Source organism: Puma concolor, chromosome B1, assembly GCF_028749965.1.
Source record: "Puma concolor isolate L17-30 chromosome B1, mPumCon1.1.hap2, whole genome shotgun sequence".
In the NCBI taxonomy this organism is placed as follows: domain Eukaryota; kingdom Metazoa; phylum Chordata; class Mammalia; order Carnivora; family Felidae; genus Puma; species Puma concolor.
This window is the reverse complement of record NC_141670.1, coordinates 92,912,317-93,056,495: the sequence shown is the minus strand read 5'-3', so window position 1 is coordinate 93,056,495 and position 144,179 is coordinate 92,912,317. Positions and strand designations below refer to the sequence as shown.

At 34.9% G+C, this 144,179-nt stretch overlaps 1 pseudogene; it reads right to left on the bottom strand.

Annotated features, from left to right (window-relative positions):
• Positions 1 to 76,238: 76,238 nt before the first annotated feature.
• On the bottom strand, positions 76,239 to 77,099 carry LOC112858821 (3-hydroxyisobutyrate dehydrogenase, mitochondrial pseudogene; annotated as a pseudogene).
• Positions 77,100 to 144,179: the final 67,080 nt, after the last annotated feature.

The window sequence follows — 144,179 nt, the reverse complement described above, 5'->3', positions numbered from 1 at the left end:
TGCCCCTCCCCTGTTCATGCTCTGTCTCTCTCTATCTCAAAAATAAATAAACGTTAAAAAGAAATTAAAAAAAAAAAAAAAGAATATGTGGCCACATATATATGACTCCACCCATACACCTTGTGTACATAAAATCTTGCATGTATATTACATGTAAGAGATTAGAAGTTCAAAAAATAGATTTTGCATTAAGAAATGAAAAAGTCTGCCAGACTTGGCTTATCTTTTAAAAGTAAAATGAAATCTATTTGTACCACAATTTTGATATCATACTGCTTTTTCTTCCTGTTTACATTTGGTACGAACTAGAAGCCTCAGCTGGAAAATTGGCCCATAATCACAACCTATTAAGCTTTTACTGATATTGCAATAGAAGTAATGGGTTTTTAATGAGCTTATCCATTTTAACATTTATATAATTTATTAACTTTTTTCTTTTCCATATTTTGTATATTAACTAAAAACTTGTATATTAGCTATAATATCTTTTTTACTGAACTTTGGAATCTTCTGAATACAGTAATAGCACTACTCACGTTATCATTGATCATTTTATTAAATATAAGCAATAGCTTGGGTTTTATTGTATGGCTAGATGTACTGTGAATGCCAGCTCATGTTGAAAATCCATACCCACGGAGTGCCTGAGTGGCTCAGTTGGTCAAGTGTCCGACTTCAGCTCAGGTCATAATCTCGCGGTCTGTGAGTTCGAGCCCCGCGTCGGGCTCTGTGCTGACAGCTCAGAGCCTGGAGCCTGCTTCGGATTCTGTGTCTCCCCTTCTCTCTGTCCCTCCCATGCTCATGTTCTGTCTCTCTCTGTTTCTCAATAATAAATAAATGTTAAAAAAATTATTTTTTAATAAAAAAAGAAAACACACACCCACATGTGGCAGGATATCTGTTTTATATAGATTTTGTATAAGAGGGATATCAACTTCCATAACAACAAGGTAGGATTACTGCCTTCAGAAAAGTAAACTTCAAATAATACAGGTTACATGATTTTGCGGTTGAATACACTGTTACCATAGTTAGCGGACAAACTGTCAAGCTAAGAATGTCCACTGGGAAGTCACAGCATGGCAGTAAAGACTGAAGAGATGTTTTGGTGGTATTGTTGATAAAGGAACTAGCAACTCCAACTAGGTGTTGGAGACGGGGCTCCACTCAGTGGAACACCCGAGGTGGATGTCTAGAAGAGAAAGGAGAAGAGGGTGGGTATGAGAGACCATGCCAAAGACAGGCAGACATAATCTTTTTCTCCCGTGTATTTTACTCCGGTGGATGCAACTTACCAAACTTAAAGAAACAGTTTAGGGAGTTTTTGGTATCAGTTTACCCATGTTATTTGGAAAATAATAAATTATTGATCTTCCAGAAATTATTTTAAAGGAGTCATAACTAAATAATAATGGGCATACTTGTAACTTATACTTCTTGATTACCCATATAATTTTCTGTTTTTCTTAAAAGAAATGCCAGTCATGAGACTAGTTTTGTGTATACATACAATTTTTATTTCTACCTCTTTTTATTTATATGACAATCATACCTGTTGCCTTGGCAACCAAAGATGTCAAGTGTTACAAACAGTAAGTGGAAAATATGTTAAACTTTTGCTGAAACTAATAAATTAAACCATTTCCATAGAAGTGCTCCCTTGAAAGGAATTTTTACTTTAAATTGTCACCACGAACACTGAAATAGCTCTTTTGCTTTTCACAAAGACCTCGGAAAAACATCAATAACTTTAGCATGTCTCAATGTAATAGGCTGCATAATATTATACCATTATATCATCTGCATCTGTTAAGACATACACCTTCAAATCAGATCTACGGTACCCAGTACCAAGAGTACTTCAGGAAGATGTCTACGTTCATTTCCGATATTTGATGTCCTTTTGTGGCCCTCAGGGCACACCTAAGGACACAAACATATATTCAACAACAGTTCTCTTAGAATAAGTTAAACCTACAGATAATATTTGAGGGCGCGTCCAAATTTTCAAAGTGCCACTCAAGAAAATTTTCAATTCTTTCCTAAACAGAAAAATGAAACCTGTTTTAATGAACTGAATAAAATTTTCTAATAACCTGTTCGCGTTACGGAATAAAAGAACTTGTGCTGGGTCCCAAAGTACAAGAGCAAACCAATTTAGTCAGACTTCTGATTTTACACGCCACCCTACGACCCAGGTGCTAAAATGCTCTGGAGCAGAGCTCAGGCAGTCTAGCTTTTCTATTCATTAGGCCTCTTACACCGTTCCTTGGCGGCTGCCCTGCAACTGTATGAGTCATTAGCACGAGTCCAAAATTGTGTGAAGAGAGATCTATGCTTTTGTCCTGTGGAAAGTCTTTTCAGTACAATCAAATTTGCTTCGCGGTGTAATTTCCCAGCATGTGCAGTAGTCACTGACAGCTCACAGCACTGTTATTCAAGGCTAAGCAGATGAGAGAGACATAAATGACTAATAACATGCAGGAAGTTATGTCTTCGAAGTAGCAGCCTAATTGTGCATCTTCATTTAGTGAATGGTTCAAAACAAATTAAAATTTCCTGACCACTGGAGGCAAAAGCAATGCCAAACGAATAGGTTATATCAAATCCTTGTAGGGTGGAAATGCTCCTAATAACATGTCACAGAAGAAAAGAAAACAGCGGGAATAATACAAATAGACTAGAATATTAAATCAAATATCAAGTAAGTATAAATTTATTTATAGTTTGACTTTGCCTGAAATAGGGCAAAAATGACAGACTAAGATTTAGTGTTGGTGAAAGTACAGGAAACAGACAATCTCAGATACTTTAGGGTAAGTGTAGGTTCCCAACAAATATGTTTTTATTAAAAAATTATAATGTCTTTGGCTCACTGATTCCGCTTCAATTATCCAAGGGCAAATAGGCAATATTAAGAGATGCAAATATATATGTACATACATATATATACACATTTGTATACATACACATGTATATACATTTATATATATATACATTTAATTTAATAATTTAATGTGATGTCATACTGTTTTATTTTATTTTATTTTATTTTATTTTCACTATATGAAGTTTATTGTCAAATTGGTTTCCATACAACACCCAGCACTCGTCCCAAAAGGTGCCCTCGTCAATACCCATCACCCACCCTCCCCTCCCTCCCATCCCCCCATCAACCCTCAGTTTGTTCTCAGTTTTTAAGGTGCAAATTGGTGCAGCCACTCTGGAAAACAGTGTGGAGGTTCCTCAAAAAATTAAAAATAGACCTACCCTATGTCATACTGTTTTAAAGCACTAGTAAATATGTTGTGACTTAAATACTTTTTTTTTTAATATTCAAAGAACAAAATTGACTTTTTCCCTTAACGAATGAAGATCTGAAAATGTTAACACAGGCATGACACCTGTAACCACCACCCTAACCAGGATACAGAATAATTCCAGCATTCCCAAAACTCTCTCATGCTATCCTTTTATATCCACTCCTTCCCTCCACCCATTACCTCTGGCAACTACTAACGTGTTCTCCAACACTATAATTTTATTTCTTCCACAATGTCAAGTAACTGAAGTATTGAGTAAGTAACTTTTTAGGGCATCCTTCTTTCCCTCAGCATAAGGCCTAGGAATTTATCCAAATTATTACCTATATCAAAAGTTTGCCCCTTTTTGGGGCGCCTGGGTGGCGCAGTCGGTTAAGCGTCCGACTTCAGCTCAGGTCACGATCTCGCGGTCCGTGAGTTCGAGCCCCGCGTCGGGCTCTGGGCTGATGGCTCAGAGCCTGGAGCCTGTTTCCGATTCTGTGTCTCCCTCTCTCTCTGCCCCTCCCCCGTTCATGCTCTGTCTCTCTCTGTCCCAAAAATAAATAAAAACCGTTGAAAAAAAAAATTAAAAAAAAAAAGTTTGCCCCTTTTTACTGGTGAGTATTATAATATTTTTGGATATATACCACCATTTGGTAATCTATTCACCTAGTCAAGGACATTTGGGCTATTTCCAGTTTTTAGCAATTATGAACAAAGCTGCTCTAAACACTTTACATGCAGGTTCTTGTGTGAAAGTAAGAACATCTACCTGTAGAGTATTCTGGACCGAAATTCCTGGGTTTAAAGTCAGTGTATGTTTAATTTTCAAGAAATGGTGAAACAATTGTTGAGCATGGCTATATCATTATTTTTTTTATTCCAGCCAGCAATATGTAAGTGATCCAGTTCCCCACATCATTAGCACTTGGTGTTGTCAGAATGTTTCTTTATTTAGACATTCTAATAGTATGTAGTGGGAGCTCATCATGTTTTTAATTTTTATTTGCCCAGTGGCTAATGATGTTGAACATGTTTTTATGGCATTATTTGACGCCTTAATCTCCTTATGGTAATGTGTCTCTCATATCTTTTACTTAATGCTTTGTTGGGTAGTTTTCTTATTGCTATTTTTAAGAGTGCTTGTGTATTCTAGATATTCAGGTATGTGATTTGCATTTTCTCTCAATCTTTAGCATGAACATATTTTATCATATTAGTGGTATCTTTCCAAGAACAAAGCGTTTTAGTTTTGATGTTCAGTTTATCATTTTTAATCGATCATGTTTCTGGTGTCACTTATAGATTTTTGATTATTTCTTTTTTTTTTTAATTTTTTTTTTCAACGTTTATTTATTTTTGGGACAGAGAGAGACAGAGCATGAACTGGGGAGGGGCAGAGACAGAGGGAGACACAGAATCGGAAACAGGCTCCAGGCTCTGAGCCATCAGCCCAGAGCCCGACGCGGGGCTCGAACTCACGGACCGCGAGATCGTGACCTGGCTGAAGTCGGACGCTTAACCGACTGCGCCACCCAGGCGCCCCTGATTTTTGATTATTTCTTAAACAGAAGTTTTAATGCATAATTTTGTGAAGGATTGATACAAACTCAAATGTCTAACAGAAGAGATTAACTAAAGTATAGTATCTGCATGTGATAATATCATATGCAGGCATTCTAAACTACAACTGAGAAGAATATTTAGAAAACAGAAAATGTTCATTAATATATTAAGTGAAAAACCAAGCTTTGCAATGTTTTTATATGATGTCATCCTTTAAAATCACATACAGCTGCATATATATGTGCGGATGTGTGTGTGTGAAAGGGGTATATATTTGTTGAAAAGAATACACTATTATGATTCTCTAAGTATTGAGAATAACCTCAATTAGATTTCTCTGAATTCTCTTCTTTTGAACAAAGAAAATCCTTTGTTAAAATTAGCAAACAGTATTACTTTTACAAAAATAAATATTTCATAAATCCATATTTGTACTTTAAGAAATCCATACTGTAAAATGTATTTGAATACAGAATCATTCCAGTCATTAAAATTATTTCTAACGTCATGATTTATTTGACTCATTTTAAGTGTTTGCTGTAGGTTAAATGCATGCATGTTAGAGTCACTTGCAGGTAGAACAAACATGGTTTACCCATTTTTCATATGATTAATATTTCCAATATTCTTAGGATTGATGTAGCACATGATTCTTAATTTTACAATGAAAAATGTCCTAGTCTTGTATATATAAATATTACTTCAAATGTGTTTTTCACATTTCAAACTCACATTTGAAAATGTGTTTTTCAAATATGTAGGACAAAATTTAGGAAGAAAAGGAAATAGCTGATAATTCTAAAGTTTAAATTTATAATTAGTAAGCAAAGGATCACATCACATTATTACCTAATAATGCATATTAGCCTTATATTACTTTTTACCTGCCTCGCTTGAGGTTAGTTTAGAAAAGCAATTTTTCAAATGCTGTAGGTAAAGGGGTGCCTGGGTGGCTCAGTCAATTAAGCAGCCAACTCTTAATTTTGGCCCAGCTCATGATCCCACAGTTTGTGAGATCTCGACGCCCGAGCCCCGCGTCGGCCTCTGCGTTGTCTGTGCCCAGTCTGCTTGGGATTTTGTCTCCCCCTGTCTCTGCCTGTCTGTCTCAAAATAAGTAAATAAACTTTTAAAAAGTTGTAAATTAATAAAATAAAATAAAATGCTGTAAGTAAAATGATAGAACTTGGGTAGTAAAGCTATAACTAACAAATACGTTCTGATCCTTAAGCCTCTCATTTCTTCTGTGAATTGTGTACCACAATTAATGTAATATAGTTCTTACCTTCTCCAACACCGTACACTGATTTTTAGCAATTGTTTTAGCCCAAAGGCATTCATGCTCTGCTTCTAAAACAATACAGGTACGGATCAGTGTGGGCCCTAAGGAAACCAGCACGTAACTGTAACCTTTAGGCTGTTGTGCTAGTCAGACCAATCATGTAATTGTCATGGCAGCCACTAGGGGGAAGAGCGACAAAATACTGCAGCTGAGACACTGAGATGCCTTATTCTAAAGAGGCCCTAGGTTGCAATGTTTCTGTCTCAGCGTCCCGTTGCCTTCAATCTATAAATCAGCAACATCCTTAGAGTGAGCCTCTCCTACTTAATTGTTTTAAACTACTTAAGTGAGTCTTTTCCATTACATCTAAATAATATATCAGGGCTTCTCTACTGCAGTTTGGAAACTATGTATATAAAAGATATCCTTAAACATCCTCCCAAATGTTTCTGTTCTGAAAATTACCATCTACCTATGGGTTTCAGACTCCTTTGCCTATTTCTAAATCTAAAACATGTTTTTTTTTAATTTCCTGAAAAGAGAAATTTGTGAAAAGGAAAAGGCTACAGTCCGAGGCTTAAATTGAGAAACAAATTGAATCAATGAATTGATAAAAATATGCATTGACTATCAGTTCCATGCCTGATGATTTGTATATAGAACTTCATTTAAAACCTTATAAAGGAGATATAGTTTAACCGATTTTGATGAGAAAAAGTCAGAGCAAAACTTACCTGAGCTTACACCAGTACTATAAATGTCAAGGTATCTTTTATTAATGATGTGCCAGTTGACTGGAATAAGGATGAGCAGAGTTCTATAGTTATACAATAGATTTTCACAGAAACTCTACTAAGTAGACATATTTAATCAAATGTAAAAGTACATTAATAACCTCTTATGAAAACATTTTGAATATTGTTGAACTTTCTATGGTGATTGAGGTCCATTGTTGAAAGCCTATGTACTGAGTTATGGGGCACCTGGGTGGCTGAGTCGGTTGAGCATCCGACTTTGGCTCGGGTCATGATCTCCTGATTTGTGAGATCGAGCCCGGCATCAGGCTCTGTGCTGACAGCTCAGAGTCTGGAGCCTGGACCCTGCTTCGGATTCTGTGTCTCCCTCTCTCTCTGCCCCTCCCCCACTTACACTCTCTCTCTCCTTCAAAAATAAATAAACATTAAAAAAAAAAAGAAGACTATCTACTGGGTTATTTTAATGCTCTTTACTGAAATAATGAGGTATAAAACATAAGCAGTTTATACAAAATATTTAGAAGATGATTGTTAGGTAGTATTTTCTATCAAAACATTTGATAATAAAGGGCCAGAGTAAGGATATGGCCAAAAAACTTAACAAAATTCAGAGACATCTTGTTTATCACTTATGTAACGGATGCTTTCACACATGTTCTTATGGAAAGCAGTAGAAAAACGCAATAATAAGGAGAATTTAGATGATGATTTAGGAGAAGCAATTATTAAGGAAATAAAATTCTGGGTAGAGGAGATACGAAATCTGGATGAATGAGAAGGATAAGGTACCTGAAAAACTTGTAAGGTGGAGAGGAGTTGAAGCTTTGTGATTTTATCATGAGAATAATAAACAGCATCTCTTCCCACAGGGTATGATTTTGAAGTGGGATGTTGTAGTGGGTGCAAATTTCATTAATAAATGTTTTCAAATGTTGGGGCGCCTGGGGTGGCTCAGTCTATTTTGTGTATGACTATTGATTCCCGGTCGGGCCATGATCCCAGGGTCGTGGGATTCTGCTTGGGATTTTCTCTTCTCTCTACCCCTGTCCAGCTTGCACGTGTGCTCTCGCTCTCTCTCAAAATAGATAAATAAACATTAAAAAAATAAATGTTTTCAAATGGAGAAGGCCATGGATAAAGTGGCATTATTTGGGAATACACTGGTATTGGTATTGTTATTTATTGAACAAATATTGTTGACACAAACCCTGAGTAAACACTGGCGAACTAAATACATGTGCTCTTGAAAGGTCCATAAGCTAATGCAAAAATAAAACTTCAGGAAGTACTCAAGACTTAATTTGTATTCACATTTACTTTAAATTCAGATGTCAGCTTAAGTCATACCGTTCTCTGAGATATAGATTGACTCAGGGACCCTCACCATGTGAATAATCCAGTGCTTTTCATGAAAGTGTTGTAACTTCCTGATGGGTTTCATTCTCTGCAGTTGGAAGTTTAAGCTTTTGATGAACTCCCTTCCTAAAATATATCTCACTCATCTGGCTGTTATATTTTCTTAGTAGCTCATTGAACCAGGCAAGGAACCCAACCCAATCCTTGATTTTATTCTCTGAAACACTTACACAAGCCATCGGTGCATGTGGCAGATTAACTGAAGATTTAAGAAACTGGAGAACATTTACCAAGAAGCAATGCAAACAATGTAAAAGTGAAAATTAAACACACTTTTCCTGAAAAGGCTATTTACTATCCTCACCAAATTTCCCTAAGTATTCTGCTTCCTGCTTTGTTGCTATATGATATTACTCTCTTCCTCCTCTCTGCCCTCATTCTATGCATTCCTTTGCCTTCCTTTTCTTACTTACTCCCAAGTTTTATTCATCTTTATAAATATCTTTGTTCCTAAGACTCCTAACAAAGCCTGCCCTAGAATAGAGTGAGGGATGGTGGTGATGAGGAGATATGTGAAGATATATACATATATAGATGTATAGATAGATATAGATATATAGATACATAGATATTGATATAGGTAAATATAGATATGGATGATATAGATATAGGTATAGATAGATCTATTTGGTCTCCTTTTAAACCCTATAAATATAGCCAATGGAGATCATCCTTATTTTCATTAAACTCATGATGTATTTTCTGCAGTTCTACACTTGATACTTAATATTTGCATATCAAAAAAAAATAGACCATCTTCAAACATCTAGCACTAGTTTGTGCTAGTTAAGATGCCAGTAAGAAACAAATGACATCTTTTCAAGTTGTTGCTTGATCTGAAACACTTCAATACATTCTTATTTTACATTACATGACATTAAAACTCTTAACAATGGCCCACAAAACCTTGGACAATCTTTAACAATTCAAGCTCCTTAAACTTCGGGATGTTAGTTTCTAGAAAATACCAAGTTATTTTGTTTTCATCCAACCCTTCTACATATTGACTAATGCTGTTCTGTTTTAAACATGATCATCATGACGCTTTTTCTTAAAGCTATGGTAAAATACACACATAAAATTTAGCACCTGAACCATTTTTAAAGGTATAATTCACACAATTTTAGGAAACAGATCTTCAGAACTTTTTCATGTTGTAAGACTGAAATTCTATTCCCATTCAAGAACAAGTTCTCATTTCCCCATGCCTCCAGTCCTGGCGACCACACTTCTTTCTGTTTCCATGAATTTGACTACTCTAAATGCTTCATACAAATGGAATCATAGAGTATTTATCTTATCTTGTGACTGAATTATTATAATTCGCATAATGTCTTCCAGGGTCATCCATGTTGTAGCATGTACCAGAATTTCCCTCTTTCTTAAAGGCTGAATGATATTTCATTGTATGTATATACCATATTTTGTTTATCCATTCATCATCCATGATCAATTGGATTGATTCCATTTTTTGACTTTTCTTAATAATGCTTCCATGAACATGGGTATGCAAACATCTCCTGCAGTTCCTACTTTTAATACTTTTGGATATTCTTTTGGATACCTAGAAGTGGAATTTCTGGACCACATGGTAATTCTATTTTAGCTTTTTGAGGAATCACTATACTATTTTCTATAGTGTCTACACTATTTTACTTTCCCTCCAATAGTGCATGAGGGTTCCAATTTCTCTATATTCTGGCCAAAATATTGTCTTTTTTTTTTTTTTTTTTTTGCATGGGTGGCTTTCTGTCTTTATAACTACTTCAATGTTAATAACTTAGAAAAGTCTTGATGATCTGATCAAAGGCTATTATTGCCCACTCTAATTTATGTCCATCAGGAGTCTTGCTTGTTACGTCCACAGTATTTAACATTTGTTCAAAGTATATAATTATTGGTTTATTTACATATTTGTTGTCTGTTTTTCCTAACATACTATTATCTACATAAACACATGAAATTGGAACTATATTTTTTTTTCCTTTTTTCCACTCTCTGACATGATGATTCTTAAAAGATGTATTAGTGAAAGCTATGTATATACTATTCATCATGTATACCCTTAGATAACTTCAAGAGAAATAATAAGATTTATAATTATTGTTAAATACATCATAGTGAGCTAAATATTTTATTATAATTCACAATCTCTACAATAATTAAAGTTATATATTTTATTCCACTTTTTGTTGAAGAAACTCAGTTTCTTTTTTTTTTTTTTAATTTTTTTTTTTCAACGTTTATTTATTTTTGGGATAGAGAGAGACAGAGCATGAACGGGGGAGGGGCAGAGAGAGAGGGAGACACAGAATCGGAAACAGGCTCCAGGCTCCGAGCCATCAGCCCAGAGCCTGACGCGGGGCTCGAACTCACAGACCGCGAGATCGTGACCTGGCTGAAGTCGGACGCTTAACCGACTGCGCCACCCAGGCGCCCCAAAGAAGAAGAAACTCAGTTTCTAAACATCAAGGCGCATGGGTAGTCAGTGGCAAAACTGACATTGGGAACAATGTCTACTTGATCAAGGTCAAATTGTTAGTGCATGGTCCTTGAAGAATAAAAATCTAACTTCATCTGAACACTATGTGCTTTTTGGTTACCAATTAGGAAAAGAATTTTCCAGGAAAATAAGTTTCTCCATCCTCTACGTAGTCATACTTTTTACAATAGCTTCACCATATAAGTTCACTTTTTCCCCGACAGATATTCATGCCAGCATTGCTGTAAGTAGACATGATAATATTAAATGATTTTGTGGACATAAAGATATCACACAAATGTAAAATTGTATTTAGCTTCCCTGTGAAACTGTGTATCTAGCTATTACACTATTAGTTGAACTGCTTTAGGAAAATTAACATTAGACATAATATTGTTTGGGAAAAAATGGAATTATCTGATTTGAATTGGGTGGATTAACATTAGAGCAAAACCAAAGCAATTAACCAATTTGTTACTCTAATTTGTATAACTTTGTTCGAATTTATATCTTTACCAAAAGGCACCTACAAAAATAAAAGCACCTATAGCTTCTATTCTACTGAAGAGTTGATATATATAACACCTGTGGTGTAGAATTAATGATATAATACATATATTATGAAAAAGAACATTTCTATTTCTCTCATCATTCTTGTGAGCTGACTACATGATAGTCACTTGACAGAATGATGTACAAAGTACAATAGAACATTAGTATCTTAGATTTTAATGAGTTTTAAGTAATAAAACCTTAATATTTCAAGACATATTATGATTTCCTTCTTTTAGACATTAATTATTATAGGGGTATGTAGGTTGTGGGTGTGTGTATCGTATTTCTGAATTTAATATGCCCATTACAGCATTAAATATTATGTATATAATATGCTATATTATATATTCTGTTTTATGGTCTATTATTTGTTAATAACATATAAATCTACATAACTATATATATTCTATATAAACCTACATTAACAAGATATTTTCCTTCAACACAGTTACATAAATATAAGAATCTGTATGGTTAAAAACTCACATAAAAATCCACACAATTTTTTCCTGAGAAAAGTCTTTTTAGGACATGTACGTAAATAACTCAGAACCAGGGCTAACTATATTCATATTTCTACCACATGTTATACGTATATCCATTCTATTTCCACATGAGCATTTTTCACAGGATGTTCTACCATGAAAATGAAGAGCATGTACTTAAGAAAAGTGAATGGCCCTCCGGGATTGCCACATAGAATGTAGCCCTGCAAGAAAGCACTTAAATATATAATTCTCCAGAGATTTTACTATCTGAAGGCTGAGGTAATGGCATGCAAATTTCACTGCCACTGACATTTTTCACTTGAGAATTAACATATACAAAACTCAATTTATTTTGTTCTATGAAAGAAATAATCTTCTCTACCTCTTACTGCTATACCTGCTTTCCATCAGGGCTTTACAATTTCTATTAATGTTGAGTTTATACTGCATTTTAGTAAGAAAAGAACAGTTTTTGAGCACAAGTTTTATAGAAGTATGATAAGAATACAGAAAAGTCCACACATCTTAAAGACCTTGAATCACTCAGAGTTTTGATATGTGAATCTGCATATATATGCGTATAGTATATACAATTATAGTAACAATTGATAGTAACAATTATAAAGCAAACTTATTACTCAGGAAAAACGTTCCATGTAACAAAGCTATCACATATTCTTATTTCAATTATTGTAAATAAGTAAACAATATTTTTGTAGATAAGAAGGCAGATTCTACCTCATGGTTAACAGAGTTGTAATCTGTCAGTTGTGAGAATACATTAAATGTCTAAAAAATGTACAATTTTGCAAGGACTTTCTGAAGCTTTATTTAACAACGATGTTGGTGGAAATAAAAACCTGAGCTAGCATTTATTCGTGCTTATTGTGTGCCAGGTATAGTTCAATGGCCTCTGCATATATTAACTCACTCAAACAATACAGCAACCCTATGATGTAGTTATTGACATCAGCCGGATTGTGCTAGCTAATAAATAAACAACTAATTCCAGAGATATTTTCTTTTACCTACAAAATTATATTGCTCCCAAGGCATGGAGAAGTTCAGTTCTGACAACTATAACTTTTGATACTTTAATTAAAATCTTAGAAGAGACTTTGCTATTTCAGATTATACTCCTAATGCTTTAGTCATAAGTATATCCAGGTCTATCTGTAATATATAATCTTAGACTCTTAGAGTCAATCATGATTACTTCAGACATTTTTTAACCAGGCATCTCATTCCATAAATTCTATGACAACTCAAGCTGAGTTACTGGGCAAGGTCAGTGGAACTATAATTCTGATATCAGATCTAGCACCTTTTTGTGTTCTGCTGGCTACTAAGTCATTGTGACTCCTATTACATTTATTTATATGTTACATATAATATGAAGCAACAATTTATGTCCACAGGGAAAAGTTCCCTATAGAACATAGACAGCTGCTCAGATATCATGTCATTATTTTGGCAAAATACATAGTTCTAGATAAATTTAGCCAAATTTGTGCATCACGCAGTAAACCATTGTGCTATGTAACAATAATGAAGTTAGAACTTCCTTAAAATCCCTGAGTTATTTTCTGAAAATCTTGAATAATATCTATGGCAAATATAAATCTTGAATTTGTCAAATGTTCTTTTTTATAATTGAGGTCCAGGATTAAAAAAAATATAGTTATTGCAGAATGCCATTGGTCACACTGTGTAGGAGGCTAAAGTAATTAAAAAAAAATCCCCCTGGGTTAAACTTTCTTTTACATTATGTATATGAGACATAACTGGGATTCATCCAATGAGGTAAAATATATAATAAATGTCCTCTGAGTTAACTAGAACACTAAAACCAATGCCAATTGTCACATACTGAAAAGTAAACATGTCTGAATTATATTACCTCAAGTGATAATTAATATTAGACAGGTTGAGTAGTTCTTAGCATTGAGCTACAAACAAAGCTTTATAATTAGTGAGACCTCACAGAATTACAAATCAACTATTTTTTTTTTAACTGGGATAAATGGGAAAAAATAATTTAAGGTACATTAATGCAACCCAAATATGATACATATGTTTTATCAATACAGTATTAACTGTGAGCTTACTGAGAATAAGGCCTTTACCTATTTCATTCGCTACTCTATTGCAAATTCCTGGAATGATATAGGCATATTGGAGCTACTTAAGTGATGTTTGTTGATAAATGAATAAATCAACTTAACTTCTATGATATCAGTATTTTTTAAAGATGAATTTTGCTGAATATTTAACAATTTATGTAAAAAAAAAAATTTCCCTGGAACTTTCAAATATAAAATGTTATGTCAAATGTTTAACCTATATATTACTAACAAAATAACATATGATTAAAATATTAGGAGATTAGATGAACATATTAACAAAATATGGCATTGAAAGTGACTTTCTTAAAAAGGAAAAATACAATTTGCTCATAAATAAATGAAAATATGTAAAATCATAAGAATTATGGAATAAATTGAGTATCAATAAAAGATAATGTTATCTATGGCACACAGTCAATATCAAAAAGGGCAATAAAGTTGTACACAAGTAAAATTATAGGAAAGAAAGACTATCAAGTGATTTTGCTTTATTGTTGCAGGTTTTCTTGAGACACAATTTTTACTGTATCAAAATATAAGCCAACATTTCTTGTCTACTATAGACTAGGGTGCTAAAATATGGTTCTAATTTAGTCACAAATTAATTCACATTATTATAATATAAGGCTTGTAGAGACAAGAGATTTTTATTTGAATATTTTATTTTATTATTTTTTTAATTTGTTGGTTTTTCTATTTCATTATGAACCAATGTAAAAGCAACAGAAATTATGATAGAATAACTGTCCCTTCATTCCCAAAACTATCCTCAGTTACTAATTGAAATGTACAAAGAAATATTAAAAAACAGGGGTACCTGGGTGACTCAGTCGGGTTAAGCCTCCAAATTAGGCCCAGGTCATGATCTCACAGTTCATGGGTTCGAGCCCAGAGACCAGCTCTGTGCTGACATTTCAGAGACTGGAGCCTGCTTCAGATTCTGTCTCAGTCCTTCTCTGCCCTTACCCCACCCCCACTCACACTCTCTCCCTCTCTCTCTCAAAAATAAACATTAAAAAATTATATATATATATATATATATATATACACATATATGTGTGTGTGTGTGTGTGTGTGTGTGTGTATATATATATATATATATATATATATATATATATATATATATATATAATGTAAAATGTACTGGATCAGGAAACTAGCAAAAAATGAGTTTCAAATGCTCACAATTAAAGGAATTATACTGGATAAATTGCCAACAAGCCCAAATAAGAATGACATTGAGAGACAATTTATAAATTTCCTTCTTAAAAAAAAAACAGAGTAGAAAATAGCTAGAAATCTAGAAAAACTCTACTTACTCATTGAAAGGAAAAGGAGTGAGAGCAGGAGTCAAGAGAAGGCAGAAAGGCAAAATTAGCATTGGCCATTCAACTGGAGACTGTTTCCCTAGCTACAGATCAGTAACAGTTGGAACAGACAGGGCCAGATGTTACAAAAGTACTGCAGAGAAAGTCTGAATAGTATTATCATCATATTGGGAATGTATTAGACAGTATCATTTCACTAGTATTAAGGAACATGGCCACCTCTATTAAATTCTTGATTCCATATTTTTATACATTAAAACGAATTGGATTAATACTTTGAAGTGAAAGAACATTATTTAACACAGAGCAGAATCATATTTTTAAAACACAAGATAGAGTGGTGTTTATCCAATTTTAAATTTAAGTTTAATTTCATCATATATATACGAAGATTAAAAGCTCAAACAAACCGCACCACAGGATTGTAAGAGAGAAACACATTTCTTATCCTGCCTTTTATTCCCTAGAGTTGACTACTTCTAATTATTTGGGCTGTTTCTTATAATGCCTTTTTATGTTTTTAAATATCTCCATTATTTTTTATTTTAGGTATTATCCATTGATTTTTGACTAGAAAGATAAAGATTTAAAATATTTACATTCTTCAGTCTTAACTTTCTTTTTGCATTCCTACTTACACAATCATCACAGTTTTGTTTAAATCAATAACTATATTTCATTTCCTCCCTTGGGTTGTTAATATATTTGTTGGCCTTCCTGGAGATTGCAGCTGCCCTATTTTCCCTTTTGTTTAGTTTCCTATATGTCCATAATTAATTAATTTTCAAATAGTCTGATGGAATATAAAACACTTTATTTAACTATCCAGGACACAAGATAAATTATTTGCTCTGCATTATTTTTTCTGTGAATACAAGCAGTGTACTGAAGCTGTTGTGAACCAGTTCTTGAGAATTGATTGTGTGAATCTCTTCCCAAATCAGTGGTCAGTCATGTCACGTTTTCAACCCTGGTAGGAGTATTTACAACAGAAAAATTAGCAAATGCTACAAGATGGGACTTTTCTTTATTTTTCTTGAATGTTGGTTGACCAACATTCACCAGCTCACCATTATATATAACTCTCCTGGAACCCACCCTTTCTCTACTCAAGTGTGGACTACCACACTTGCCATGGAAATGGCGTTGCACCATTTTCTCTCACTGTCATACCAAGAAATATGTCTGCCTCTCCTCTGCCATTGACCTGTTTCTTAAACTCCCTATTCTCCTTTTTCTTAGTTCCTTCTCTTAGTTTGATCAAAAATACCTTCCTGTGTTTCCCAAGAAAGCATGCAGAACAGGTAAATATTTTGAAAGTAATCACTTCAAAGATTAATTTTTCCGTTTCTCAAATGACATTTTGGTTGGAATTAGAATACTATTTTAGGATTCATTTTTCCTCAGAAGAATGAGGGAATTAACGCACTGTCTCAGTTGTCTTAGTTATATGAAAGTTAATGGGATTTTGATGCTTGATACATTTGTGTAGGATCTCTCTCTCTCTCTTGCTTTCTCTCTGTTTATGCTCTGCAGTCTACTCAAGGGTGTTGAAAATTTCATGAAGCGATGGCTTATTTTTTATTAGCCATTCAGGAAGCTGCATACAAATTTGTAATTTGTTGTGTAAAGGCTTCTCTTTTAATTTTGGAAATTTTCTTTTATTACTCCTAATGTAATTTTCTCCTCTCCGATTTTGAGGGTTTTCTCTTCCTTCCCCCTCCACATCCCTTTCTCCTTCCTTCTACTTTTTCTACTTCTTGTGCCTATTACTCCGATGATCATTCTCAAACATTCTTACATAGTTTTTTTCTAATTTTTAGATGTTTGTCTTTTTGTTTTACCTTGGGTGTCACGTGAAATTTACCTTTCAATCTTTCCATTTTTACATTAATTTTATTATGTTTGTTTAAGTTCCAAGTGCATTTCTCTTATTTGTTGCATGTTTCGTATTGTACCATTTATATCTCATCTTTTTATCTCTCTGAAGATAGCAATTATTATTTAATTTTTATATTATGTTTTCATTTTTGTCCCCTACATTGCTCTCTTTCTGTAACATTATTTTGATAGGTTCCTTTAGTGTCTTTCATTTCAGAGGATCTTTCACATGGCTGGTGAATCCTGATTTGCATTTAAAGAGGATGCCTAGGGGCGCCTGGGTGGCTCAGTCGGTTAAGTGTCCGACTTCTGCTCGGGTCATGATCTCGCGGTCCGTGAGTTCAACTCCGCGTCGAGCTCTGTGCTGACAGCTCAGAGCCTGGAGCCTGTTTCAGATTCTGTGTCTCCCTCTCTCTGACCCTCCCCCGTTCATGCTTTGTCTCTCTCTGTCTCAAAAATAAATAAACGTTAAAAAAAAATAAATAAAATAAATAAATAAATAAATAAAGAGGATGCCTTAAAAAACACACACACACACACAGAGATGTATTTTTTTGTTACTTTGTTTTTGTTTTTTGTTTTCTTTTCCCATGTGCCATGGATTCTCAAACAGGGTAGCCTACCTTTAGAGAATGGATATATTAGGCAGCTCAGGCTGCCATAAAAAGCTCCAATAAACTGGATGGCTCAAATGACAGAAATGGATTTTCTCAGAGTTCTGGAAGGTGTAAGTTCAAGATCACGATTTTACTGATTTGATTTCTGGTGTAAACTTTCTTCTACACTTGCAGATGGCTTCCTTTTTGCTATGTCCTCACATGGCCTCTCCCCACTGCACACCTGTGGAGAGAGAGAAAGAGCGTTCTCTGGTGTCTTTTTCTTTATAATGATACTAATTCTATTGGATAAAGACCTACCTTTATTTTATTCAACCTTAATTACTTCCTCATCTCTGAATATAGCCATCCAGGAGGTTGGGGTTTTTACATATAAATTTTGGGGGCGACATAAATATTTGGTCCATAAAAGAGGACCCAACATGGAGTGAGATTTTATTTGGAGATTTCTAAAGATCAGTTTTAAAATGTTTTTTTTTTTTTTTTTTTTTTCCTTTGACAATTTCTTCAGAGAAAAAAATCATCTAATCATATTGGGATAAATATCTGCTTGGCTACCAGTTTTCTTTCTTTTTTTTTTTTTTTCTTATTTACATTTATTTAATTTTGAGAGACAGAGAGAGCAGAAGTGGGGAGGGGCAGAGAGAAGGAGACAGAATCCGAAGCAGGCTCCAGGCTCTGAGCTGTCAGCACAGAGACCGACGCGGGGCTTGAACTTACAAACCGTGAGCTCATGACCTGAGCCGAAGTTGGAAGTTCATCCAACTGATCCACCCAGGCACCCCATTGGCTAAAAGTTTTCTAACAGCATAATAGGGACTTGGGACTTGGAGTGGGAGCAGGAGTAAGCCTTATATTTCAGAGTCAAAAATCTTAATAGAGATTTTTGTATTAATTTTTGTATTAATTTTTGTATTAATAATACAATAGAGTATTCATTTCAGAGAAAAAATTAGTTTTGTAAGTAATAATGAAATGTTTCATTTTTATTGTTGTTTAGAAAATCAACACTCCAACTTCTGATTAGGTATTAAGTTGTAAGTCATAGATGGAATATTATATTGATAATTGTTTTTATCGAGTACCTTTCTAATGAGGATATATAGAATATAGTATGATTAAATGAGTTTAAAATTGCTTAAAAGTCTCAGCCAATTCCTGCTATTTTATCTGTATATATTTAAATTAAAAAAATTTACCTTTTCAAGTAATGGAAAATATTTGGATATCAAAAACATATGGTAGAATACTTTTTATATTTTTTCATAAAAATACTGAATATGACTTTATTAAAGGAAGCTAAGAGAAGATTTGTGAAAAAAGATCACTATGTCTCTTGAAATTTAGCATCAAGTGTTTTACTTAGTGGACATTAAGTGTAGCTGCAGGTTAATGCACAATAGCAAAGTTTGTGAAATGTTTACATTACATAAAATGCATATAGAAAAAAACAGGTATTCATTATGCTACAAACCAACTAAATTCGCTGAACATATGATGAAAAGAAGGACAAAGTGCAATATTTTAATGAATTATCAACACAACATTTTTGGACAACCAATAACAGGTACAATGGATTTTGGATGGATTTTATTATAGAGTTTGGATTTATTTGGATGATCTCCTTCAAAAATATTAGGCTCTATAGGAAAGAATGATGTATAATATATTATTAAGCAATTTGCACAGAAATAGTTTGGAAAAGGAATCTGAATCTTGGGAATAACTCTTCAAACAACTAAGACAAATTTCTTTGTCACAAATATATCTACTGTAGGTAGAATTCTTCTGTCTGAAATCATTTTGAAAATCTGAGATAGGGGGAGCCTGGGTGGCTCAGTCAGTTGAGTCTCCAACTCTTGATTTCAGCTGGGGACACGATCTCAGGGTTTGTGGGATTGACACCCACATCTGGCTCCACACTCATAGCACAGAGCTTGCTTGGGATTTTCTCTCTCTCTCTCTCTCTGTCTCTCCTCCACTCATTCACACTTATACTCTCTCTCTCTCTCTCAAAAATAAATAAGTAAACATTAAAAAAAAGAAAATATGAAAAGATATATTTTGGGATATATACCTCATTCATAAGCATATATTATCAGTGGATCACAAAAGACAAATATATTGGAATTTTCCAAATGAATAAAGAGAAGATTAAAATAATTACAGAAGTATATAGTTATACCGTATGATCATACGGTATATGTATGATCATACACATGTTCCTGGTTTTTGCTTCTTTAGTTTCCTAAGTAGAACATCAATTTCCTGACAATTGTGATTCTGCTCTGAGCTTTTAGAAATCTGCCTTAATCACTGTTGTGAAGTATATTCTATATATTAGAAATTGGTTTCTGTTGTGATATATATATATTTTTTTCATTTTGAGATTAACTTAAATGACCAATAAACTTAATTGAATTGCAAGCTGGGGTGCCTGGGTGGCTCAGTAGGTTAAGTGTCCAACTCTTGATTTTAGCTCAGGTCATGATCTCACATTTTGTGAGTTTGAGCCCTGCATCAGGGTCTGCAGGAATGTTTGGAATTCTCTCCCTCCCTTTCTCTCTGCCTCTCCCCCACTCATTCTCTCTGTATCTGTCTCAAAATAATTAAATAAACGTTAAGAAAAATTGAACTGCAAGCAGTAATACCAAAGCAATAGCACATTAGACACTACAACTCCAATGAAGCATATGTTAGGGATCAGTTAATTTAGGTTAACTTAAGTGTTAGATATTTTAGGCAATGGGACATACAAATAAATAGATTTAGAGCACATCAAAACATGACAGGCCAAATTAGGAAACACAGTTTCAAAGTCTTAGATGTAATTAAATAAAACTTTAAAATGTCATGAAATAGGAAAACGACTTTATACGAGGCAGGGATATTTTACTGGATTCATCTTTCTTTAATCTCTTCTTTGGAATACCCATTTTGAATGCTGTTTTAGACTCTATATTTTATTGAACTATTTTAAAATATACACAACAATCACAAAGAAAACCCTTGGTCTCTTATTTACTTTATTCTTCTGTAACATATCTTATTTTCAACTGAAATATAAAGTTTGTCTCCCTTTCTTCAAAACTTAATTGATTTGATTCACTTACAAAGGAAAAGAAAACTTTTATTGGACACTTTTGCCCTCACCCATAAGCCAAAATTATTTAAACCTGTTGCCTTTAATTAATTTACTTATCATGAATAATCTGACTTTTTTTTTAATCTCTACAGAAAGTCTACCTCCACTTTATACTTGAATTATCGCTGCAGTCTAATGAAGGAATTTTAGTAAAGCCCTCTTTATTAATCCCTAATATCACTGTATTAAGATTACATATACCTAAACTGCTTTTTATCTGATACACTTTCTTTTCATACAGAAACCATGATTATTCAAGTGCCTTTACAATTCTTACATCATTCACGAAGACTTTCTTGACTATTTAAATTTTTTTAATGTTTTTATTTTATTTTTGAGAGGGAGAGACAGAGCATGAGTGGGGAAGGGGCAGAGAGAGAGGTAGATACAGAATTTGAAGCAGTCTTCAGGCTCTGAGCTCTTGGCACAGAGCCTGGCATGGGGCTTGAACTCACAGACGGTGAGATCATGCCCTGAGCCAAAGTCTGACGCTTAACTGACTGACCCACCCAGGCACCCCGTAGACTTTCCTGGCTATTTAATTCTCCGTTGATCTCTCCATTCTCAGAAATTGATAGCAATTTAAATATTTTTGTCCTGTGTCCTTTGCTATGTAACTACCCATATGACTTTTATCTTATTTTAAGTTTTAAATTTATTTTATTTTTAAATCTTTATTTTATGCTATTTATATTTATGCATTATCTTTCACCATATTATAAACTAACCAAAGCAGGACTGTGTTATCTATTTCACTCATATAACTATCCAACAGCATACTAAATTATATATTCAGTATGTATTTGGTGAAATGAGTCATGGAAGGAAGGAGGAGGGAGCAAAGAAAGAGAGAGAATAGACAGAAAGGAAGGAAAGTGATAAGATCTGCCTGAGACTTCTAAAAAATAATCAGCCAATACTCTGCCACTTATTAAAACTCAAACATTAACTTTATGCAATGCAATAAATTTGATGCAATAAAAACTCAGTCATAATTCTCAAAAAAGGAAAAAAAAAACCAAAATACTATTGAAAGGCACTGGTGGTCCCTGAGTGTAATATATCACTGCCACTTTTTCTTGATAAATTATTTTATGTTTTTGTAGGACACAGCACATAAAAATGTTAAACAGGAAACAACTCGTCTCAAGGCCTTGCAACACTATTATATCCATTTACATTTTGAGAATATCAGAATGCATTCCCAATACTGTATGGTACTCATAGGTCTTGTCAAATGAATTGATTGTTTTGTTCTGTTCAAATGATCCCACCATGGTTAATCAGAAACAATTTGAAAACAATATCCCCAGTCAGAAAGAAATTATTGCTTATGTCATTGTTTTTCAAATGATAAATTTCATTTTATCATTTTAGAAACGGCCTAGATGAAAATAACTTTATATTAATGACTCTTGTTGACATAGACTGATGTTATGTTGCTTTTTATATTGAATCCTTCCATTAATTTGAATTTCTCTATGTTCCTTTTAATTTTGATATTTAAAAAATGTGTTCTTCACTCTATCAGTTTCTCTTATATGTTATATCCGTTATCAAATAATTCTTCCAGAATAAGCACATCTTCACATTACTTTTGGCTGATTCACTACACAGAGATCTAATAAAATATATTGTTTAAAGGGAGTATTCAATAAAATGAACACATATCTAGTAATAAGTATTTGTGATATTTTCTATCACACCATGTACCCAAAATAAGTAGATATATTTGTAACCAATTTATGTGCAATTTTAAAACTGACTGTTGATACATACCCAAGTAATTTAATGTTTTTTTATTGAACCAGGCCATTCTTTTACTCATTCAGTCCATGTGCATTCTATTAAGTGCACTATTTTCGATTAAAATGGGCTGTACAGTTTGTCTTCAAGAAATCCTCAGGGTAATGATGAACGTAGACATAGAACTTTTTCCTAAGATACTGCATCTAAGTAATATAGGAGTATAGAGGAGGTAAGCACACATTTCTATGCCATGATCAGGAAAATCTATATAAGAGTGGTAAGTCTTAAATTATAATTAAGAAGAATGAACCCATACAAAGAACATTTCAAACAGAATAAAAAGAAGAAGTAAGATTAGGAAAACATTTGGTGATGTGGTTGACGGGCAGTGTGATATGACCGAGATATAGAGCATGGTATGAAAAAGGAAGAATAAGAACGAATAGTATGGCTCAAATTCCCTTTTTTACTTTATTTAATGTTTTTTTTTTTTTTTCAGTTATGTATTTTTGAGAGAGACAGAGGCAGTGTGAATGAGGCAGTGTCAGAGAGAGAGGGAAGGAGAGAGAGAGAATCCCAAGCAGGCTCCATGCCTCCAGCAGAGTCTGATGCAGGGCTCAGACTCATGAAATTGTGGGATCATGACCTGAGTCAAAACCAAGAGTCGGAGGCCTACCTGACTGAGCCACCGAGGCACCCCTCTTCTTTTTTTCTTAATGTTTATTCATTTTCTGAGAGACACAGAGACAGGGACAGAGTGCGGGCAGGGGAGAGGCAAAGAGAGAGAGACACACACACACAGAACCTGAAGGCGGCTCTAGGCTCTGAGCTGTCAGCACAGAGCCTGACAGTGGGCCTCAAACACAAGAACCCCAGTATTGTGACCTGAGCTAAAGTAGGACGCTTAACTGATTGAGCCACCTAGGTGCTCGATTATGGCTCAAATTCTTAAGCACCTGTGTATCAAGGTAAATTTTTTGTATTTTTCTTCTTTCAGAGTGGGAGATGTGAAATAATACTTGAGTTGTAGAAAAATAACTATAATAGAAGTAGAAGTATTATACTACATAATATCAAAATTTAAATTATGCACAAGAGTTAGGAGTTTCCCAACAATTTGAGTGGGAAATAATGAGGAAATGCCCTGGGCACAAGCCTTTTTCCTCTTCTCTTTTTCTCTTTCTGTCTACTTTCACTTTCAAAGTGATCTTGTCTGATCTTAAATCCCATCTATCCAGACATTTGTCCTGAACTTCAGACTTCTATATCCACCTGCCTACCTATCTAATACTCAACATGTCAAAATCTGAGCTCTGGTATGGTCTCTCCACAGTCTGGTTAAAATCTTCTGCAGGTGTAGTTTTCCATCGGAGTTGATACTGAATCCATCTTGTTGCTCAAAAAAAAAAAAAAATTATTATTTTTTTTTTAATTTTTGCATTTGAATAGATCTTTCTTTTATTATATGAAATTTATTGTCAGATTAGTTTCCATACAACACCCAAAAGATGCTCATCCCAAAAGATGCCCTCCCAAAAGGTGCCCTCCTCAATACCCATTACCCACCCTCCCCTCCCTCCCACCCCCATCAACCCTCAGTTTGTTCTCAGTTTTTAAGAGTCTCTTATGCTTTGGCTCTCTCTCCCATTCTAACCTCTTTTTTCTCTTTCTTTCTTTCTTTCTTTCTTTCTTTCTTTCTTTCTTTCTTTTTTTTAATAATAATAATTTAGATCTTCTTTTTTCTCACAATTACATATCCTTTGAACCTATGTTCAAGATACATCCAGAATCTGATGGCATTTTACATTCTACTGCTGATGCCCTCTGAGCAACAGAAACTCATTGTGATTATTTGAAGATTCTCCCTTATTGGTCTACCTGCCTCCATCTCTGACCTTCCATATTGTATTCTCACAGCACAGTAAAATTCAAGGTTTGGCAATGGCCTTCTAGGTCCTACATAATTAATCCCAAACCCTGACCACTTCTGTGCATTCCATTCTAAGAACATTGACCTCTATTTTTTTCTTCAGCGTATGAGAGACTCTTCAGTCTTGTAGCTGGGAATGCTCTTTCTAATGCTTGGAATGCACTTCCATCAGGTATCTCCATATTAACTTCCTCATATCTTTCAAGTCTTTTCTCAAGTGTCAATCACCCCTTTGTGGCCTATCCTGACTGCTAAACTTACAACTGTAACTCCTTGCCATTAATTCCTGATTCACAGGCAAGCCATCTCTTCTATGCAGTATATTTTACCCATTATTATTCTATGTATTGTTCATCGTCTTTTCTCCTGCTAAAATATAAATTCTAGAGGTGTGAGGATTTTTGTCTACATGGGTCAGTGATAGGCCTTAAACACTTAAGAAGTATCCAGTACGTAGCTGGTGCTCACTATCTGCATTTTGAGTGAATGAATGACCTGTATTAGTGTGATGGCAACCGTGACAGAGAAGGAGATAGATATAGTAACTGTTTACTATGGCAACTTAACGTAATGGGAAGACTTGGAGTTTGGAATGTATGGTATTAAATTTGTATGACCATTTTCTGTGTTATTGACTATGGTGAGGGAAGGAAACAATGAACCAGCTCAAAATAATCATTAAAAGGATGGGAGAGGGCACCTGGGTGGCTCAGTCAGTTAAGCATCTGACTTCAGTTCAGGTCATGATCTCATGGTTCATGGGTTCGAGCCCCGCATCGGGCTCTGTGCTGACAGCTTAGAGCCTGGAGCTTGCTTCGGATTCTGTGTCTCCCTGTCTCTCTGCCCCTTCCCTGCTCATGTTCTGTCTATCTCTCTCTCTCAAAAATAAATAAACATTAAAAAAATTATAAAAAAGGATGAGAGAAGGGCTAGGTGAGAATGGTATCCCAGAAGTCAGGAAATACTTTCAAAAAATTAGAATAACCAATATTAAGATGCACTATAAAAAGTCAAATAAAAGTTTTATTTGAAAATTAGGGCATCATTGATAGTAAAAAAAATAATCAGTTTTATTGGAGTAGTAAGGATAAGAACTCATTTTGTAATAGTATTGCATGACAGATTACTTAGATAATTTTAAATTGGGTAAGATTTTTTTAATGTTAATGTTTAACAGCTTTTTAATAATTTTCATTAGCCTTAAAATTCATTCTTGTTACTTAAGATTTAGACCCAGTCCCACATTTTTTCGTGTTGAGATTATTGCAAAGTTATGCAAAAGTTATTTGCAATTTAATTGGTGCATATGGAATGCAGTAAAATAATATATGTAACATAGGGACAATTTTAAATTTATACATGAAGATTGTTCTCTGCTTAGTTTGGGGATTGCCAACTGACCCTTAGATTCATGAAAAAGTTTTCAATGCACAATACTTGTCTGAAAAAAATTGTTCCTGCTTTTGTTATAATATGATTTTCACAAATTGCAGACAATGCAATTGATAAAACTCAGAGTTTTGAAAGTCTAGTCTGCCCTAAATAAATACAGTCTCCTTTTTTAAAATAAGATTATCTCAGCTGTTTGTTTCATATGTTTTTTTTCCCCCTCGTGTAATTCAATAGTGTGAGTTGCCCATAAATGTGGAGTAACTTAATAATGCCCTAGCAGACAACCTGAAGAACATATAAAAATAATTTAGGTAGTAAACAATTATATAATAGTCTAAGTATATATTAAATTAATATACTTAAAAATAAATTCGGTTAAACATTTAGAAGGTAGATTTTATAAAAACAAAAAAACAAACCAGCAAAAATTTAATCAAATCACATAGACCTTATACTTTTTAAAATTAGCATTGACTAAGATATTTGTCATTCATTAATTTCTGAACTTTCATTTTAAACTGTAGTATCTACAGTTCCCAGCTTATAAATAATAAATATGATTGTGTTCAGGTTTTACTGTTATTATTTTTATTCTCAGAGAGTAATAGGAAATATATAATACTAGTCAATGAATTGTGTCCATAACAGAGATACAGATACAATAATATATAGCACTGATTCCAGATCTGAACAAGGCAGAACACCCATAGAAGTTTTAACTTTTAGAAAGATAATTTTTCTTCATCTGCCTTCTCTCCAAATTAATAACCATCTTCCAACTTTTTACTCCATTTACCAGAAAAGGAACATCCATAAAAAAATGGGACATTTAATTGGGACAATACAACCATGTAATTTACATAACACTTAATCAAATTAAAAATTTAAATGTTTTAAAATCTATAAAATTTTATCATAAACCTATAGGTTCCTATTTATATAATTTGGAGTATAGACAAGTTATGTCTAAGAATAAGATCCAAAACTGAAAAGATAAATAATATCTAAATTTTAGGTTACTTGATAAAAAAAAAATGAGGGGCACCTAGGAGGCTTACTTGGTTAGGCAACTGCCTTTGGCTCAGGTTGTGATCTCACTGATGGTGGGTTCGAGTCCCGAGCTGGGCTCTTGTCTGACAGCAAAGACCCTGGAGCCTGCATTGGATTCTGTTGTCTCCCTCTCTCTCTGCCCCTCCCCTGCTCACACTCTGTCTCTGTCTCTCTCAAAAATAAATAAAAATTAAAAACAATTATAAAAAAGAAAAGAAAATAATTTTCTTACCATAAAAATGCCTTCTAAATCAGTAAAATAATGAACAACTCGAAGGATAATGGTGCAAAGGAAAAGACAATATTTTACAAGAAGATATACAATTGCTGTAATATAATAAATATTGAACCTGAAAGCAAGCAAATAAATTAAAGATAAGATTCCATTTGGGTTTATCAGACTGGCAAATATTTTTATTTTTTTCAGTAGATTCACATGGTACTTTTAAGACACATGAAAAGCATTGTCCCTTTGGCAGGCCAATTTAAGAAAATATTCAAAATATTTAAAAATGTGTAAAGGCATAGCTTTTAACAAAATATTCCACTTATCTATTTTAAGAAACAGAAAATCTTAAAAGGCTGTGCCTTAATAATTCTTCTGAAAGCCTATTAAAAATTAAATATTTTCCTCAAGAAAGTGGAAAAAGTTTGGCAAAATTTACATGGAGAAATTAGAAGAAAGAAAATAAAATAGAAAATTGCATAGTTAATAAAATACTGTACAGCAGAGAGAACTAGAAAGATGTTTTTTTCCCCAAAAACAAGTAAAATTGATAAATCATGATTATACTGAATAGAAGAAAAAAAAGAAAGTGATTTCTATCTCACAGATGAAAATATGAACAGTTAAAAATTCTACAGACCATAAAAAGTTAAGATGAGGGCTTTATGAACAACTTTAAGACAAAATTTTAATATTTGACATATTTTTTGTGGTTGGTGTACTTCTAGCTTTGGCTATATTGTTTTTTATTTGTTTACTTTTTTAATGTTTACTTATTTATTTTGAGAGAAGGAGAGAAAGCAAGTAGGGGAGGGGCAAGGAGAGAATCCAAAACAGGCTCAGTGCTGGGGCTCAAATTTACGAACCAGGAGATCGTGAACTGAGCCGAAACCAAGATTTGGATGCTCAACTGACTGAGTCACCCAGGCACCCCTAGCTTTGGCTATTTTAAACTATGCTTTGATAATAGGGGCCCTGACCACACCACCATGTTTCCTAGATACCCATGTTGTCTATAGACTGCTATCATCTCAACCTTCAACTTGTCATTTTCATCATTCCAGTGTAGAATATTTCAATTTCTGACCATTACCTCCAACGGTTTAAGCTTGTTTGCCCTAGTATTCTAACACAAATATTACTTCAGTCTCACTAGCACCTCCTCAAAGAACATTCCATCCATTAATCCTGCCGTTTTCCATTGTCTATCACTTCCTACATATTCTTCCTTATCTCCTTTCCAATCTCATGTTCCAAGCAAACCCTTAATTCTGTATTATGTTCTCACCTGTTGCCTTTCTATCTCTTTTATTTTCTTGAACATAACATAGGTCTTGTTAAAGACCATTTTTCAACCTACTCTTTACCCTTGTATCTGGTAAGAGGATGTGGCTAGATAAAACCCAAATAACACTAAAAATGTAACTTTGAACTAAATATTACTTGAATAAAATCTCTTTACTCTTTTAGCTTTAACTCTTTAGTTAAAGCTCCTCAGCAGTCATAATTTACTCTCCTAGCTGATGATCCTGCTCCATCTTCAAGGAGAAAGCCAAAAAAAAGTGTAAGAGAGAAAACTCAATGCAGTCTTCCTCTTGTGTTTCTCTTTTATTTTTACACCGAACCCTTATTTTTTTACCACATGTCTGGGTTTTTTCCCCATAAACCAAGAAATTCTGCAATAACAACTGGGTGTCCTATAACTTAACTTCATTCTAACACTGCCTATGTAAAGACAGTGTCAGAGTCCAAGTTTGTCCACTTCAGATGCCAGTTGTAAGTAGTAGGTCCTCAGGTTACCCACAGCTTCTGTCCAACATGGCTACAAGTCAGAGATTCTTATGACCTCCTCCCTATTGCATTTGATAATTATTAGAGCAGCTCACAGAATGCAGGGAAACACTTACTTACATTTCCCAGTTTATTAAATAATATGGTAAATGATACAGATGAACAGCCAAATGAAAAGATACACAGGGTAAGGTCTCAGAGATTCCCAAGAGCAGAATTTGAAGTGCATCACCCTTTCAGTATGTAGTCATATTCTATCTCTGGGACCTCTCCTAACCCCGTACTGTTGGGATTTTTATGGAAACTTTTTTATGTGGACGTGGTCAATTACTAATTCCATTTCCAGCTCCTCTCCCCTCTTTGAGAAGTGGAGACAGTAGAGTGGGAGTGAAAATTATGAAGTTTTATTTATGGCTCTTTCTGGTGATCAGCCCCTACCTAGGAGCCATCCAGAGTTTACTCATTAGAACAGAAGATGCTCCTAGTGCTCTTATCACTTAGAAATTTACAACAGTTTTAGGAGTTCCATACCAGGAACCAGGAACAGAGATCAATATATATTTTCTATTTGATAAAGAGGTATGCAAACTTTTATCCCACATTGACCACCTGTACTGGTATAATATGTCTTTAATATTTGTATTATGGTTGAATCATCTCTACTCCTATCTAAGGCCAAGTCATTTATGTATATACTAGATCTTAACGTTTTTCACCTACACAGTGACATGATCCCATATGGCATTGCCTGTTTTTCCTCCATCATCCATGTAGGTTCTCTAGATCTTTCCCAATAGCAATTGCTTTTCACATCTGAAAACAAAGCAAAAAACAAAACAAAACAAAACAAAACAAAACAAAACACCTCTTCCTTCTTTTTTCAACTCCCAAAATATCTCTAACTACCACATTTTCTCCTTATATAAATTTCCTAAAGTAGTCATCTGTATTAACACTGTCTCTGATGTTACTGCTATCAACTACCCTTGAAGCCATTATAGTCAGTCTCTTACCTGACCATGAAAGCATTTCTATTTTGACTTTAATGATCTTAGCAAAGCTACATCTAGTGAATTGGGATATTTCCATGCTAAGGGATATATGAAACAATGTTTAGTGACTCTTTCACCATGAAAGAATTTTCTCCCCCTGACTTCTAACATACCACACTCCCCTGGTTTTCCTTCTGTCACTGAAGCCATTCTTTCTTAGTCTTCTTTGCTATTTTTTCTTCATCTCTTTGACTTCTAATAAGAATGTCAAGAACTCAGCTCTTGGATGTTTTTTATTTTCTCTCTACACACACTCAGTAGGTAAAGTTACCTAGCATCATGGTTTTAAATATACTTCCATACACCAATGACTTTCAAATTTTGACTCTTCCTCTAATCTAGATTTGCATACCCAGTTTCCTACTAGACATCTCCGCTTCTATGGCTGATAATCGTATCAAACTTTATTTTTCCAATTGATTACCTGATTCACCACAAAATCAGCTAATTTCCTATTTCTATCTCAATGAATTCCAACTTCATTTTTCTAGCTGTAGATGTAAAATAATTCAGAGTTATCAGTGATACATCTTTTTCCCTCACTATCCACTTCTGTTCCTTTGGCAAATCACATTGATACCAACCTTTTAAAAAGTCCAGAATTTACCATTTTTCCTCACTTCTTATGTTGTTGCTCCCATCCTAACCATTAATATCTTCACCTGGTTTCTCTGTTTCTATTCTCTACCTCTTTAGTCTATCATTAACACAGCAGCCAGAGTGAACTTGTTAAAAACCAAAAGCAGGCCACATAGGTCCTCTGCTCCATGCCCTCCAGAGGATTCCTGACACATTTAAAACAAACAACAATAAAACAAAGCTATTCATTCATTCATTCATCCATTCATCCATTCATCCATTCATTTATTCATTATTTAGTTTCAAGTTTTTGCTTACATTTTAGTTAGTTAACATATGGTGTAATATTGGTTTCATGAGTAGAAATCATTGCTTATACGTAACACCCACTGCTCAACAAAACAAGTGCCCTCCATCACTCATTTAGCCCATCCCCTGACCACCTCTCCTCCAGCAGTCCTCAGTTTGTTCTCTATAGTTTGCCTCCCTCTGTTTTTCCTGCCTTCCCCTATGTTCATCTGCAAAACAAAGTTTTTAAGAGGTTTTGCAAAGCCCTATTCAAATACTGCTTGCTTCTTTGCCCAACATTACCCTAGGGCCGCATCTTTTACCACTCTGACCCTCACTTCTGCCACCATGTTCTTTCTTGAACATGTAAGGAAAGCTCTGCCTAAGAATGCTATCTGTCTAGAGTCATTGGCCTCTTATTATCCACATGATTTGTACCTCACCTCTTCAGGTCTTATTCAAATGTTTCCTTCTTACAGAGGCCTTCCCTGGCCATTCATGACTCATCAACAGTTGCAAAACAGCTGGTTCCACCTACATTTCCTATCTTAATATTCTGCTTTATTTATTTTTTAGTAGAAGATATACTCATGTATTAATGATGAGTAAGATACTTGCTTGTTTTGTTTATTGTCTTCTCTCCCATCTGAATGTAAGCTCCATGAGGCTGGTTATTTGCTGTATCCCTGTACCAAGCACACAGTTAAGGGTACAACAAGTACTTGTTGGGTAAATTGCTGAACAAATCCAAGAATCTCTATAAAAGTAGTGGAATATGGTTATCTCAGATAAATATTCCCTATGGTGGATTGCAGAGCTATTGCCTGAATTCTTGAACCAAATTCAGAGTTTTTTTGGAGGAAAAAGAGAAGGATGAACTGTACATTTAAGCAGGCGATGTCTACCATCCAAATATTGGTTAAAATGCCTAAAGAGTGACTTTGAATTACCTACTTTTAAATTTAATCATATGTAAATCATGATATCACAGTAATTAGAAGTATATTAATGGACTTGGAAGATAATTTATTATTCCTATAAATAAAAGTCTAAGCTTTGTGCATTTTATTGAAATCATGATTTAGCATTTTGAGGGTATATTAAATAGTATTTAAATTAACTTTATATTGTAAGATTTAAAAAAATTATATAAATGGAGGCATGATTTCATATGATGAGATGGGGGTGTAGCTGAAAAAAGAGGTCTGCTGGTTTTGTAGGAACAAATAAATTTATTATACAAATGTTAAATATATAATATGGCAATAGAGCCTACTAAACTCAAAAAAAGATTAAAAGGTAACATTACACATAGTATATGTCTTCAGCCATTCACAAATTTCTGTTAAAAAAAGATATAGAGGGGTGCCTGGGTGGCTCATTTGGTTGGGCAGCCGACTTCAGCTCAGGTCATGATCTCACAGTTCATGGGCTCAAGCCGCACATTGGGCTCTGTGCTGACAGCTTGCAGCCTGAAGCCTGCTTCGGAATCTGTGACTCCCCCTCTCTCTCTGTCCCTTCCCAGCTCATGCTCTGTCTCTCAAAAAATAAACGTCAAAAAAATTAATAAAAAAAAAAGATATAGAAACATGACTATTGAAATAAGAATGAGGACCATTAGAGAAGTACAACTAGTAGAGGGGGGAAAGAATGGCAAAAAATTTAGAGCAATTTGAGGAGCAATCTGATAACTGCTCTGTCCTCAAGAGGTGGAAAGAAATTTATAAAATAAGCATCAAGATATGCTGAGTGATACATTCTATAATTAAATCATGACCATCTGATATACTAAATATTTTACTGTTTTGTATTTTAAGATTCTATTTCTGTATTAGTTTGATAGTGTTATTGTAACAAAGTACCACAAACAACTTGTGTTGCCTTAAACAATCAAAATCAATCGTCCTATAGTTCTGGAGACTAGAAGTTCAAACTCAAGGTGTTAGCATGGTTGGTTCTTTCTGACGGTCTGTAAAGGGAAGGATCTATTCCAAGTGTCTCACTTTGGCTTGTTGATGTCCATCTTCATGTTCACATAGTGTTCTCCTTGAATGCCTACCTGTCTCTAAATTTCATCGTTTTATAAAGACACTAGTCATATTGGATTATTATCCACCCTAACGACCTCATCTTAATTTTAATACCTCTGTAAAGACCCTATCTCCAAATGAGGTTACGCTCTGAGCTACTAGTATTGAGATTTCAACAAATGAATTTTGTGGGATACAGTTCAACCCGTAACAGTCTCTATTACTGAGCTGTATTAGGAGATCCATCAGGAGCTTTACGGCAGGTTTGTTTATTTGTTTAATCTCATTGTAGATATTAAAAAATACTTATCAAAGGTTATCAGAGTTTGTTGTAAACTTATTTAAGAAACAGACAGCCTATTTGTCATACAACTATTTAATCTTTATAATAACAAATTAATTGGAATTCTTTGGACATCTAGAATTAGTAATCATTTATGGTATATACAAAACAACTCATTCTTTTTCATTTTTTCATTATAAGCAAATAAAAAAAATCTTTTTCTAACCAATCTCCAGTGAACTGGACTTATATTACTTGTCATGTCTTTTGATATACTAACTAATTTGGAGTTCTATAAAAATAGATTTAGTGTCCATTTGTGTCTAAGTATACTGTACTTATTGACATGTTAACTGTGTGTAATATTTCCTCTTATTTTTCCATAGTTTTATGTGACTTTTTAACTAGGCTTCTATCTTAGTTCTTAAATAGCAATACATTTTTGTTTTTTGGTAAAACTAGAATTCTGACTCAAACTCTGCCCAGTTTGCTGAGGTCTGCCTTACAAAGCTTTTACCAGATTAAGGTTCCATACAAGATAAACTTTCTTCTCCTTCTTTCAAAATGCTATATTTAAAAATTTTTGAAGACAAATAATCTTCAGGATAACCTGAGAGATGTTTTCCTAAAACAAAAATTTTTTTGGCAGGTAGTTAAATGAAGCAATTAACATTGAGTAACTCAATGAAATCTTGCCATTTGCCGTAACATGGATGGAACTAAAGAGTATTATGCTAAGTGAAATGAGTCAGTCAGATAAACACACACATTATTCTTAAAATCATGTGTTATTCTATTCAAAATCCAATTCAGATCTCTCTAGAAAACTTCAAAAAGGACAGAGACAATTTAAAACTTATCTGACACATACATAATGTGAATGATTTGCAGTTTTCTGTCCATGAAGTATAAAATGAAATAAGCTTCATCTCTTCAAAGATTTCTTTCCCTCCTGAAAAATTAAAAAAATAATTCAATAGAATTTGTTAGGGCAATTTAAAATCTATGAGATTTATTAATGGGAAAGAGTCTATTTGTAACCAACATGGATAATGACTATATTAAACAGACCTATGGAAAAATAATGACTTACTGGAGAAAGATTTTCTAATGCAGAAATGTACTTCCTTCCTCTAAGACCAAATTCACATTTCAGTCTGAGTAATCTGAGATTTCTCATTGAAAATGAAAGAATACTAGGTTTAGATGTTAAGGCTCAGTCAAGAGAGCTCCCACTAATTATTTGTATGCAGTTAGGAACTCATTACAGAAATTTAACAAAAAGTTAGTAGGTTTGTGTAATAACAGCTCTTGAATACTATTTTAAAAATACTCTTTTTGAGAAATATATATAAAAAGCAATTCACATTTGTATATTGGGGGGGAAATCATGCCAAGAATGTATCATTTTAGATTGCAAACATGTGCACAGCATTGTTTTATTCATCAATCATAAACAATTTGTTGTTGAATACCAGCAATAATCAAATTGCTTTATTGATTATACAGAAAGTAAAGAGATCTGAAAGTTAATTCTACTACATTCTACAAACATTATTTTGAGGCATATTTTTTATGAGATTAAAAAGAAACAAAAGTAGCTTAATTTTATACTTGTAAGGAAATAATCTGGATTTTGATTAATAACATAGTGACACTTTGAATTAGTCAACTTAATTTTTATGGGGTCTCAACCTCTTTATATTAGCCAGCATACTGACATGGTGTGGTACCTTCAATTAGCTTTGTTCAATTATATGAACTTGTGATTAGAAGAGGCTGTCAGCCAATGTTGTAATTAGATCTTCTAAAAATAAAAGATAAGAATCCAGTTACATCGGATATTGTCAATATGCCTATGATAATAATTTCTATGTTCAAGTAACAGGGACAGAGCTATTTTAAACTTACTTAAAAAGTGTATTTGAAAATTGAATTAGCAGATCAAACATGTGTCTCAGTTCTAAACATTCAAATCTGCACGGCTGCAAAGATGATTTTATACAAATCTTGATGGAAAACTTTGTACCTCTTAATATACACCAAAACTGTTCCTCACATTTAAAATACATCAGTTATGTAAATGATTTTTAATATAACATGCATTTCTTCATGCTGTTTTTCTATATTAATACAATTTTTCAATCTTTTTTCTATGACAAATGTATTATCTTTAGAAGCTTATTCTTTGTTAATGCTATATTTATGAAGAATTATAATTGACTCTGTACCTGCTGTTTCAATAGGAAAGATTTAATTTGCCCCAAATTATTTTAATGCTAATACAATTTATTCATGTTTAATTGTTATGTCCAAATTTGTAAATATATATGTACACACATAAAAATGTATATTAAGATAAGCAAATGTGATAAAGTTGTATGCTTTTATAAGATCATATATTTAACATAGTCCTACATACTCAGTTGATTTATATGGAAATCCAATTCTAAGATTTCAAAAATACACTTAAATATCATAGAGGTTAAGTTTTCCAAATTTAGTTTATCTTTCCTATATTTTGTGTAAGTGGGGAGAAATATAGATATAAATATAAATATAAATATATTAATAAATCAACAAGGTTTAATTTATTGTATTTATTGTCCAGTACAAATGGTAAATATTTTTCATGAACATAGATAGTAATCAGTTGCATTTTACTTGCAAGGCAAATTTTTAAAAATCTAATGCATCTCTTCTGGAAAGTAAACTGATATGGACACATAGAATTTTGAAAATATGATACTTGGTAACAATTTAATTATTATTTAATAATAATTCATATTTATTATACTTAGTTTTTTGTGAACCAATATGCGGGTTTTTTACATATCTTATCACATTTAATTCCTGGAACTTTTCATGCATCCCATACAGATGAAGAAAATGAGTGGTTTAGTAATATTCACAAATTTCATGGCTAATATGGATAAAATTGCATTTTAAAACCTAGAAAAACTAGGATTTGAAATATAAAAAATCAAGTTTTTGTTAATTTCATTACACTTTACTGCCTCAGTTTATTTCACCGTTTCTGTAAGAAAGTTGAAAATAAGTACCTTGTAAAAAATCATGCAACTTATTAATTGTAACAGGAGTAGTCTCCAAAATTTTGCAATCATAACAGTACAGGAATTGCCCCCAAAATGTATACTTTCTGTATAAAGAACCAATATGTTTTATGATTGCATAACAACTGAATAGCACCACTTAATAACTGTTTGGAAATTGTGATTAAAACAAGAACACTTTTTCTATTATACTTTTCTGACTTTCAAATTTCATTATTTCATAAAGTCCTCAATTTTGTATCAACTCTAAAAGGATTTGTGAAAGAAATGTTACGAAATCAATATTTTGAACTCACGTGATACCCAGTATATTTTATGTGTCTGGTATATTATATCACATAACCAGGGTTTTTTTTTACAAGCAATTTTAACAATAATACTATCAATTATTGAACACATGTGGTCTCTACCTAAGTAATTTTCACTCAGTTCTTGGAAAAGTCTTTTCATGTGCAGGCTCTTATCAAATTTTATAGTTTTAATAAATGAAGAAAAGAGAATTGAAATAGCTTAAAACCATAGTAGGTGTGAGTTTAGATGTCAGTATGAATCTGGGGCTGTCTTATTTCACATTCTTGAAAGTTCACATGGATATCATAGCACTAAGCTCTACTTTCTTAGGTCATCCATTCACCAAGAATTAATCCAAATGTTGTCTTAAAATTATGATAAACAATATATTTTAATTAAAGTAATATATGCTTTTATATAAAGTAGTATTAAGACAGAAAGACTTTGGATCAAAATCTAAATCCATCACTAAAGTAATTGCATTATTTTATACTCTTATTTACTCTCTCTGGATTCATTCTCCTATTTCTTATATTTAAAATAACATTAGGTTTCTTGCTATGTGGCTAAAAGCACACATTTAACAAACTGCACTAATTGCATAAATACTAGCTACTAAGAGATGCTTGAAAATGGTAGTTATTACCATAATTATTACTACTTACTATTGTATTAGATATGACCTTTTATATCAGATACCACAACCATATCCAGAAGTACATCGAAGAAGAAGGAATAATTTGCCCCTATCTTCCTATCAGTATTATCTGGAGACGTTTCTTTTCAGATTTAGAAACTCAGATTTCCTGAGAAACATGTAGCCCTCACCACAGCATTTTATCTCCTAGGAAATATTATATCAACAAAACTTCCCTGACTCTTTTTCCTTTAGGCTTTTTGCTGTGGGTTAATTGGATAAATCAGTCCCTGCTAATGCATTAAGAAGGTAAATCATTATCTCTTATCTCTACTGAGAGAAAAATATCTAATTACATGTGAAGTCTTTCCAAAAAGTTGAGTTTCAGGTTTTGGGACACTTCAAGAGGAAAGAAGTTTTTGTTTTGTTTTGTTTTGTTTTGTTTTTGTTTTTGTTTTTATTTACTGGCTTTTAATCATCAAAATAGGCCACAGAAAAATACCATATATATATACATAATCCTGGACTGGCCAGCAGAAGACTCTCCTCACACTGGCTTCGCTATGTGGTTGACCTTGAGTATAACACTAACCCCATTCCTCCCAGTTTTATTTTGTTAAAGGTGAGATCTGAACAAAATTATTCCTAAAATATTATATGTATTTATTTTTATTCATTTCTAAACAAAGATTTAATTGTAGCTAACATGGCATATACTTTTGTTTGCTTTTGTTTTGTCATGAGGATTTGGCAATGGGCAAGATAGACAAGAATCCTGCTCTTCTTAAAATTCTATTCTATTGAGGAAAAACAGAACATTAAATACATATATATATATTTATATATATTTATATTTATATGTATATATTTATATCTATCTATCTATATATATATATTTTAAATGTATAGTTTTGAGGAAAAACATTGAGGAACATAATGCTGTGCAGATTATTCAAATATTACTTTTTGATTCACAAAATCCAAAATACTAATTAGCCATTAAATATTGGAAGGTCAGAGAAGGCCTTCTAAGAAAGCAGCATTCAACCTGAGATCTGACTGACAAAGAGGAACCAACCACACATGCCAAGATAAGAGGAAGGAGAGTTCTAGAAGTAGGAATAACTAGAAGTAAGATCTTAAGTCAGATATGAGTTTGTGTGTTTATGACTAGAAAGGCTTGAGGGCTCGAGCAAAGGGTGAGAAGTGAGTTGAAGCTGGAGTGGTAAAGCAGTGCCAGAGCATGCTGAGCATTGAAAGTCATGGCAAAGTGATTGATCTCTACTTTGTGGCTGATGGGACTGAAGTGTGTTGCCTAGGAGGATGACCTGATCAGATACATGATGCTAAAATGGAGTACGTATTAATATGGATTGTTAGAGTAGAACGAAAGGGACAAGAACTAGAACTGGAGGTTATCGTACCAATGTAGAATAATGGTATTTGGACTAAACATTTGAAGGAGGGACTTAGAGAATTTAGCAATCCGGAATCTTTGAAATATAAACATGAGGAGGGATAGCGTGCTTATTTTCCAGCGTTTGTGGGAGGGTAGGAGCTTAAGTTTGATAAGCACTAAGTAGCAAACACAGATGGCCAAAACATATTGACCAACTTCCCATCAACTTCGTCCAATACCTTTCCACTAACTCATCCCAGTGCTTAAAACCTGTCTCATCATTTGTTTCAATAGGGTTTAGTTCAATCTCTCTCTTTTCCAATAGTCTTGAATAAAGTCTCCCATGCCCATAAAATTGGCCCAAAGCAATTTTTCTCTTATAATAATTAAGATGAAAACTTAGATTTTTGACTTAAATGAGTGTTGGTGTTTTATTTTGATGATGCAGGCTGGTAGGGACAGTATGAGATTTTAGAGAAAACAAAGTTCAGAGTTAGAGGTACTAAGTTTGGGAAGCCAATAGCTTTCCAAAGATGGTAATAGGTGCATCTAGGAAGTTCCTGGTGAATACCTGTGTTGAAGATCTATACATGTGAAAGTTCTCAATATATAGATATTACATAAGTCCATGAGATTGATTGAGGTTGTACAGAGACAGGTGACATGAGGTATGCCGACAGGAAAGAGAAGGGAGCCCCTTATAGACCTCTATGACTCTTTTTGGATGGAGACTGAAAGTGGAAAAAAAATAAAGTTCGAGAATAAAAGATAGGTAAAAAAGAGGTGAAGCAAAAGAAAAATATCTCATTTTTATAAGATAGTGCAAAAAATACTAAAATGCTTTCTGATATTTTATTCAATAACACATAGACATGCACATTTAACACTAAATTTTTAAGTGATTTTTATAAAAATCTTAAGAAAATAAAAATCAAACACAGAGGTAAACACAGAGGCTCTACATTACCTATAAATATTATTTTCATGGACAAAACAACAACAACAAAAAGCAAAGTGGAATATTCCAAATATTGTAAGCAAAAATAATTAAATGAGTAAAACAGATCTATGTATTTTTAAAAATAATAATCTTATATGTTTTTCAAGATTGCATAACTGACTTTACTGAGAAGCATCTTTCTGGTAATAGACCAGCACTGGTTGGGGAGAAAGATTGATTTCAAATGCGTGATTTTGGGAGATAGAAGCAATGAACAGGAATATAACAAATTTACTCCAGATATTCCCTCACACTGAGACAACCCCGAGACCTTAGGGATCTAAGTTCTCCAGACATAAAAGAAATCACTGTATAGCCTCTAATTCTGCATAGTACTATGGAAAATATTTTTACTGTAAGTTCATATACAATTTAGGAAGCATTAAAGAGTAATTTCCTTTTATTTCTCTTATTTATCAAAATCAATGCCTGATCAGTTCTTCAGCAGTGAGGTATCTTAAATAACCGTGTATTAAGCTTCAACTTTGAAAATATGTTTAATTATATTAAACATTAAACAAAACCCAAAATGTACTGTGTGTATAAGTATTTTATATTTATTTTATAGATATTTGCGTGTCCACTGTGTCAAATTAATTTCATCACATTCATTATTTGTATATTTCACGATGACTTTTGAGTATATGGTAATATTTCTTAGAACTTGGGCCCATTAGACAGCAAAGACCATATTCGTCATGCTCATAAGTAAGTAATATGTTGGCAATTTCATACATGAGTAATTAATTTCGTGATGCAATATTTCTATCTGTAAGACTCTCTCCCTTTCTATAGAAACAGAAAAAGATTAAAATAACAGAGACAATTTTTTAAACTGTATCTATTTTACACATATATATTCATAGCTTCTTTCTTGATTGAGCAATTTATCTATACTATTTAAGATATAACAGGTGAAGGATCTTTCTCCCATACCTTCCTCCCATCCTTCCCTCACCCAAGTCTCCTACCCATAGATGACAATTATTCATGATTCTTCCTTTGGTATTTCAGGACTATACAAGGCTATACATACTATCAATATATTACATATTTATCGCCTTATATTTATGTACATATATACACATATACAAACAATAGATGGAAAAAATAATATATCCATATATGTTTCTTCCCTTTATTTTATACAGTTATTAGGAAGCTAACATACTTTACACACAAATCTGTGTCTTACTTCTTGAATCTAATAGTATACAGTGGAAATAATTTTATATTAGTTTTGATGTCCATTGTTCTATTAGATGTGAAACAATATTCCATGGAACAGACAGGTCTTATTTAATAACCAGGCCACTGGTAATTATTTACCTCATTTCAATTAATTTTCTCTTATAAATAACACAAATGAATTAAATTGAATGTAAACAATTTTTTAAAAGTGCAATAAATCTTCAGAATAAATTTATAGAAATGGAAATGGTAGTATGAAGGGTAGTTTGATTTTTCATTTTGCCTATATTACTTAAAATAATGATAGAGAGTTTTATTTGAAATTTGAATTTAAAGGGCACCTAGGTGGCTCAGTTGGTTAAGCATCTGATTTCAGCTCAGGTCATGATCTTGCGGTTTGTGAGTTCAAGCCTGCATTGGATTCCATACTGACAGTGCAGAGCCTGCACTGAAATTCTCTTTCTCTCTCTCTCTCTCTCTGCTCCTCCCCCACGCTCTCTCTCTCTCTCTCTCTTTCTTCCTCTCGCTCAAAATAAATAAATAAACTTAAAAAAAAGAAACTTGAATTTAAGAAATGATTACCTATGTCAAATGTGCTGCATAGCTGAACTAGTTAAGATATTTCAAAATACTGCTCTTGAAATTTTACTTTGGATTATAAATTATTAGGTATTGCAAGAAATATTTGCCTTGCCAGTGTTAGAAAAATAGTGTGCATATCATTTGCAAATATGCTTAAATACTACAAAGTTCTGTCTGTACATAAATAAAATTAGTTTTGCTCATTAACTTGACAAAGCTCAATAATACAATTCAAAATAATTTTTTGAGCCATCTTCTACAGAGTTGAGATGAAATTGAAGTACTTTTCAACATTTCATCAGTTACTTCATTCTGAAGAGAAAGGAAATCACATTTTTTTTCAAGTGACTTCTGAAAAAGGGAACATAACAAAATCCGTTATTTCAACACCTATAGTCACTTTATGAAGTTCTAATGATAATGAGGTTGTTTATGATTTTTATCCAAATAAAGCTATATGGTCTAGTTTTTCTTTCTAAGCCTGGAGCATAATGAAGAACTTTAATGTTCCATCAAGGGCAAATAGACGGTGAATATGAAGTGCTAGTTCACGCTTGCAAAGAAATGTCTCTTTAGATGATGTCTTGGAAAGAATCAGAGGAAATTGCCATGGGAAAACATTCAAACAAACATCTGAGAGATCTGTTATGTGGAATAGCTGTGTAACACACGTGTGATGATAATTTTGGAAATTTATTACTGAACACAAATATTCAGAGATTGCTTGATCAAGCTTATGTCTATGAAATTTAGTTTGGTAAGCTCGCTTTCTTCTCAGGAAGGAAATGCTGCTTTTGACTCTAAAAGATAATACAATTGTTATGTCTCTAATTAAATTGCCAAAGTGTTGTCTGTGATTTGCCTTGGCTTTCAGTTTATTATAAAAATAAATGGTTTCATTGATATAAAATGTTCCCACTGACATATACGGATATGGCAAAATGAAAAAATAAAAGTTAAAATGATCTAATAATAAATAAACTGATATTAATTTTGTCATGGAAGATGCAATTCAGCACAGTTAACAATAAATCTACTGTATGCCTATTTTTAATTTTTGGGTGACCAAACATAGCTGAATACATAAAATCTTTAGTTATGTATATTCCATAGATACAGAAAAGTGAAAAAATATTGAGAAGAACATTTTTTTTTTGTTTGTTTTAACTTCTCATTTAGAAATGATTGACTTCAACCTTATGGAGGAACTTCAGAAATCATTCAAAGAATGTCTATATATCCATTACTAACACTCACTCCATCATTAACATTTTCCCCCAAAATGAGTGCTTCCTCTCCCTCTCTCCCTCTTTCACCCTTCCATGTATATAAGTTTATAAATGACTACACTTACCATTATTTTTCTTACTTGATAATAGATTGCAGACATGGGGTATTCTGTTATTTAATCATCTTTTTTATAGTCAAGATATTTTCTTCAAACAAGATGGGGTGGTTAGCCAAAGGAAAATATAAACAACGTAAAACTTCAGGTAGTGCAAAGATCTGCATTTGGGGGAAATTACTACCCATGTCACGAATTCAGTCTCTGGCAATTTCACACGTCCATCGACACGTGACAGGCTGCACTTTTGTTGTTTCTTCTTTAGGTAGTATTTTAAACAAATATTAACCTTGGGCCAAATGCTTAAGATAAATTTGATTGATAGTGAATCAAATAGTTTTATGCTAGATTTATTGTTGGAATATGAGTACATTAGGATTAATTTGCTTTTAAGAATGAATTAAAGGGGAACCTGGGTGGCTCAGTCGCTTGGTTAAGCGTCCAATGTGGGCTTAGGTCACGATCTCATGGTTGGGAGGTTCGAGCCCCGCATCGGGCTCTGTGCTGACAGCTCAGAGCCTGGAGCCTGCTTCAGATTCTGTGTCTGCCTCTTTCTCTGTCCCTCCCCTGCTCACACTGTCTCTCTATCAATCTCAAAATAAAATAAAAAAAAAAAATGAACAAAAAAAAACCCTGCAATATATTGAATAAGGACAAATGGTATGTGCAAAATAAAGTTTGTGAAAAACTAAGAAAATCTGGTGATAAGGAGACTGTTTATTATCTTTATTCAAATAAAGCTATGTGGTCCCTTTTTTGAGTTTTAGATGAAATTATGTTACCTTTCTGAAGTTTGGGAAACTTAAGGTGATCCTTACCAAAGAGTTCCAGACAGTGCTTATTTATTTATTTATTTATTTATTTATTTTGCCATTTGTATTTGATTTTCTTTCAAATGGATATTCATAGTGTTTACCCATTTTCATTCAAATTGCATACCATTTTCTTGTTTGCTTGAAGGAGCAGTTTGTGTAACACATGTATGACTTTTAGCCATGTGCATTGGAATTTTCTGAAATTTATGATTTGTCTACTGGCATAATGTATCTTTGCTAGAATGTTTTTCATAGATAAATGTTTATTTTTTAATATTTATTGGGGCGCCTGGGTGGCGCAGTCGGTTGGGCGTCCGACTTCAGCCAGGTCACGATCTCGCGGTCCGTGAGTTCGAGCCCGCGTCGGGCTCTGGGCTGATGGCTCGGAGCCTGGAGCCTGTTTCCGATTCTGTGTCTCCCTCTCTCTCTGCCCCTCCCCTGTTCATGCTCTGTCTCTCTCTGTCCCAAAAATAAATAAAAAACGTTGAAAAAAAATATTTTAATATTTTTTAATTTCCAGTCTAAATTAAAGAAATATTCTCATTTGGTTATTTGTGTAAGGTTTCCAGATTTTCTTTTAAAATATTTGTTTTTGCTTTTACCATTTTAAGCCTTTAAACTATTTAAAATATATTTTAAATATAAGTATGCTATAATTTTCTTTAGCTAGCTAGTTATTTAAGCACCATTAAAATACATTATTTTCTTATCAAGAGCTCTATAACTATACTTTGAAATAATGCATTAAATTCACTCCAGTTTTTATATTAATTTGAACTTATATTGAAACAAATTAGTCTACACCATTCTTCTCCCTCATCTTTTAGTATATTTAAATATGTAATGTTTAATATATTTCAATACACAGTTTTTCACTTAACCTTGAAAATGTTTAATCAAATTCCAAAACAAATTCTGTAGGGACAATAACTGAATTTACTAACATAGTATGTCTTCTCATGCAATAATATATTATTTTTTCATTTATTCAAATGTTTTATACTTGAAATTAAAAACATAAATTTGGTCGTCTCTCTTGTTAAACTCTTAATCATTTTATGTCTTGTTGACATTTTGAATAAAATATTTTCTCTTTCACCTTAGATGTTTATTGGTACAATAAAGTTTGGATTTTAAACATTCTTCGTATCTAGCAATCCCATCAACTTTCTTTATTCTACTAGTCTTTAAAATTTTGTTTTTAAGTATATAACAAGTCATGAGCAAAAGTACCATCTTTTCAAATATATATGCATATTCTTAATTTAATTTTCTCACTGCATTGAGTACTGCATTAAATGTATTAAATAATAATAGTGAACCCAAATTATGGGACATACTGCATAGCAATGCTTGAACTCTGATACCCTGTTCAATGTCAGTACCATAAAGACAAAAAAGACCAGAGAATTCTTACAGATTAAAGTGATGAATGCATGATCTGAGTGGAATAAATGACAGAAAAAATAGATAATAATATAATATATATAATAATAGAAGATATTATTGGATAGATAATAGATCTATAGATTGGATAGAAAATAGATACTAATATAATATATATAATAATAGAAGATATTATTGGAAAATGTGGCAACATTTGAACATAGATTGTATGTAACATAATACTGAAGTAGCTTCCTTGTATTTTACTCACAAATATATAAATATAGAGGGTGCCAAAGTAAATATAGCAAAATGTGAACAAATGATGAGTCTCTGTGAGCATTAATGGAAATCCTTTGCAATTATCTTGTAATTTTTCTGTATATATGGAATTATATTTATTTTATTTATTTATTTATTTATTTATTTATTTATTTATTTATTTTTTCAACGTTTATTTATTTTTGGGACAGAGAGAGACAGAGCATGAACGGGGGAGGGGCAGAGAGAGAGGGAGACACAGAATTGGAAAGAGGCTCCAGGCTCTGAGCTGTCAGCACAGAGCCCGACACGGGGCTCGAACTCACGGACCGCGAGATCGTGACCTGGCTGAAGTCAGACGCTTAACCGACTGCGCCACCCAGGCGTCCCTATATGGAATTATATTTAAAATAAAAGTATAAAAATAATGGTGAGACTCAGACATCCTGTTTATTTCCTGATGTTAATTGAATTTGTTTTAGTGCTTTCACATTTAATAAAATATTTTTGTAAAGTCTGTAAATTATAAAAAGTCTATTATGAATATTTGTTGAATTTTATAATGTTTTTTTTTTCAAAACCATTATTGAATGACTCTAAGATGTGTTGGAGTGTGTTAATAGACTTCCTGAAGCCACTCTTGCATTCCTGAACTAACCCCTAACTGAGCAATGTATTTGATGGACACACAAGAAACAAGTTGAAAATTTGAATAGCCTGAGTGCCTTAGGATAATTTGAAAAGGAAATTGAAAACATAGCTTTCAATATTACTTAGGATTAAACAGGTTCACTCTTTTAACATAAAAAAAAAAAAAGATTGGATTACTCCATGCTATTAAAACTGTGTTTTTAGTTGTAAAAGAGGAAAACTGTCTTTTCCATTTAAAATACTAAATATAATGGCACTTGGATGGTTCAGTGGGATTTCAGCTCAGGTACTGATCTCACGTGTCATAAGATCTAACCCGTGTCATGCTCCACATGCTTAAGATTTTCTCTCTCTCCTCCTCTTCCCCTCCCTTGCTCACGCATGCCCCACCCCCCTCTTGGTCTCTCTCTCCAAAAAAACAAACAAAATAATACACTAAATATAAGAACAATTTATTAACTAACTAAATAGCTAAATAAATAAATAGCTAACTAACTAAAGAGCAAAACATGTCTATTGAGAAAACATGTCAAAATCTTTATTGACACAAACAAGTATATTAACAGAAGATTTGGAGAGTCCAGCCTGTCTGATGGTTTCTGTGAGTCACCCAGGGTGTGTTCAGTGGAGGTCATGGCAGCTGAGGTTGGATAAGGGGGACTAGCAAGAAGTCGGGATGGCTAACGGGTTAGCTTCCTATATGGTTCCTTACATACCCATACAGCTTAAAGAATCTGAATAGAAAACTTTAAAGTTTAGTTAATATCTTATCTGGCAGATGTGAAAGCAAGTCCAAGGGGGTGATGTGACCTGTCACAGTCCTCTACCACAGTAAATACTCGAGGCTCTTTGGAGGTATTACTTGTGCATACAGAAAAAGTACCTGCTTGTTTACTGAATGGAAATAAAATACAGGTGCTGAAGTTCTCTTATAATGTTCTAATACACCCAAATTTGACAGTGACATAGAAGTGGGGAATCACTTGTGGAATCCACTGAAGAGTGGAGGCGCAGGCTAGATTGTTTGAAGTGATCTTGTTTGGATACAACTGCATGGATTCTTGGCTGCTGTGGATACCCTGTGGTATCCACGGCAGCTACGTGGCCCTGATCCAGATGTCCACCTTACAATTTTTGTGAATGGCACTCCAGCGTTGGGCAAGACATGCTCATTCCCATAGGTTACCATAGAAATCTGTCTCCTGGAGCAGTGAAACAAACAGACCCTGCCCTTTATGTGGTTACAATCTATCACTTTCATCTTATCTCCAGTAAAATAGATCTAGAGTGGCAGACTCCAAATTGCCTAAACTATTAGTTTATTTGGATTTTTTCAAAAAAAAAAAAAAAAAGACTACACTTTATGTAAATGTACTCATAAGTTTGATATTCATTTCATTACCAATCACCGTATGGAACCTGTTTTTTAATTCTAGTCAATGTGTATATGCACCTACATTTGATCATATACTGTGTACATCATTTATTTGAAGAATTATGAATGAATATTGAATGAATAGCACTTGAAACTTAGATTAGATTTCCTTTTTTTGTTCTAATTTCTTGCCTTTATAAAGAAAATATGTTTTTCTTCTTTGACATTGATAATGTTTATACTTTTTAAGTTGTACTAAGTTTTGAACCTAACAGATTGTGTTGTGTATTATGCTAATTTTCTCTATTTCTAATTATTTTATAAATAAGAATGTTTTTATTAAGTAGTTTAGAAAAATATTTTAATTTTTACCTTTATTTCATTGTGTTAATATTATAGATGATATTGTTTCTTATTTTGTAAATTCTTCAGTTTTTTTCTTTTTGATGTTTTATTTTTTTTTATTTTTTTTTTCAACGTTTATTTATTTTTGGGACAGAGAGAGACAGAGCATGAACGGGGGAGGGGCAGAGAGAGAGGAGACACAGAATCGGAAACAGGCTCCAGGCTCTGAGCCATCAGCTCAGAGCCCGTTGCGGGGCTCGAACTCACAGACCGCGAGATCGTGACCTGGCGAAGTCGGACGCTTAACCGACTGCGCCACCCAGGCGCCCCTCTTTTTGATGTTTTATTAGCATATCACGCGCACTAAAACGGTATATATCAGCTTTATTAAATTTATCAAATATTTTATATTTGTACACCTCCAAAATATTTTATGATGTTGTATTTAACCGTTTTATCTCTCAAAGACATAGAATTATGATCATTTCCTACAGGTATTTTCCTTCTGTTTTTTTTTTTCCTTTTTACTTAAAAATATTTTATATACTTAGATACTATACAATTTAGCTTCTGATAGTTTATTGAGTTAGTGTATATTTGCATGACCTTTAACATTCCCATTCCACTTTTTTTTTTTTTTTTTTTTTTTTAAGAATGTGCCTGGTATATACCATGGCATTGGGTTATACTTTTCGTCCTAATGTTTTCATTATTCCTGTCTAGTGTTGGTATACTTCGAGACCTGTTCCCATCTTTTGCAGATGGTATTTCTGTGCCATGAGATTTCTTCTCTTGGTTTAAATCTATCTGCCTTTGCCTTGCAAACATTTCTTCATAATTCCTGGTCTATCACATAACCTCTTCTTCAGCACTTTTATTTATTTTTTTTTAATGTGCTCCTAAATCATCCTTTTCATTTCTAACAAGAAAGAAAATACGTATACTTAGCCTACCAGTTTGAGCCAACACAGATTGCTGTCTCTTTCCATGCATTTGAACTGTCTTCGACGAAATTGAATTAAATGAACTTCATGTCTTTCAGGTTGAGCTCTGAAGGCATCAAGTTTAAGCTGAAAATATAATTGGAAAAACTTCTTTGGATCATGAGACAGTAGACAGAATATTAAGATTATAAACTATTGTGTCTACTGTGCTATGGACACAGATTTCTCCATAGTATGAATGAATGGGCTTATTTCACTGCATGCAATTCTACTCGGAGAAATTTGCATTTAATGCTTCCAGAATTTCATGACATTTAAGGGATGTTTAAGGATACTATCATATCCTTCCAACTGATGTGTTAAAATCAGCTTGAGATTTTAATCATATGGGAAAGAAGCTGGTAAATGCTAGGAATATGGCATCCATAGTAAATGCATTTGTAGGCAGGGGAATAATAAAAATATTTAAAATTGCATGTGGCACGGAATCAACTATTTAACATGGGAAATTGAGTAATCAGAAAAGCAGCTGAACACAATACAGGTATTCCTACAACAATGCATACTGGCTGATGATTAATTTTGAATTTATAAAAATTATTAATAATTCTGGACTTATGGGAAAAAACGTTAGAAAAAAGTGAAACACTGCCATTTTCTAAATGCTATTGTTTTTAACCGGGGATGTTCTAAAGTAAGTGGCTAACTTAAAAGCAAACATTCACTTCTCTAGGAGTTGGTGCAAAGCCAAGGCAATTTTAAGTGGACAGACAAGCAGAATTCAATGTCTTTTAATTAGGCTACATAGGTAAAATTTATTTCTAAAGGCTAGAAAAATAAAAGAAAAACAATGGTCTCACAAAGAGAAAGTTGCAGCTTTAAAATTTATTCTGGTCTGAGTTGAATATAGAACTACTATTTATTTTAGAAATCAATCACGATTCCCTTTTATACCATAAAGTAAACTGTTTTGTAGAATTTAATAGGATTATACTATTGATTCCATCTATACAATGCTAGCTGGTATTGCATACCTATGAACTATGGCCTATTATGTTACTGAGCACACGAGAAAAGGGATTAGTCTGTGAAACAACAAGCAGATTTCATGTCTCCATACAATGTTCGCATACCTGTTAATTCAGTTGTCATTTTATGTTAGTAAATGTCAACCAATAAAACAAAACAAAACAAAACAAAACAAGAAAGTGGTCTGTTCTAATCCTTGAAGCATCTGGCTAAGCTTATTTGAAAAACTCAGTTTGGGTCCCTATTCAAAATCCAGGCATTGGATATGAAAGAATAGTTTTTGTTAGTCTGTTTGTTTTCTTCACAAAGATGAACATATTTTTTTTTTTATTTTTTTTTCAACGTTTATTTATTTTTGGGACGGAGAGAGACAGAGCATGAACGGGGGAGGGGCAGAGAGAGAGGGAGACACAGAATCGGAAACAGGCTCCAGGTTCTGAGCCATCAGCCCAGAGCCTGACGCGGGGCTCGAACTCACGGAGCGCGAGATCGTGACCTGGCTGAGGTCGGACGCTTAACCGACTGCGCCACCCAGGCGTCCCAAAGATGAACATATTATTGAATCCTTGATTTCAACTGCACATGATTTCAATAACTTCTGTAGGGTCTTCTTGAAAATCATTTAATCAGAACAGATGCTAATATCTAGCTATTTAGTCTAGCTTATTTTCAGTTGAAATCAGGGGAAAAGTGATGATATTCCAGTGAGAGGGTGGGAGAGGAAAGAAGCTGTAATTATCACTACGAATCCCTCTGCTGCCAATAATTATGAATATGTCAAAATAATTTCCTGGAGATTTATGTATATGAATATATAAATTAACTGCTAAACAGGTAAATTTCAAAGTGTTCATACCTAAAATCATTTGCTTCTTTTTTTTTTTTTAAGTTGATTTATTTATTTTCAGAGAGAGAGTGCAAGTGGGGAAGTGGAAGGGGGAGAGAGAGACAATATCCCAAGAAATCTGTGTGCTTTTAGTGCAGAGCCTGACATGGGACTTGAACTCATGAATCGTGAGATCATGACCTGAACCAAAATCGAGAGTCAGACGCTTAACCAAATGAGCTACCCAGGCACCCCTGAAATCATTTGCTTTTTACCTCAGTTCTTCATGTCACGGACTTTCCTCTGCTTTACTTTTATTTCGTAGGTACTGCCAGTCATGAGAACCTTAACTTTCACAAAATTTCAGTTAAAATAAAGATATGTGTAAGTATTCGAACAACATTGTGTAAATAGCAAAGAGCTCTATAATTGCTTTAAGACATTTTTACAATTTTTAATTTAATAGTTAAGTTTTGAAATAGTAAAAAAAAGTAAAGACAGTTACACCAGGAGAGGACACTTTTCAAAATTGTACTTTGTATACCATTGCTCAAATGTCTACAATGTTAACACTCATTGCGTCTGAGTTGCTTTTCTCCTCCATTTGAGATCTTAGCCAAGTAGCTATGCTTCACTATCTTTCTTATCCATGGATGCTCATAGTCATAGATAAGAACCTCAGAAGTATAAATCATCTTTAACTGGGACCTAATCCTAAAATTTCAAATTTACTAAACTAAATCTTCCTAGGAAAATAACTTCTTTGGCATGATAAACTGAGGAATGTTCCCCACCCACCTCAACGTATTGACATCCTAATCCTGGAAACTTGTGAACATGCCTTATGTGGCTAAAGGGACTTTGAATACATGATTAAATTAAGGATTTTGAGATGGGGAGATAAGGGTGGATTATCTAGGTTGGCTCTATGTGTAATTACACACAGATGTCCTTGTGAGAGGGAGGAAGAGGTAGATTTGACTATAATGGTAAAGGCAAGGAAGCAGAAATTGGAGCCATGTGCACTGAAGACGGAAGAAATTACTATAAGCCAATAGGGATGGCCGACAGAAGTTAAAAAAGACAAGGATATAGATTCTTCCCTGGAACCCCCAGAAGAAAACATCCCTGCTTATACATTGATATTAACTCCAGAAAACTCTGTTTGGACTTCTTACCTCCAGAATTTTAAGAGAATAAATCTGTGTCGTTTGTGTCACTAAGGTTTTCTGGTAATATGTTACCGCAGCAATGATACATTGATGTACTTATTTCTCGTGTGATTATCGCTCTCCACATTTACCTTTGATAATGTACAAACAGAAAAGACTGCATTTCAAAATGTGTCAACCTTTACCATTTATAAAATGAGAGTCAATGTATCAGTCCAATTCTACTGAGAAGCAGACACTAAGATTAAGTTAGAAGTGGAAGAGATTCATTGGGCATAAAGTCTGTGAAGACAAAGGAGAAAGGGAGTCCTAGTAGGAAGAATCTACAAATCTGTGATGCAGGTTTGATATCTATGAAAATACAGAGGTACAGAAGAAATTTTGAGTAGGAAGAGCTACTGATGCAATTTTGAGAAAGTCTCACTCATGCCAAGAGGGAAGCCCAGAGAAGATGGTCTATTGGAGAAGCTCTGTGTTGAGCAGAAACAAGGGCCTTAGCACAGCACCTCACTCAGTCATTAGCTCAAACTCTCCAGGAGGGGTGTGTTCTTGGGCTAAAAGACTGTGGCAGATTCTAAAAGTATTGTCACTGCGGTTGCCAGCTGATTACAATCCTTATAGCAGTTTTCTTTCGCAGGGATATCGGTGTGGAACATGTCCATGGTTGCCACAGTCAATTTAGCAGTAACTGAAGCTCATTATTACTGTCTATGAAATAGGAAGTGTTGGCTCTTGAAGATCATGGAGATAAACATGATGGGATAAACATAAAAGTTTTAGGGGCTTCACATATTTATTTAGGGTAAGAGCCAATTCTGGTATTCAATAATATGCAAAGCCATTGCATGTCAATTAAATGCCTACAATATCAATATCTGTTACCCAGGCATTGCTGTTTTTCCTTTACTTGGAAAACTTAACGAATGTAGGTGTGCTTTGTATTTCCTGTCTCGTCCATGGACACACGTTGGCACAGGCAAGAACCTCTCAAGCTTGAGTAATCTTCAAGTTTCCCAAACTGTATTTTCTTGGGGTATACTTCACTATACCTCAGCGATACAAACGCTATCTAAAACTTAAAGGATGAATGTATATGCTACAATGGCTTTTGAAAATTGTAAATGTATTCTATTTATGGTTTCCTTGATTTAATGTCAAGCCTCAAGGGACACTACTATTTTGTCAATGATTTCTCGGGTGAATGTCAATAAAACAAAACCATGTGGGGAGAACAGCGGATTCTTTTCTTCCATCAGCTACTCGGTTTTTGCACCAAGAGTCAATTTTCATGCTTGCCTTTCCTTCGTCCCCCCTTTCACTACAGCAAACAAGCCACATTTTCTTAACACTCTTTCATTCACTAGTACAATATAATCTAGTATGTTACTAAATATGGATGACTAATGGTTATTAAAAATAAGTTATAAACTTTCCAAATTTATATCTTCATTATTTCTCCCAGGCATTTTTAAATGCCTGAAAACCTTAGATTGGATGGCTGATATAAATACTTCTTTGAGAAATTTGAAATTATTTGATACATGCATTCTAAAAAAATCAATATACCTTCAAATTTATTTGCACCACCATTCATCTTTGTTTTTTTTATCCATTCCTAAAATGAGGTAATATTCTCTGTTTCAAGGCCAGTACATCTAACTGGGCATTAATCTTCTGTCTCTTCCACTTATCTTCTTTTATACAGGACTTCACTCTGAACAAATGAAATAAAACCAAAAGCCTCATTTCATTCCATGTCTCCTAACAGCTACTGTCTGACATCTCTCTCCATCTTCTTTACTAAATGTCTTGAAAGAATTGTCTAAATTCACTTCTCACAAAAAATGGAACAGGGTTTTCATTGACAAAAAGCTACTCTGACTTTTCTCTCTGAGGCTGATGTCTGTTGCCACATTCAATGTTTATCTACCTTTTTCTTGCCATAGGTATCAGTGATTACTCTCCTCTTTCCCGCTTTTCTTAACACTCTTTTTTCCCTACACATTTACTGCTATTCCTTCTATTATCTCCTTTTACTCCACCTATACCTTCTCTGTTTCCTCCTCCTCTTCCTCCTTCTTCTTCTTCTTCTTCTTCTCCTTCTCCTTCTTCTCCTCCTCCTCCTCCTCCTCTTCCTCCTCCTCCTCTTCCTCCTTCTTCGTCTTCTTCGTCTTCTTCCTTCAAAAAATTCCATTCTCCTGGGTCCTGGTGGCTGGGGGTTAAGCATCTGACCTTTAACTTCAGCTAAGGTCATGATCTCAGGGTTCCAGAGTTAGAGCACCGCATCGGACTTCCAGCTGAGAATGTGGAGACTGCTTCGAATTCTCTCTCTCTCTCTTTCTCTCTCTCTCTCTAAATAAACTTAAAAAGAAACCCTCCGGGGCGCCTGGGTGGCGCAGTCGGTTAAGCGTCCGACTTCAGCCAGGTCACGATCTCGCAGTCCGTGAGTTCGAGCCCCGCGTCGGGCTCTGGGCTGATGGCTCAGAGCCTGGAGCCTGTTTCCGATTCTGTGTCTCCCTCTCTCTCTGCCCCTCGCCCGTTCATGCTCTGTCTCTCTCTGTCCCAAAAATAAAAAAAAATAAAACGTTGAAAAAAAACAAATTTTAAAAAAAAGAAACCCTCCATTTACCCTCCATTCTCAGGTGACTATTGTGATCCCATTGTTCTTGTTTACAGGGACATAAACAAGGGATATTTCACTCTCTTTTGTCTCACTACTGACTGATGAAAGAAAGACTAAGATATTTCTATTATTTAGTCCAAACTTCTTCCTGACTTAAGTATCTATTATATATCTTCTCGATAAATATTCCACAAAAAACTCAAATTGAAAATTTTCAAATTTGAACTCATCTTCTCTTATTAAATCTATTCCTAAAAAAATTAATAAATAAATCTATTCCTCCATTTGTGTTCTTTATCTCAGTTGATAACACACCAGTTATCTAAACAATCATGGACATTTTGACTTGCCCCTCTTTTAACCCATATACTAAAACTATTTGCTAAATCTTGTTGCCATAATCTTTTAAACGTTTACTGTATTCTTTTAAATGTTTACTGTATTTAAATATTTAATGTATTTAAATGTTTACTGTATTTGTATTCTTCTCTAGCTCTAATTTCTAATGACATCTAAACACTGAACGAAAAATAAAGTTGTAATGTTCTTTTCTAAATTTTCTCTTTAATAAAATTAAATCTTTATTTATTTTTGAGAAAGAGAGAGACAGAGTATGAGCAGGGGAGGAACAGAGAAAGAGGGAGACACAGAATCTGAAGCAGGCTCCAGGCTCTGAGCTGTCATCACAGAGCCCCATGCAGGGCTCAAACCCACGGACTGCAAAATCATGACCTAAGCAGAAGTTGGATGCTTAACTGACTGAACCACCCAGGCACCCCAATTTTCTCTTCCTTTTATTTGGAAACACATTATCCAGTCCTGTGCCAGTGCTAGTGTTAGAGGAGGCAGTTAGTTAGGTTTTAATAGGATGCCTAGAGGCCAACCAACAAAGGGAGAGTCAGGATTAGCTATTGGGAAAGTTAAAAACTTGTCTTGCCAGCACTCCAGAAACAAACCACAAGAATCTGGATCAAACCAGACAGGCCAGAATGCGACCAAGTAAGGCAGAAAAGGCTTGGAACCTTGTTTCCAAGAAATCCCCACCTTAAGCAATGAATATTCCACCTCCTAGTTAACAACTGTTAATAAAAGATAAGGACCCCTGGGCAGAGCTCTCTCTTCCTAGCTCTTTCTCTGTCTCTCTCTGTCTCTCTCTGTCTCTCTCTCTCTGTCTCTCTCTCTCTCTCCCCCTCTCTCTCTTTCTCAGAGTTCACCTACTAACACATCTCAAGAATGTACATTCACTTTAATAAACCCCTGATTATGTTCCTCATATGCTGTGTTGTGTCTGTCCTTGAATTCTTTCTCCTGAAGAGACAAGAGCCTTCTGTAACATCTTTGGGACTGGCTGGGAAAAAAGCCTTGGGACAGGGGTCTCCCCAGACCCTAGAATAGAATAATCCCTCTTTTTGTCTTACCTAATGCAACTTCTAAGTTACCAGACTTGCCATTTTTTTTTTTTTTTTTTTCATGGCAGGATAGTGAGGAATGGCTTGGCCTAGTCCAATGTTCCTGAAACTTGTATAGTATTTAGATCTCTTATAAAGGAATGCATTTCTCTTATACCCTAGAGTTGATTCAAATTGTTTTCTTAACTATGTAGAAACAACAGTGAGTATAAACCCTATTGTTTACAGCTATTATTTATCTAACCAAAATAGATGGAAAATTAATTATAAAGAAAAATTATAAAATGATATCATTAAAAACAACAGTATGAAGGGGCGCCTGGGTGGCGCAGTCAGTTAAGCGTCCGACTTCAGCCAAGTCACGATCTCACGGTCCGTGAGTTCGAGCCCCGCATCGGGCTCTGGGCTGATGGCTCAGAGCCTGGAGCCTGTTTCCGATTCTGTGTCTCCCTCTCTCTTTGCCCCTCCCCCGTTCATGCTCTGTCTCTCTCTGTCCCCCAAAAAATAAATAAACGTTGAAAAAAAAATTAAAAAAAAAAACAACAACAGTATGAATATAATGGTACGAGTGATTTTTTCTTCTGAAATAATATTATCTGAATGGCTATGAATCTTTTGAAGTTAACATGCCTAGACTGCTTTGTGCTAAATGAGTATTCCATTCCTTCACTGCCACTTGTCTTTTTCCTTCCTCCCCTCCTCCCTCCCTCCTTTCTTTCTTCCTTCCTTTTTCTTTCTTTCTTTCTTTCTTTCTTTCTTTCTTTCTTTCTTTCTTTCTTTCTTCTTTCCTTCCTTCGGTGAAGTGAGTATCTTTATTATGTGAAGTAAAAAAAAAAAAAAGTAAGAAAAAGTAATAGAAAATGTCATGGCCACTTTCTTTCTGACCCTGGATTAACAACATATGACTTACAGAGCAGAAGTTGTTATCAAGGCAGTAAATGCTGCAAGAGAAGCATACTGTCTCTGAGCAAGTATTGAGTGTTTGGGTGGTTCAGTTCTCTTGCAGACTGAGCTAGAACAATTATAATGATATTGATGATATTAGCTTCATGGATAGAATAGAACTGCATTTTGTGTTATAGACATATTTTGTAGATGAGAAAACAGACTCAGGGAAGTCTAGTAAATGTCACATTTTCTTCTTCTTTCACTAAACTTTGTGAAACAGTTGTCTAAATTCACTGCCTTTCTACCTCTCTCTCCTCTCCTCTGTCTCTCTCTCTCTTTTGACCTCCTTCCCAGATTTCTCTCACCCTCCTACTTCCTGACTCTGGCAACTACCAATCTGTTTTCTGTTCTGTGAGAGCTGGTTTTTACGTTTGTTTTTGGTTTTGTGTTTATTTATCTATTTTTTTTTAGATTTCACATATGTAAAAGAAATTGTATTTGTCTTTGTCTGTCTGATTTATTTCACTTTGCATAATGCCCTCGAGGTCTATTCATGTTGTTATAAATATCAAGCTTTCATTTTTTTTTTTTTAATTTTTTTTTCAACGTTTATTTATTTTTGGGACAGAGAGAGACAGAGCATGAACGGGGGAGGGGCAGAGAGAGAGGGAGACACAGAATCGGAAACAGGCTCCAGGCTCCGAGCCATCAGCCCAGAGCCTGACACGGGGCTCGAACTCACGGACCGCGAGATCGTGACCTGGTTGAAGTCGGACGCTTAACCGACTGCACCACCCAGGCGCCCCTCAAGCTTTCATTTTTTATGGTTTAAAAGATTCCATTATATGTATGTGTGTGTTTAATATATATACACATATACCATGTATATATACTGTAATTTATTCATCTGTCCGTAAATGGACAAATGCACACTTAGGTTGTTTCCCTATCTTGTCGATTGTAAATAATGCTGCAATGAGAACTGGGGAGTGAATGTCTTTTTGAGTTCATGGTTTTATTTTCTTTGGATAAGTGCTCAGACGTGGAATTACTGGATCATATGGCAATTCTATTTTTCATTTTTTGAGGAAGTTTCATAGTGTTATGCATTGTGGCTGCACCAATTGACATTCCCACCAGCAGTGCATAAGCATTCCCTTTTCTTCACACCACACCAACCCTTTTTACTTCTTGTCTTTTTGATAATAGCCATTCTAATCCATGTGAAGTGGTATTTCATTATGGCTTTGATCTGCATTTCCCTGATGATTAATGATGTTGAACATCTTTTCATGTACCTTTTGGTAATCTGTATGTTTTCTTTGGGAAAATGTTTAGATCCTCTGCCCGTTTTTAAATTGGATTTTTTTTTTTTTTTTTTTGCTGTTGATTTGTACGAGCTTTTTGTATATTTTGAGCATTAGTCCCTTATCAGATATATAAATGGTAAGAAATAATTTCTCACATTTCATAGGTTACCTTTTCATTTTGCTTATGGTTTCGTTTGTTGTTCAGAAGCTTTTTCATTTTTACTTTTTATGTTTTTTTATTTTTGTTTATGTTTTTATTTATTTATGTATTATTTTTATTTTTTTAAGTTTATTTATTTTGAGAGAGAGAGAGAGAGACCATGAGCAGGGGAGGGACAGAGAGAGAGGGAGAGAGAGAATCCATAGCATACTCCACACCATCAGCACAGAGCCTGGTGTGGGCTCAACCTCATGAACCATGAGATCATGACCAGAGCCGAAACCAAGAGTCAGGTACCTAACCCTCTGAGCCACCCAGGTGCCCCGGTTTATGTTTTTAAAGAATGAGCTATTAGCTTCCTTGATGTTTTTTATTGCCTTTTTCGTCTCTATTTTATTTATTTCTGATCTATTCTTTGCTATTTCTTTTCTTCTACTAACTTTGAGCTTTGTTCTTTTCTGTCTAGTTCCTTAAGGTGCAAATTAAGTTGTTTATTTCAAACTTCCCCTTATTCTCGAGGTAGGCATTTATTGTTATGAACGTCCCTCTTAGAAATGCGTATCTTGCATTCCAAGTTTTGAAAGGGTATGTTCCATTTTCATTTTTCTCAAGGCATTTTTTTTTAATTTCTCTTTTGACTTCTTCCTTGAATCATTGGTTGTTCAGTAACATGTTGTTTAATCTCCACATATTTTTGAACTTTCCAGTTTTCTTCAGGTAATTAATTTGTGATTTCGTATCATTGTGATTGGAAAGAATGTTTAATAAAATTTTCGTCCTTTTAAACTTATTAACTTATTTTGTTGTCTAGCATATGATCTAACCTGGAAAATGTTTCATCTGCACTTGAGAAGAATGTGTATTTTGTTGCCTTTGAATGGAATATTCTACGTGCTTGCTTTGGCAGCACACATACCGAATGGAATAGTCTGTATACGTCTGTTAACTCTATCCAACCTAATCTGTTATTTAAGGCCAGTGTCTCCTTATTAATTTTATCTCTGGATGATCTATCCATTGATATAAGAATCGTCCTTAAAATGTCCTGTTATTATTGCACTGCTGTCTTTTTCTCCTTTTATATCTGTTAATATTTGCTTTACATATTTTAGATGCTTCTATGGTGAGTACATAAATATCTATAACTGGTAATATCCTCTCATTGGATTTACCCCTTTAGTATTATGTAACACTCATCTTTGTCTCTTATACAACCTGTTTCAAAGGCTATTTTGTCTGGCATTAAGTATAGCTCCTCCAGCTTCCTTTTGGATTTCATTGGCACGCATTATCTTTTTTCCATTCTTCACTTTCAGTCTGTGTGCGATCTCACAACTAAAATAGGTCTCTCGTAGGCAGCATATAAGTGGGTCTTATTTTTTTTAATATACATTCAGTCACTATGTTTTTTGAGCGAGAATTTAGCCTATTTACAGTTAAGAATATATTTATAAATATGAACTTATTGCCTTACTGTTCATTGTTCACTCTCTGTATTATAGCTTCTATCAATTTTATTAGGAAATATGACTCATTTCCATGTCCTCTTTTCATCTGTATTATCACTGACGTAGCACAGGTACTCATCACCCTTTGCTGGCACTGTTTGCAAGAACATGTCAACTAATTCCCTTTTCTAAAGACTTCTGTTTATCAATTCTCTTCACATAAGAACTACAGGTATCTGTCTAAATGGAATGCCATTTACTTAAGATCCATTAGTCAATCACTTAGCTTAAAAGGTAGTGTCCACATTCTTCAATCTAGCATATCAACTCTTGTAAGAAGTAGCAATTTTTTTAATGGCTCCATCCTCCACTTAACCATGTCAGTCAGTGCTTATTATTTTTCATAATTTTGTTCATATTCGCTATTATAATGTACATCTGTTCCTCCAGAGGAATAGAACCAAATATATATATGAGCTAGAAAGATATATATATGTGTGTATATATATATATATATATATATATATATATATATATAATAGAGAGGAGAGAGAGAGAGAGCTTTATTTTAAGGAATTGGTTCATGCCATTGTGTGGGTTGACAAATCTGAAATCTGGCCGGCAAGCTGGCAGTCTGGAGATTCAGGTAAGATTTGATGTTATATTTTTGAAACAAAAGGTTGGAAACAGGCAAAATTTCCATGTTGTAGTCTGGAGGCAGAATTCCCTCTTTGAAAAATCTGACTTTGCACTGTATGTCTGCACCTGATTGAATGAGACTCATGCACATTATGGAGGGTAATCTCCTTTGCTTAAACTCACCTGAGTTTTAAAATTAATCACATCTAAAAAATACTTACAGAAATATCGAGACAAATGTATGACCAAACTACTGGTCACCATAGTCTAACAAAGTCTATACATAAAATCAACCATCACTTATGATAAATATCCTGTTTGTTCTCTCATGTGCTTGTATGGTTTTTATTTCCTTTCAAAATACAGCTGCTGGAAGTCTAATATGACAACTCTAAACTGTGTTTGTTGGCCCTAATCAATAAAACACTGTTTTAGCATTATTTGTCAAGATCTTCCTTTACAAGAATACCATTATTTTTCCTTCAAAGTTTAACCTTAATGGTGAAAAAATAAGCTAGTATTGGACATGGAGGTGTTAATCATGTGATGAAAAGACAGAGGCACCACGGATTTCAAAGGTTTAACTAATGTAATGATCTACAATGGGTGAAGTCAGTCATTATCACAGCACCTAATCCAAGATAACAACACTAAAAGTCGGATGAAAGAGTTTCAAATTTCTATTTAGGAGATCATATTTAACCACAATGTCTAGATGTCTAAATATGTGAATGACAACTAAATAGTCTAGCTCTATGAATCTGTAGACAGACATTCAAAATATAAAGACATTTTTCATTTAATGCCAAATAGTCAACATAGAATATGTAATGATTGGAATAGGAAATATGAAATGTGTTGGTTCAAGGCTGCTCAATAAAAGGAAATAAAAAATATAAAGGTGAAAGTCATAGAGAATTAGAGGAAAATCAATATTTGGGGTGCCTAATTTTACTGCAAAGGACCAGATAAGCTACTAGATTTTCCTGGCCACATACAGTCTCTCTCAAGTATTCTCTTTGATTTTTTTTCTTTTCTACAACATTTTAAAGCATAAGTAATATTGTTACCTCATGCGCCAAACAAAAGTAGGCTTCTGTCAGATTTATCTTCAATGTGTAGCTCTTAAGTAATTACATAATTCTTTAAGAGACATGCAATGGCAAGAGATGTCTCCTCACTCTTTCAAGTGTATTTATAACCTGGCCCTTTCTTTCCTGTATTACATAGGATTTGGCTATGGGTAATAGAAAAATCTAAAATAAGGGAGGCATACCAAAGATAGAAATTTATTTCCCTCATGTAAACTTCAGAGGCACAAATCCAAGTCTGATCCACAAACTTTTTTATGGATCCAGACTCCTTCAAATTCACCAGTCTACTCTCATTCTCTTGGTTCAAGGTGGAAGCTGTGTCCTCAGGTAGATGAAGGAGAAACAAAAAGATGTGAAAGTGACAGCATCAGATGTATAATCTAAAGAAGTGTTCAAGAAAGCTTCTGTAAAACACTTATGTTTGTATCTGTTTTGTCAGAATTTACTCATGGGTGTATATCTAGCTGCAAGGAAAGTAGTTGTCCTTATGCTGAATAGCAGTGTATCCAGTTAAATTTTCTGTTTTTATAATAGAAAGTAAGAAAAGATTAGGGGATAACTAATGGTTTCTACCATGATTCTTCCTTAGTTGCATAGGAAGCCCAATTATGGTATGTAAATATTTAGTCCCATTACAAAATAAGTATAGCAGATAAAAATATATTATTCATATTATTTAAGCTGACTAAGCTATCAGTGAACATATTTTAACAGTTTAGTTTAATCATTTCCAGAAATATTATTTTGTAAGAAAAAAACACATAAAACTAAATTTCTCTGAGAAACAGTACCACAAGGCCTAATTAATCTAAAAATACACACACACACACACACATATAATGACACAGTAATGTCATATATAGAGTCTTACTAATAGCCTTACTAATGACTCTATATATGACATTACTAATGACCTTACTGATGATTATATATATATATATATATATATATATATATATGAAGTTAATAATGACTATACCACATTCTAAAAGATATTTTTTAATTTGTCAATTTTTCATATTCTGGTATAATCCAAGGAGAAATTCTTTAAATAAAAATGTATGAATGAGCAGAATCTTTTTAAATAGTTCATTGTTCTAAAGGAGATTTCTTTAATGATACATTTTGCACAAATTATCTCCGAGGAAAATAACTTTACTATTTGTCATTCCAACCACAATAATAAAAAACTAGCAGATAATACATTCCCTCATATTTATAGCTTTCTCATATGTATTTTTAAGTAAGTGAAGGCTAGCATTAAAAGAAGTTGAGATGTGAGTGATATGATGTCTATATTCCTCACATTTCCATTTGTATCTATATATATATTACCTAGATTTTTGCTTTCTTACACTTTCTACACACACAAGAAAAGCTATTTAAAATATTTGTTTTAGCACTAACTTGGAAATAAGCATTAATTTATACACATATCCATAAATGTTTGTGATCAAAACAATAACATAACAAAAAAATAAATAAAAGATTGAAAATATTAACTTTGAAAACATATATGATGCTGTACATAAGCTCATAAACAGGTGGAAACAATCCTCAAATCACTTCAAAGTAATAATACATAATATAATACATTAAATGAAGAATTTCTGCAGTGAGTCTTTCCACTTATATTATTTGGATACATTTTCAGAAACAACAGAACCACAACTGGTACAAACATAATTCTTCTATTTTTACTAGACATTTATTAAACTGGTATATTGTACTAAGTTTGATAAATTTATTCAGAATAGGGGTGCCTGAGTGACTCAGTCGGGTAAGTGTCCAACTCTTGGTTTTGCCTCAGGTCCTGATCTCATGGCTCGTGAGATCGAGCCCCTCACTGGGCTCTGTGCTGTCAACAAGGAGTCTGCTTGGGCTTCTCTCTCTCTGTGCCCCTTCCCTGCTCATGTGCTCTCTCTCTCAAAATAAATAAATTAAAAAAATAAATTTCTTAGAAATAAATTACATAACATAGTATTCCTGTTTCAACGACAATACTAACCTTTGCATCAAAATTATATCTGGTGACAAAATTAGCATTGATCTAATTGAAGAATGCTTCCACACATGTAGATACAGAGTGATCTATCTGGCAGTCCTTAAATGTAGTCATTTTGAATGCATTGGAAGTCAACCTGTGCAGTGGCTGGTTCTCCTTTCCTGCAAGTTCTTTTATTTCAAGAGTAAATTAGTGAGCAGTAATTTCATTCATATTTATAAAAACAAGAATTCAAGGGTTCAAGAAAGAGAATGATGAGAATCGTGTATTTAGTTCTATACAGGCAAAACCAAAGCTTGTCAATTCCAATAACATATGCCATTAAACTACTGATTGCTTTTATTTTGTGAATTATGTATTAGGTTTATATGTACTTGTGAACTATTAAGAAGCCATCAAACTCAGCACAGAGATGTGAAATCCAAATGATTCACATCTCTAGACAAAAACAAATATGCTTCCAAATATTCCTAAAAATAGAAAAGGAAACAGAGAAAGACAAAGAGAAGCAAATCAATTCGGCTGAAACTTTAGTTTGTTTTTTCTTTCTTTTTCTGTGACATGTCCCTTATGAATATTATCTGATCCTTTTATCATGGTTGTCACTACCTACTACAAAATATTTATCCTAGGATGTGTGGCATAGGCTATTACGATAACTATAACAGTACTTTATTTATATTATAGAGTGACACCTGCTTGCATTTAGCATTTACAGTGACTAATGTAATTATTTCCCTGTAGAATTTTTAGAAATATCTGAGTCGAATTTATTTTACTTTCTTTACTACAAAATGAGGTGTAAGTTTTTGAAAGTGACTACGTATTTTCTTGAACTTCATTCAGGTAACATAAAATATATTAAAGTAACTTCTCCAAAGTGTATAACTGTTATTTATGAAAATGCATATTTTCAGTACAGTAAAATTAACACCAAAAGAAGTGAAATAATTAATTGGTTTTAGTTTGTAGCCACAGCCAGGAATCCATTCTTACTCTGTTCCAGAGAGATTTGAGTAATTGCTACTTAATAGCAGAAGAAAGTTATATACTTACTCCTTATTTCTCTGATGCTTTGGGAGTTCTAACAATGTTTGTTTCTGGTATCAGATGGCTGACATTTATGTAATGCTCGGCTTCTAATAAACAGTGGGCAAACATGATACTCTACTCGCAAATGTAAGATTTAAAAAAAATAGTAATTACTACTTCAGAGTCTGATTTAAGACACTACTCAAAAGCCATCATGAAATACACTGTTTCATATGTGTTTTCCTTACTGCAAGTTGAATTTATTAATAGTTTGTTTGGTAAAGTAAAAGACATTCACAAGATTTATAGCGGAAACAATCACAGCAGATCTTCACCGTATTGTGCTGAGGTTTTGTTGAGCTCATGGCATCCTGTGATTAACTGCCATTGGAGACAGAGTTTGTAACAGGGCTGTGTCACAGCTCTATGTCACCGTGTTTCATAAAGTTACTGGTAGGCCTTTAGGGAGGGTAAGTGTATAAACATTCACTTAACAAGAGATGTATGGACAAGCTGTGAAAGTAATGACTAATTGACTGCCATTCGGGATTTATTTGGAAATCTTTTGACCCCAGCTCCACCTCACATAATGATGAATGACACCTCCTTCTCTATTAAAGGGAAACAGCAAGCTTGGGCCCTGAGCAAGCACTCTCAAGTGTGAATAAAAGTCACAGTGTTTCAGTCTGTGGCGATGAACAAATAGATCCTGAGTATGTACAGATTCCCATTTCCTTGCTCAGTACTGAAGTTAATAAATTAGGTAAATAAAACACAATAATTTATTTTTTGTAGGTTTAAGGTGGCAAATCAGGGTCGCCTGGGTGGTTCAGTAGGCTAATCATCCAACTCTTGATTTCGGCTCAGGTCATGAGCTCCCAGTTCCTGAGTTCCAAACCCACTTTGGGCAGATGTGGAGCCTACTTGGGATTCTCTCTCTCCCCCTCTCTCTGCCCCTTCCCTCATGCTGTCTCTGCCTCTCTCAAAATAAATAAATAAAAATTTAAAAAAGAAAAACAAAGTGGCAAATCAAATGGAAGCATATATGGTTGAATTTCAAATGTTCTAATTTCAGGGATGTTTCTTGTTGGCTAAAGAAAGCAAGTATAGTTTCTGTTTTCCAGGAAGTATAGTTTATATTTCATTCATTCTGCTACAGTGTAGAATGGCCAATCATCCACACAGTCTTGGTAATCTTCACGGCCTTATTTAAAAGAAGTACCTTTTACTACAGTTCATTTTCTCAATAATCATACTTATCCCATCAAAGAATAAAGCCCTCTGTCTTATAATTGGGTTCCCTCTAATCTGTCAAAAGAAGACAGAGTAGTTGGAGAGAAAAGAAAAAGGGATAGAATAAACATTGCCAGGATTAATAAATAACATTCTATATAACTTCAAAAAGTGGAATCAGTTTTCTTATTTAAGTACACATTTATACTTTTTAGAATGTGATTCTTTAAACATAAAGCTATTACAGGATACCTTTTAATTCAAATTTAAAATTATGAGGACACCATACATTTCACGTAACAATGCAAGTATTAGGAAGAAATTGAATGACAGCATGAAAAAACTTGTAATATACCTTATGGTCTTGCCCTCATCTACAGTGCTAGCTTCTTAAACTTACTTTGGATCCACAGCCATGAAAGAATTCAGTTTTTAAACCTCTGACTCTTTAGGTATATCATCATTGTTCTATGACTCGAGACAAGCTGTTATTCAGGGATATAAGTGGTAGAAAAGAAGGATGTTGTACTCCGTCTTGACTTAAATCAAAAATATTACTTTAGGGGCACCTGGGTGGCTTAGTCAGTTAAGCATCCGACTTCGGCTCAGGTCATGATCTCGCGGTCCGTGAGTTCAAGCCCCTCGTCGGGCTCTGTGCTGACAGCTCAGAGCCTGGAGCCTGCTTCAGATTCTGTGTCTCCCTCTGTCTGCCCTTTCCCTGTTTTCTCTCTTTCTCCCTCTCTCTCTTTTACTCTCTCTCTCTCTCTCAAAAAACTAAAATAAACTTAAAAAATATATTAGTTTATAATCTGCTTTCCAGTCTCATCAGTTTAAAGAATTCCATGGCACATTTGCCAATATTCTTATTTCAGAAAGTCCCCCAAATCATCCTCAGGCTACATGTGGCTTTAGTTATGTTCCCCATTTGTTCTTCATCAACATTATATGAGCTTACTTAGACACATTTGGGCAAAAGTACACTTGGTGAGAGTTGAACAGGTCTGCTTATAAATTTATTACTAATACAGGAGGGGGCTAAAGATGGAAGACTGTTATAAAATGTCATTTGCTTTGACAAAAAAGTAATGATATAAACTGGAGAAAAACAGAAAAGAAAAAGAAGAAAGTAGAAGCAGCTTATGATTGCCTATGGCTAATAGATAGCAGGCAAAAGACATTTAGGAGATGGCCATCTGAACGGAAGTAATGTAAAGGTAGATGAAAGGAAACGTGTATTAACGTCAAAGACTACGTACACGTGAAATTTTATCCTACCTGCAAGCTAACAAGTCAGGCTGCCAGTTTCATAGGAGCTAGCAGTAGACAAGCCACCCCTGACAGAGAGAATAGGACACTATTCTCATTCCCTTCACTTCCCTACTGCCAGGTCCCGAGGGGGTGATGTTGAGAAGGGCACAGGTGGATGTTGCTCTTAGAGTAGGTTCTTGTCACAGCTGAGGAGCCCCAAATTTAGGAAGCTTACATCTTTTAACGTGGGCTGGTAGAAAATTGGCCTAAACTTGGCCGCAGCTGGAGACATCATCTGTATTTTCTTGCTCAGAAAACAAATATGTTCTCTTTCCTGGAGATAGTCACTATCTCAGTCTTCCAAGGCTGTTTGCAATACAAATGTCCTGAAGAAGTAGTTAACAAAAGCTTATGCAGACTTGCAGAAACTCCATGAAGAATTGTCTCCATGGGCGCCTGGGTGGCGCAGTCGGTTGAGCGTCCGACTTCAGCCAGGTCACGATCTCGCGGTCCGTGAGTTCGAGCCCCGCGTCGAGCTCTGGGCTGATGGCTCAGAGCCTGGAGCCTGTTTCCGATTCTGTGTCTCCCTCTCTCTCTGTCCCTCCCCCATTCATGCTCTGTCTCTCTCTGTCCCAAGAATAAATAAACGTTGAAAAAAAAAAATTTAAAAAAAAAAGAATTGTCTCCAGGCAATTAGGAAAAAGGTGACCGCTAGAAAAAAAAAAATTGTAAAGTTTCCAAACTACCAAAACAAAACAGACAAAAAATGTCAATAGAAATAGACCAGTATGTGAAAAATATCACATTAAGTGTGACACAAAGAATAATGAAATAAAGTGATGGCAGATATGAGACTGAATAAAAGATTCTGCCCCCAAATGTAAATGGGATTTTTTCTCTTTTCAAAGACAAATAATTTCAGAATGACTTGCAAAGGAAAATCCTTGTGTATGTTTCTAGAAGGTATATACCTAAAATAAAAAGATATTAAAATGAAGGAAAGACAAAAAGGTATACCAGATGAATACAATCCAAAATGAAATAGGGATCAGGACCTGAAAATGAAATAGGTATCAGTACCTAAAAAGGTAAAATTCTCCACAACAAAATCAAGACAAAAGACCCTTCATAATATATTAGCACAATTTCCAAAGTGAGGATATAGCATGGATAAATATCCATGAACCATAAGACAATCACCATCTTCAAAAAGCACCACTGATAAAATTGACAAGAAGTTAACAGAAGAACAATAAAAATAGGTTAATTCAATATATCAATCTTAGCCTAAGATAAATCAAGTTGTTAAATTGTAATAGTTTATAATCTTTTAATATATAAAGGATATGATCAATAAGGTAAATTTTATGGATGCATTATGACTCTGCATTTGGATGACAATACAACTTTTTTTTTTTTTAATTTTTTTTTTCAACGTTTATTTATTTTTGGGACAGAGAGAGACAGAGCATGAACGGGGGAGGGGCAGAGAGAGAGGGAGACACAGAATCGGAAACAGGCTCCAGGCTCTGAGCCATCAGCCCAGTGCCTGACGCGGGGCTCCAACTCACGGAGCGCGAGATCGTGACCTGGCTGAAGTCGGATGCTTAACCGACTGTGCCACCCAGGCGCCCCTACAACTTCTTTTCAAATGCACATGGATCATTCAAAAGAGGAAACGGGATAAGGATATAATCATTTTATGTATGTTAATTATAATAAAATATCTTACTAAAAGGAAACATCTAAGAACTAGTTCATAACTTAACTTTGTAACACATATTAATAAAGCACCTTCTTCCTTTTAGGCAATATTCTAGGCACTGCTGTGACTACATTACTCAGTTCATATATCTCCTATTACACTTTGTATAAATTGTGTATTCGTGCCTTGTTTCTCTGTTCTAACCCTCCATATCCATTAATGTAAAATTGCATATAGTTTTGATTCAGTTGCTAGATCCAAGATATTTATTAAAACACACACACACACACACACACACACACACACACACACATACACACACACAGAAAAAAAGCCTCCATTTTCTTCATATATAACAGTCCAAACAAACAAACAAACAAACAAAAAATATGTGCCGGAAAGACTGCTTCATATACTTTCATAATTGTAAATAACTTCAGAAGAATTGAGAATATGAAATAAAAAGTAAGGGGAAAGTACTCAAGGGAGATTTGGGTTAACATTGAAATAAATGGCAGAATAAATAAAAGAAAAGGAAAGCACTGTTGATTGTGCATAAAAGAGAAAAATGAGAAGGTAATGAAAGTTGATTGTGGATTGCTCTGCTTCCTGTACGTTGCCGTTCATAACGCATCTGCATGTCTTTTTCTGCTTTTATGATTTTAATTTCATTTCTATGCAGTATTGCTGAAGCACAAACTGTATCAATATCAATGAACTATTAAAATGCCTCTTTTGAATTATATTTTTTAGCAAACCTTTTCTAAGCAGGAACAAGCTGAGTCTTTTCAATATTCCAAAAGAAATCTTAAGCAGTTACCAGGAAGCCGTACTTGTGAAGACTTTTAAAATATAGAACAAAGTATATTTTAACTTAATTCAATGAACACTTATTTAAATAGGATAATTTATCAGATAAAGAAGTGGCAAGGCTAAAAGCAACTGAAAGACATTCAGGAACCAGGTTCTATTCATTAAGATTTTATGTATTTGGAAAAGAAGAAAGTAAGCTGCCAGCTGATTTACTTATTAACAATTCTAAATTCCATTATCAATTTTTAAAGTATTATAAAAATATATAATATTTTGGATATTATTTATATATATGTATATATATGGATATAATATATCCAATGACTTTCTTTTTTTAAAAATTGTTTTAACATTTATTTATTACTGAGAGGCAGAGAGAACAGAGCATGAGCATGGGAGGGGAAGAGAGAGGAGGAGACACAGAATTTGAAGCAGGCTCCAAGCTCTGAGCTGTCAGCACATTGCTGGACGAGAGGCTTGAACTCACGGACGGTGAGATCATGAGCTGAGCCGAAGTCGGATGCTTAACCAACTGAGCCACCCAGGCACCACTATCCAATGACTTTCAATACAGCACTGAAATAAAAATTCAAATCAACATAATCATATGAACTGATAGATATTAAGTTGAGAACAAATAAGAATGAGAGATATGTTACCTCTTTGTCAGTAAAATTTTACCTTTAATTTTTTACTTTAAATACCTCAGAATGAGGGTTTTACTCACTGATATAAGCATGTATTTCTTATACTTTTATTATTTCATTACAGAATACATTCTATCCAAATTAAATATCAAAAATATCATTTAATTCTATACAATAAAAATAATATCATATTCATTTGGAACTAGACTATGGAAAACATAGATGTTTGAACAGATTTAATGTTTATTTATTTATTTTGAGAAAGAGGGAGAGAGAGAGAGGGCACAGACATAAGTGGGTAAGGGACAGGAAGAGAGCAGGCTCCAGTGCTCTCAGTGTAGAGCCTGACACGGGACTTGATGTCACCAAACAGGAGATCACGATCGGAGCCAAACTCAAGAGTCTGATGCTTAAATGACTGAGCCACCCTCGTGGCCCTCAGTTCATCATATTTATATATATTTATGTGTCAAGTGTTACCAGTGGAATGATTAAACTTACATAGCTTACCTATCCCATGCTGCTCAAGCCGTTTTCTGCTTCTCCTGTGTCCTTGGCTGAAGACCACTGACCTTCCCTTGAAATACCATGGAGAAAAAAGGTCAACATACAGATAAGTCTACTTCTCATAGAAAAATGTTCGCTATATTTCCATCTACGTATATGTTGCAAAGACATATGCTCTGAGGAAAGTATATGGGTATTAAGTGTGCAAAAAATAAATTCTGGGGGTGCCTGGGTGGCTCAGTCAGTTAAGCGTCTGGCTCTTGACTTTGGCTCAGGGCACCACCTCATGGTTCATTAGTTTGAGCCGCACCATCGGGCTCTGTGCTGACTTCATGGAACCTGCTTGGGACTCTCTCCAAGTCTCTGCCCCTCCTGTGCTGTCTCTCTCAAAATAAATAAATAAACTTTAAAAGATAATAAATAAATAAATAAACAAACAAATAAATTCTTTATTTCTACATGTAATGAATTGTTTACCTATGGAAGCCTGCTCAGAAGTTTGTACATGTTTGTCAGTCCATTTCCATTGAATTCATATCTTCTCTCCCCTCCATATTAAAAAAAAATGACAACAGCATTGTGTCTTAGCAAAAGAAGATAACTGGAGGACACATCCTCACCGAATTAAAGTATTCATAAAATTCCAGAGGTCACTAGATTCGTCACCTGATCTGTAGGCATTTAGTCATTCAATATTCCAGTATATTTCCAGCAAACAATATAAAAGCTGTCAAGATCACTGATATTGGTTCACATGTGGGCTAGAAGTGTGCTGATGTAATTTACAACCTGATATTGCAGAATATTATACATGATTAATTCACTTAAGTTTTCTTGTTATGGTGTTTATTTCCTCGGCTTCTTTTGCTGCTAACTTATAATGATGGGGACCCAGACAATTACCATCATCTATACATACCACATCTATAGGTAAATGAGAGTCAACCTACATATGATAGAGTTTGGCATACTGTCATAAGAACAAAAATAATCACCCAAAATATCTATTAGTATGCATCTTTCTTAATAAAATACATTTTTTTTATCAGGTTATAATGGAGTTGCCCTATTTCCTTCTCTCCAGCTAAATCTTCTCTTCCTTGTCCCCCAAATAAATACTTAATTATCCAAGCATTCAATATGATGGAATAATAACTTAGAGTATGTGTAAATCTTAACAAAGTTCATACTATTTAGATTTATGAACTGCAATACATCTTAAAGAAGGAACTGATTTCATAGATTTAGCTCATGCATTAAAGAATTAAAAGCTTCTACTTCAGAGTTAAAAATAAGCATAGATTGCTTACCATGTAGACAAGTTGTTCTAGATGGGGAAAAATACCTAAAGTTACATATATCATCCTCCCGTGAAATTTTTAAAAATATTCCACAATAGTTCATAAATAATGTAAATATACTAAAGATAATTTTGTTAAGGCAAGAGGTTGTACCAAAACATTCCACAGTATTGCCCATGAAAGAATAATACACAATATCGAGGGAGGATGACTGCTGTAGAATTATCCCTAAACTTGACATTGTTCTTAGAAGAAAAAGTACTTTAGGATTCATTCTAAATTAGAAATTTTTCAAATGCAGTTTCTCAAAGACCAAAGACTCTTATGCAATGTATCTTAAGTAGGATGTGGAAATGGGCATTTTTAAAACCATCCATATGATATGAACAAAAACGATTTGTGAACCATGTTTTGTGAAGTATTACAAGTTTTTGTTGTTTTGTTTTGTTTTGTTTTGCTTCGCTTTGTTTTGTTGTTTTGTTTTGTTTTTTAGTTTGGGAAAGTGTCTGGGCTGTCAAATGTTCCATGCTGTAAGGTGCCGTTCGGAGGATGTGAGTGAGAAGAAGAAGGCAACTGATCAAGTGACCTTCATTCTATGGCACAGAATTACACTTTCCCCTGCCACTGACATCAAATGTGGCATTCAAAGATGCATAAACATGTCCAACAGTGCTCTGGGCAAACCAACATCCAAATCCTGGCTCATTTAAGTTGTTTAGCACATATGAAACATAATAGAACTTTCCAAATAAGTTTAAATATTGCAGAAAAAAATATATATATACGTATATATATATAATATTGAAGAAAAATAAAGATATATATATGTATATACAGGTTTTGAATCACATCTCACTTATCTTTTATTTTAGAGATCATAGGTGTTTTGTTTTTTTTCTTTTCTCTCTGGACTAAAGATAGTTATCATGTCTCAGAAGGCCCCTAATTTCGTATTTCCCACTGAAACGACTTCATTTTCAATTAATATTTTCTCTCCTACACACAGATGTCTGGACTTACCTTTTGTAGTTATATCAGCCTATGTTCATCATAATACAATAATACTGTAATATATAGTTGATACAGAGATGGCCATGCAGTAACAAGAGTCTTGATACTTGTGAGTCTAAACTAAGAAATAATATTTATGTTGGTGTAGAACTTTAGAGAAAGAAGACTTTTGCCTCTTTTTAAAATTTTCCTCTAAAAAAAAGGAAAGAACCCTAAAACACAAACTCAGCATATCTAAAAGTCCAAGTGTATGATGGAGACCCATCAAGTTAAATGATGGTCAAGCCGGATATAGGATGAAATTGATTGGTCACCTGGAGTTTCATATCAGAGTTAACCCAAAGGTAAAGGTAAAACCCCCTTATTTATAGGAAAAGAATTGATTAAAAATGGTATGTGAATAGACTCTGGCACTCATATCCCAGAGTAATGAAGGAGCTGAAAATAATTAAAAAACATAAAGACACACTATTTTTGTGTGAAGAAAGAGAATCCTGAGAAATTTGCAGTTGATGTTCTGTACTGACCAAAAACAAATGTACACTCTGTACAATATTGAGATTCATCGTAAAACAAGGAAACTCTCTGGTGGCCTTAAACACACAGCTTTTGGTTACTCAACTATGTGAATCACCTGCAAATTGCTAACAAAGAAAGAACTCTCCACATTGCATCATGCAGGGATTGGTAACATTTTTTTTTGTTAAAGTATAGAATCAGTCTCAGGCCTGACATGTGAAGAGCCAAAGTCTTCACTCTTGTTCTCACCAGAAGAATAGGGAACAAACTGAAATCAATGACTCTTAGTTCCATCAGAAGATTGCCACCACGAAACAAATGGCTGTCCCCAAAACTGGAGGGACAGGCAGATACAGAGAATCGTAACTTACCAGGAATAGAAAACATTTCTAGAACCAGAACTGAAAGAAACATTCAAAGGTTAACTAACTGCTGGAGACTAGCCATATAGTAGCTTGAGAGATAAAAGTTCCTAGAGGCTGAGCCTTAGGGGATGCCTCACATTTTTGTGAGTTTTACCTCAAGCAGTCTTACCAGATTCTCAAGATGAAGCTAAGAGAAAGCTTCTTTCTTGCTCTGGCATAGCCAAATGAAAACTAACCATTTTGTAATTGCCCAGAATTCTTTAGACCCTCCAAGAAAGGAGAAACCATTTTACCTAACCAACCTTAGAATAATGGAAATATCTAATTCTAGCCATCACTCATCCTCTGTTCTTAAGTCTAAATAAAGCTGAGAAGCATTTGTGAAGCACACAGCCCAGGAGCACAGGCTCACTATTGGGCTGAGTCCTGCTCAGAATTCTAGAATGCTTCCTCTTTTCCCCACATTTCATCAATAGGGCCTATTTACCTCAGTTCTCTCACCTAATACATTATGACCAGCTTTCAACAAAACTCACAAGGCATGCTGAAGGCAAAAATCACAATCTGAATAGACAAAGCAAGCAACAGATTCAGATGTGACAAGGAATTTGAAATTGTCAGCTGGGGATTTAAAATAACTCTGAGTAATATGCTAAGGATTCTAATGTAAAAAGTGGAAAACATGGAAAAAAAAGAGACAGGTAGTATAAGCGACTCTAAGAAAGAATTAAAAAGAAATGGTAGAAATAAAAATATTGTAAGATAAATGAAGAATGCTTTTTGTGGGATTGTGAAGAGACTGGAAAGAGTGAAGGAAAGAGTAATTAAGGTTGAATATATGTTAATGAAAACATTCCAAATTAAGAAGGAAAGAAAAAAGAAATAATGAAAAAAGGGGGGATGTGTAACAATATCCAAAAAATGTTGGACAATTTCAAAGGGTATAGCATATGCAAAATGGGAATACCAGATAGAGAAGAAACAAACAAACAATATATTTAAGGTAAAATGGCTGAGAATTTTCCAATGTTAATAGTAGAAAACAAACCACAGATCCAGGAAACTCAGAGTACTGTGACTTATTTATAAATGAAACTTTGATCGGTATGTATTTATAGGGAAAAAGAAACAAACAGCAAATAATAGGATTTGGTACTATCCATAGCTTAAGGCCTCCACTGAAAGTCTTGGAATATGTCCACCTGTGGATAAGAAGGGACTACTGTATGGCATTAAATGCTTATTTTAGAGAAGAAAAAAGGTATCAAATCCATCATTTAAGCTTCCACCTTAAGAAACTAGAAAAAAAAAAGACATTAAATGAAAAACAAGAAGACAGTAAGAAAAGAAATCAATGGGATTAAGGAGGAAAAAAATAGAGGAAAAATAATAGAACCAAAATTAGCTGTTCAAAATAATTGATAAATTGAAATGCCTTTAGATAGACTTATTAAAAAAAGAGAGAAAACACAAATTATTCATGTCAGGAATCAAACAGGGGATTTCCCTACAGATCCCAGGGATGTTAAGAAGATAAGAAAGAAACACTAACAACTCTATAACCAATTGCTTGACATAATCAACCAAAACTGAATTCATAGTTTAAAATATCCCAACACAGAAAATTCTAATTCTGCACAGTTTCATTAGTGAATTCTACCATTTAAGGAAGATATATTACCAATTCCACACCATCTATTTCCGAAAACAGAAGAAGAAAAATACTTCTTAACTAATTTTTATAAATTCAGCACTACTCTGATATCAAAATCTGACAAACACATCGAAAAACATTGAAAACATTGAATCAGCTAAAAACATATGTTCACTCAAACACTTATTCACAGATAGGATAGCAGGATTATTTTTGATAGTCAAAAAGTAAAAACCAATGCCCATCAATTGATGAATAAACATAATATACATTAATAGAATTAGATATTGGTTAGCAATAAAAAAGAATGGAATAATGTTAACATGCTACAAGATGAATGATCTTGAAGACATCCTATAATGCAAGAATACCACCACTTGGTCGATAGGACAAATTTCCTGAGGAGCACAGGTTTTAATTCACTATACTTCCCCTTTTTCTGACTCCTTTCTTCACACCACTTTCTTTTAGATCGGTTTCATCCTGGGGACTCCTGGGTCATTTAAGGTTAGATGTCGGCTCAGGTCATGATCTCATGGTTCATGAGTTCAAGCCCCACATTGGGCTCTCTGCTGTCAACACACAGCCCATTTCAGATCCTCTGTCCCCTTCTCTCTTCTGTCCCTCCCTGCTGGTTCTGTCTGTCTCTCAAAATAAATGAATAAACTTAAATAAATTTTAAAAAGATAGATTTCATCCTGTTAAAAAAATATTTGCTCTTATTTGTAAAGTGAGGTAAATAACATCCTGATTAAAGCATGCCACGATTTAGTTGAAGATGCTCAGGGATCAAACTTTTGAAAAAGGTCAGTCAGCTTGTTAACAGAGACCATCAGCGGCTTGCAGAACAAAAAAAATCAGATAATGCACGTTTGCTAAAATAAAAAAGAACAAGCAGTTAAAAATGGGTGAAAAATTCTAGGGTTTACTGGGACCTAGATAATCAAAGGCAGACAAGTGACCTTTGACTAAACGCATTCACTCGTGGAGTGAGCTATAAGGAGGGTCCAAGATAGAGTTTCGTTGCCAACAGTACCCACAGCCAAAGGGCAAACTCAGAAGGTCTCCTCTGATAGAAACTAGAAAGGTCTGAATAGTCTTTTCTTGAGTAACGCTTGGCACACATCATCCTCTAGATTGGATGGGTTTGACCACCCAGAAGGATGGGGCTCTTTGTGCTGGTGGCAGTCTTGTGCTAACCCCAGATCCTTAGCTAGGAGTGTTGCTCCAAATCCACCCTGATACTTATTGGCAGACGGAACTCCATCCATCATCCCAGGTAGAGGATTATGTTGCCTGACCAGCACCATCATAAGCTCATATTTAGGATTTTAACCAGCAGTCTTGGGTCAAGCCCTAACCTGATTCCAAGTTTCATAGCTTCATCAGTTGAAATCATACTAATAGCGATCATGTTGTTGCAGATCTTTGCAGCCTGCCCAGTCCCAACAGCTCCACAGTACTCCATATTGGAGTCCATGCACCGCAGCAACTCTTTGTAGCAGCAAATTCATCTTTGACTTCTCCCACCAAAAATAGGAGGTTTCCAGACAGAGCAGCTCCCACACTACCAGGAACAGGGACATCCATGAAAACTGCTCCCATTTTCTCAACTTCTTTGGCCAATTCTCTTGAAACTGTGGCATCGATAGTACCGCAATCTATTGAAAGTGAACCTTTCTTCACTTTTTTTAGAGTTTCATTTGCTCCAGAATAATCTTCTATTGCATTGACACTCATAGGCAACATTGTAAAAGTTCTGTCAATTCTTTCAGCTACATCTGCTGGGGAAGACACTACCTGCTCACCTGCATCTTAAAGCTCTTTGCATGCATTAGGGAACACATCATAAATAATGAGTAGGATAGTCATTTCATGGGATTTTTGTCATTTTTCCCTTTTATTGCCCAGTCCAATGAATCCAACTGAGCACTTAGAAACCAATGACCTAGAACACACCTTTGCAAGGCTGGCGGCTGCCAGTCATTGTCAATGCCTCCAATACCCGAGTCCAGAGGGGGCTCAACAGAGCCATAAGGAGGCTGGCCCACTGCCCCAGCCCCGCCTCCCAGTGGTAACCCCCGAGGTTTCCCGCTCGCCCACAGACTGCTTTTACAAACTATTAAGTGCAATTTAACAGCAAAGCCTAATCGCATCATTGCTGTGTGGATTAAATTCGATAATGTCATTTGCAAGCTACAAAGTGCTTTATCAATATATGATATATATTTATATTATGTTACATATAAACTATAATGTTATAAAACCAGATGTTTTATTATTATTTGTAAATTTATTAAAGTCTAACTTGTTTAATATTCATCACCTTGAAATAATAAATTATGACTAGTGAATTGGTAAAATTTCCATTTATATTCCTCTTATCCCCTACTGTATGCATCCTGCCTCTACTTTGAACTTTTTGCTAGTGTTTGGAGTGTTTCTTGGTAGCAACTTTGGGGATAGAGTATTATTTGATCATTTTAAACTATATTTTTAGAAGGAAATAAATTCTCTCTGGGTTTAAGATAATATAAAAATCAAAATCAATAGAGAATATATTAGTCTGGGATTGGTTTTGAAAGTTCTCAGATGGATCAGGGGGTCAGAGCAGTGAATTGAGTCTCCTTTCCTTAATGGGTTTTCCCTTATATTATTTAAAGTACTCAAAGAGAATTAATCCTTGTTGTGGAGAACATTAAAGGAATGGATCAATTTTTCCCTCAAAGGAGTTTTCAAATAACCCATATGACCTTTGCCTTTTTGATTGTTAAAATCCTAAGATATCTTATTGTGTCTCTTGAGGTTTCTTTTTTTCTTCTTCTTTTTCAATATTTCTGTTAGGCGTTGGTTTTTGCCTGGGGCAAGAACCTAGTAGAGGAGAAATAGTAATGTTTTAAAAGCACAAGAATCTAATATGCATTTCTAAATCTAACCTTTAAAGAGATATTTTTTTTCTTAAACAAAGATGAATCTAGGCAGAAATTTTGGAGGACTTGAAATTGCAAAAATTAAACTTCTATAAATATTTAAATAAGTGTTTGTCTATATTCAAGTGTTTATTTGACCATAATAGTAATCACTTTCCCTATTTCTCAATATTGCTTTATTGAATCAAGGAAATATATGGACATTCTTACAAATATGGACATACTCCTGCTCAAATCACTTTTCTGGCACTCATAAAAAAGATACATTATTTCATTAAATCACCTATGGAGGCACTTCTTCCATATTAAGAAAAAAAATCCTCTAATTCATAGAAATTTGGCCAAACCCATATATCCTGCTTTTAGAAAGATCACTAAGCAATTTAACGTCTGATTTTATTCCTAATCATAATTGAAGAGGTAATCTCAGTTACTAAGTTCTCTGATTATTATTTAATTTCCAATATTAATTTATTTTTCTTACCCTACACCCATGATGCCAGAGTGGAGGGTTTTGAGATTAAGTACAATTTGAAAAACGACAAATCACATGGGGTTAACAGAGATTTTGAAAACATTTCTGAGTGATTCCTTTTTTCATTAAAGATAACTTTAAAAAAGAAATGAAGTTATTAAGATGACATGGCTCTTCTCAAAAATTATTTTGAAATATTATATTTTCACACTTCCTATTTTTTTAAAAAAACATTCCAAATCTGTTCATATGGAAATAGCAAAATTATATTATCTTTATTTAAGATCCAATTCATTAATCCCTTTGTGCTAGGAATTATTACTATCTCTTTGCCACCTGTAGGACTGCTGAGTCAAAAGTCAGATTTTTTTTAATTAGTAAACTTCCCTCTTTCTTGGAAAAACACACAAAATATTCCATTACTATCCTTTTGAAGTCTTTATGATCTGTAGTGATGTCCACTTTCATTTCGAATATCGGTCATTTGTGTTTTGTATTTTCTCAAACAGTATGGCCAGAAAGCATTTCAATTATATGGATTATATCAGTTTGGGTCCTCCTAAAACCAAACACCAAGATGGGATTTGTTGCACAAAGGATTTGCTATGGAATTGTCTGTGAAGGATAAAAGATAAGGAGGGGACAGAAATCGGCTGGGGAAATCTCCAGACCACAGTGCAAATTTGACAGCTGTGAAAAGAGAAAAAAGAGAAAGAATGGGATAGGAAGACCCTCTGACACAGCATGGTTCTGAGAAAGCTTCAGTCATAGCAATGGGTTTCCCCATCAGAGTAATCCTGTGTTAGGAATGGGCCAGGACTGGTACCCTGGCTGTGCCTTGTCGTTGAGTGGTCCCTGAGTGAACACCGATGGAGCCAAGACCATCGGTCAAGGATACTCTTCACATCAAGTTTCTCTTGAAAGAGATCTGAGTAGAACACTCCATGGGTATCAGAGTCTATAGTTTTCATGAAAAAGATACAAGTAATTCATTCAGGTTCTGCGAGAAGCTCTTCCATAGACCCTGTGAGTCTCTCTCCCTGAGGAGAAGCTGAGCAAAGTGAAGTTTGTAGAATAAATTACAGCCCCTATACTACTCACTCTTGAGGTGACAGCAAAAACCTCATTCTCTAGTTCCTAATGAATTCTGGTACCTCTTCATCTTTATCTATCATGCTGGCAGGTCTTTGTAGCCTCCTAGAAAGCATGACTCAGATCCCCGTTCCCTTTGGTTATCATACTGCTTTCTTGGGCCTGGTTATCGTACATGCCCATTTATTTACCATTATAAACAGGGAAAGGTAAACCAAGGGGCATCCAAATAGGTAACTTGTGTTTTATATTTCTCTTAGTTGCCGTTTACAAAAAAACAGTACAATCGTTGTCTTTTGATCAGGGCCAATTACTCTCCCTAAGATGGTGATTATTTTTCACCTGCTGTTTCTGGAAAACTAGAAGTCCAAACGTTCCTGCAGTGGTGATATATTTGAGTTCAAAGAAATCCTTATGGCATTCCCTTAAAGAGTGTGACCTCTTTGTGGAATAAAATAGCCAACCCCTGAGTTTTGGGTCAAGAAGCAAAAAGTCCTCCATGGTTCAGTGGGAGGGATGCATCTGGGGCCACTCTTGTTTCCACTGATTAGTACTTAATCCCATGTATTCTTCCTTTGGGGAAACAGCTCCATATAGAGGTCTCTGATTTTTATATATACTACACACTGGAGAATGATACACATTCTCTCAGAGCATTTCTTCTAAATTGTTGCTTTAGCTGTGCCCTTACTAGGCTATTCCAGTGTTCAATAAGGTTGATTATTCTGCAGAGCGCATGGTCATGGGACCAATTCCACAACTCCTTATCTATGAATTTGGTCCTCACTGGGTGCTATATTATGTGGGATTTCATACCTGTAGATCAGGTCTTTTGTCAGCATCAGTATGTTGGTACTTGCTGAGGTTCTGCACATAGACTAGAAAATCTATACCCAGAGTATGTATCTTTCCTTGTGAGGAAAATTCACTGATGGTATAGGATGAAAGGGTCCCAATTTAGCAGTTTGCCACCAATGGGCTTGTTGGTGTCTCAGGACTCAGTGCAGGTCTCTGTTACTGGCAAGTTGGACATTCCAAGGCACCAGTATCTGGAAAGGTAAGTAGGTAGGTAAGCTACATAGGCAAACCTTGGTAAGTGAAAGTCTATGTAGTTCACTACATACGTAGATTCCAACTTTGCAATGTGGCAAGGCCATTTATATGTCCATTGTCTTGCCCTGTGGTGGCTAATAACCAAGGAAGACCAGGGTCAGCTGTGCAAGTCATTTTGGATGTTTAGTGCCTCTTTCATGATGGATACTTTCTGGTTCATATAAATATCTGTCTACATGCCTTTAGCCCACATCTCCTTGTCTTCATTCTTACCACCCTGTTCCTTCTAGACCCCAAACCAACCAGTCTGGCCATATAGGGCAAACTGTAAATAATATTATTATTAGTTCTAATGCTAATTCTCTCTGGTTCTATTTTTTCTTATGAATAGAAAAGAACAAACACATTAAAGAAATGAGCAACTGCATATAATGTACTGGGGACATATTAATCTGCTTTAACAGTCTACAGTATTCTCTAAAATTCATTGTTTTGTGTGTGTGTGTGTGTGTGTGTGTGTGTGTGTGTGTGTGTAGTGGAATTTTAAATGTAAACATGTAGGGATCGTCAACCCTGCATCCTTGGGCTCCATTCAGGAGATGGCAGAGATCAGTTCTACCATTCTCCTCATCCTGGGAGATATATGTTTATAAATACATAATTAATGTTTTATTAAATGTTTACATTATTTACCATCTTGAACAGAAGGGCAATACCAGAGGCTTCCATTTGTCTTTTCCCTGCATGTTAGCTTAAAAAAAATTAATGTATATTTATTCTTGAGAGAAAGAGTGTGAGCAGGGAATGGGTAGAGAGAGAGGGGGGCAGAGTATCTAAAGCATGCTCCTCACTGACAGCAAAAACCCTGATGTGGGGGTTGAACTCCTGAGCCATGAGATCATGACCTGAGCCTGAGTCTAATGCTCAACAGACTGAGTCATCCAGCCTCTCCTCCTCTCCACATTAGCTTTTATCCAACAGGTAAGGACCCAACGTGGTTGTTACACAATCCCAATGATAGATTCAGAAACTAGGGAAATGACCCCTGGGTGGGTTTGCAAACACAGTGATGCTACTGTAAGCTGAACTCTAGCCAAGACTCCATTTATTACATGGCCTCAACAAGCCCTCCCCCTAAAAGTAGAGCCATGAGGATACTTCAGTTCTCCTAGTTTTAATGTCAACTAGTATTTGTGCCCTTTAGTGATCAAAATGTTTGGATATTTCTTTTTCCTGGTGTGTATTCACCTAGATAAACGACCACTAGTACTTTGGGAGAAGAACTGGGGAAACAATACAGTATATAATACTGGGGAAACATTACAGTGTATACTACAGTGAATAATTCTAGGGACCCTGCAACCATTTCAGTCAATGGGTTCCAAATCAGAAAACTGGGTTGGGTCTAGGAATTGAGCAAGAGATGGTGACTTCTTATCAAGGCAACCAATTTTAATCTCCTGCTCTTCCATTCTTCCCTTATAATTGGAAATTCCAATATGTCCATTTTCCTCAGCTTCCCTACCCTTCCTTTATTGTCTGTCAAAGCAATTGCCAGTCACATCACTCAGCATGAAGTATTGCATTCTAAGAGCTACCCTAACAAGGAGTATATCCTATACCTCAGTGTCCTTGACAGGAAGTTAATTTATATAACCTGAGAAAGGACTCCCAAGTAACAAAATTTCTTAGTTATCACCAACCTTATATGTAGCCCCTTGAATCAATCATACTCTTATTCAACCCCCCAGAATACATCTTAAACTCCTACTCGTACATGTTAGTTAATTTCTGTAGCACCTCTAAGGTGTAAAATTTCTTTTCGCTCTTAACAGACTTTAGCATATTCCAGTGGTTATAACAGGATCTAACCATTGCAATTGGCAAATAAGCCAGAGGAGGATATGGAAGTTTGTGAAGGACCAGCTGTTGCTATCTAGAAGAGAAAGAGCGATAGTTCTAACTAGGGAGGGAAGGGCCACCCATGAAAGAAATACTGTCACCATACATACAAAGAAATACAAAGAGAAATACTGTCACCATAAATGCTTGTATCACAACCTCAACCTTTAAACTATAGGTATACGTATCACTGCTTCATGCAATATGCACTGCAGAAGACAATATATTATTTTGCTTTGATAAGTTACATGAATTATAAAGCAATTAAAGACAAAAAAGTAATTTGCCTTTACCTTAATGCTTACCAACTTTGATTCATTTCATCTTTTTCCAAAGATTAAGGTTTTCATTTGGCATCAATTCCCTTCTTTCTGGAGAATTTCTTTTCTCTTTTCTTGATATACAGGTTGGCTGGCAAAAATTCTGTTTTCTTTCGTTTGAAAATGCCTTTATTTAGCCATTATTCTGAAAGGGTATTTTCACTAGTTTCAAAATTTTAGATTTACAGGATTTTTTTTTTCTTTTAGCAAGTTAAGAGAGTTCTTCAACTCTTGGTTTTGATTTTGGTTTTGGTCTCTATTGTTGCTGCTGAGAAGTCAGCTGTTAATTAGATCATTGCTACCAGTATTTAATGTGTTTTTCTCCTATTACTTTCAAGGCTTACTTTGTATTCCTGGCTTCTAACATCTGATTATATTGTGCTGCAGCATAGCATTTTTTCCTAATGTTTTTCAGTTTGATGTTCATTGTATTTCATCCACCAAGTTTTGGATATTTTGGTACCTTCTTGTTTCAAACATTTTTCTTTAGCATTCTCTTTCTCCTCCCCTTCTAGATTACATATTACAATTACAATTACATACATATCAACTTTTTCATGTTATTCAACAGGTTCCTGAATGTCTAGTCATTTCATTTTTCATTGGATGATTTCTACTGGCATGTCTTCCATTTCATTTACTAATTTCTCTATCAGTCCTTGTAGTTATTAAATCTAATACATTTTGTTTTTTAATTTTGGAATTTGTGATTTTAAGTTCTAGAATTTGCATTTGGTTCATTTTATTATCTCTTTTTCTCTAATGATACCTCTGATCTTTACCATCATTGCAAATATATTTTGTTTGGCTCCAGTGAGGAAAAGTATAATAGCCCCTTTAAAATCCTTGATGGCCAGTACCAACATCTGGGCCATGTTAAGCTTGATCTCAGTTGTTTTCTTTTCTTTTCAAAATAAATTTCATCTTAACAATTCTTGTAATGTGTGAGAAGTTTGGAATTTTATCCTGAATATTATGAAGTGTGGAGATTTTTATTTTGTTATTTTTTCAATGTGTGTATTTCTTTTGTTTCAGTAACAATTATCTTGGTGGACCTTCTCCTATAAACTCTGTTTATTGAGCTATAATGCCTCACATGGTTTCATTCTTTTGTGTTTATACTTGGCCCAGGAGTCAGTCAGAAATTTTACTAGACAAAATGTAACTATCCTTTCCCTGGATTTTTTTTTTTTTTTTTTTTTTTCCTACAGGATGCTAACAGGTTCTTCCAGAAACCATAGTTTCTCTACCTTCAGTTTTCAGGTTCCCTCAACCAGAAAGACTGTTCTCTCCAGCTTTGCCTCTGACTGCTTTCTCACAGCTCCAACTGCACTTGGTCCCAGATCAACAGACACACACACAAACACACACATACACATAAGGAATTTCCTTCGTATAGCATCCCTTTCCTCTTCTGAATGAATGAATACTCCCCACCAAAGACCATGTGGATACATTCACCTTTAGCACTTTCATTTAGTTGGTTTTCATACAATATTCAGTTTAGGATTCAAATTCATCATTGGCAGAAGCAGAAATAGGAAAAATAAATGCAACTAAGCATTGAGTAATCAATATTAAAATTAAATATAGTACATAAATTAGTAATATAGAAGCCAAAATGTATAATACAATATATGAATCAAAAGTAAAATTTCAGAAATAAATATCTAAAAAAAAGCTATAAACCCAAATTTTAAAAATCATAGATGTAGGAAGTTTGACATTGGTTAATCTCATACTTCTATATGGAAAAAAAAATCACTTTTCTTATTAATTTAGTATAAACTATCACTTTTTTAAAGAGGGTGTCTTATTTAAAATTACTTAAAGCATACACAAATATTCTCATCGAGAGGAAATGGAAGCATAGCTTCCTGTAACAGACAACATCAATGTGAAACTAAGAATGATTTTAAAAGAAAGATTAGGTTTTCTTGATACCACAAAACATATTTTAGTGGCTTAAATTCCTATTATCAAAGCGGCTAAACACTGACTTATTTTATTACTTTCAGGGAGGGGACATTTCCTGTCTATAGCACAATTACTGTAGTCTAATATATCATTCCTGTGAACTATCAGGATTACTATTGTAACATTTACAAATCTTACATTTTTGACCTTTTAAGCTAACCTAGATTTTTGTCTAGGGACCTATAGAATAAATGTTAAGTATAGGTTTATGCAAATATGCACATTAGTTGGCAAGTTAAATGTTAAAATGATGTTTTGAGGGTAGAAAAAGACAAAATCAAAGAAAATGTGATAAAAATTGATCAAGCTTATAAAGTTGGACATATTTACCTTAGTTTTGGTATTTTTTCAGGGTTAACCTAAGAATTATTATCATGTGAATAAATATAGATAACTAATTAATATCTGCAAATGTTAATACTTCAGAATACTTGATTTTATTTTTTGTGCTCAGTTTCTTTTTAAAAATTTATATACTTGGGGCGCCTGGGTGGCGCAGTCGGTTAAGCGTCCGACTTCAACCAGGTCATGATCTCGCGGTCCAGGAGTTCGAGCCCCGCATCAGGCTCTGGGCTGATGGCTCAGAGCCTGGTGCCTGTTTCTGATTCTGTGTCTCCCTCTCTCTCTCTGCCCCTCCCCCGTTCATGCTCTGTCTCTGTCCCAAAAATTAATAAACGTTGAAAAAAAATTAAAAAAAAAAATTATATACTTATTTTGAGAGAGAGAGAGAGTGCATGGGGGATGGGCAAAGAGAGAGAGAGACATAGAGAGAGAGAGAATGAGAATCCTAAGGTGGGGCTTGATCTCGAAAACCATGAGATCATGACCTGAGCCAAAATCAAGAGTTGGACACTTAACCGACTGAGCCACCCAGGTACCCTATGCTCAGTCTTTAAGTGAAGAAAGTATATTCTTCAGTAGCAATATTAACTTTTGTTTTATGTCTAAAGAAATAAAACAATAAGATAATATTTTGGAATATTACTTCCTTGTAGTAACCAGTACATCAAGCAAATATCAAAACTAACACTTTTTTTTTTTTTTTTTTTTTTTTTGCCCACAGCAACATTCTACTTTGCAACTTGGTACAGGAGACAAACTCCAAAAAACTATATATACTTTCATCGTCAGTTTCACAGAAAAAATGATTAATATTGAAATGACTGAGGAAATAAATATCGATGAGAAGAATAAAATCTTAGCTATTTTTTTTTGCATTCCTAAGTAAATTTTGGAATTTATTACTATAATTTGGAATTATTACTATAAACAGTTAAGTCAGGATACCAATAAAAATATCTCAAACTTTTGAAATCCTAGTGCTTGAAGAAAGGTCTTATTTATTTCCTTTTAGTGTTTGTCTGAGTTTTCTTCTCATCTATGGAAAATCCATAGATGTTTGGATATTTTATTACAAGGAAAATCCAAACAAGAGAAGAAGAAAACTGATACTGATATGGATTATATTGGAAGCATATTTAGATCAAAAGCAAATAAATTCTTCATATGTTGCTGACACCACCTCCCTCTGAAAACCTTAAATTCTGGTTTGTTTGCTTTTTAAAGGTGTCGTGGCTCTTGCTGAATATAAATAGTAGCCAGTTTGATTTTTCATTGTATTATAATGGGAACTAAAACCCACAATATCACCAATAGTAATATGGGAAATATTATATCTTAATATATGAACATCAGTGTTTTTCTTGTCAGAGAGGTACTAGAGTACCCTACATGTATCACCTGGAATAAAGCAAAGTATCAAGTCAAAGAGTGATGTATTCTATGAATTAGGTGGCAGAGAGTTTTGAGTTAAAAATAACCTTAAGCTCTTGAGAGATAATCTGGTGAAGAAAGACTTCTACATAAAAAGCAGTGTTCATTTGGGGTGCCTGGGTGGCTCAGTCAGTGAAGTGTCTGACTTTGGTTCAGGTCATGATCTCACAGTTGGTGGGTTCGAACCCCACGTTGGGCTCTGTGCTGAACTCTTGCTCAGAGCCTGGAGCATGCTTCAGATTCTGTGTCTCCTTCTCTCTCTGCCCCTTGCTTTCTCGTGCTCTGTCTCATCCTGTCTCTCAAAAATAAATAAATGTAATTTAAAAAAAAGTGGTGCTCATTTGGCATTTGATAAAATATTATTTGCTAAATTTATAAGTATTTCATGTATGAGTAATAGATATTTCTCTTCTAATATGCAGTATATATAATCTGCTCATCTTTTATTTCCTTTATAACTAAATTAAGCAACAGAATATTTTACACTGAAATAAATAGAATTATTCTGGTTTTTGTTGTTGTTGAATAGCTTAAAGATACTAAAATTGAATTATTTTTAGAAATAAACTTAATTTCCAGTACTCAAAACTTAGGAAAATGTTGTTTTCTGTAAAAAACAAACAAACATAAACAAACAACCCTCCAAAAAAATCCAAAAAACAAACAACATATTTTTTATCCCACTTTTTTTTTTTTTTAATTTTGTCAATGGTAGTCTATAGTTAATTTCTCCAACTCTTAACTTTGAGAAAAACTAGTCGCTGTTTGAATTAGGGATGCTGATGAGTAATCTCAATTGCAGTGCCAGTTAATAAGTCATTTCCTGCTGAAGTAGACCATGTAAGGCTTAAAATCTTGTCTTTAGCATGATACATTATCATAAGGTCATATTCACCTTTTAAAAGATTGATGACACCACTCTGAAAGACACTAGTGGAGTTAGGTTTAGTTTTATAGCCAAACATTGTGATGTGACTTTCACCCAATCAAACACAGACACAGAGAGAAATGACTTAGAAATGATATAATGGAAAGACATTTCAAATGTGTGCCCTAAAACAGTCACTGTGATGCTACTTATGTCATATTTCATGTAGAGGAGTTATATGTAAAATCGGTTGGCTCTACAAAAATCATAAATGTATCAAGGATATAATATTCTGATCTATGTTATTCAATTAAGCTTAGCAAGGACTACCTTTCCATTTTCATGACAAAATAAATCAAATAAATGGTATGTGGGAGTGCCGGCTTGGTCAATCTCTGGTACAAGTTTATTTGAATCTTTGTTAGCTTTAGAGAGCTCTTTTAGTTGAAAAATTACCTTTCATAATCAGGCACTAATCAGTTTCCCTCTTATTTGTATAATTTTAAATTTTGAAAGGGATCATCTAGAAAAAAATAAATATCACTTTGAACAATCATGATGGAAATTCTATTATGCGGAGGTATTAAGTGAAAAGGCTGAGATAGCATCTTCTTATTAAAATAGCTCACCCTGTCTGCAACTTTAATGTATTCTTTTTCTCCTTGCCATGACTGAAGTTGGCAGTGTTGAGACCAATTGTGCAGAGGGCCAGCTGAATTAGCGACGGGAGGCAATTGGATTTGACCAGAGCGACGGAGAATTTTCATAAATTTTTGTCAGCTTATAATAATGAATAAACCTGTGTGAGCATCAAAAGAAAAATGTTGACACAAGAAAAATATTTACATTTTAATATGCTGGAGATTCCCAATGAACGTATTCAAGCCTCGTTTCATCTCTTGTGTTTATTTTTGTATGGGAGACTGAGAAAGCTTCGCGAACTAAAAATGCCTGTTGATGTCTCATGAGAACAGGAACTAGTGATTTCTCACTCACTGGTGGTCTGTTGGCCGACTTCATCCTTTTGCTTTCTGTCAGGTGAGGTCATTTTTGGCTGAAATAGAATATATATATATATATTTTTTTTTTTTATTTTTTTTCAACGTTTTTATTTATTTTTGGGACAGAGAGAGACAGAGCATGAACGGGGGAGGGGCAGAGAGAGAGGGAGACACAGAATTGGAAACAGGCTCCACGCTCTGAGCCATCAGCCCAGAGCCTGACGCGGGGCTCGAACTCACGGACCGCGAGATCGTGACCTGGCTGAAGTCGGACGCTTAACCGACTGCGCCACCCAGGCGCCCCTGAAATAGAATATATTTTATGAATGTGCAAGTTAATGGAGAAATGCAAATACTGTAAATATATCAATTGTTTTCTTCCACATACCTTAATAAACTAACAATTTTTTATACTTGAAGGGAACAATAGGATACGTTTTAGTATAAAATGTTTGAATGAGCAGGCTGAAAAAAAAATCCTTGATGCCTCTTTTTTCTCTGTAGCCATATGCCTAATCCATCAGTTAGTGCTGTTGTTCGACTTTTCAAATCTATGTCAACATAATTTTTAGCACCACCTTCACTATTAGCAAGCACCAAGTTAAAGCCACCACTGTCTCTTGCCAAGGCACCTCAATACCAATCAACTGGTTGGTCTTCCGGCTTCCTGTTTACCCGATTTCAGTTTGTAAATGGAAACAGAATTATGTTATCATCCGATGCTCTCCATCCTTCTCCATCTCCGTGTAGAATAGGATTCAAATTCCTTATTCTGTTCTATGAATTCCATAACCTGAATCCTGGCTCACCTTAGACCTTCTTTCTTACCAATATCCCTCTCCATTTCCTCACGCTTTGGGCACACTGACCCCCTCTAAGTTTCTTGAACACGTCAAGTACACCCCTATATCTAGACCTCCACAATCACTGTCCCCTTTGTCCACTGCCTTCTTCATACTGGTTTCAGCTCAACTATCATCTGTTCTTAAAACCCTTCCTGAAGATACTATACTATCTAAAATGCAAAGCCCAGTCACTTTGGATATGTTTAACTTATATTTTTAAATCTGTAACTGGTATTTCCTTTTACATGTATCTATTTATCTGCTAATTTTCTGTCTCCTCTTTGACGAGGTGGGTATTTCGATTCTCATCTCTGTTTCTCCAGTTTCCCCAGCACCCAGACAGTATCTGAAACATAGTGAGTTCTCATAAAATGTCAGTGAACTGAATGAATATGAATGACCAAGATGAGAAAAGATTCAAAGACTTCTGAAAATTGAAATGTATTGAATAATGTTTTGAATAATTTAGGAATGACATTTCTAAGAGTATAAGTCAGTATTAATCAAGAATATTACGAGACTTCAATTTTGGTGATTCCTTGTTATTCGTGCAAAATTTGAACACTCAATACTTTATTGCCAATGTGGTTAACTCTGAATTGAAAGGCATTTTTACAAAATTGTGAAAATACAAATCAGTAACTAAAAGTGCAAAGTTAATGTTGTCATACATAACTGTTGGATAACACATTTTGTATGATAAACTAATCTTCTGCTCATTTAAGCATATTTTCTAAAAAAAAATGAAAGTAAAATTCTTACCAGCTCCCGATTAAATAACTTTTTTTCCTCTGAGATTTTATGCATATTTTCAGACAAAAACACCCCTGAAATTCTTTATTTCTTTATTTACAAAATCAACATATCCTAAAAAACTAACAGAAAGACATTTGGTTTATTGCTCTAAATATGTTTCATTATACAAAGAACATTTCCTACATTGATAAAGAGTTACATTGAGGGACTCCTGGGTGGTTGAGTTGGTTAAGGGTTCAACTCTTGATTTCAGCTCTCATGATCTGTTCATGAGACAGAGCCCCACCTCAGACTCTGCACTGAGGTTGTGAAGCCTGCTTGGGATTCCCCCCGCCCTCTCTCTCTTTGCCCCTCCCCCACTCCATCTTTCTCTCAAAATAAATAAATAAACATTTAAAAATAATTACAGTGATAAAGTGTTCTATTGTGTTACATAATACATTTAAAAGACTACTTCAATATTCATTTTATGCATATGGTTACAATTTCCAAATAATTCTGTGGTCCTCTGAAGGCTCCTATTCCTTCAGTACTCTGACCACAGGTTTTTTTTTTTTTTTTTTTTTTTTTTGTTTTTTTAGTCAAGGGTAAGAATGATTTATCATCTCTAATCAGCAGTCATAGCTAAACAAATATGAAAACTACATTTTTACATTTTATAACTGTCTGGTTCAAAAATTATCCCAAAGACAAATCTGAGCAGCAGATTTGACAAGATCTGTAGTCTTGGCACACTGCAAGGAATCATGCCTTCATTACACACTAAAAGTTAAGAAACAAGTAACTGATTACTATCAACATCAATGGACTACACGCTGGGGAGTTACAAAGTAAAAGGTTACCTACTCTCAAGACAATTCAATATTTGCTTTGTATATTTATTACTTTCTCTTCAGAATGTGCATGTAAATTTAAGAATTTTACCCATATTTTATTTTAAATTTGGGATTAAATTTTGTTTTTATGTACACGTATAGTGTTTCAGACTTAGTGATCGCATACAGTGATACCTAAATTCTGAAATGGGTAGTGGTGGAAATCCATAACAATCATTTTAAATCAGACCCTGAGATATAGTGAGTCAAGTAACTATGCTAATGGGAGTGATATCAGCCCGTTGGTTTTCCACAATCATGGCTGAAGAACCCAGTTTTTTATAAGCCCCAGAATGGAGAAGTTTATTTAGGTTTACTGAGCTATTGATCAGCTATGGAATCAGGGGTTTTTGATAACTTTGACATATTGCCAGTTACTAGCTACTAACAATTTAGATGATATTAATACAATGTTAATATTTTGATTTATATATTTTTGGATTTCCCAGGTTAGATAAAATAAGAGCCCTAAGGGGACATTGTCTTTTGACAAAACTTGAAATTAGTCTCATCATCACACTTTAATATGTTTACATGAATAATAAAAATTAACAAGACATATTACCCTTCAATTATATTTAGTAAATATGGGACCAGTCAAGATGATAAATAAAATATGCAATATTTTCCAGAGATTTTTATTTTTATTTCAAAATTGATAGGAAAAACAAATACCCCTTTTTTCTCGTATAAGAAAAAAAGTTTTCCTTTTTCTGTTCACTCAGTTTTTCATTGAAGATCATTTAAAATGATGCTTAAAAATATATCTCCAGGGACGCCTGGGTGGCTCAGTCAGTTAAGCGGCTGACTCCGGCTCAGGTCATGATCTCGCGGTCCGTGAGTTCAAGCCCCGTGTCGGTCTCTGTGCTGACAGCTCAGAGCCTGGATCCTGTTTCAGATTCTGTGTCTCCCCCTCTCTATGACCCTCCCCCGTTCATGCTCTGTCTCTCTCTGTCTCAAAAATAAATAAACGTTAAAAAAAAATTAAAAAAAAAAATATCTCCATATAATGAAAATTTGGGAAACAATGAAACACAATTTTTTTTTCAGTTTGTATTCTGTTCAAATCAGGGTCAACTGCCTAACTGCATTTAGATTCAAAATATAAAAAAAAAAAAAACCACAATATTACTTTGTCCACAAAAGGAATACATAGTTTCAGTTTGGGGATAAATATCTAAAAGCATCTATGGTGAGGGTTCAGTACCAGAATTTCTGGAATATTTACCCAAAGTAAATGGAAAGGGTATTAAAATGTGATACGTATTTAAAATTTGATATACCATATATATATATACATATATTTATATTTATTTATATTTATATATGTATATTGATATATCCTTATTTAATTTAGAAGAGAAAATTTGTTCATTGAGAATAAAACATTCATTGTGCCTGTATGACAGAAGATCTACACCAGGCCCTGTATCAATGATTTAATCAAACATACATGCTCTGTGACTTCAGGAAACTTGCAAATTAATGAAAAAAAAATGACAAATAATCTTTAACAAATGCATGATTGCAAAGATTACAAATTATCTGCTCTGAAACAAAACTAAAAGTGTTATAAGACATTACAATAGAAGATCTAATTTTGTATGGAGTCAATAAAAGGCATTTTCAAGGAAGTAACATTTAATTTGAGGAAGCGTTGGTGAGATGAGAAGCCAGAAGGAATACCAGGGAAGAGCATACCTGAAAACTCTAAGTGTGGTTGAGGAAAGAAAGCAGAGAGAGAAAGAGCTCGTAAGAAAAAGGCAAAGAAGGTCAGTGGGCCTGCAGTGTAAACATTGAGAAAGGGGAAGAATGGCACCAGATGAAATTGAAGAGGTTAAAAAGGTCAAATGAGGTAAAGTTTTCCAATGGAGAATACTCCCTTGTGTAGATCCAGTAAAGAGAGATACAATGTTACTGGTATTAGCAGTAAGCAAGGCCTGATGGAGAGACTACTCAGATATTTGAGGCTATGGCAAAAACCCAGGAGACAAAATGGGGACCCGACATAAGGTATTGGTAGTAAACATGGAGGGAAGCAGAAGTTGTAAGGATGTATGTGTGTGTGTGTTCAGAGAGTTAATTTAATCAGTTCACCTATATTCCACTGATCTAAAGCACAACTATGCAGAGCTAGTAAATCAAGTAAAAGATGGAAGGAAAAAACACATGTGGTTTTAAAGTGAATTGGGAATGACATGAAGAAGCTTTTCTGCTTTAAGTGGGCACAGATTGATGATAAGCTTTCAAGCAGTCAATTCATTAAGTAAATACTTATTTGTTATAAAATGCACCCTCTCTAAAAAGTAAAACCAAATTGCTTTTTCAGGTGTATGATTAAAGACAGTGAGATCTAGTAAAGTCTAATAAGAATTTCACCTGGAATATTCAGATGATTAAAATAGATACATTGAGGAATGGGAAAGTAACAAAAGCCATACTTTACTTAGGGGTGTGTGTGTGTGTGTGTGTGTGTGTGTGACAGAGAGAAAGAGAAATAGAAAGAGTAATTGATAAAATGCCTTAAGTGAGTATTGTAGAAATTGCCACACAAATATTGAGGAGGTTTAATAAGATATCTAGCTAATATTTTGTTATTCACTGTTATAAGAATGCTGAAGGTCAACAGAGAGAACGAGGTTGAATGTTGTTTTAAATGTGAAATAATGTGGGGCGCCTGGGTGGCGCAGTCGGTTAAGCGTCCGACTTCAACCAGGTCACGATCTCACGGTCCGTGAGTTCGAGCCCCGCGTCGGGCTCTGGGCTGATGGCTCAGAGCCTGGAGCCTGTTTCCGATGCTGTGTCTCCCTCTCTCTCTGCCCCTCCCCCGTTCATGCTCTGTCTCTCTCTGTCCCAAAAATAAATAAACGTTGAAAAAAAAAAAATTTAAATGTGAAATAATGTTATGTGCATTGAAAGTAAAAGTAACATGAATGATATTTAACAGGTCACTTGTAGACATAAAAATACTTCCTTTTGCAAGATTAACTCGATTAACTCATCAATAAATTATAAATAGAGTTAACTAGATTATTTTTTAAGGAACAAACAAGGAGATAAACACGTTAGAATCAATACAGGTAATTAAACCTGTTACATGTTACAGTCATTAGTTTCATAGTTTAATAGATGACAGAAACTCCTATTGGAACCAAATTGAATGTGCCTGTTAGTAACAATGAGTAATAATAAAGTACAAGGCTATGTAACAGAAACAAATGAAGTGTAAAATAAAGTAATAGAGGAACATGACAAGTTAATTTTTTTTTTGTTTTTGCTGGGCAATGTTCTTGGAATACAGTACATCATAAACAAAAATTTACTTTTATATCTGCTAATTTCATGGGCAGACCCATAATGAATAGATCAGATCATCTGTTTTAGGAAGTTATTTTCCTTATTAAACATCAGACTCCACAGCCTTCATGTAGCAAGCATTTCATTCATATTACATGAAATGATTAGGACAACCACAAGGTATGTATTTTAAACTGAGTATTTTTTGGAAACTCTCATTTATATTTCCTCTCATGTAATAGGTTATTTATTCACTGTCTTACTGAAAATATGGAACTCTCCCTGAAAACATGTCTATCTGACTCTTTAACTTCTAAATTGTTTGTCATTGATATATTTAATGCCACCTTAATTACTTAAGTAAATTAATAATAATTATGATAAAAAACTGAATAAACCAGTCAAGCCAGTGATCTAAAGAATCAGCAAACATTTAGGAGACACTAAATGCAACAGCACAATCTGGTATCCAAAGAAATAGGACTCAAAAAGCAAACAGAAAAGAATTTAATAGTAATGTGATAAATTTATTATAAAGTTTATAAAGATTATAAATAGTGGAAATGGTATCTATCTATTAAACAGAAATGGATGCTGTGAAAAAGAAGTCATGCCTGTTCTTTTATATTTTTTAAAAATTTATTCACAACCAAATTTATTCTGAATGGGAATTAACATGGGTTGGATTTCTGTTCCCTATAGCCCTTTACCTGTACGTCTCCTGTCACACAGAATTCTCTTGACTTTGCAGTGATGGTCAGGCATGTGGGTCATGTCCCCCCTACACCACAAGCTCTTTGAGGGCTCATCAATGGTGTTCTCTTTGCATCTTCTACCATATCTGGATATTAAGAGTTGACAATATGGACAACTAGAAAGAGGAAATGTTTCTAGAACCAGTTTAGCTAAGAGTTCTCAAAAATTTACCAAGTCAAAGGGATAAATAAAGGTACCCACAGTAAAGCTGAGGTTAAGAGCCAAGAAATACTAGATCATGTGTCAAACTCAAACATCAGGATCAGTGTTAAGTGGTTGGTGGAGATGGCATGAAAGCAGAGAAAGAGGACCAGGACAATGAAGGAAAAATCAAGGTGAGAATGGGAGAGTCATCAAGCTAAATCCCATTCGTTGGCAATCTTTCTATGCTGCTAGGGCACCTGGTCTGCTGAAAGGTACCACAAGAAACCACAGCCAGTGATGGTGAGTTCCTGATTCAGAATGAGTGCTTATTAGATGGATAAGCTGGAAAAACAACATTCACAGTCTACCGTGCCTGTTCCTTTAAAAGTAAAATATAATCTCCCTCCCCTTAACAAAGTATATTAATAAGTTAAATAGGAAAAATGACCCTAATTAAGGTCAAGTTTGTGAGCTGGAAGATAATAAGAAAATTTCCCTAGCACATAGAGTTAAAGAGAGATAGGTAGGAAGTAGAAAGGACAAGTTAAGAGGAATAGTGGAAATATCCAACAGTTCCAATATTCATTGGTCTAATAGGAGTTTCAGATAGGAGATACAGAGAAAGCAGAGATGACATTCGTCAGCCAGCCAGTTCACAAATACGTGCGTCTACTTTCTTCCCATCAATGAATCATGTCAGTGATAATAAGGGAGACCCTTCCTTAGAGCAGATGTATAATAATCATTGAAAAATAAATTAGATAATTCAGGTACACATAAGTCTTAAATTAAAAGATAAAACTCATAATATGATAAAGAAAGATAGTGTTTCGAATGGTGTGGCTGGAATCACAACATTGTGAATGACATTGGAATTAAATATATATATATATATGTGTGTGTGTGTGTGTGTGTGTGTGTGTGTGTATAAAGTGGACTATATATTATTTTACATATACAGAAAGGGGTGGTCATGTGGACTCCGAAACAGATTAGATTAGCAACTATAAGAAGCCCTGTAAAAGGAATGAGTTTCACATGTTTTGGAGAATGAGAAACAGTGATTTGGGGGTGGCAGGACATTATAGAATTAGATGAAGTCAAATGATGGCAGGGCCTTATAAAGTGGGGACATTTGGACTGACCTATAGAGTTAGGATGTTATTTGAGTTGCAATGAGAAGTCTTAGGAAGACTTTGGTTTTATGCTTTAAAAAGCTTCAATTCTGCTTCATAAGAATTATTTCCCTTGGTAGGTAGAAATGCTGTTATAGCTCTAGGTGGACAAAACCGAAGAGGAGATCAGTTAGACTACTGTTAAACTAGTTCAGGTAAGAGATGATGGTGGCTGGCAGGTGCAAGACGCCTGTGGGTCCTACAGAGGTGGTTTCCTGAAGCCTGGGATCTTCTTAGCTTATCCCCACCACCTATCACTGGGGGGCTTGAACTCACTAACCGTGAAATCATGACCTGAGCTGAAGTCCAACACTTAACCGACTGAGCCACCCATTCGCTGCTTGGTTGTCTTATATAATTGATCATCAGTTGGCACTAATTGTCTTGATTGTATAGACTCTATTTTAGTTTTCACTTACAAATTACCAATTTTTCTAGCACATACCTGTAGACATTTGCCCTGAGTTTTACACAGCAAAACATATTTTTTTTTGTGAAAATTTAAACGTTAGATAATTTTCTCTATGGAATGGTACATGAATTATCAGCTAAATATTTTTAAATGGAAAATTTTACTACTATTACCAACCAATGTAAAGTGATTTGTATTTCTACTTAAGGAGATTTCTTTGAGTCTGTATGCATCATGAACTACTTTAAATTAATAAAATTTTATAATTTTAGCTAATGTCATATTTGTCATTAAAGTGAACAAGGAAGTGCACTGAATTGTGTGTAAAAGATTAATACATTGTATTACTTTTAAATATCATTACTAAAGAACCAGAGAAAAATATGCAATTCTTTGGAGCCCATGCATGACCAGTTGCTAATTTTTCAAGTTTATTGTGTCAGAGTCGTGCTTTCTGGATTTCAAAAGCAATTAGTTTGAATTAAGTGTTTTCTGTATCACATTAAATTTGGGTAAAAGTTTTGAAAGAATGTATGGAAGACCAAGAACAAGAGGAAATTCAACTTCTTAGTTGATGTGGACATTGTTTTTCAAGCAGAAGGTTAAAATCTTAGTAAAAATATCTCTTTATTTCTGAATTATCCCAGTTTAGGCCTTGGTTCAGGAAACATGCTGTCCCTCTCCTCTTTTCTGATAACACTGGCAACTATGCCTTTGTTTACGGATTTATTAGCAAAACTGTCAGCAAATCTACTCTATGAAAAGGGTCCGAAATACAGTGACCCAAATAACCAAAAAGGTATTTCATAATCATTTCACATTCAAGGGGAAGAAGGTCACCGCTCGGCATATATATATTATTTAGAAATGTTTCAAAACTAACAATTGCACATGGTGAAGAAAATTAAATAAGCCATATAAACCTTATACAACATGCAACCTTCTCTTGGACTACTATTAATACTTATCTGTATTTCCAGTATAAGATAGTATTATATTACATTTTAATTGATTTTTGTTGTATTTAAACATACAGTGTGGAATGTTTCTCAGTCTTTCTAAGACTGCTTAAATATGTCATTAACTGGAAACAACAATATTTTTTAAACAATCCAGTGTAATGGGAGTGTGTATTTTTTCATTTCTTCTGTAATTACAAATGGTGTTTTAATGAACATGTCTATACGCAGATAGCCATATTTTACATGCTTTTATGTGGTTCAACTTAAGGGCTTTTTAAACTTGAGTTTTTAGCAATGGCACAGAATTTTTAGATAGACCGCACTTCAGATAGTAAAATCCAAATCCCCCTTTACAGTTAAGGGAACTGTTTTTCCACTATCACACAGTAATATCAGTGCCACCACAAAAAGCACTTTTTTTTTCTCTTGGAATTGCCTCTATGTTTGACTGCTTTACAACATTTATTTATTTTTGGGACAGAGAGAGACAGAGCATGAATGGGGGAGGGGCAGAGAGAGAGGGAGACACAGAATCGGAAACAGGCTCCAGGCTCCGAGCCATCAGCCCAGAGCCTGACGCGGGGCTCGAACTCACCGACCGCGAGATCGTGACCTGGCTGAAGTCGGACGCTTAACCGACTGCGCCACCCAGGCGCCCCGTTTGACTGCTTTATAAATGCACATTTGTTGCTCAGAGGATGAACTTAGGGTTCTGACAATCCACCATCATGCCATGTTTAACTTACTTCACACTTGGAGCAGTGATTTTGCTCCACAGATTTTTTTCCAAGTTTCCCAATTCTGAAATTATGAACTCTCCTCTCCAATTACTGTACCCTTATCAATCCTTATCCGTCTCTGCAGATTTATTTTCTTGATTGCGTTTATTACCTTGAATTATTTATTTTTTGGTTCAGGTCCCTTTTCCTTCACTTAGAATACAAGTGTCAAGGTGTCATAAAGAAACGGCTAGTTGTCTTTTATACACAGGGATAGCTCTAGTGTTTAGAATGATGCCTAACATAGCAGTCACTTAAGTTTTTATGGGAGAAATCCTTTTCTTCCCTTTTTACTAATACAGGAGCATTTTCCTTTCATTTGTCATAAATGTTATCATACACTGTATCATGTACCCATTATTATTTTATTTTTTTAATGTTTATTTTATTTTTGAGAGAGAGAGCATGAGCAGGGGAGGGACAGAGAGAGAGGGAGACAGAGAATCTCAGGCAGGCTCTGCGCTGTCAGCGTGGAGCCTGACGCGGGGCTCAGCCTCAGGAACTGGTGAGATCATGACCTGAGCCAAGATGAAGAGTCAGAAGGTGAACAGACTGAGCCACCCAGCTGCCCCTTATTATTTTTAGATGCTATTCTCAGAGCCCTGTGGCTACCTGCTCTCAAAGGAACAGATTTTTATTAATAGGTACTCTTTGCTCTTTTACTTTTTCCGTTTTTCTCTGCTTGGCAATTAGAGGGCTGTCTCAGGCCAAATTCTTTTATTTTCAGACTTGGGGCATTTTCTTTTTTTTTTTTGTGATCACTTCTTTGCATTCTATATTTCCTTTTATTTCTATTTATTCACTTTCTAGGAGACCATATTTTGCCTTTTGCATTTAAACTGCCTTCACTTACCTTTCGAATGATCGAAATAGTAAATGTTACTAAAGACTATATGACAAATGAGGCTTTTGATCTCAGACTTAGAAGTACTCGACCTACTGTTTTCTATGTAATTCTTTCTGAATATTAAAATCTATCAGAATTTTATGCATGTTCACTTTAAGTGCAAATGGTCAATAATTTCTGTTTCTCAATATTTTAGCATTATCCCAATATCGCTCACTCTAATGAAAGCGTGGCGTCTATTTAGCAGCAACATTTTTAAATGCTTATTGATAGTTTTGGTTTACTTCATCCTATCACATTTTATGTAAAATGAGCTGCTTACATGTATCAGAAAAAAGTGTTAGTGTCTTCATTCATAGACTGTGGAACCATTCTAGTTATACAATGGTTCTTGGGGCAACATGGGGGTAGAGACTGATTCTCCTAAGACTATCCTTGAACGGACGTTGTAGCAAAACGCAAGGGAGGGTGGACCTCTGTTTCTCACTTTTCGCATTTTACCGCACTTATTCTGGGTTGCTGATATCTATAACAAACAGATTTTAGTTCTACCTTTTTTTTTTTCTAAGGAGAAGAGATTTGGTAATGATTTCTTTCCTAAAGCCAGTGGTCTCTTATAATTTTGGTGATTTTTCTGTAGGTCTGGCTACTAGAAATTGCTGGGAACTAGGTGGAAAACACTGTGCTTGATGTTGTTTCCACAAATTTTATGCTTCATTTGTTCTGTAGAAAAATGAACACAAGCTTTTCAAATAGCCGTATCTTGCTCAAATGTGTTTTTAGGACCTAACTCTAAAGCTCTCCAGTACTTTGGCTCACCATCAAGAGTAGTGCTGTGAGCAGCTATTCCATAATATCGTATTGCTTTTGTTATTTTATGACAATCTGCAGGCACTCAGGAGAACTGGATTGGCAATTCATATAATTCTACCACATGATGCAAATTTCCTTGAACTGCAAGGTAGCATTTGTCTTAGTAGTAACATGAAGGTGAACACCGAGTTCTGTAGAAAAGCCAGTGATATATGATCCATGGGAATGATTCTGCCCCACCGGCTGGTTAAGTGTGGGGCTTTAACAGCTATAAAGCATAAATCTACTGTCTATGAGGCTGCTCAGTTTTATTACTATTTTTCTAACTTGAGAATTTTCCTGTTGGGGATAGAACCACCTTGTCTCATCATTTATTACTCACGATTAAAGCTTTTGTTGCAGCACGAGTCTGCATATGTGGTATTAGAAATTCTTAGTTGTGCAAGGGATAACTTGCATTGATTCTCTCAGATTCTCTCATTCTCTTCTTTGCAGTTTAAGGAAGGAGGCTAGTTGTAAAAGGAAGTAGATCAGTACAAGATTCAGGGACAAGAAGAGTCCAATTCTGAGAAACTAGGGGAGTAATGCAAAGGAAAACTGTGAGACACCTTTGACAACAAGAGAAGACAAGTCAAAACTTTCAAAGCTGACAGAATAGAAGCAAAGAGTCTGGTATAATTCTTCTTAAAGATAGGAAGAAAGGAAACAAAAGGAAGAGAAACGGAATGTGAAGAATAAGAGTTGAAGCTTTTCCTGCAGTTAATGTCTTTGTCTATCTGATCATTTCTACTCTTGATTTTTTTTTCTTCCACTTTGGGTCTATTCCTGGCAATTTATTTATGCAATCATATACTTTGTTCCTTTAGGTATTTCATTAAAGAGGAAAATGCATTTCTTGTCTTTATGACTGTTTGCTTAACAAATGAATGATATGTATGTGCGTGTGTGTGTGTTTATGCAACTGTCATGTAGATACTAGCACTTTTCAAACTGGCATTTGGAGTTTCATAGAGTCTCATGTAGAGATGTCATATCTTAGAGATTGCTATATGTTACCTTGCAGCAGCTATTAGCTTGAGGAGACATAACCTCCTCAAATGGGTAAATCACAAGGTAGTTGTCAATGGTTAACACCAAAATGAAATAAAGATTGAATTTCAGGTTTGGCAGTTTTCTGTGGATGTACATCAGGACAGCAGAAGTCTTTGGTAGAGGGGCGCCTTGGTGGCTCAGTTGATTAAGCGTCTGAGTTAGGGTCAGGTTTTGATCTCCCAGTTCATGGGCTCGAGTCCCACATTGGGGTATGTGCTGATGGCTCAGAGCCTGGAGCCTGCTTCAGATTCTGTGTCTCCGTCTCTCTCTGCCCCTCCCTTCTCCCTGTCTGTCTGTCTTTCTCTCTCAAAAGTGAATAAACACCCCCAAAAAACCCAAAAGTGTTTGGTAGAAAAGTTTTCTTATCGGAGTCTGGTGGTCCATGTCCTACTCCAGCTTCACAAATTATTAATTCTGTGATGTGGAACATGTCCCTTTATTATCTTAGCCCATTTTTTTTCTCCCAATCTGGAAAAGACAAATAATGCTTCCCCAATTGACACATGCTGCTATTATGAGTACCAGTAGATATCATACTCAAAAGCATATGCAGACTGCTCAATACCAGAGAAACATAAAGAATCATCCTCAGAATGTAGGAGACTATCACATATGCACATAATTATATCTTTAGATCTCATATAATATGCAGGAAATTTTTCTTTGACTATAGTATTCTACCAGCAAATTTCCCACTAGATTCTTCTGCTATTATTATAACACTATAATAATATTTCAGGACAGATTTACTTTATGATCAATCCCTAATTGTTATCAAATTATTCCAATATACCATGCAAATAAGCACATTTCCATATGAAATATAGAATATGTGTCAGTAGTAAATAGCCCAAGGAGTAAACAACTTGGAGTAACACCAATTTTCATTTCTTAGCAATAATAAGAGTTGTCTACTTACACTGGGATTTTCATTAGTAAAGAAGTGATACACACATAAAACATATTTTTAATACAGTTAATGCCTGCCTAGAAGAATCCATTAGATAACTTTATAATTTAACACTATAGACAAGGCTTGAATGTAATTCAGTGACAGCAGAATTAAATTTGAATTATATTTATTGATCTTTGATTACATGTTTCAGTTTTTAATTTAGAAAAATGGTTAGATTGAATCATTCAGACAACATAATCATAACCAGTGATATGAGGTATATTCTCGCTAACATTTTACTATTATCTTAAGCATATATTGCTACTGTGTCTTAAAATTGCAGGAACATAAATTAGAAGTTTGAGGGAAAATATTTCTTAATAAAATGAAAGTCTGTTATATGTCATAGTTTAAATTTTGGAAAGTTTAAGAAAGACTCAAACAATGAGAGAAAATCACTCATTAGTAACTCTGCTTTGAGAAAAACAGGAAACATAAAATACTTACGGTATGCAACTATAATGCTTATCTGACCGTAATACTATTAATAGAAAGTATCTTCCAGAAAAAATTAGGAAGTCTGAAAATGCACAGGCCATATGCATTATTTACATCATAGGGGTGTCTCACAGACATACAGCCATGCAAGTGAAGTACCATATAATTGAGACCAGTATGAATTTACATTTTATTGAATTCATTTCATTTTACTAAGAATATGAATCACTTTTCAACACAGATCTATATTTCACTGATTAGTGGATTAGATTTAAAAAAGGTTGTTGCTTTTCCCAAACCAGTCACACGCTGACACGTGGTAAGCAAGGTGATTATCTACAACTCTCTGTACCAAACATGTACCCTGGAGATCTGGGATTATACGCAGCTATCATTGAAGAATGAAAAGGTCACTCGCTTCGTTATGTGCTTTAGTGTCTGGCTAACATTCAAAGTTCACACATCAGACAACAGGTTGAAATATTTATTTTCTCTACAAAGACAACACATTTTCAGAACTGGGCCCAATGAGAAAAGTTTAAAATCAAGACAATTTTCTAGACTTTTGTTTTGTCCTGAGACTGTCACTACACTGATCATACAACCTAATTAATCGTCATCCTTGAAGCATGGCCAGGACACAAATATAGAATTATTTTACCATCGACGAATCTTATGCTGAGGAGCATTTCCAGGTCAGCAATCTAAATGTTTTGGAAAACTGTGCAAGAATTACTGTTTTAGGAAAGATGAGAATATATTCTGATGTAAACAAGTTTTAACATGTTGAAAGTAGAATGTCTGCATGCGAATGGGCAGGATTTGCTTAATGGAATGTTTTCTTGCTAATATTATCTCCAGGGCCTGAATATTTCTGGGTGATATGTAAGCTGATCTTTGCAAAATAATATAGCTGAATAATATGTCAGAAAGAAGGACGGGGTTGTTCATGATGAACTGGTTATGGCTTTCATAATCCAGTACATGAAGAAAAAACACGTTATTTATAAAGACAGATGTGAATGCACACTGCACTGAATTCACTAGAAGTTTTAAATAATTTACAATGACATATTGTGCTACAGTTTAGAGTCTAAATTTATATTGGATTTTAGAGAGTTCTTCTCCAAGGATTCTTGCAGCTCTGAATCTTGGGTGGGAGGGACAAATGCTGCATGCAATTCCTGTGCCTCTGTGTTCAAAGCATACTAAGAATTTCTCTGCCACAGCAAACATTCTCTAAGAAATAAAATGAGGTTACCTATGGAATGCTTCTGCATTTGTATGGCCTATCGACATATTGCTGTCCTATACATCTTGTGACATATTTTAGTGTAAAGGCACCATCAGGTAGCCCTATGTCTTGAATTTTGTGAAATTGAACTGAAGAGGGAGCAGATTTACTAGCAAAGCTACAGACTTCTGTGCAGGTGAGTTTTCCAAATGTAATTGTAGGTGCACTTTTTCCAATTCTTCTGATTTGTTCTATCATTTCAGACTCACAATGTTCTTTTTCTTCATCCTGGGTAATAGCATTTTCTTTACCAGTAGTTTCATTTAGTAATGATCACCCCAAAATTAAATAGCATTATCATCCCTTGCCTCATGCTGCCCTTTTGGAATTCTGGTACTGAAATAGAAATTATGAAAGTTTCCATTCACAGAACGTAGCATCAATGGATGAGAAGATAGTGCTTTTCTACTGAAATTTTTACCAATAAACACTCCCTTGGAGTGTTTTTGGAATTCCTGGGCTAAGAGTCATTATGCTTAGGCAAAAAATTAAGATACCGTGTGCCAACAGTAGAAGTAAAATGAAACATTCACAGTAATTGACAGGCCCTTTTTACATCAAAGATTGAGCGAGAAAGACTTAAAAATAACTAAGTGCTTCCCAACGTCCCGAATGGGAGCTCACACTAACATCTCCCACCCGCTGTGCTATGATCATTCCTTTTTAAATTGTTTTTTTTTTTTTTGAGAGAAAGAGAGAAAGAGAGAGAGAGAGAGAGAGAGAATACACAGAAGGGACAGAGTGACAAGGAGAGAGAGAATCAGACTGAGAGGGGCAAAGAGAGAATTAGAGTGAAAGGGAGAGAGAGAGAATTGCATGCAGGCTCTGCGTCATCAGTGAGGTGCAGAGGCCAGTGCTGGGCTAGAACTCACGAGAACAGTGAGATCATGACCTGAGCTACAGCCAGATGCTTAACCCACTGAGCCACCCAGGTACCTCAGTACTACGATCATTCTAACTTGACTTTACCACAGGCAGATCCTTAGTTTGTTGCTTTGTCCTCTTATCATTTCTTAAGGATAGAAAAAGAACATGAATGGGATATCATTCACTCTCAGGGTAAAAGAGAAGTAAGGAATTAATAATGGAAAGTGATGAGAGTAGGAGATGACAAAACAGTGGACATATTTGAAGAGACAACCAGGTAAAATGTGGGAACGAAGGTATGTCAGTACCTCATTGTTAATGAATGAAAATCATCAGCATTTCCACCTACCCACTTACATACCTACCTATCCATCCACCCATTTATCTTGTATTTATCCATTTATTATTTATCGAGTAGAAGTTGTTTCTATTTTGTGTTGCTTTGCTTTTTTCTACTTTTTGCTTGGAAAATTATTCTCTAGTACATTGATTAATGATACTGGATTTGGAGCACTTTTCCAGAGTTTATGTGGCTTTCCATGGAGTCTTGAGCTAATTATTGAGAAACTATAATAAAACTCAAGTAACTTGCTAAGTTTCATGTATAGGAAAAAAAAGCTTTAATAACTAAAGGCAAATGAATTGACCAGAAAAAGACTTGAATTTCGGAGTTGCCTAATTTTATCGTGTTGTCTTTATTTGGGATGAAATATTTGCAAACATAACCATTCTGAATTTTATCAGAGTGTCTTGCACAAAATATGTCTCACGTGCCACCCCGCAAAAATATTCTTTACGTTATATGTTAGGGAGAAAATAACTCACTAACATTGCTTTGCTCCTTCTCATACTCTTTCCTCCAGTATATTCATAATCTAACAATCCCTAAAAGTGGGTTTTCTTATTTCTATCTTTTGCCTCTAATTTTACCTAAATATTAAAAAAAAAAGGTGCCTTAATGCTATATGAATTTGTATATTTACCGGTCTATAGCTTACCCTGACAAACACAACTGTAATTTCCTGGCCCTAAAAAGCTTGAAAGAAACTCATCTCTTATTTTGGCACAGTAAGAAATTAGAAGGGGACATTTCAAAGGCACAAAGCTGCATCCTCTTGTGGAATACAGAATGGACACACAAAGTTTGGAGTGGTCCTTAAACTCAGTAAATTACTTTAATCCAGTAAGTGTGTCCTTTCTTTGCTGCTACTTAGCACACTTGTGATTATAAAGTGGTGGTATGTTATTTTTAATTGCCTGTGTTTCTGATAAGAGCGGCTACGGGCTCTGAATTATCTGGCACCTCTCCCTCGTCCCTAGAAGAGTACCTCGTATTTGGTAGATCTCTTTAAGAGTATTTGGATTAATGATTGTGTCTGGGACATATGGCCTTCGTAACGAGCTCACATGTCACCTTTCAGAATAAATTGTTTACAGTGTTGGATTTTTAATTGTGAATGAAAACGATGTTCATTAAAATACTTTAACATTTTGTATTTAAAACTGTATTTTATTAAGACAGAATAAAATCATGAAAACTCAACTTAATACTTTTTATATTTTAATAAGAACTGGAGACACTAAACATTTTATGGTATCTTATAATCCTGGTTATCTTATGCTATATCCTATATGGTGTCCCATAACTCTGCATAAGGCACACCTACTTTGGTGCTGCTCTGCTTTTATTCTCTATTTCTTACCATTGGGCTAATTCTAATTCGTTTAATTTATAATTTAGCCACGTGGAAAAAAATTGAAATTTAAATGAATTTCATGAGAAAAGAAAATACATGTTACTTTTAATATTATTACTCTTAGATTTCAGCTACCATTTAAACTTTCATGTTTCCACATGAAGTCTGATGAATTCAATAGATAGTTAAAAATGTATATCTGTCTATATGATAAGCTTTAGATTATAGTCTAATGATATTGTATAAACTTCATGGTAAATATTTTATTTTATTTATTTATTTTTTTAACGTTTATTTACTTTTGAGACAGAGAAAGACAGAGGATGAATGGGGGAAGGGCAGAGAGAGAGAGAGGGAGACACGGAATCTGCAACAGGCTCCAGGCTCCGAGCTGCCAGCACAGAGCTCGACGCGGGGCTGGAACTCACCAGCTGTGAGATCATGACCCGAGCCAAAGTCGGACGCTTAACCAACTGAGCCACCCACGTGCTCCTAAATATTTTAATTCTAAAAGAATACATAAATTTTATACTTAATGACACTTGATTCACAAAATTTTTAGTGGGTTTATTTTATCTCCATTTTTTACCTTTGACATATCAAATAATGATGGCTACTTTTTCAAATTAAGTGCCATTACTGAACCATTAAAAAGAGTTTTATTGTGCCCTACAATGCATAAACTCAGTGGCATGTAAGCTATGGTTAATTTTCTGTGTTAACTTGGCTAGACCACAATTCCCAAATATTTGGTCAAACATTATTTTAGGTATTTTTGTGAGAGTCTTTTTTGAATGAGATCAATATTTATATCAGTGGACTTTTAATAAAATAGATTGCCCTCCATTATGTAGGTGGGCCTCACCCAACCAGCTGAAGACTTTAATAGAAAAACACTGACCTCTGTCCCTGAGCAAGAAGGAATTCTGACAGCAAACTGCCTTTGAACCTGAACTGCAACTCTTCCCTGAGTCTCCAGCCTGTGGTTCTACCCCATTAGATTTTAGACTTGCCAAGCCTCCATAATCACCTGAGCCAATTCTTCAAAATCTCTCCGTCTCTGTCTCTCTCTGTCTAGATCACACACACACACACACACACACACACACACACGCAAACACATCTTGTTGGTTCTGTTTTGTGTTTCTGTAAACAACTTTAATACAACAAACTTTACTTATATTAGTGTTGAAGCAGATATATCTTGCAGTTCAATCGTACGTTAAGCACTAGAGTCTATTCTAATATTTTTCTTGCCCCTTCAGTCCCATTCCTGTTTTGTATTTGATATGAACAAGAATAAACCCCAATCTTATTGAATTTGTTTTCAACTCAGTAGTTCAACTAGTTTTGTGAGGACACTAAATATATACATTTAAGAATCGATTATATGTGGACAATGTACTGATCAGCATTTTGGAATAACATTGTACTTTACCATTATTTTACCGCAAGGACGTGTGTTCACATTTTCTTTAAAGCAGTACGCTGTTGACAAAAGACAGGATACCATTAATGTTTATTACTCAACTGTATCCTTACTGCCTCTCTCCTATTCCTGGTAGTTCCCAAAGCATCCTCACTAAATGGTGTTGATTCTCTCTGTGTGGTGGCTGCCGCTGTTCTTGTTTCTAGTATGCCAACTGTAACATCATCATGTGTTCTGTTTTGAGTGTCTTATTTATGAGCCTTGCAATAACAAGTGCCCGATACACATTTCATAAAGTATTTGAGTCTAGCTATAGTTTAACAGTATGCTTTTTGAAAGTCATGTGACCAGTCCATAAAAGACAAGCATATTGATCCAAATTAAAATGGAAACAATCACAAATGGAATTGAAAAACAAACCAGCAAAAAACTAGCAAAGAAATTGGACAAAGAGGAGTTGGGAAAAGTTATGAAGAGGGTGGGATCGTGTAAAATTTGAATCAAACATGTAGGTAAGTTGGCCTATAAATTAACATAATTGTTAAAAATAGTATAAATTATGTTTTCTAACATGTCCTACCCATAAATTAACATAATTGTTAAAAATAGTATAAATTATGTTTTCTAACATGTCCTACCCATAATTCTTTAGTACTTAACTCCTTAGACAACATTTTCTTACTTTATTTAATAATATAGTCATTGATCTCACCTACTTTCTAAGTTGGGTGTACATTTGTTTGAAATGGTGCTGTGGTTTTTTTTCCAAGTTTTATTTAAATTTCAGTTAGTATGGGGTGCGTGGGTGGCTCAGTCGGTTGAGTGTCTGACTTCGGCTTAGGTCATGATCTCACAGCTCGTGAGTTCGAGCCCCACATCAGGCTGTGTGCTGACAGCTCAGAGCCTGGGGCCTGTTTCAGATTCTGTGTCTCCCTCTCTCTGCCCCTCACCCACTCGCATTCTGTCTCTGACTCTCTCAAAAATAAATAAACATTAAAAAGATAAATAAATTTCAGTTAGCATACAGTGTAATATTAGTTTCAGGTCTATAATGATTCCACAATTCCATACAACATCCAGTGCTCATCACCACAAATGCACTCCTTAATCCCCATCACCTATTTGACCCCATCAGTTCTTTATAGTTGAGTTTGTTTCCTGGTTTGCCTTTCTCTTCTCCCCCTATGTTCATCTGTTTGTTTCTTATATATCACATACGAATGAAATCATGTGGTATTTGTCTTTCTCTTACTGACTTTTTTGCTTAGCATAATACTTTCTCTCGGTGCTGTGGTTTTTATAATGAGGTCTTCTTGAGGGTACTATAGAAGGCAGTTTGGGTCCTTCAATAGTTCTGAAGTAGACCGTAGTTATGATTCATTTTTATTTGATACAAATACCAATTTTTGATTGAGATAATCTAGTGCTCCATCATTAACGATGCAAAGACTGAGAGTTAGAGGCCGCAGTGGATGGCTTTTAAATTGTAAAATATCTATCATGGTACAGACATTGAATTCTCATAATAGGTGATAACAGGATGGCAGGATATATTGACATATTTTTATCCATAGAAAGATATATGTTTTCTTGATACAAACATTGATTCCCAATTTAGCCTTAGTCACTATGAATATCTGAGTCAATGAATCTTGCTATTGACTTGAATAGTAATCAATTCCTCCTTCATGTTGTTGAAATCATAAATCATAGCTATATGGCATTTTGGTGTTACTATTTTCTAATTTCCCATGACATTCTCAGATCAATACTTCACTATTTACTAAATGAAGAAAACAATTTATTCTGATAACTCATTTGTAGTACACAACATTTTAAAATTATGAAGCTGATATTTTAACTTTTGTAATTCCTAAAAGACATTGCAAGATGAAATGTGATCAAGAGAACTTATGTTCTTGACACCTTTGAATCTTAAGTAACTTGATTTATAATTGATGACTGATGCACATTCTTATTTCTAAGTGTGAAGGCTACATAAACAAATAGGTAGTTACATTATTTTAGCCAAAGACATGCCACTTAAAGCATTATTATAAATGCAAAATACTTGAAACTGAATTAAGCATTTTAACCTGAGCCATAAAATTAGTTGCTGGAATGCAGACTTAGAAGATAATTGCCAGATTTCAGCATCAGTATGTACCATTTTCTAAAACTTTAGAAGTGTTATGACAGTCGTTAAAATATAAAAAGCTGCACCTAGATGAAATTGACTCATCAAAAGAAATATACAGCAAAGAGACTACAGAATGGGCCTGGAAAATTAACAAGGCCTGGTGCTCTCTGCCTAAATCATTGTTACACGCTAATTAGTGCTGTGCTCTGATTTGAGGCTTTAAATTTGTTCCTTTGAAGATTTTCTTAAAATCGTATTCAAAGGAAAGGCTCTTCTTTAATAAAACTGTATAATTCTCCATTCACTTGGGAAACATAGCTGCTGAAAACTAGGAGCTGACTTCCAATAGAGGTGCTAATTATTAACACTCCAATATCAGCCAAACACTCACTGCATTCTATTAGACCAAAATAAAATAATAGTGCACAAATATTTCTCTCCTATTCAAATAAGTACTTGAAAAATTCAATAATTTCCATTAAACACATAAATGTGAATATTAAAAATAAAGATTTTCCCCCTGTGATTTATTGTGTACTGTCTGAAAAGCAAAGCTAAAAGAAGGCATCATTATATGGCATAAAAAGGAATTCTTTGCTGTTAATTATAATGTAAATTCATTATTATACCAGGGGAAAAGGATGACTTCATATTGGAAACCATTGGGCATGGCTGGTCACTCAAAATAAAGATGCATTAATCTCTAATAATTCATAGAGTACAATATGGACAAGGATAATATAAAATGATGAGATACCTTAAAAGGATTTAAAAGAAAATTCTAGTAATGGTCTGTTATAAATGGAAGCTTGATAGAAGAAAAGAGGGCATTTTACATTGTCTTCTAGAAGATAAAGAAGCTAATAGGAAAATTTACACAGACATTAGCTGTGTAATTGACTTTGCCCACAATCTGCAAAATACCTTATTTACTACTGTCTTTTTCTCCATCAGTTTCACAATGACGCTGAATGTAATCTAAAGTCCTATTCCTAAGTGAAGAAAGTTATCATTGTCGTGTTAGAAAAGGAAGGACCTTGGACTGGGAGTTAAAATAATGAACTTCTTTAAACATTAACTCTGTGTGTCCTTGGGAAATTAACTTATTCTTCCAGGCCCTCTGTTTCCTCATCTATCCAATCAGAGAGTCAGACTAGCTGATTTCCATAGGCTCACAATTTATACAATTGAAATCAAGGCAGCTTTTATCCTGAAATGTGGTAGCTACAGGAAGAGTAGGTAATTTTTTTTTTATCATGCCAATTTAAATACACAATACTTCCAAGAATTTCCTTTCTTTTATAGTTCCACATAAGAAACCCAAGCAATATTTGTGTGAGACTGGGAAGAAAGTGAGACAAAAGCCATTGCACTTTGAAAGTTGTCATCATCTTAGGCAGCAAGGGACAAGTACAGAGTTGCCGTGTTTTCTCATTCTGCTCCGTGACCAGCTCTCCTCATCAGTTTCTGGCCCTGTTCATCTACTAAATGCTTAGGAGGCAACACACAGACAGGAGCAGTAGAGAGCCAAAAACTTGTGGTTTGGGAGTAGATTCCACTTGTCTAGATTAGATAACTTGTGGTTCCACTCTAGTAGCTTTCTGCAAACTCTGACATTTTCATTCATATCAGGGCCATTTAGTGACTGTTTTTCAGATCTCTTCCTGTCCTTTAATTCTTCAGTTTTCCAACAATTGTGTAAGACGTAATTTGTATAATAATTTCCTTATTTTCTAAGACCCATTGTGACCCTACTTTCTTGATGGAACTCCAGCTGATGTAGTTGGTGAATGTATGTGTAAGGGTGGGCATACTTTACAGTTTCATAGATAATATATATGTAATAATTGAATACAAAGTAAATGTAGACATACTTTTAATTTTATGGATCCCAGGAACTTATTAGAAAATTATAGAATTCCTAAGTGTATTTAAGTTTGAAAGTAGAATTAAATCCATGTACTCTAGGTTTTATATCATTTCACTTTCCTGGACTTTGCCCTGCCTTTTAAATTCTGTTTAAATTTTGCTAGTCAATAACTTTTTTTTTTAATTTTATTTTAGAGACAGAGTGAGAGAGCATGGATTGGGAAGAGGAGTAGAGGGAGATAGAATCTCCAAAGGCTCCATGCTTGGTGCAGAGACCAATGCAGGGCTCAATCGCATGACACTGGGATCACAACCTGAACAGAAATCAAGAGTCAGATGCTCAACCAACTGAGCCACCGAAACACCCCTACATAGTCAATATCTTAAAGGAAATTTTGAAATAAACTTGAATTGATATTCAAATAAGCTAACTGAAGATTAAAAAAAAAACTTTGAATACCAACAAATTTATGGGCAGTTTATTAATACTGAAGCTACTATAATTAGATAGTATCTAATGAGTTCTATCAGAACTCATGTGACATAATTCATTGAGGAGTTCAAGTTTCTCTTGATTTGTAAAACCCAGTGAGCATTTTTTATTATATAGAACTTCATTTTCCAAAAGCATTGTTTCATGTTTCTCAAAGAGTCTGTGGGTAGGAGCACTTATTCCAATTTTCCCAAATCATACTTACTTATTCTTTTCATGACGTGATGGAATACATTAGGCCATTTCCTGGGAATCTTGTTATCAAAACGTGGGACTTGTGAAGGCTATAGATGCAACAGAATGATGTATGTATACCTGTCAATTTGTGTGTATGTCTTAGTCAAGTATTTTTATTTACACTTTTAAATTTAAAGCAAATGTCTTCTTATAAACTGTGGATTTCAGAGAAACTCAAGCCCATGAATGAGGATTTCTCAGAGATAGTGTGCATAATGACAGGTCCTGAAATATCTGAAAATTCAGTTCACGCTTCAGCTTCTAGATAAACTGAGGGAGTTAAAAAAAGTATCAGCAGTTGGTCCTAGCAGTGGCCATGGGGATAGAAGAAATAGGAAGACTGCCTATCCTACTCCACCATAAGCAGAAGACAGATACTCAAAAAAAAAAAAAATTCTGGGAGATTAAGAAATTTCAGGTTTATTCTACCTCCTATAATCCTTCTTTATTTTACTTTTTGTGATTTAAATAATGTATTAGTCTAAGTATTGAAAGAAGTATTGAAAGAAGAGATAAACTAGAACTCCCCTTTCCCCAAATAATATTCTAGACTCATGCTTTACATATATTGTGGCCAACAATCTTGTTCTTTACTGATGGGAACTAAAGTAAGAAAAAAAAAAAAAAAAAACTGGAGGAGGACAGGGAAAATGTAATGTAAATATTTTTTTCCCAAGTATTTTGGGCAAAATGTCAATTTTTCATGACTTATAGCCAAGACAGGACAAATTATAAAATATTTTCATGAAACTAATTTCAAAATAATGATTAGTTCCGTAGCCAACAGAAAAAAAAAAATCTACATATGAATTATCTAACTCAGATGGGTCGTTCCACAAACAGCTAGCAAAGTCACAGAAGGGAGAATTCGAGATGAATATGGTGGGAAGGGACAAAAGATGGTGTTGTTATCTTTTCTCTCTATCAAAGTGTGGGAGAATAGTTGCTGTCTTCATTAGAATTAGATTTGACCGCAAAAGTTCAAAACACAAATAGCAGCAGAATGAGTAAGACATCAATTTCTTTCTTGTGTAGAATACAGGCCAGTTTTAGCAGTTTGGGGTTATTTTCATAATTTCTTTTGTGATTTCACAAAATTGCCAGTATGGTAGGCAGAATTCTAACATGACCCCCAAGAATTTTACCCCCTACTCTACACACCGTATATAATCCTCTTGAGTAGACAAAAATCGTGACATTATTCTAACCCACAGAATATGGAAAATATAAAGGGATTTTACAGGTGCCATTTAGGTTCCTAATCAGTAGACCTTGAGTTAGGGGTAAAAGGAAACGTATCTTTGGTGGGCCTGACTTATTCAGTTGAACCTTTTAAAAGAGAGGTCAGGCTTTCCCTAAATTAGAGACTTAAAGCAGCAGAGACATTGTCTTTTTAGGCTCAAAGGAGCAAACGGCCATTTTGTAATGAAGGTGGGTGGACACCAGTGGCTGAGTACATCAGTCCTGAAACTACTAGGAACTGAATTTTGCCAACACAACACGGGCTTTGAAGATCTCTGGCATCAGAACAGACCACAGTCCTGGCTGGCATCTTTATTTACAACCCTGTGTGACCCTGAACAGAGAACCAGCCTAAACCATGCTCAAACTCCTGTCCCCCAAAATCTCACAGTTGCATCTCAAAGTAGATGACTTTACTTCATGATTCAAGACTCCTTGAACACTTGCTCTAATATCTCTTAAAAAGTAACATGAAGGAAGGATTTTTTAAAAAAAGGAGAAGGATAATGAGAAGAAAGGGCAGTGGCTCACTTCAAGAACACTTCCTAAATTTCATGGACAACAATTCTGCTTATTTCTCACTCACTAGAATGTGGTCATGTGACCACCTTTTGCTTCAGGGCTCCTTGTTATGGTTAGTTACTGAGCGTTCACTGTCCAAGAAAGAATCTAAGTATGTATATTAGGGAAAAACTGAGAGTCTCTACCACAAATTTGGAATCATTAAAGGTGCTAATGGGGAGTAGGCCGTGGGATGGCTGAGCACAGCCCGAATGTTACCAGAACAGAGACCGGCTTGCACTAGAAGAGATCCATATTCAATCTGGTCATAATATAATAAGGTACAGAGTAATCAGTTATCTTAGAAACCATCAAATGCTAAAGTCTACCTCTGATAATGATAATACTCATAGGTGTTTTTAACTTAAAAATACATAAATCTAGGCAGCAAAATATTTCTTATGCTTACTCCTCTCTGTACAATAGCCATATATCTTATTCTAAATATACTCTTATTCTTATAATTTGGGGAATGTGACATTGTAACAGAGTGAAATTCAGAAAAGGTTTGTGGATCAATCCACATTAATCCACATCAAACTCGATGCTTTTAAATACATTGAACACTTCATCTAATTGCTTATTTTAAAGATTGTCAAGTGATAGGGGTGCCTGGGTGGCTCAGTCGGTTGAGCATCTGACTTCGGCTCAGGTCACCATCTTGCGGTTTGTGGGTTGGAGCCTGTGCTGACAGCTCAGGGCCTGGAGCCTGCTGCAGATTCTGTGTCCCCCTCTCTGCCCCACCCCTGCTTGTGCTCTGTCTCTCTCTGTCTATCAAAAATGCATAAACATTTAAAAAATAACATTTTAAAAAGAATTTCAAAGGGTTTTAACAGCTTCCATGACAGATGTATACTTTTTCTGCATTAATAGTAGTTCCTTCAATTTGAGTTTCTCTGACTAGTTCAACCAAGGCCACTGCCTATGACTTCATATTCCCATAGGACTCTGGGGTACCAACGTTAAGCCATTTTCTACACATAGTATGCATATAAAAGCAAATCCATTAGGCCAGAAGAGATCATGGGGCTTTGCACAGACATATAATAATGACTAATAGTTACTAAATTTTCATAGATGCCTACCACATGCCTTGAACTCTGCTAAATTCTTTGATATAAGTCATCTCATTTTTAAGCCAAAGAGTGAGCTTTCCCCACGCTTACAGATGATCGAAGGAAGTTCAAATAGAAAGCATCTATCTGACTTTATATAGATGCTCTTTTCATTTCACAACTGTGAATCTCATTATAGGCACTAAATAAGAAATTGGTGAGAGGAAAATGAATAAATGAATGAAGGAATGGGTGTAGAAATTAACTGGGATGTATATTATTCAATTTTTACATATTTCTGGTCGTTTAAAAATTATACATCTAATATTTCTGTTAAATGATTTGTATCAAATCATGTAAGTCAACGTTATATATTATATCATTCATTTAAGTAGTTTTAAATAAACCAACTATAATAAGATTTTTATAAAATAAGTGTATCCCAGTGATTTTAAAAAACGAATATTAACCTTCCCAATTAAGTTAAATATAGTAGTTTAAATATTGCTTGTATATGCTGAGAAAGAAGAAGAATGTAAATAGGTAAATAAAAGGTTTTTTTTTGGATTTATGCCTACTTTTCATGAATCACTAATAAACAATTCTTCTGTTTTGTATTAGTTATATTTCCTGCTTCAGATTCTGTGTGTGTGTGTCTCTCTCTCTGCCCCTCCCCCACTCACACTCTGTCTATCTCTCCTTCAAAAATAATCATTAAAAAAATTTAAAGATTGTCAAGTGACAATCAAATTAAATACCTTTGTATTAGAGTCCTAGGGCTTCAACATCAAATTACCAAAACATGCTGGTTTAAAACAAAAGGCTCATCCTTTCACAGTTCTGGAGGCTAGAGTTCTAAGTCAAAATGTCAGCAAGGTCGGTTCCATCTGCAGGTTCTAAAGAAATCTGTTCCACGCCACTTTTCTAGCTTTTGGTGACTGCGATAAGTTCTTGGCCCTCCTTAGCTTGTGGTAACATAACCCCAATCTCTGCCTCCTTTACATGGCTGTTATCCCACTATGTATGTCTGTGTCCAAATTTCCCTCTTCTTATGAGGACATCAGTCATTGGTTTAGGCCCATCCTAATCTAGTATGAGCTCATTTTAACTTGATTCTACTTGCAAAGATCTTCTTTCCAAGTAAGGTCACATTCACAGGTTCCAGGTGAACATGAATTTCAGTGGAGGCACCATTCAATCCCATCTTGCAGAAGTCATTAAGTCAAATATATGCAAGTGACAATTACTAATACATCAGTTGGAGAGGGAAGTGGCTGCAGGGGGAGAAGAACAGACAGGTGCAAGACACTAAAGAGTGGTGGAGGCTAACAAGGTTTAAACTAATGTCTGAAGTGCTGCAGGACTCTCCAAACACCGCTGTGTGCCACATTTGGCCCTATGGTTGCCTGAAATTAACATTCTTATTCCAATATAACCATAATTTCCAGACCCTTGGGAATTGATGAGAAAAAATATAGACACTTTAAGAATTGAAGGATCATGAGCCCCTGGGTGGCTCAGTCGGTGAAGTGTCCAACTTCAGCTCAGGTCATGATCTCTCACATTTAAATTCCTAGATAAGAAAGAGTGTTGGAAAGATACTGTTGTTGAAAACCAACGGTGGGGGCAAAACAACGATGCTCAGAATGTGTTGTTCCAACCTGATCTTATTTTATTCAATTTCCTTTCCCAGCAAGACTCCCATATAGTCTACAAGTTTCTTCCCAAACACCAATAGGTGGGCTACAGTTGCAGATTTCTGGGGTAAAGAAACAAGTAATAATTGTCCCTGTGCAATGACAGGGAGAAATTAAAGCAAAATTTCTTTGACCATCCTGTGACGACTGCCTCTGTATTCTGCTGACCCAGGCTGCATCGAGTTCCCACAGCCCACTCTGCCACACACGGGCCAGATCAGAACAGTCTTCCGTATCCCCAGGGATGTCTCAGAGTTGTGTGTGTGTCTGTGTATGTGTGGTTACTAGTTATTCATATATAAAGTGCTTTCTGATTTCTGTAGTTTTGCTAGGGTAAATAGCAGAAAAGGATTGAAGAGCTAACTGCTTGAATACTAGAACTGGTTGATTTTTTTTTTTTTAGTAATTTTTTAGTAATTCTAAGTATATTTTCCATTTACTTATTTTGAACTTCGCTGTATCTTCATCTTTTACATATGTATTTTCTATATACCACACATAACCATGGACCATAATATATCTTATACCATATATACATATGCCATTAAATTCAATAAAAAATTTTCTGATATGTAACTTTCTATATTTTGATGAGTAAATCTAATCACTTATTTTATAGATTGCATCACCTCCTGGAAATATTTCTATAACATGTTTTTTTTTAATTTGCCAAATTTTCTATTTGCTCAATAGTTATTATTATTACTTATAAAATGTTTACGATTAAGGGATTTTGTTCAATAAGTAAGAAAATGAACATACAATGAAAGAAGAAAGAGATGTTAACAGCTGTCAGTCACTCAGCCATTTAACCTTCAGTTAATTCATGTAAAATAAAAAGTTGGACCCAAGACATATCAAAATTCAAGACTATTTCCAAAATTCTTCATTCTTTAAGCAAAGGCAAAAAAAGTAGAAACAAACTGGTATAGATGTTCAGAGTAAGGGCATCTGTGTAACAGGCACCAGGAATTTGAACTTGAATTTAGTTACAATTCTGATACTTAGTAACCATGGGACTTTTAAAAATTGTTTAAACTTTCTGATCCTTTACATCCTCAAAGATAAAATACTTATACTACTACTCTTGCAAAGGAGGTTTTTAAAACTGTAAGTGACATTTTATTTATTTATTTATTTTTTTATTTTTTTAATTTTTTTTTTTCAACGTTTATTTATTTTTGGGACAGAGAGAGACAGAGCATGAACCGGGGAGGGGCAGAGAGAGAGGGAGACACAGAATCAGAAACAGGCTCCAGGCTCTGAGCCATCAGCCCAGAGCCTGACGCGGGGCTCGAACTCACGGAGCGCGAGATCGTGACCTGGCTGAAGTCGGACGCTTAACCGACTGCGCCACCCAGGCGCCCCAATGACATTTTAATGAAAAGAAACAAGATTGTAAATATTTTGGACGTGATGAGAGTAGATTCCAGATGTTTATATTAGACACTGTATGGGATTATGCGTGATAAGACTGTATGTTGCAGAGAATTCCAGTTATTAGAAAATGTTCCTGCTTTTGATAGTCTTACTCAAAACTTCCAGCAGTTAAGTTATTGGAGAAAGAGAAAGTCAGAATCCTTATCACTGTTCATATTAAGATTTGGCCAACATAATTATTATACGCGTTGGGTTGTTGCTAAAATTTGTAACCATATAATATAATTTAGGAATTTTTTTTTTAGTTTTGATATAGTTTTTAAAATTGATTTGTATACAACAATTACATCACTTTTGAATCTCTAATAAGTTTTATTACTAGAGCTCCTTTTAATCACCACTCAACCTCTCATGCTCACGTTATAAACTCACAATTATTATATAATGACATTAACAATTTAACATACGTCACATGTTATCTTTTACAACTTTTGAAATGAGATGGGATATTAATCCACTAAAGATCTTTTATTTTAAAAATCAGTATCCTTTCAAGTAAACATAGTGTTATTAGGTCATAAAACTGGTACCATATGGTTGCAATCAATGTGTGGCTTTTCAGTTTCACATAATATGTTTTATATCTTTCCTTTTTAATTGTGATAAGCACAAGTTACCATTTTTGGATTTGAAATTTGAAGTCTTGGTTGTGACCATTGTTTCCACAATCTCCAAGAAAGCTACATTACAGCTCTATTTCACATAAATTGGCTCTCTTAGCTGTGAGGATATATGATACATAGCCTTTTCTTTCTTTCTTTCTTTTTTTTTTTTCCTTTTCTCTAGTTGTAATACTGCAAGCAAGCTATTAGAAAGCTATCAGTTTAGATCATTCTGAGTTAGTGTATCAGCTCAATGAATAGGGGGGTCTGCTACTTTTCTGGTGTTCTTAAGTTTCTCTGAAGTGGTTTTTTTTTTTTTTTTTTTTTTCTGATCTAAACAAACTACATTCTCCTTGTTAAAACTGAAGGACAAAGGGTCGCAAAGATTGAACTCAATTGGAAAAAAATTAAACTGACTTTAGTTTCAGCTAATATAATGTGGCATGGAGCTGGCATTTAATTCCCATTTGTTTACAAATACCAGACAATATGGAGCTTCTGAAACCTCAGGAGGAATTCCTCTTAGAGAAGGGAAATATATTAAAAGAAAAGTAAAAGTCTCTTTTATCGTTTCCATTTCTATACTCAAACTGTGACATTTAACTCATTTTATCTCATTCAACTTCTCTGTGTTAGAAAGGAAATTCAAAGGCAAATATATATTTGATAAAATAAGTAACCTGTAAAATCAGGGAATGGTCTAAATGGATAATATAGTATTGATCTATAATTATTAGATGAATTTGGAAATTATTACGTTATTCGTATTTATTTTAGTAAGAGGCTATCATTTCTTGAAATAAATGAAAGCTCATTTGGGACTATAAGAGAGGTGGGATGAAACTCCAAAACCGGCACCAGGTAACTCTCTCAGTTGACAAGTAGGGACGACTTGGTGAGCCACAGCAAGCAAGGAGGAATGAAACTACAGCCATCAATGACAGTTCTATTGCAGCATTTGGTCCATAGCCCTATAAACTCTTTGAAATGAATGTTTTATATATGGAAGTTAAAGAGTTTTATACACTTTTCCAGGTAGAACATTTAACTTCTGGGTTGGAAAATACCTGGAAGTCCTGTGATAATAAAGGAACAATTGCAAAGGCACTGAAATGTTCCTGAGATGACTTCATAAAACCTCCTATCTCCCCATCTTCTAATTCCAATTTTTCTACGAAAACGTCTGAAAATTTTTTTCATAACTAGGTCTTTTATACCACATGGGATACAATCTTAACTTGTGAAGTTAAAAGAAACAAGAACATATATTTGGTTTGTCATGTCATATAATGTTATTTTGAAAAACAAGGCAGATTTATTTTTAGGCATTTAATTTTGGGGAGTGGTTTTTCTTTAAATTTTTATAAAATTTCTCCCCTTTGTGATTTCATTCAAATATTACTGTAGACTACAATGATTCCCCCCCCCTTTTTTTTTTTTTTTTTTTTTTTGCTGTGACATTCAAGGAGGCTGTAGTAATGTTGGAACCTCCTGAGGGATTTCAGGAAAACAAAATACATTGAAATCAAACTAATTCTTGACTTTTTAAAAATGAAATATTAACCAAATACATTGTGAAGAATACATCTTTATTACCAAAACTTCCTATAGTATGATTCTAGATACAGAAAATATACCCCCATCGCTGAATCCCATTCATTCTACAGTGTAAACAAGTGGAAAAACACATTTGATTCCGAGCTCATGGTCATGTAGTAATTTTTAACAACCCTCTTTTTATTTCACATTTTACATAATTATCTCATATATGTGCTATTTTTTAAATTTAAAGAGCATTTCAAATTAAATTTACTTCTAACTTTAACAGTTTATTGCAATCATTATTATTCTCACATGACAGATGAGAAAACTGAGTTTCCAACAGGGTACCTAATTTAATCCAGACTACTTTTCCAGTAGGTGGTTAACAGGTGCTCCAAAATAAAACTCCATTTCTTTTCCTGGGATAATCTTCATTCCAATAAAGGTGCTTCAGTATTCTCTCATTTTACTGTTACGATTGTCTTTGTGCATTAATCCTGCACCTTATTGAAATAGCAATGTATAAGAAACTATTCAAAGAAGTAAATCGTATGCTACAAAATTATAATTGCTTATTATGTAAGCATACACAAAATTAATGTTTTTTTCTTTTAAATTTCTCACTCCCTAATTCTTTTTTTTTTTTTTTTAACGTTTATTTATTTTTGGGACAGAGAGAGACAGAGCATGAACGGGGGAGGGGCAGAGAGAGAGGGAGACACAGAATCAGAAACAGGCTCCAGGCGCTGAGCCATCAGCCCAGAGCCTGACGCGGGGCTCGAACTCACGGACCGCGAGATTGTGACCTGGCTGAAGTCGGACGCTTAACCGACTGCGCCACCCAGGCGCCCCTCTCACTCCCTAATTCTTAAAAGTAATGATTTGATTTGATACTAAATAGATAGATAACTGCAGAACATATGACCAGAGGAAGAAAACTACTAAATATTTGTTTTACGACTGAGACAAACTGCTTTATCACTTGAAGTTGCAAATATAATCCTATCACTTCTATTTTTCAAATAATTGCTAGAGTCCTAGGTGTTTTTATTAGCAAGGAGCATAGCAGGTCCCTCCCACCCCATCTTAAATGATTGGAGATCCAAGAGCATGAATGTCAAGTCAAAGGTATTGGCCCATCTTCCTGACAACAGATAGGAGGCGGGTAAATAAATATCAATAGTGGTCGGTCCGCCAGAACATATCATTTGGCTGCTGCTTCACTGCATCGCTGTGGAAAACCCTTTCCCAAGAATCCTGACACAACCTTCATAGCTCTGTTTCATTTCATAATTTGCAACTTTGCACCATGTTCCAAAGTTAGAGCAATTTTAGTTCACCTTCACATACTTAACCTTATCCTCAAAGCAGGGCATTTTGCCAGGTAATTAAGCCTGGAGATTCCAGGTTTGTCCCTCTATTGTGCCTGAGATCGGATAGCCACAAAACCTTAAGCCCTTGGTGTTAGTGCAGATCATCAGCCCAGATGGCAGCTTCCTTTAGGGGAAATTTTCCTCGAGGACCTTTGATACATTTTCATGCCAGAAGATGAAACTTACAATAGTCTCTAAACTTTCAAAGAGGTTCTGATAAAATGAATTGTCAAAGAGAAAGAGATCATGATTTTATTCAATTTGTTTCTGTAGCAGCTCCCTAATGCATATTCAAATACATCCTGTCTTTCGTATACCAATACATATCAATAGGCGAGAGGAGTAATACAATTTTCATCAAATCAGGAGTGATTCTGTTACACAGGACAATAAATATCTACTGACTTTACATTTGTGGAAATGAGACTTCATGCTGTGTATCCTGCCATAAAAACAAAAATAAGCTCCAGTTACAAGATGCCTTGCTTGAGCAAACTGCACAGCAGGTTCTATTACTCTGATGTTAGTAATTCAACACCTTCTACCTCCAACCCACTGAATCTAACAATTCTTGAAGGAGAACAAAAAATCCCAGGCTGTGAGAACTAGCTGAAATCACTAGATATGGTCAATCATATAATATTTTATTACATTTTACCATTTGATTTTAGATATTTTCACATTTGAAATAATTTTTCAGAGGTACTCTGTATACCCACCACCTAAATTCTATCATTATTGTTGTATTATATTTGATTTGTCACTCACTGATCCATGTATCCTTCCCTCTACCCACTCGTTGACCAAACATGTTTTTCCCGGTGCATTTCAAAATAAATTGCAAATACTTTCTCTTTAATGTGTCAGAATGTATATTGTTAAATAGGTTTTGAAATTTGTTTTTCTTATGATATAAAATTGATGTAAAACGAATTACACCCATTTTAACGCACATTCGCTGAGTTTTTCCATGTATCTACTTAACACAGCATGTGAACAATATATAGAATATAATCATCACCCAAAAGTTGCTTCTTATCCTTTTCTACTGAATCTTTGCCACACCCCAAGGTAAATGCTATTATGGTTACTTTCCACTATATGTTCAATTATCCTGTTCTAGAAGTCCATAAAAGTAGAATGACCATGCAGTATGTACATTTTTTCATTGGCTTCTTCTGTTTAGTGTAATATTTTTGAAATTCTTCCATATTGTTGAGTGTATGGGTAGGTCACTCTCTTTTTACTCTCAAATAAAAATACATAATTGTATGAATATGATATATAATTGTATGAATATAATATAGTTTCTCAAATTTCCTATTAATGGACATTGAGCCTGTTTCCAGTTATTTGGCATAATGAAAGAACTATGAGCATTCTCATACAAGTTTTTATGACTTTTGCTTTCATTTCTCTTGATCAACTCCCCAGGATTAAAACTGCTGAGTCAGAGGGTAGATATATGTGTAATTTTGTTACAAAGTTATCAATTTTGCTCCAAAATGGTTTAGTATTTTAGAATCCCACTAGGAATATATGGAAGTTCTCGCTGTTCTATGTATTTGCCAACACTTCATGTTCTCAGTTTATTTTAATTTTAGTCATTTGGGTGGATGTGGAGTAGCTTATTGTGGTTTTCATTTGCATTGTTTTTTTTTTTTTTTTACCAATATCAGAAATGAAAGCATGGTTATCATCACCAGTGGTACAAGCATATACAGGAAAAGACACGATAATGAATAATTTTCTGCCAACAACTTCAACAACTTACATGAGATGAGCAACTTTCTTGGAAAATGCTACTTGCCCAAGCCAACGTGGAACAAAGGACAAAAATCTGAATAATCCTGCGTGTAGTAAATAAGTTGAATCTATTTCCATAAACCTTCCAAACAAGAAAACTTCAGGACCAGGTGGTATCCCTGGTAAATTCTTTCAAACATTTATGGAAGAATATTACCAATCTTACATAAACTTTTTCACAATATAGAGAAGGAGGAAATACTTCTAAACACACAGAAATATATTAAAATCTACTGATACTAGAAACTTAGATGCCTGTATGAACTTATATGTAAAATTAATTTATAATATTTTAGAAAATTGAATTCAGTAATATTTAAAAAGGACAATGCATAATAGCTAATAGGTTTTGTCACAGGAATACAGGATCGCTTTAACTTCATGAAATCAATTGATATAGTTTGCCATATTAACAGAAAAAAGAAGACAAAGTACCAATTAAGTTTCAATATATGAGAAAAAATATTTTATAAAATTTGACACTCCTTCAAAATTAAAACTTGCAACAATTTAGTAGTAGAAGGAAATGTCCTCAACCTTATAAAGGACATTTATGAAAAACCTGGGACTGACATCCAACTTATTATTGAAGATTTGAACGCTTTCTGTCAAGTTGGGAATAAGAAAAAAAAATGCCCATTCTCACCACTTCTATGGAGGTCTTAGCCATTGCAGAAAGCAAAGAATAGAAATAAAGGAAGAAATAATGACACAAAGATAAGAGAAGAAGTAGATTTATTTGAAGATGGCATGTTGTTTCCACATAAAATCATCAGGAGTCTATGATGTAATTACTAGGACTAATCAGTGAATTCGTTAAGATATCAAGATACAAGATTAATATACCAAAAGCACTTGTATTTCTGTACACTAATGAACAAAAATCTCAAAAATTTCACCATTTGCTAAGTGAAGTTTAATTTGAACACAGCTACACTTACTCAGCTATGTAGCGTCTAAGAAGAATTTCTACTCGCGTTATTACAGTTGAGTAGCTGAGACAGAAGACCACAGAGCCTGCAAAACCTAAAATATTTACAGACTTTAGCTCTAACAGTCCCTTCTCCAGCCATTGAACTGTGAATCAGAAGACTATTTTATCATCATTATTGTTTTATTTAACTGTAATAATTTCCAATTTTTATAAAACAAGCTTAGTAATACCCTCAGCTGTCATAACACTATCTGAATGTTAGCATGTTCAAATGTACTTTTAAAGAAGGTATCACTTATGTTCATTATAGTATGGAATTTACCTATAAAGCATGGGAAACACCGTTTTTTTCATTAGTCCTACATGTCTTTGGTTTTATCATGTCTGCTATTTTCTGGTATTTCCATATTGTATATTTAAAAGCATATTACCTAGGGATATGACTTATTGCTGATAATGATTAAATCAGTTTATAGTCATATATTTCTTAGAACAAGTTTCTCTTGTGATTTGCATTAGTCTTTGAACATGCAGACATTTTTTAATATGTTTCCTCCTATTGGCTTTTGCTGGTAGCCTTTGTCATTCACATGAATTAGGGATTTAAAGAGCACAAAGTAAAAGAAAAGAAAAGAAGAAATTTTACCTCAATTGTTCACAATTACAGTGATATTTTTAGGTCAATCAAGAAAAAGAAAAAAATTAAATTAAAAAGTGTTTATATTTCCCATAAAAAGTCTTAAAGATACAATATTCGCTTGAAGCTGAACCTTGAATTTGGGCTTCTAAAAAATATGCTGATTTTGGTATATGACATAAACTCAACATAAGTAGTTTTTTCCTTTAGACTTTTATTGAATTTGTCTATCTTCATTTGGGCAAGACATAAGAGAGAAAAGAATGTCTGTTCGCTTAATATTAGTATTATTCATATTTTATCTTACTTTTAACCTCTAATCTTAAGATTCATGTGAAGATTAGCATTTGTAAAGTCACAATGCTGCCTATCTATTTCTCCCAACCAATTTTCTTTCAGGAAAAATACTAAATTACCTTTTACAGGGTCAGCCTAAAGAAAAAAAATCACAGGATGCAATAAATCCTTTTAATCTTCCCATGTCCACATTTGGCCTTAATCTCCTTGGTCGTTTTTGGACACAAATATCCAGAATAAAATTTTATTTTCCTCGGAGTGGAGAAACACGTTGTGCGGCTTTCATGTTTAACAACTCAACAACCTTTGCTCAAGATTAAATACTTCATTGTGTCTACAGGCAGTTGCATATTTATTACTCCCGCGGCAGTGGTATTTGAAATAAATGGAATTGAATGACTCTGTGAAATAGCTTCTGAAATCCATATATCGTCAGTTGCTCTATCTCAAAGGAAAAGAAAATATTTCTGATCCCTCCTCTGAGAAGAACGGCCCATGTGAGACACACCAAGGCAATGAAAGTGAAGGACATTTTAATACTGTCCATTGTGGCTCAGCAACTTTTTTGCCGTTTTTCTGAACTCTCAGAATCATAGAAATGGTTCGTCATGTTTTTATTCTTTTCCAAAACAGGAAAAAAAATCTATTTCTCTGGATTTTATGTATTACAATTAACAACTTCTTTCAAGTCCACTAATTAGTCATGTTTGTAATTTGACTATTTACCAAAATAAGCATAACATGTATGCTATTGCACATATGTTGAATAATGTGTGTTTAATAATAATACTAATAATGTGCATACATATTATATATATTTGGGGTGTTTTTTTTTACTTATCTATATATTAATTTCAAACCTCACTTCCATCATACTGGGCTCCACACTTTTCTGATATAAGTCCCAGGACATAACCACATTTAGGCATTTTCTCTTACTTTTCCCTCTACCTAGAATTTGTCAGCAAATATATATGTGTATGATTTTTCTCACTCTTCTTGAAAGTCTCTGCTAAAGGTTCTCTCATTGTAAATGTCACCATTGACTCATAGCCTATTTCCCAAATGCCTTCCTTCATTAAGTTTTTATAATTTTATCACCCATGCATGTCCTCATTTGCTTGTTCATTGTCTTCTTTCACTAAATGTTAGTTCCATGAAAGAAAATGTTATATCATATATATGCATATATTACACACACACACACACACACACACACACACACATATATAATGTACACATATATAAAATAAAAAATTAAAAAATATATATATCCAGACTTACAATTATATGTGGAACAAAGCTAGTGGATTTCTTGAATGTCAAATGAATCTTATTTGGTGCCTACTGACGCTAAATTAAATACCTGAGATCATTTAAATATATATTTTACTAAATTCACATTTTAAAAAAGTAAATTATAAGAAAAAAACTTAAAATTCTTCAATGTAAAATCATCGTCTTTCAAAAATAACTTTTTAAGGAATGTTTCAAAAATGAGTCATTGCCACACTTCTATGTTAATAACTCCATAATCTGATAGCCACCTGTGGGCCTCAACAGTACTTATCAACATAGTGTGTTAATATTCAATATAATACTGAGTTTGCAAAAAAAAAAAGAGCAATAAAGTCATTTAATAAAAAAGTCAGTGAAGTGTATAAATATATTTAAAAAGGTTTTGTTTCTGAAAAGAATAAATTGCAGTTACCTGTGAATTTTGTTGATATGAAGAGTCTAATTTCTTAACAATGGGGATAGTTCAGTTACTGTTTTGTCTTGCTAGCCAGTCAAATTTTTAAGATCAGCAGATGTTTAGGATAATTCTTGGCTGCCTGACTTCCTAATTCATGAAACATTTTTACTTGTGTAGAAATATTTTCTTTTTCTCTCCAAGTTTTCATGCTTCCACATCACCAATGGTCTTAGAATTAAGCCTTTTTAAAAATAACAAAAACAACACCAAAAATGGAGAAATTTCAGAGCCACTTCTTCTAAGAGGTGATCATGCCTATTAGAGAAAACAATGTGTCACTACCACAAAAATGCTTAGTTACGGAGTCAGAAAAGCTGAGTGAGACCTGAATCCAGAAGTGTCTCTTATAATTCCATTTCTCACTTCCTTTTCATTTTCACCCAAATAATGGCCTCCATACTTTTGGGTTATGTCTGTAGATGATTACCTTTACCACACATTTCACTTCAGACATTTCACATCCATGATTTCTGTGTTTGCATGTGTTTCTTAAACCATGTGGTAATTTTTTCCTTTAAAAAAAATTAAATATTTATTTATTTATTTTGAAAGAGAGAAGGCAAAGAGAGAGAGGGAGAGACAGAATCCCAGTCAGGCTCCACGCTGACAGCACAGAACCTGACGGGGTCTCAAACTCACAAACTGTGAGATCATGACCTGAGCTGAAATCGAGTCAAACTCTTAACCCACTGAGCCACCCCGGCGCCCCTCACATGATTACCTGTCTATGCTGTAATCACAGAATTTGTCTCTCCAAATCTCACTGATTCCTCCTAAATTATATTTATTTCTTCGTGTTGATACTGCTTTCGAATTCACATATTTAGCCATTATGTTTTAAGTTAGTATATAGTGAGCTCAGTATTATTCACAAATATATTTCAAGATACTTTCACCTGAAAATCATTCTACGGAATTTATGTCTGTTGATATGAATATTGTTCTTATTTAGGTGTGCTTTTGTACATTTCTTTTTCCTTGGCTTTTTCTTCCCTTTCCCTATAATTTCCCTAAAACTCTCTGGATCAGATTTGGAAATTAGAATATTAGCAAAATTATCTAGTTGTTTTCCAAGTGTTTATAAGTCATACTATATGACTGCAAACACTATGATTTTTGACAATGTACTAGAAGAAATCACTAGTTAAGTCAATAATGAATATAACATTATCATTGTGTGTGTGTGTTTGTGTGTGTGTATACAACCACTGTTATAATATTATTAATTCTTGTTATATGAGTTTCAGTGTTTATTTTTCTGATCTTACTATATTATACATTCACAAAGAAAATTTTGGTCTTTATAAATAGATGACTTATCTTTCACCAACCTGGCATTATGCCACTTATTTTAAATCTTACTGCCTATTATAACGTCATTCTATGTAACAGGATTTAATTGTAAGAATAACTGACCTCCAAAAAAGTTTAATTTCTAAAACTAGGAAAATCAGTTATACCAATGTCAGGACCATGTTTCAGAAGGAGATGTGAAAAGCTTCCATCCTATGATTCTCCCAAGTCTTCTGTGAGTGTGGAAGGAACCCATTTTTTCCTATCTTGGACTAGCATTTCCTTTTTTTTTTTTTTTCTAATTTTTTTTTAATGCTTATTTATTTTTGAGAGAGAGATACAGAATGCAAGCCAGGGAGGGGAAGAGAGCGAGGGAGAAACAGAATACCAAGCAGGCTCTAGGCTCTGAGCTGTCAACACAGAGCCCGTCGCGGGGCTTGAACCCACCTAGTGTGAGATCACGATCTGAGCTGAAGTCGGACGCTCAACTGACTGAGACACCCAGGCGCCACGGACTGGCATTTCTTCATTCCTGAAGACAATGGAGATGTTTCTTCCTCCCTAGACAATATATACCTCCTTAGGGCTATTTTCCCTCCTAGCCATTAGGTCATAACATCACTTACTAGGGCCAGATTCTGTCTGATAAAGAAAGAAATAGGCTATATTTTAGAGGAGCTTCAGGAACCACCTACCATGTAAAAGAAAGACTTGAAGAAGTATGCCTGGGATTAGATTTGGGGGATGCCTGACCAAGGGACAGAATATATAGTTAAATAAAATAGTGTGGTCGATTTGGGATCACTCTTTGGGGATACAGGATTTAACAGCCTGTCATGACACCAGAGGATGATGTGGACATACTTTCAGAATGCTTCCTAGAAGCACAGGAAACAATGGTCTGCACTGAGATATAAATGGCAGAATTTGCATGGCACCCAGAAATAAAAAGACAAAAACACTCCAAACTGTAGTGATGCTAAGCTGGAGATTATTATTATAGCTGGAAAAAAGAAGAGGACTATGCTCCATAGGAAGACATAAAGGATACATTATTGACCAGATCAATGAGAAATCTGCTGGTGAGATTCACTAAGAAGCTCATAAGTCATTTCCCTCTAAGCCAGGCCTAGAAGCATATGTCTTTACAAGACTGGGCTCATTGATAATAGTAAGAATGAGGCACTCCCAAACCATGTTGGCTAAGTGGGAGCACTTACCTGTTAAAAGATATGAACACAGGCTTGTCATAAATAGTGACAAGATCAGACAGAGACCAGGGAGGGCTGGCTGCTAGAGAGTTATGAAAATGATGAATAGAACATGATACCTCAAGAGGAAAAATAGATTATCAGCCTATACAAGTACTACTTAATCTATAGTTCAAAATAAATAAAACGTGAATGATTAGGAGGATGAAAATAGTCACCATATAAGAAGTCATTGTTCCTTGCTCAGTTGCTGATCTTAAGAAATTTTTCAGACCAAGAATGCATTGATTGAAGGAGAGACCAGTTTCCCAGGAAGGAAAATTCTCTATATAACATCATGGGAAGTGACCATGGCAATTACTACCCCCAAGCCTTTTTCAGAGGACCTGTGATTATATAATTGAGTACCAGTATACTAGGAAAGGAAATGACTCAAACATTTTAGGGATTTTTGGCCACAGAACTTAGTTAACATTGATACTTCAAGACTTGAAGTGTCATCATGGCTTCCTATTAGAGGGATGGTATATGGATGCCAGGTAATAATTAGAGTCTTAGACCTATGCTGATTATTTGCACAGTCCCTGACTATATAGTAGGAAACACATACTTGGTGGTTATCGGAACAAAGTGTAAATGTTGGTTTCCTGTTTTATGAGATCAAAAAAATTAGGGAAGACCATGTGGAAGTCTCTGGAATCGTCTCCCTAAACTTCTGCCACCAAGCAGAAGATGGTAAATCAAAACAATATCATATCCTGAGTGTAATGACAAAAATCAGTGTCACCTTTAGAGATCTAAAATATGCAGATGTGATGATATCATATATCCATTTAATGTATCAGTTTTATCCATGTAAAAACCAGATGATGCTCTGTGCAAAAATGAAGTGGATCCTATTATAGTGAACTATTGTAAAAATCCATGAAACCATAGCCCCAGTGGAGCTTTTGTGCCAGATAGAGAATCTTTGCAAAAGCAGATCAAAATGTCTGTGGGTACATATTATGTGACCATCGATTAGGTGAAAGTATCATTTTCAGAAACAGTTCAAATTTACTTTGACCAGATAATATTACAGAGTTATGGTCTTTTCCCCAAACTGTTAATCCTCCTGCTGTCTGTCATAATATATTTGGAAGAGAACTGAACCTTCCAAACATTTCAAAACACATCTCATTGCACCACTATACTGATGGCCCCATGCTACTGGAGTGGATGAACAAGAAATGACATGTATATTGAAACTTTTGGTATGAATAGTAGCAGTATAGAGAGAAGATAAGAAACGCTAAAAAATTCAGAGATCTGCAACATGGTACAGTAGTTCTGAGGCATACAAACATTGGTTCTTCAAAGTAAAGAGATTGTTATTGAGTCTGGTACTTTCCACCACAAAGAAGAAAGCATAGTGCTTGGTAGACCTCTGTAGATTCTGGCCAGCAAATCCACACCTGGTAGAGCTATGAGCTATATAAAAAAGGCTGTTGGTTACTAGGGATCTCATGAAGAATAACTCTGAAATGTGTCTCTACCGTACTGCAAGCAGCATCGTCTCTCATGCCGTATGGCTGCGCAGAGCCTATGGTATTAAAAGCATGAGTGATGGGAAAAGACCCTGCATAGAGTTTCTTATAAGCCCAATGAGAAAATCTAAAACAGATTCCTGATAGGGTAACAAGCTATGCCATCTATAGTGCCAGATTGTGTACCTTACAAAAAAAGAAGGAAAAAAAAAAGAAACTCGTGTGTCTAGGTCCTGAGAAGTGACTACTGATGAGTTTTAAAGTGGTCATGTAGTCATAAAGGCTTCCAATGAGCTAGATTCTTTTATAAAGTGGGGCAGGGCCAGCAGCAATCCATGTAGTAACCTGGAATTTGTACACACCAGATCAATTTTGTGCTACAGGATCAAGCACGAGCAAGTTCAGGTGGCATAAGTAAGCTACACCAATAGTTGTCCCAGAACCTCATGTCATCCACCACTGTTTTGCCAGAGTCTCTTCTTCAGCTGATACCAGTGTCTGTGTGGGGATATCATGTAATCCATGTAACCTAATGGCAGTAGAAGGAAATGCCTGAGATTGGTTTACCAATGGGTTAGTGGAAAATAGATGGTGATACATTACAGCCACACTCAGGAATGCCCTTGAAAGGGAGTGGGGAGGGAAATTTCTCTTCTTGGGCAAACCTTTGGGTGGTACATTTCATCACCCACATTCTATAGAAAGAGAAAGCCCCAAGGTTATGGATTCATAGACAGTGATGAATGACTCCTTGGATGGTCAGAAGCCACGAGAGAAAGAGCTTGACTTCTTCTCTGCCAATCTTACTTCCTTTTCTTTTTTTCCACAAATGTTGGTCCGGAGAGAAATCACTAATAAAATCTTTACACACATATCAGTCTTAATGTTTGCTCCTTAGGGATTCGCACCTGTCATAAAATCAGCTACAGACGCCTTCAAATCCAACTGCTAATGTAGTGTTTCACCAGCCACAAACTAAGCTATAAAAAATAAACCTTCCTCTTTTTTTTACAACTGTATTTTGCCCAGACTGTATTTTGAAGAAGGCGGGGAATACAGGCAAACGCGAAATCAGAAAACTTAATTTAATCATGTCCAGTTAATCTTATTTCTGTTTTATTTCTTCTTCATTATAAAATCTAGATGTCTTTTCTTTCCCTTTTATATGTCAAATTGATTCTAACTTCTGGGTTAAGAAGAGAGTTGGATGGTTCTTAAACTCTCTTGTACAAATATCTCCTGGTATGTACAATCATCCGTTGTGATTTTTGAATTTAGTCATTCCTGCTTCTTAGCTGTTGACATTTCTCCACTAGGGTGGCAGTGGTTTAGGGGATGGAGGTGACAGTGTGTCACTGAGGCCATTGCATCTTCATCTGGTGTCTTGCTCATATGGCCCACTCTGAAACCTAAGGCCACCATGGCCCTACCATAATCATAAGACCCCCTTTAGGCTGGCAGTTTCCTCTTCCAGCTATTTTGTTTATCTTTTTTCAGAGACATGAAATGTTTTTACTGCTCCCCCTTGTCTTTCATAGGCCTTAGGGACCTCGGGTTGTCCTCTCACCCTCTTTGGCCTTGACTTCAGATCCATCTTGTCTCTATTCTTCAGCCCCATGCAGTTAAGGCACTGGAGATACCCATGGCGATAGCTACCTTCCAGGAGCTTTTAATTCCAAACAGGATTAGTGGTGGGTACTCATGATTCCTCGAACTTGCCAAATATTGTTTATTATCCCTAATACATAGAAACTTTATCAAGTCTGGAATGCGAAAATCATCTCATATTGTCAAGCATTCCAAATGGCAAAACCATCATTTTGACATTCAAAAGGAGATTTTGTTTCCTCTCCCTGTATTGTTTCTGCACAGAACTTCAAAAACTCTTTTTTTAGAGACATAGAAGTTAAGATTCTTGGCACATGTGCTCTAACAATCCTCCTCTGGAGGCAGTTTGTGCTAAATGTCTTCCTTTGCCCCTTGAGAGAGACGTGAGGCAGAGCAAGCCCATGAGTTTGCCCATCTCCTCACGTCTTTCAGCCTGCTCCAGAAGGACCACCTCTGTGCATCACATTTACTGCTTCACTTGCCCTCTGGTTCCCTGTTGGACTCCCCACAGGGCATCTGCAGCACAGGGGAGAGGGAAAAGGGGTGTGAGATCAGCTCTCTCCTCAAGGGGCTGCCTGGAGCTGGATGTCACCTGAGTCATTGCTTCCCTTAAGGCCACCAACTCCCCACATTCTCTCTCCAGTTTCCAGGAAGGGCACCCATCCTCAGTGCTTTTGATTCGGTGTACTAACTGCTTAGCTGCAACTTAACCATCGGTTACTGCACTACCTTTCTGTAAATGATTAGTTTTTAAAATACGTCCACTCCTAATTATTTTCCTTCAAGAGTGTCATCATTATTCAGTTTTGAAGAAAGCCCTCACCGCTTCCAGGAAGGTGAAAGGTTACTAACGATAGGATTTCACCGGGGACGAAATGTTTGTTAACATGAAAATGTAATATATTCCAGGTAGGCAGACACAGATACAATGAATAGCTGTGATATTTCACACTATTCTCAGTTGTGAAAACGAATGGAAACCTTCTCGAATTTGCCTTTACTCCATTCAGGGTTTTCCGGTTAAGTGAACTCATTCTCAGAAAATGGTTCCTACATTCTGGGAGTATCCACATCAGGATGAAGCATCCAGACTATGATTATTTTCTAGACAAAGCCCTTCTCAGCAAAGATATCCATGGCACAAGAATGATCTTGCATTTCTTGCACATAGCACTAGCTTACCTGAGATTCCAGAATGTCATCCAGTCATTGATGCATACCTGCTGCATCCTAATGTTACAAATTATTTCAAAGCAGCACTTTTCTATTAACTGTGTTAGTCCTTTCGTGGCAGAACACAGGCACTTGCCATGTTTCCTCCCAACTTATTGGGACTCCGGGACACTGACTTATTATCCCAGGCTCTCTCAGACCAGCTCTTCTCTCGCTCATCTTTTTTTCAAGAAGCCAAGCATGCATATCCATTACTTGGCTCTCACCCAAGCCTATCTGAATTTCTGCTTCTCCCCTGGGCACTCGTCACTTGGGAATGACGTTCTCCATTTTCCTGAATTGTAAACGTTGCTTGAATTTCACTGATAATGGAAAATATTCTATTTTTCTATGAACAATGGTAAAGAAGTACCCTTGCACACCAATGCACACCAACCTTAAAATTGTCCTCATTTGTAAAGATGAATGAGTTCCCATTCTGGTGCTGAATTTTAACAGCAGGCCCTGGTCCTTTTTCCCTCCTGGGGTGGGTGGAGCCAATGATAGATCTTCCTCTAGGAGCCCCACCTCTTTTCTAAACCTAGTCTCTCTTAGATCCTTCCTCAGCGCAGGCAGGCTTCACATAAAATATATTACTTTGGACACATTCCTTTTCCTCTTGACTCCTTGTGCCACTCTGGTGGTAAAGTGCCAGTTCCCTCAGAGGGTTTTTTTTTTTTTCCTGTTTGCCATAGGAAATTCTAATGATTTTTTTTCAAAATGCAAATTTGATCATTTCATCATTTATGCTGAAAATACTGCAATGGCTTCCTTATGTTATGAAAGAACAAAATATATGTGAGCTATAGATATGTTATAAATATATGAATCTTCTGCCAGGCCTAGAAGATGTTACATGGTTTGGCTCCTGAGGCATTCTCCATCTTGTTTGCTATACTCCAGCCACAGTCACTAACTTTTAATTTCTTAGAAATATTATGCTCCCCCCCACCACCACATGCTTGCACATGTTCTTTCCTCTATATCCCCTTTTCATGGTTAGCTGTAATTTTAAATTTTATTCTCATTTTAAAAATTCCTCTCAGGGAATCTACCCACCTCCCAGTTTAATACAACTCCTTTGTTACATGCATGCACATTACTAATGTAGACATGATGTTTGTCTTATACTTAAAACTAGCCATAATAGTCATCTTTACCATTATCAGTTATTGAAAATTAAAGGAATTTTAAAAAAAGAATCCAAGAATGTTAAAAAGAATATAAGTCAATTGCTCTACAATGATTATTTGGTTGGTAATGTCTTTACTGATAGATGATAAACTCAAAACAAAAACCTTATCAGGCAATATATGATCAGGTTTCACTATGGTTTATTCAGCACCTAATAAAGTGCCTGAAATCTGGTAGGCTTTCAACGAACAACATGGGTAAGCAATGGATATATGTCAACCCCTCTCCTACCCTTCTCCTGTGCACTAAGCTTAAGTCCACACTCACCTTTTATTTACTCTAGAGCATATACAATCTTTTCCTTTATTTGCAAATTACATTTGCCTAGCTCTCTTTCCTCAAGCCAGAGTTTAAATATTATTTTCTCGTAGAGATATTCTTGATCAAAAAAAATATGAAATGGGACCACTGATATTCCTTTAGCTTAACATACATATTTCATTCTTAGCAATGGTTTCATATCTCTGTTCCTCAGGAAACCCGAAGAATCATAAGGCATGAATTACACCTTTTTTGTACATCATTTTGAATGCCCCACATCTAGCACAAAACTTGGTACCCCATGGATGATTGCTCTTCATAATGCTATATATGAATTTGCAGGGTTCCTGGATTAATATAGTACAAGAGGATTCTTGCAGTGAGCTGCATTTGAACTGTGTCATCAAAGAAATGGCATTATTAGCACAGTTGATCTAATACTATTTCTTATTTTAATGGTAAATAAAGACATAAATCCCTTGCCCAGAAAGCTCAAAAGCATTGTCCAGGAATATCAGAGAATCCATGCCGTATATCTCTTTGTTTTCCTACCTTCCAGCCATACGTTACTTGTTTACTACAGCCCAAACATTTATTTCTATTACGTATTTATTTGGCAACTTCTGTGTAACTCTCTTTGTTTAGGGTACCTTGTAGGATAAAAGGAAATGTAAGGCACATTCACTGATTTCAAAATGCTATGATTATGTTGATGAAACAATGCAATCTTATATTATGCTATTAAGGACAAGAATGTACAATGTAAAAACAAAGAGCAAATGGTGTGGTAATAAAATGTAGGAGTTTAAAAAACAGAGTGATCACTAGAGGTCAGAAGAGACAAAACAAATCAAATGACTTGGAGGAACTGGGATTTGAGCACGTTCCTGAAACCTGAATAATATTTGATAGAGAGGAAAAGAGGATATTATTCCTGGATGAAACTTACATAATTATCACACCATTGCAAAGCCCCTAGTTTAAAAAAATATATAACATCATTTCTTCCATCTCCAGTCATATGCAAAATCATCCCCAGTGAAGGCACATTACTTCCTGAGATCCCTTGCTATGATATTTACCCTCAGCATTGCAGGTATTGCTTTTTAAAAATAAATTAGAATATATTATAAACATAAACTTCATTATGATTGATTCAATCCTATTTGTGTCTCCTATAGCCAGAAGAGAGTACATTATTTATTGATCTCTTACCCACATTCTTCTACTTTACTATTGCTAAATGAATTTTGACTTATAAAGAATGACCCATAGAGTCAAATGTCATCTCCTACTCAATAGAGTGCTAATTCCTGTTACTAAAATGGTCTCCTTCTCATCCTAGCAATGTAATGCATATGTTGCTTATTATAGGATTTCAATACAATATTGATGTACTAATACCTTATCCACTTACAGGATGTGAGGTCGAGGGTTCAAGAAAAAGGATAGTCTATTCAGAGTTTCATCATAGGAGGACATGCAAAATGCAAGGGTTCTGGATGGAAGAAAGAGGAATGCCCCGCTGTCATGCCTTCCATGGATTTTGCTGGAACAAGGTTCGTGCCATATTACGGTTCTGGAAGGGACTCTGTGCTGTGGGAATTTGAAGTAAAATTTGTTACATTTCATTAAACAAGACATACTGAGATCTTTTAACGCGATTAATATTTTCTGGTGTTGTATTACTATTTCTTTATTTAGGACTTTATATTTTCAGGAGTATGGCACAGAAAATATAAAAACTGCTGTGGATGGCAATTGCTAATTAACAGATTTAGCCCATGTTAGGTGAGAAACGTCTTTATTAGAGCCAGACAGAATCCTTTCACCCAAATATCTATGTATAATATTAGCTGCAAGTTGAAAATTTTTATGAAAACTGCAAAATAATTTATTTAAATGACTGAGATATAACTCTTTGAAATGAAAAACATATTTCTAAATATATTTTTAAAAATGAAAAAGACAAGCTGTAGGTTCTGGTACCATGTTCCAGTTTTCCCCTCTAATGTTCAGTTGTAACTACCCAAATAATTTATTTTCTAATTTGTTCTTGGTGCTTCTTCGTCAAGGTTGTGGGGATCCTTTTGTGAGGATTCAAGTCAAGTTCCTGTGTTTTGCTATCTAGGCTGGATGTCTGCCTCAGGGGTCTTAGTCTTTGCTCATGCACTGGGTCAAAGCACAGTCATTAAAACACCACATCTTTATCAATTATCTTCTGCAGACAGCTTTGCTTCCTTCCAATATATTCTGCAAAATGCTGGCTTCCTGTGTTAGTATTTAATGGTGAGGCTGTATCTCTTAGCCTCTGTCTCTAACCTGAACATTCTGAGTCACTGTGATTGACGGAATTTTACCTGCCGGCTGCATTCTTACATCTACAACTTGCCTTCTGCTTTTTATTAGAGTGAGAGCAATATGTTTAATCCTTTAGGCTGGAAGAAAGTTTGTACTTAGTGTAAAAGCTGAAAATAATTACGCCTATCTTACCTTGCTCCATACCATGTCCTTTCTAATTAAATAATCCTTCATCAATAATGATGGCTCTGGATCTATTGTTCAGTCACTTCATGACCAGTTTACTGTAAACTACCTTTTCACATACATTATTTTACTTGGCTTTTATCTGAAATGTTAAAAAGAAAGAAAGAAAGAAAGAAAGAAAGAAAGAAAGAAAGAAAGAAAGAAAGAAAGAAAAGAAAAAGAAAGAAACCATACACACGTGCACACAAACGTGTTTCTTTTTGATCTGTTGCTTTGGTCCCTGTAAAAAGAGACCTTCAGGCTGAAGTGTCTGGGACATTTGCTCAGAAGGGGGATTATGTATAAGGATACAGAGAATAGAGTCAAATTATACATTTCTAAGTATCTAAGTAGCCTTGAAAAGCAGGGGTTTGATTTGCAAGGACACATCTTTTTTGAGAGAAAAAGGTTTCAGAATTCAGAAAGCTTGCTTTTGCATATCAAAAGCAAACCCCCAAAGGAATCAAGGCCTAAGACTTCCATCACTTAATTTTTTTTTCTTTTTTTTTTTTTTTTTGGAGAGGCCAATCTCCCCCTCTCCTTACCAAGCAAAATAAGGATGGAAGAAAACAATGAGTAATTTTCTGAAATGAGTTCAGAAAATGGTCTGGGCCTATCAGACCCCTCTCCTCAGGCAGTAGGAAATCAGAAAACCCCAGGTAAAGTTTGGTTTGAATGGAATTGGGAAAGCCCTGTATCTTACTTGCCATCGGTGCCCTGAGAAATGGTGAGCCTTGGAGGAAAATCTCTTGTGGCAGTACTCTGTGGAGGCAGGATTGTTGATGCAGTGTCAGAAAAGGCTCAGGCGGAGAGGACCTGAGAAAGCTCCTACTTCGTTCGTGTGACCCAAAATAGGAAAAATATTCAAATGAAGTGAGTTTATCATCAAAACTGGGAAACTTTTGAGAATAAAAGGGTCCATGATTAATTATTAATCCAGCATAAACCGGCAAGTTTAGGGCAAACCAGGGCATATAATCACCTTAGAGAGAAACCTACAAGTTCCGAGAACGCCAGGGCATCCAATAAAAAATGACAGATGGCATAAAACAAAGTATATGTGGTGCCAGGGCTGTGGGTATCTCAGTAGATGCCAGAAGGAACGGATATTGTAATGAAAGGCATGGACGAAACATAGACATTTTCACGTATAATACCATTGGACAAGAATGACTACGTATACTCATAGATTTCTATATCGTAGTTATGGCCAAGAAACATAGGATATAGACAAGAAAATAGAGAGTGAGAAAATTATAAAAAGACTAAGAAAGAAAGATAGAAAGGCTAAGAAAGTAAGCAGAAAGATTTGGGGAACCCTATAAAAAGGAAGAAGAGATATAGCTTTTGTGACACAAGAGAAGTCATTTTAAGCCCCCAGCTATTTTTTGCGATCTACGTCTTACTTGCCCAAACACACTTTTTACAGAACTTCCCAGGAGGTGCAGAATTACAAAGCAATGCAAAAACCTCAGTAGTTAAGGATTCTAAGGGAACAAAGGGAATGCAAAATTAGCAGTCTTTACCAGGCCAGAAAATCCCCTGACCATCGCAAGACAATAAATCAGTGGTAAAACTCCCAGTGCTGTCTTCTAAAGTAAGCAAGGTCTGGGGCGCCTGGGTGGCGCAGTCGGTTAAGCGTCCGACTTCAGCCAGGTCACGATCTCGCGGCCCGTGAGTTCGAGCCCCGCGTCCGGCCTGTTTCCGATTCTCTGTCTCCCTCTATCGCTGCCCCTCCCCCGTTCATGCTCTGTCTCTCTCTGTCCCAAAAAAAAAATAAACGTTGGAAAAAAAAAAATTTAAAGTAAGCAAGGTCCTGCATTTTTTTTTTTTACCCCAGATGAAGGAGTTCAAGACCGAATACAGTTATACCAGCTCTTGGAGCCAGCCCACAGTCCCTTCCCCTTGTCTGACAGTTCCCTCTGCTTGACTATAATGTTAAAGTCTCCACCCAACATGTATAAGCATGTTTTCTAAGTATGCCAGCTCATCCTTGTGTCCATCTTTCCATGTGATGACAAAATTCCACCTTCTGGATGTTCTTGCAAACCCTAAATAAAAGAAACCCACTCATTCCTACTCAGGGAACCACGGCTTCGGAATTTATTCCCTGTGATCACCTTATTTGCTACAAATAAAGTTTTCTGTGTGGCAACCTCACCTGAGGTAGTCTCTATCTGTAATGTTCCAAGGATCAAACTCACATTCGTTCAGTTGCAAAACTAGTCATTGTTTAATATTAAGTTTCTGCTTCACAGCTAACAGTTGTATGAGGAATCTGAATTAAAGTTGTATTAAAAGTAAAACGTAGTTAACTGTGTTTTGGGCTTCAGAGTATATTACATTATATAGTTTATACCCATAAACTACACAGAATAGGAAGTATTGATTCCATTTTTCCGATGAAGAAACTGAGGCTAAAAGACATTTGCTGAGAAACCCAAAATCTCAGAGCATGTAAGTTATGGTGCTGGGCTGAGAACCTGTATCATCTGATTCTTTGTGCAATATTTACAGCAGTATTTCTTTTGTTATTGTTCTTTTTCTGCTTTTCTTTAGAGTTATCCATTCATCCACAGTCTCATAATTATATTTTCTTTTCCTTGAAATTAAAAGTAAGTTTTGAGTATGAGGATAGGATTCCAGATTTGTATGATTGGGCTAGTGCACATCTTTTTTTTGTCTTTTATTTTTCTTGATTGTAAATGTTGCTGGTAAAGGGTCCTGCTTCCTATGTTTTGATGTTTCTTTGTAACTCTTATCACTGTCTATCAAAATCTAGTCATATTTTGTATATATTTATAATGCAGACTCTACTCCAGCATTATTTTTTTTTTTTCAACGTTTATTTATTTTTGGGACAGAGAGAGACAGAGCATGAACGGGAGAGGGGCAGAGAGAGAGGGAGACACAGAATCGGAAACAGGCTCTGGGCTCCGAGCCATCAGCCCAGAGCCTGACGCGGGGCTCGAACTCACGGACCGCGAGATTGTGACCTGGCTGAAGTCGGACACTTAACCGACTGCGCCACCCAGGCGCCCCTCTACGCCACCATTAAAGTGAAACTTCTGTGGAGGAGGAAATTCATCTTTTTTGTTCATTTTTATAATATTGTGTCTAAAACATTGATGCAACCATAACACAGAGCATGGAGTAAGAATTTGTCTAACCTACTCACTAATGAAGAAGCAGTAAGCCTCATCAAGCACGACACTAGAACAAATAAAAAGTTGACTGATTAATTTTGATTTTAATTATCATGAGTACCATTAAATTAATTACGCTGTATGTGAGTACACTATCATAGATATCTCTAGAAGGGTCATTCTCAAATTCTAGCATGCTTAATGATCACTTGGTAAACTAGTTAAAAATACAGATACTCAAATCCATCATTAAAAATTCTGCTTCAGTGAATCTGGAGTGGACCCCCCAAATCACTTAATAGTCATTTGATAAGTACTATAAAGAATATGGTCAAGATGCCATTTCAATTTAGGCTCCACAGCTTTTGCTCACATTTCACGATGGAACACAAATTGTGTATACTTACCAGCATTTTCTCCCTGTTATTAAGAATTGGTGTTTATAAATTATATGCCTATAAAATATGCTCCAATTTTTCATACTATATTGAAAAAAATATGGAACATGCTATTTTGAGAAAAAAACATTGCATATTCATAGTTGACACTGCATATCGATTTGGACCTTCATTTTAAACATGTTCAGGGGCGCCTGGGTGGTTCAGGTGGTTGGGCATCCAACTTCAGCTCAGGTCATGATATCACGGCTTGTGGGTTCGAGCCTCGCGTCTGTGCTGACAGCTCAGAGCTTGGAGCCTGCTTCAGATTCTGTGTCTCCCTCTCTGTCTGCCCCTCCCATGCTCATGCTCATGCTCTGTCTCTCAATAATAAATAAACGTTAAAAAAAAGTTTAAACGGGTTCAGATGGTAAGCTCATATAGATACAGTAATCTGCACACACAACTCTTAGACCTACTAAACCAAAGAGGCATATTTGCAGACAAACTCTGCTTACACTGTGGAAGAAAATGTACATTCATAGCAAGAAGTCACATCCTCTTAGGTAACTCTTCCTGTGAGAAATATTGTTAGCAGGTGCCTAAAATCTATTTTCAGAGTAAAAAAATAAATAAATAAGCAAAGGGTCAGTAATGCTCATTTTGCATATTGGAAAGGACATTACAAAAGTCTGAACACTTTGCGTATTCACAATGGGAATAATCTTTTGAGTAGATATGTTGATGACTGTTGGATAGAATGTTTAGCAAAGAAAATGTGTGATTTTTTTTCTTGCCTATAGAAAAATTTACCTCAGGGTCATGGGGAATTTCATATGCCATTTCTGGTTTTTCTACATTAAGGATGGTAGAAATACATTAGAGTAAAAGTGTGTGATATGTAATCTGTTCTCAGGGGGTCATAGAGCGACGAACTCTAGCCATAGCATGCTTTTCATATTCTAACGCTCCATAACAATACATCCTTCTTGGACATAATCTAACCGATATTAGATTATGTTTTAGATTCATGTTCTTCCAAGAACATGAGAAATACGTGATTATAACATGAATACATCCATAAAAACTTACGGTGTAGTGGATTCTAACATGAATGTTCTGTTGTCTGTCTTTATCATTTTAGATACGTTAGCAGCTTTTTCATAGTTGCCTTTTGATACCAGATTCATCTTGATAGTGCCTAAATCTCCAGCTCAGACCTACCCCGCCCAACTCATATATCCAACTCTCTACTAGATATTTCCATTTGAAAGTCTAATTGTGCAGCTCAAATTTAATTCATCATATCCCAGACTGAATTCCTGATCTTCCTGTAACCAACCATGCTCCATCAACAGCCTTCCCCATCTCAGCTGATGACTTTTCCATCCCTTCCTGAACTCAGTCTCCTGACTACATTTCTATCTTTGAGGACTTTCTTTCTCTTATACTTATGTATAGTCTTCTAGAAAATCCTATTGGGTGCATCTTCAAAATATATACTATGCCCAACTACTTTCCACTGCCTCACTGCTACCAAACGTATCCAAGCCTTCCCCATCTCTTGTCTTGTTTGCTGAGACAGCTTCTGAAAATGCCATCTATCTTCTACCATTGTTCCACTGCATTCTATTCTAAACACAAAGGGAGCCATTAAAAGCATAACTCAGAATACATCACTCCTCTGCTTAAAGTCTATAATGGCTCCTTATTTCACTTACAGTAAAAAAGTCCTGAAATTGACCTAAAAGACCCTACATGATCTGGCCCTCGTTAGGTCTCCAGCATTTTCTCAGAAAACTCCCCAACCCCAGACTTTATTTCCTTCCAGCCACAAGTTGTTTGCCCTCCCTTGAAATTGCCAGGCCCAATCTAATCTTAGGGTCTGTTCCCCTCTTCTTTTTTTGTCTCTGCTTTCTTTGTCTTCCCATGTCTATGTGGTGAACCCTTTAATTACCTTCTAGTTTTTGTCCAAAGCTCATCTGTTTAATTAGGCTTACCCTATTCAGCCCATTTAATATCACTCTCTGTTTTCCCCCTCATCACTTTACCCACTGTAGACACTGTTGAGTTCCA